Below are 144,179 nucleotides of genomic sequence, written 5' to 3'. Positions count from 1 at the left end.
TGTGTGGATAAGACAACAATATCACAAATTCTCCACAAATGGCCATATATATATATATCTATAGTCTAGATGTGCAAAGTTAATAGAGACATATCACAACAGACTGTATTTAAAGCAAAAGGTGGTTCAACAAAATGCTGACACAACTGAGTGATCCTTTTTCCAACTCAGTGATTCTGTTTTTGTTTTTGTTTTTTGACATGTTGGTGTTATATGTGTAGCACCCTCCTAGGTAGGTGCTAGGAAAAGGTCTTTATATGGCCCTGTCTGCTTATGAGGGGGGCCTGATCATTCAGTTAGGCTGTCATGTGTTTCCAGGTGTGCCTGTTGAGCTTGGGGATTCTCCCCACTGTGTCCATTGAGGGCTCTTGTTGGACAGTGGAGGAAACCGGACCAATAGCACACCAGGGCTTATACCTGTCTTAGTGGGCGGGACCTGCCGCAATGCACCCTGGGAGGGGGTATAAGTCTGAGGGAGCACATGACAGAGCATCTTTGGCGGGAAGCAGAGTCCCAGGAGGAGGCTGAGGGCTGTTTCTCCTCCTGTTAGAGCAGTGAATGTGTCCTGGGCGGTCGGCCTAGAGCATGAAGGTTGTGCTGGGCTGCAGAGAGGGGTCCAGTGTGCTGTGGACCAAGTGGAGCTGCTGGGCAGAGGTTTCCAGGAAAAACAGTGTTGTGAGTACTCAAAACTGCCCAGGGGACTGCCTAGGAGAGGGGACCACTCCAGAAGGTCAGAGGGATCCAGGAGCCAGCTAACCAGTAGAGGAGGCTTAGAAAGGGGGTGCCAGTATCTAAGCCCTGAAGAAAAAGTGAGTGAAAGAGGGCACCGGTGCGGGCCCTGAAGTGTTCAGCAGTGCAGCAGTTATACAAGTAGCTACCTCAGCAAGGAGTGCTTAAGGGAGCTTAAAGAGGACTTCTTTATTCAAGAAAGCAGTCAAAAGTCAGTTCAGCGTTAACAGGCAGCAGGCCAGCGTTAACCAGCGTCAACCGGCGTTGACCGGCATCCAGCCAGCGTCAAGTCAGCACCAATCGGCATTTCTCAGCTGTCCCTAGCAATTTGTGCATAGTTGAGCCAAAGGAGTATCCCACTCATCCCTTCTCCCATCCCAGTTACAAAATAAATACAAAACCCAAAGATACTGGACTGGCTCTTGTCTCAGTGCTCACACTTGGAACATGCTTAAATGTTCTGTTGTCACTAGCGGTAACCCAGGGGGACCAATATCCAGCAAAACGGCTGGGAATTGTGCTACATATGTTTCACTTAGGTGTTATAAGTTGCACTGACTAAATACAGCTTAATAAAACAAATACTATGTCTGTATTCATTTCATGCTCCAAAGCAATAAAATGTGATTCTTTTCTATACCCACTGTAAAAGAACACAGTAAAAACAAAATACAAAATGTGGAATTTAAGGATAAGAAATGTGATCCTAACTAAAATAATGCTAGCAAGTTACCTGGGCAGTAGTGTTCTTAGGGAGGTCTGCACCAGGGGCCATCTCTCTGGGGGTGCTGAGGCTGCCTGCCATTTTTTTTTTTTTTTTGCTGCAGTGCCTTGCAACACAAAAAAAAAAAAAATGTTGGTGGTTGCAGCACTATCAGGAGTCAACACCATCGGCTCGATTGACAGCAGCAGTTCAGAGCCATGGGAAGTCTCCTTTCCTGCTCCAGTCCTAAGACATAAAGGGAAGACTACCCTCACTCTGAACTGCTGTTACTCTTAACTGCTGCTGCATCTGGTCTACTGAGTAGGTTTAAGGAGGGTGAAGATCTGTACTTGGGGGGGGGGGTCTGCTCTTGAGGTCTGTACTGAGGAAGGGGGTGTCTGTACTGTAGTGTCTGTACTGGGGAGAGGGGTGTCTACCCTGAGGGGTCACTACTGGGGAGGGGTGTCTCTACTGAGAAGTCTGTGCTGTGTGCTATGTGGGGAAAGTGGATTTGTACTAAGGGTCTGTGCTGGGGAGCATCTGTACTGATGTGTCTGTGCAGAGGGTAAATCTGTACTGAGGGGTTTGTGCTGGGGGTGGGTTGGGATAGAGGATTTAAGGATGGTAGGTGAGATTTGGACTGTGTAAGATATGTACTTAGGGCTGGGGGGGGGTAATTCTTAGCTGCACTGTTATGCACTCCTGGACCCTTAATTTCTGTGCATAGCCCTGCTGACCTCTGCACTCTGTGTGATATATAAATAGCCACTCAATCACTTCTGCGGGTGGCGGAAGGGGTCCCATCACCATCCCGCCTCCACCTCTCCTGGGCTCCACTGTACGACCGTGGAGCCTGGGGCAATGCAACATTGGCTGCATGGAATAGAGAGAGAAAAGCTGCTGTTGTTCCTCTCTCTCTGTGACCTTGCAAACAGGAAGCAAGAAGTATGTCACCACTTCCGGTTCGGCCTCTTTGCTTATCTGGCTGCTAGTGGCCAGTAAAGCAGCCAATCAGACTGATCTGTGTCTGATTGGCTGCAACAGAGGAAGAGTTTGAAAACACGTCAGACCTCAATAGGGTAAAATATCATGCTGGATATCTATACTGATATGAACTGGGTAATGTGTTAGGAATGAAAGGATGCCACATCGTTTGATGGAAAAGAAATTGATCAACCTACAAAGGGCTGAATTCAAAGATACCCCAAAAATCTAATTGAAAAAAATGATGCAGCAGGCTAGTCCATTTTGCTGAAATTGTAATTGCAGCAACTCAAAATGGTGCTCAGTAGTTTTTAGGGCACCCCCATGCTTGTATGCATGCCTGACAATGTCAGGGCATGCTCCTAATGAGACGACGGATGGTGTTCTGGTGTTTCCTCCTAGATCTGGACCAGGGCATCACTGAGCTCCTGAACATACTGAGGTGCAACCTGGCAGTGTCAGATGGACCGAAACATAATGTCCCACAGGTGTTCTATTGGATTTAGGTCAGGCGAGCATGGGGGCTATTCACTGGTATCAATTCCTTCATCCTCCAGGAACTGGTTGCATACTCTGGCCACATGAGGCCGGGCATTGTTGTGCACCAGGAGGAGCCCAGGAATCACTGCCTAGCATAAGGTCTGACAATGGGTCCAAGGATTTCATCCTGATACCTAATGGCAGTCAGGGTGCTATTGTCTAGCTTGTAGAGGTCTGTGCATCCCCCTATGGATATGCCTCCCCAAACCATCTCTGACCCATCACCAAACCGGTCATGTTGAATGATGTTACAGGCAGGAAAACGTTCTCCGCGGCTTCTCCAGACCCTTTCAAGTCTGTCACATGTGCTCAGGCTGAACCTGCTCTCATCTGTGAAAGCACAGGTTACCAAGTGGCAGCCCTGCCAACTCTGGTGTTCAAAGGCAAATCCCAATCGAGCCCTACGGTGAAGGGCAGTGAGCACAGGGCCCACTAGAGGACGTCAGGCCCTCAGGTCTCCCTCATGAAGTCTGTTTCTGATTGTTTGGTCAGAGACATTCATACCAGTGGCCTGCTGGAGGTCATTTTGTAGGGTCCCGGAAGTGCTCATCCTGTTCTTCCTTGCACAAATGATGTGTTAAGGAGCTTCTACGGCCCTGTTCAGTTTTCCTAGAGTAACTGCCTGTCTCCCAGAATCTCCTCCATGCTCTTGAGACTGTGCTGGGAGACATGTGCAATGGCACGTATTGATGTGCCATCTTGGAGGAGTTAGACTGCGTGTGCAACCTTTATAGGGTCTAGGTATTGCCTCATGCTACCAGTAGTGACACTGACCCCAGCCAAATGCAAAACTAGTGAAAAACTGTCAGAAAAAATGAGTAGGGAAACAAATGTCAGTGGACTTTACCTGTAAAACCATTCCTCTTTTGGGGGTTGTCTCTTTGTTGTCGAACTAGTGCACCTGTTGTTAATTGTATTACCACCAAAGCAGTTGAAACTGATTAACAACCCGCTCTACTACTTAACTTTCCAGATCAATATCCCAGGAGTTTAATTGACTTGATTCTATACTCTGATTAAAAAGTGTTCCTTTAATTTTTTTGAGCAGTATATATATATATATATATGTGTGTGAAAGAAAAGTGCGCTGATCAGTGATATGCTGCTCCCAGATAAAAATGTAATTAAATGTGTGATGAAGTGGTGCGCTATATCTAGATAACTGTGCAATAATTTGCAACCAATAAATTATACACCTTCAAAATCAAACAAAGAATATGGGTGCAATGTGTACAATATACAATAGTGTATAAAGAAAAAAGTCCCAAGACACCTACGTGTCGATATTAGACAATCTTCAGTGATGTGATAAGTGACAGATGGTGTTGAAAACAAATGGTGACTTGAATTCCCTCCACCTGTTGGAATTCCTCCTTACCGGACGGAATAAAGTAAGTGCTCTCCTTAGCAAAATTAAACGATCCCAGTGCTCTAAAATCAAACAATGGTGATCCCCACCGTGCGTTCAAAGTGGCCCGCTGGGCTTCTTACCAGATGGATAGAGATAACATGCGTTGTTATACTCCTCTCAAACGAGTGTGTCTCTGTAGCAGAGACCAGCGGGAGGGCAGGTCGTGCGATACGCAGCGCTCCGAGCCGGGTACAGCCAATGTCCGGAGGGACTACAACTCCCTGCAATCTACCTGAATGCAACGATCTTTCCAAACGCTTTGAACAAGCGGCTGTCAGTGCCATCTGCATACAAGGTCTGATTCGCCTGAGAGCTGCGTAATAGTATCTGGTATCCATATCCATCAGAGGCTGTCAATACCAACTGGATACAGAGACACACTCGTTTGAGAGGAGTATAACAACGCATGTTATCTCTATCCATCTGGTAAGAAGCCCAGCGGGCCACTTTGAACGCACGGTGGGGATCACCATTGTTTGATTTTAGAGCACTGGGATCGTTTAATTTTGCTAAGGAGAGCACTTACTTTATTCCGTCCGGTAAGGAGGAATTCCAACAGGTGGAGGGAATTCAAGTCACCATTTGTTTTCAACACCATCTGTCACTTTTCACATCACTGAAGATTGTCTAATATCGACACGTAGGTGTCTTGGGACTTTTTTCTTTATACACTATTGTATATTGTACACATTGCACCCATATTCTTTGTTTGATTTTGAAGGTGTATAATTTATTGGTTGCAAATTATTGCACAGTTATCTAGATATAGCGCACCACTTCATCACACATATATATATATATATATATATATATATATATATATATATATATATATATATATATATATATATATATATATATATATACACAGTGCCTTGCAAAGGTATTTGGCCCCCTTGAACTTTGCGGCGTTTTGCCACATTTCAGGCTTCAAACATAAAGATATAAAACTGTAATTTTTTGTGAAGAATCAACAACAAGTGGGACACAATCATGAAGTGGAACGAAATTTATTGGATATTTCAAACTTTGTTAACAAATAAAAAACTGAAAAATTGGGCGTTTAAAATTATTCAGCCCCTTTACTTTCAGTGCAGCAAACTCTCTCCAGAAGTTCAGTGAGGATCTCTGAATGATCCAATGTTGACCTAAATGACTAATGATGATAAATAGAATCCACCTGTGTGTAATCAAGTCTCCGTATAAATGCACCTGCACTGTGATAGTCTCAGAGGTCCGTTTAAAGCGCAGAGAGCATCATGAAGAACAAGGAACACACCAGGCAGGTCCGAGATACTGTTGTGGAGAAGTTTAAAGCCGGATTTGGATACAAAAATATTTCCCAAGCTTTAAACATCCCAAGGAGCACTGTGCAAGCGATAATATTGAAATGGAAGGAGTATCAGACCAATGCAAATCTACGAAGACCTGGCCATACCTCTAAACTTTCAGCTCATACAAGGAGAAGACTGATCAGCGATGCAGCCAAGAGGACCATGATCACTCTGGATGAAGTGCAGAGATCTACAGCTGAGGTGGGAGACTCTGTCCATAGGACAACAATCAGTCGTATACTGCACAAATCTGGCCTTTATGGAAGAGTTTTAAAGAGCCTTTATGGAAGAAGAAAGCCATTTCTTAAAGATATCCATAAAAAGTGTAGTTTAAAGTTTGCCACAAGCCACCTGGGAGACACACCAAACATGTGCAAGAAGGTGCTCTTGTCAGATGAAACCAAAATCAAACTTTTTGGCAACAATGCAAAGCGTTATGTTTGGCGTAAAAGCAACACAGCTCATCACCCTGAACACACCATCCCCACTGTCAAACATGGTGGTGGCAGCATCATAAAACAACAACAAACAACAAAAGCAACAAATAAACATATCCAGGTGTTAGAATGGCCAAGTCAAAGTCCAGACCTGAATCCAATTGAGAATCTGTGGAAAGAACTGAAAACTGCTGTTCACAAACACTCTCCATCCAACCTCACTGAGCTCAAGCTGTTTTGCAAGGAGGAATGGGCAAAAATTTCAGTTTCTCGATGTGCAAAACTGATAGAGACATACCCCAAGCGACCTACAGCTGTAATCGCAGCAAAAGGTGGCGCTACAAAGTATTAACTTAAGGGGGCTAAATAATTTTGCACGCCCAATTTTTCAGTTTTTTATTTGTTAACAAAGTTTGAAATATCCAATAAATTTCGTTTCACTTCATGATTGTGTCCCACTTGTTGTTGATTCTTCACAAAAAATTACAGTTTTATATCTTTATGTTTGAAGCCTGAAATGTGGCAAAAGGTCGCAAAGTTCAAGGGGGCCGAATACTTTCGCAAGGCACTGTGTATATATATATATATATATATATATATATATATATATATATATACCCAATGTTTGGGGGCTCTAAATAATTTTCTAGCAAAGAAAAGTAGATTTTTACATGTAGGAGCGAACTGTCAGAATTGGTCCAGATAGGAAATTGTTACATACCATTGAAAGAATGTTCAATGTCCTAAAAAGTGATAAAAAATGTAATTGGGTACAGTGTTGCATGACTGACTGAGTAATTATAATTCAAAGTGTGACAGCGTTGAAAGCAGAAAAATGCCATGGGTAGGAAGGGGGGTAAGAATGTCCAGTGTTGCAGTGGTAAACCATGTCCCTTTATGCCCATCCCACTGTTAGGGCAATTTGGCCACACCCACACTTCAGCATGTTGTGCTGAGTATGCTTTTTTATTGCGTTGGATCATTTTTGTAGCGGGAGGGTGTTTGAAAATTTGTTGTATTCATTATTTAGTAAAAATTCTTTACTATAAACTTAAAGGATAAATGTAGCTCTAATAGGTTTATCCTTTAAATGCCCCATCCCAATCCTGTCATTGCAGAAGTTTTCCAGCCAAAGTTTTTTTTTTTTTTTTGGGCATACAAGAGGCCATCCAACTATGAGTCACAAGACTGGCTGTGCAGATGAAAAAAAATCCTTTGACACTCAAAAGAGTAAACATACGTATACATATTTCTTATGTGGATTTAGCTACTGTCCTGGAGTTTAACTTTAAATTTGAAGACAGTTGCTTGTTGTATGATATTCAAAGCAATTTGATTGTAGCCCCTTTTAATATTCAGGCATCTCAAAGTATCTTTACACAGTGATTACAAAATTCTGTATTTGAAAAACTGTGATGCCTAAAACTTCTAATAAAAAAATAATATAAAAGATTTGGTCAACAAAATAATAAGAATAAAACTGCTGCAATTAATGAGTGCAGGCACCCATAATGCCTAAAAAGTGCTATCTGCGCTAAATGTAAATGACCTACTGCTTGTAACAATACTCAATATTACCGAAAGCTACACTCACTGTATTGCACATACCAATACTAAAACATATAGAAAAGAGAAAATGTTGTGCTGTCATAAAAAGTGCTTGGAAGTGCTTATTTGTAAATTCAACAAAAAAGTTATTATATTAGGTGCTATCATACAACCAATAAACTATACTTTATTTAAAATGTTCCTTTGTCCCAGTGACTAGGTCTCATTCAACAAGACGTACGCAGTCGTAGCGGTGACATCAGCACGCCCGACAGGGCATTGGACAGTTTAATGCACTGAATGCCTGTTTTACTAGACCTGTGAGCATATGCCTTTTTTAAATAAAGTATCATTTTTGTGGACATTGAGCAATGAGTACTTCTCTCCCTCTCTTCACACATACCCTGCTCAGTATGATTTTGTGGGACTAATAATTTGTGGAAACATCTAAGAGATCCTCACTAAGGGACCAATTGCCATATGGACTATTCTGTTATGTTCCATACCCAAAATGAAGGGTGTTCTCACTAAAGCGAGGCTACACCCTGTAATAAGGTCTTAATACCTGGTAGGAGCCCAATCTTTACATCTTAGAGTGGAGCAAAATTGGGTGATCACCTGGAGCACTAACATCATTTTATTTTGACTTTTTTAATTTTTTCACCCCACCCTCCCTTCCTTTTATTAAAAAAAGAAGAGGAGACCTGAGGCATTTGGTTATGCGCCAATTTAAATTCTTTTTGGAGCTTTTCTTCTTGCTACTAACTATTAGACACTGAAAAATGATTGACTTTACTGACAGAAAATGGTGGACTATTTAGTGACAGCATGGGATAAATTTATGCTTAGAGTCCAAAAAAATGCAAAGGATGAGAAGGATAAGAAGGGGGTGTCAGTTGACATTTTTATGCTTTTCTATAGTCACCAATAAGTACCAGCATATATCTGCAGCAGACTCTGAATCCTTGGGCTGTTGTGACAGGTAAACTTCTGAAGCTTCATAATAGTGTTGAAGACTGTCTTTCCTGAAGTACTGCTAATTCCTTGTTGTTAGGTAGCCCATCATTGGATTGGCACTTTATCATATTTTAGTTTTTATTCTTGCTCTTGACTTTTTAAGTTGTTTATGTTTATTTAAATTTAAATAATTGCACCCTCTTTTAGTAGAGCCAGGACTTTTTTGTTAGATTTTTGTCATCTTCCAGACTTATCATCTGTAATAAAAATATCTCCAGTTAACAACAGATCTTGATAAAAAATATAATATAATACCTGACAGCCTAAAATAAGTTATTATTTCATAGATTTCAAACACATAGCTTTATACTTGAGTAAACATTTAGATTTCATATGTGGAACAATAGTGACATCTAGTGAGAGCCCAGCTTATTTACACTAAGGGGTAATTTACAGATTTAACTTAAAATCGAAACCCAAAACCAAGAATGTAATATATTGCAAAATTCTAGTCCTTAGTATGGTAGCTGTGTTCATTTTGCTTAATTTTCTTCTTTTTTTTTTTTATATTTCTTTATTAAATTTTTCAGGTAAAAAAAGTGTTACAACACTCCAATCACTGGAGAATTTATCCATACACATTAAGAACATACTACCCTTTATTCCTTTTATCCCTCCTCCCTCCCTTATCCCTCCCCTCCTCCTATCCCTTCTATCGATCCATCTCCTGTTATATCTTTATATTCCTTTGAACCTTTAAAGTTTTGCCATTCTTCCCAAATTTCCCCTCCATTCCCTTGTTCCTCCTCTTCCCAGCTTCTTAATTGTTCTAATTTTCTCTACTTTAATCAACCAATCTTTACTGGATGGAGGTTCTTCTTTTTGCCATTTTAAGGGGATTAAGCTTTTAGCTGAATTTAATAAATGGGGAAGTAGTGTTTTTTTGTATTGTTTCACTGACATATGAGTTCCATGGAATAGGCATTTCCAAGGATCTTTAGGAATATCTATTTTTGTAATTTTATTTATCAAGTCTAGAACGTCTTTCCAAAATATTTTGATTTTTGGGCACTCCCACCATATATGGGCTATGGTCCCAATCATCTGACAGCCCCTCCAGCAAACTCTTGAACTTTCCACCTGAAATCTACCTACTTTGTCGGGGGTGTTATACCACCTAGTGAGCAATTTGTAGTTAATTTCCTCAGTGTTGGTGTCTATCGCTGATCTATGTACTAGTTGCAGGCTCTTATCCCAAAGGGTGTCATTACTACAAGGACCAAGGTCCCTTTCCCATTTTTCTTTTAATGAGGGTCCTATCTCTTTTGTTATTGTTAATAGGATTTTATACACATTTGAAATATTATTAGCTACCTTATCTGAGAGACATAATTGCTCAAAAGGTAGTAGGTCATTCATGTCTCTCAGTGGCTGAGGTAGTGTCAGTGTAAAATGCCTCAGCTGAAGGTATCTCCACTCATTCATCTTCCAATCTCCTTTCTTTTGTTTTAACTCTGCCAAGGTTATAATTTTTCCCTGCTCTATTATGTCTCCTAGCCGTGCTTCCCCCTCTTCTATCCATTTACCTAATTCCTTCCCTTCCCCTGGTGGAAAGAATTTTGTGTCTTGTAAGGGGATCAGTTGTGAATTGTGCTTCCAGTTTTCTTTTTTATGTATAGTGTCCCAAACTTTAAGAGCATGTCGTGTAATTATGTGAGTATTTGTATTTAAATTCCTAAACCTCGGAGGTATCCATATAACCTTTGCTAAATGTGTGCCACTCATCGTGTTTTCTATTGTTACCCAATTTTTATCACTTTTTTTTTTTGTCCATTCTATCACCCTTGTGAGTATTGACGCAAAATAATATTTTTTAAAATCCGGTAGGGCTAGACCCCCTTGTCCCTTTCCTTTACTTGGTGTAGTATACCTTACCCTTGGCTTTTTGTGTTTCCAAATGAAACGAGATATCAGAGTTTTGAGTGTTTTAAAGAATGCTTGTGGGATTGGGATTGGGATCATTTGGAATTTGTATAATATTTTAGGCAGGATTATCATTTTTATCGTGTTTATTCTCCCTATCCAAGAGAAAATTCTTGGAGATAATCTATTTAACTCTGTTCTCGTTTCATTCAAAAGTTGTAGCAAATCAACTTTATAAAGTTTTTCTGGGGTTGGGGTTAATTTAATCCCTAAATATTTTATCTTGTCTTTTCTCCAATTAAACTGAAATTCATTTTTTAACCTCTCCTCTTCTTGTTTGGGGATATTGATACTCAGTATTTCTGATTTTTTTTGATTAATTTTTAAATTAGATAACTCTCCATATTGTTTCATTGTTTTTATTAAATTTGGCAGAGTGATCCTAGGATTACTTATATATAGCAGGATATCATCCGCAAAGGCAGACACCTTATACTCCTCTTGTCCTATCCTTATTCCTCTAATATCCACACTATTCCTGATGGTTGCAAGTAGAGGTTCTAAGGATAGAACAAATAACATTGGAGACAAGGGGCATCCTTGTCTTGTTCCATTGAGCATTTTAAAGGATTCTGACATAACTCCGTTAATTTTTACTTTTGCGGTTGGTTTATTGTACAGTGTTTTAATCCAAGCCAACATTCTAGATTTTATTCCCAACTCCTCTAGGGTATTTGTGATGAACTCCCAGTCTACTCTGTCAAATGCTTTTTCAGCATCTATTGACAGTAGTATACTTGATGGTCTACATTTTGTCATTTAATTGATCAGGAGGATAGTCTTTATCCCATTGTCTCGTCCCTGTCTGCCCGGGATGAATCCTACTTGATCTTTATGTATCCACTCCCTCATCAGGCTCTTCATCCTGGTAGCCAATATTTTTGTAAATAATTTAGTATCAACGTTGAGGAGGGAGATGGGTCTAAAACTAGAACATAATAGCGGGTCTTTCCCCGTATAACTGTGATTGATGCGGATAGGGCGTCTTTACTCATCTCGTACTGGGTACCTATTCCATTCATGTATTCTTTTAATCTTGGAATTAGGATTTCCTGATATTTTTTATAGTAATTTATTGTAAACCCATCGGGTCCGGGGCTTTTGCCTGGACTCGTTTCTTTAATGGCTTTCTCTATTTCTTGCTCTGAGATTGGCCTCTCTAGAGATGCTAGTTTGTCCTCGTCTATCTTTGTCAACCCAGCGTCTTTGAGATATTTTTTGATTTTCTCCCTCCTATCCGCTTCATTCTCCTGTTTATCCCCTTTTTTTACTGCATAGAGGTTTGCATAGTATTTTTGAAATTCCTTGGCTATTCCTGTAGTTGTTTGAATTATTTCCCCATTTTTATTCTTTATTTTCTCTATGAAATTGATCCCTTTCTTCTTTTTTAGAGTTCTTGCCAGATTTTTTCCCACTTTGTTACTTTCTATATATTTTTCTTTTATACATCTTTTCATTTCCTGTCTGATTTCTTGTTCTAGTAGATCTTTCAGTTCATCTCTTTTTGCCTCAAGTAAATTATTTATTGATGTATCTTGAGTTTTTTAATGTTTTTGCTCTAATTGGTGTACTTCTGTCATTAGCCTAACCTTATTTTTTATTCTTTCTTTTTTCCTTTGTGCCCCTTTTGAGATTAGTATACCCCTCATATAAGCTTTGTGTGCTTCCCATACCATATTTTTTGGTGCGTCATTCGTATCATTTATTTGAAAGTAGAGTTCCAGCTCTTTCGCTATTTCTTGTTCCCATTTTTTATCTCTTAACATCTCTTCATTTATTTTCCACGCATCCATCTTAGGCCGCTCTTTCGCCATTTTTATCTTTACTGTAATGGGGGTGTGGTCAGACCAGGTCCTAGTCCCAATCCCTGCCTCGATTACCCTTTCAATCCATCTGTATTCAATTAAGATGTAATCTAGTCTCGAGTATGTTCCATGTACACTTGAATAGCACGTAAAGTCTCTTTCTTTTGGATGGAGAATTCTCCAGATATCCGCCAATTGGTTTGTAAATAATTTTTCCTTTATTTTCCTTGCCTTATTTTATTTTAATATTTCGTAGGATCTTTGATGTAGTGTCTATTTTAGGGTCGAGGCATAGATTGAGGTCCCCTGCCAGGATCACTCCCCCTTTTTTAAACTCCATTAATTTTCCCAGGACCTTTCCCAGAAAATCTACTTGTGTCTCATTAGGACTATATATATTTGCTAGGGTCAGGTCCTCTTCTCCTATTTTTCCTCTTAAAAAGAGGTATCTTCCCTCTGGGTCCACCAGTCTCGACTCTAGAGCGAATCCAAGGCCCCTGGCGATACCAATGGCTACACCCTTGGATTTCCTCCCGGGGGAGTCCGCGTAGTACCAGATAGGGTGGCTCTGAGAGTATAGCCTAGTATTGGATGCGTGGGATATATGAGTCTCTTGTAAAAATGTTAGGTCTGCTTTCAAATAACTGATTTCTTTTAAAATTTTCTTCCTTTTCTCTGGTGAGTTTAAACCTCGCACATTGTAGGACAAAATATTAACTACTACCATTTCTGATTATTAACCTTCATTCTTATTACTCTTTCCCCTGTCGCTCATCTGGGCTCTAATATGGTCTGAGAAATATGCGGGTATATATTCCCTTAATTCTATAAATTTCTTATAGGAGATAATTGGATCTTTTGGTATCTTTTTCCCTCTTACCCTCCCTCCCCCCTCACTCCCCCCCCCCTCTCCTCCCCCCCTCCCTTTCCCTCGTGGGAGCCTAGCAAACCCCCATCCCTCCGCCAGGGACGTCGATTCTCCTCCCTCCCTTTCCAATCGACTTATAGCCGAGGTCGAGCTCTGCCAATGATCACCTTTCCCGCCCATCTTTCCTATTGCTAGGTCCAATGGTAAAGGCATGCTGATTACCGTGGAGCCATCTGTTCTACATTCTTATTTTACTATAATATAATATATATTTACTATAATACTATTAATATAACATATTTCTCTGATCCAGTTGCATTTTCCTCATTTGTTCTTTTAGATTTTTTAACTTTTTTTAACTTTTTTCCATGGAGCTCCACCTTCTCTTCTGTTTCTTCTACCCTCACCAGGATATGCCCTAAGTCCCCATATAAGGTGGCCATTTCCGATTTTGATGGAGGGGGATCTTTTCCACTTAATTCATCTTCTCTGCTCATGTCTCCGTCTCCTATGTTAGAGTACTTTCTCTTGATACTTCCAGACTTTCTTCTCCACTTGCTCCTGTGTGTTTTTGATTCTTAGTTTTCTTGGTTCCCTCTGTATTTTGTTTTGGTCTGACGAAATACAGAGGGAAACGGGTTGTTTCTCTGGCTGTGTGCTTTGCCCTTTCCCTTCTGGCGTCATGTACATTTTAATTGTCCCTGGGCTTGCTGTTGTTTTTGCAGGTTTCCCTGCTAATTCTTTTGCCGGTTTATTTTTCATTTTTATCTTTCAGGTTTCTCTAGAAGATTTTTTGGTTTTTGATGCAGACAATTAATGATTTAAATATTCTCTTCTTTCCTTCCTCTTCCCTTCCCCCCCTTCCCCTTCTTCTGTATAATGTTTACTTCTGTTCTCTTTGATGGTATGTGCTATTGGGGTAGGTATGGTATTTTTCTTTATCCTGAAAATACTCTTCCTTTTCTCTCCCTCTATTCTTTAGGGTGCCTAGGGTGTTTCATAAGTATGTATTATTCCTATTTATAGGTTATCTTCTCCTTGCTATGTATGTATTCATATCTTGTCCCAGGGAGAAGTAAAAAAAACACATCCACCAGAAGAAAAAAAAAAAAAAGAGAAAAAAATCACAAAAGGACACCAACAAAAGTCCGACCTCGTAAAGGCCTCCTAGTTGTATGTTTATATCGATACCAGACCTCTGGGCCTCAGTTGGATATTATACTAAGTATAAGTGTTGGGTGTAATCAAAAAGGTAATGTGCGGTTTTCCTCTTTTTAGCGTTGTCCTATCCAGTCTTCTCCTGTGGGCTAGGAGCTTGGATTTTTCATCCCCCTTACTTTACCAATGTCTTTACCAATGTCTTTATTCCTAGGGGGGTATTATATCTCATATTCTTTTTTCAGGTTCAGGTTCAGGGTATAATAACCTCCGGGTGAGATATATAGTACACCCCTCTTCAGTCCGCCTCCTCCAAACTCTACCTCTCTCTAGTAGACTTTCAAACAGCATATAAAGTGACCTGGGTGTCAGGTAAGGGGGTGTTATGCTGAAAAGGGGGACTCTCTTTGTTCAAGTCCAGTTGGTATAATATACTTTGGGGGGTATGTGCAGTATTTCCCCTTTACCGCCAATCCCATCCAGCCTTTAGCTCCCTCTAGTGATTTTACCTTCCTTCATTTAGCATAAGTGCAGTCCATTTTATGTAACAGAGGGATCTATGAATCAAGCAAGTATGTAGTAACTAAAAAAAGTGGGGATCTCGCCCTCTCACCACTCCTTCGCCTGATCGTTAATTCTGTTGCTTGTCACTCCATGTAGGGATCCTGCATGTCTCCTTGCTGGCAGGATCGGTTGCCGGATCGGGTTTCCCGCTGCGGTCTTCTCCTGAGGTCGGCACCTTCTCCGGCCCCCTCGCTGCTCACTCGTGCTTTCGCACGTCCTGCCCGGTCTCCGCCCCTTTCGTGTAGCGGGACCCGGCCTCACCAGTGGCAGCCTTCACCCGTTCTCGGACGACCCGTCACAGCGGTCAACCACTCTTCCTCTCTCGGCGGCAAGAAGCGGTCAGGTACAGGCGAGGGAGGGGAGGTGAGGGGGGGTCGACCCTAGGAGGGGCCGGTCAGCATCTCATGGAGGTGGAGGAGTCGGGAGCTTTCGCTTGCATCTCACCAGGCGGCTTTCACAGCGGCATCAGCCAGCGCATCGGTTTGGCGCCATTGACAGGCTCCTCCCTCCAGTTGTCTATGTATTTTGCTTAATTTTCACCCGGTATTCTTGCAAGTAAATCTTGGGTAGCTAGGTCACTTCTCCACTATGGATGAAGCCATGGTTGTCACCCTAGGCTTCTCTGCTGATATGAACTGTAAACATGTCTTTATCTTTTTATCTTCATTAAATAAGGGAAGGGCAATTGGTAGATAGCTAGAAAGGAAGCTATTCTTTGGTGCAGCTCACAGGAGTTAACAGAGACACTACATTTCTAATTAGATAAACCGCTATTTTCTGTATTTGCTGAAATTTTTCTTAGCATAAAAAAAGAAGAAAACAAACATAGCCCCCACATCTAGGAACTGTAAGCCACAAGGCATTACATTTTTGTTTTTAGGTTTAGTTATCCTTTAATATTAATTGAAGGAACATTTTTATTCTAATACAGAAGCCTGTTTACAAAAAAAAAGTTTCTGTGCAATTTTGGCTTTAGATATATTTTACCATTTAAACCTTAATTTCCAAGGAACCATTTTGTGAATTGACCTCCATTGTAAGTGCAAGAACTCTGAGGTGCAATTATATACTGAGCTATAAGTGTATACCATATGCACTTAGTATAGTATAACCAGATGTGTTAAAGAATGCACATGTGTCAAAAGTAACTGCGATCTCTCCACATCACCAGACAAATGAAGGTCATGGAGTGGAGTCTAAGAAACAGCTTTCATTGCAGACCTTAGATAGGCTCAGACTGGCAACAACTTAGAGCTGGCAGAAACAAGTCTCAGTACAGAATCAAGAGGCAAAATTATGGTCAAGGGCAGGAGCTCACCAATCAGCAGGGGCATTCATTTTGCAGACCAAACGCTCTAGCTGTGACTCAAAAGAGAGCCTATCGGACATCTGCAGAGAAACTACTGCTTCCACAAAGAGAACAATAATCCTTCTTTGCATGTTTGCAGAAGACAGACCTTTCTATTAAGCCTGTAGCTGTTTTCCTAAAAATATACTTTAAGACTTGAACACCTTTTGTTTTTTTACACCTGTAATCTATTGAGCCAATTTAAATGAAAAGTCCAATTGAGCTCTAATTCACATAGTTTAATGGGATCATTTACACAGTGTACTGCAGTGTTTGTGGAATGCTAAGCATTCTTCTCAGTTTTCTGGCTTTTGCAGCAATTCATTTTTAAAACAATATATTTAAACTCTAAGTATCCTGTTTTACAATTCATAGTTGTCACTTTCTTAAATGACTCTTTAAATTGTTTGTTCTTTAAGGTATATATAAGAGGGTTAGCACTCGGGATCAGTATGATATATAGAAGAGAATAAATTTTGTCCTGAGTTGGAGAATACATTGACATAGGTCTAACATGAAGTGACAGAGAGGTTCCATAAAATATAAGAACAGAAGTCAAGTGGGATGCACAAGTGAAAAATGCTTTACGTCTTCCATCTGCCGACTGAATATTTACAATAGTGTATATAATAAACACATAGGAGGACAATGTGAGTGTAAATGCACTCAAGCCTACAACGGCTCCTAAAACATATGTTGCAATCTCAATATGTAAAGTATCACTGCAGGAAAGTTTTAACAAAGGGGAAATGTCACAGAAAAAATGGTTGATTTGATGGGATGAGCAAAATGACAAATTTGCTATAAAAACAGAATGTATTACTGGCTCTAAAGCTGAAGCAGTCCAGACACCAACCAAAAATGAAGTACAATGTTTGAGATTCAGGAGTAAGGAATAATGAAGGGGGTGACAGATCGCCACATAACGGTCATATGCCATAACAGCCAAAAGAAGAAATTCAGTACAAGTGAAGAAGATGAAGAAATACATTTGAGTCATGCACTCTTGAAATGTCATGGTCCTCTGCTGACTGGAGAGCATGCACACGAGCTTTGGTAGAATGTTTGAGGTCGAAAAAATGTCAACGATTGATAAATTGCCCAGGAGGATATACATGGGATTATGTAAAGAGGAGTCAAGAATAATACATGTGAATACTACAATGTTCCCTAGTAAAATGTTAAGATAAATGATCAAGAAAGCTAAAAAGAGGGGAATTTCATTTTCAAAAATGTCTGAAAAACATTGAAAGGTGAAGCCTGCAAACGTAGATTTCAAAGTCTCATTAAACATCTCCATGCCAGAACAGACAGGTTCTAGGTGATATTTGATGGCGGCACTCAAATCAATTAATTTTTTTCCAAAGGTGTGTTTCCTGTGTTTTTGAAACTAGTTGACTTCTGCTTCGATTTTGTAGGTACCAGAGGTAAAGTGTAAATGCTTTACCATTTCAAACTCTTTTGAATGGATTTGGTGAGGTTCGTTGCCAAGCAAGGATATGATCAAGAACATTATCAAGTTTTTAGAAATATACAGGAAGCCTGACCTCCAGGTTCAATAAACTACCTGTTGTACCCTGTATGTAGTAAAAGATAATGATCAACCTCAACTTTTGTTTAAACTGTACATTTAAACTTATTTAAAAAAAAAAAAACATTTGGGGTTAGGCTACCCATTATGTTTTTTTTTTTTTTTTCTTTTTAATCAGACACTTGGAAATACAAGTAAAATGTCTGAGAGCAATGCTGCCACATAATAATAGAAAATAGCTTAAGTGCAAAAAGGTGGAGTAAGTGCGAAGAATTGCAACCAGAAACCACCTTTTCTTTCTGCAGTGACTCTTGCACTTTTTTTATTATTTTTTTATTATCTGTGGAGTTCCACCTATTTGCCCTTTTGCATGGCTGTTACTCACCCTTGCATGATACCTGATTTCAAAATGTTTTATTGAGCTTTTAACCACTTAAGCCCCGGAAGATTTTACCCCCTTCCTGACCAGGGGGTATTTTGCGATTCGGCACTGCGTGACTTTAACGGACAATTGCGCGGTCGTGCGACGCTGTACCTAAACGGATTTGACGCCCTTTTTTCCCCACAAACAGAGCTTTCTTTTGGTGGTATTTGATCACCTGTGTGATTTTTTGATCATGCGTTATAAACAAAAGAAGAGCTTCAATTTTGCAAAAATAACAATATTTTTCACATTTTTTTATATGAAATTCCCAAAAAAATGTAAAAACCACATTTTTTTAACATTTTAGGCCAATTTGTTTTATGCTACATATTTTTGGTAAAAAATATTGCAAAAAGAGTATTTTGATTGGTTTGCGCAAAAGTTATTGCGTTTACTAACTAAAGGAAAGATTTTTGTAATTTTTGTTGTTTTTTTTTAAACGCCGCGATCTGCGATTTTTTTTGCGGGACTGCGACATTGCGGTGGACAGATTGGACCCTTGACTGACATTTTTGACACTTTTGGGGTTACCAGTGACATTACTACAGTAATCAGTGCTATACATATGCACTGTGACTGTAAAATGACACTGGCAGTGAAGGGGTAAACTTTATTTGAGAGGGAGGGGTTGTGTGTGTCCCTAGGGGCATGATTCTAACTGTGATTGGCTGTGGCTTGAGGTGTAGGAACAGTGATCAACGGTCCTACATAGTAGAACCGCGTGATCACTGTTCTTACACGGGGGAGAATGACAGGCGGCTTTGTTTACACTAGCCGCCTGCCTTTCTCCCGCTCTAACGGACGATCGCGAGTGCCCGGCGGACATCGGATCCGCCGGGCACATGCGCGGGGGGGGGGGGGGTCTGTGACCGAGCGGGAGTGGGATCGTGCCTCCGGCGGCGTGTGCTCGCTCCCCAGAGCCTCACAGGCTAGTGACATACCCATAAGTCACTTTGCCTGTGAGGGGCTGACCGCCGCAGTATATGTACTTGCGGCGGTCGGCAAGTGGTATAAGATGAGTACAAGTGTTACACCACAAACAGTACTGCTTTGCGGCAAAGTACAGAAGATGCTGTCAAAGAGAGATAAACACTCTAAGTGACGGTTCACATTTGTGCGATGCGGGAATGCTGCGAATATGCATCCGCACCTCTGGGAGTTCACACTGCCATATACAATACTCAGGGGGTGTCAATTAAAAGTTAACGACACCCCCAGTTGCGATCGCATATCGCAGTGCGATCTGCAAGTTTGCACAGAATCGGATTGCACTAGTGTGAACCACTATGCGATCCGATTCTGCTGCGAACAAAAAAAAAGCCTCATGTTCGAGTTTATTGCGGATGCGGTGCGAATTCAGCCATACAAAGTGTATGGCTGAAATTCGCACCGCACATGAGATCGCATGTCATTTAGGAGCAGTGCGCTCCGAATTACATGCGATCTCCGCAATCGCACAAATGTGAACCAGGGTTTAAGGCCCATAGACACGATCAGAAAATCATACAAAAAAATACCACTTTCGAAGCTATCATGCGCTAATCTGATCGTTAGTACACAGCTTTAATCCCAAATTTTCTGAAGGGACAAATGCGAACATTTTCCTTGTACAATACCAGAAAAAAAAAAACTGAAAAAAAAAGATAGATGAGGCTATTATATTGATAGCAAAAAATCTTTGTCTCGTAGGCACTAGTTTTCTTGAAAATGCATGACAAATTTTGATGTATAGTATATATAAATAGGGTGTTACATTTGGTTTTTGGTTTTATATCATCTGTCATGGGAAAAGTCAGCAGTCAGAGGGTGTTGTGTATTTCAAGTTGAAAGAAAATTTAATTTTAAAGAAACTCCACCATGGGGTTTATCCTTTTCCTTCATTTTTTTTCCTCTCTCTCCCAGTGAGTATTTGGCTCTCCTCCCAAGAGGAGGTTTGGTGTGACTGGTTGGTCAACAAGCTCCCGATCCCTGTATTTGTGATAATTTAAAAAAAAAAGAAACTGTCATTAATAAATATATAATTGATGTTATAACCAATTTCTTAAATTAATATTGATTTTATTTTTATCATGTCGTTTCCTACATGATACTAACTGAAGAAGTGGGATATTTGGGACCCACAAAACACATTGTGTTTGAATAGCTAAAATCCCCTCCCCCCCCCCACCAGTGCCACCTAGAACTCATAAAGTACCTGGTCCGAACACAATGAAGGAGATAGGTAGTATATAGTAGGGTGGGAAGATGAACGACAAGCTTTGAAACAAATTTGCATAACTTTTCTGTAATGCATTTTTGAATGTACACAGGAAGCCATGTTGGGCTATGTCATGTTACATTTTTATTGTTGTTTTTAATCAATTTGACATTTTAATATTGGTGTAATATTAATAAGCACCTTCAAAGTCCCATGTATGGTGGAATTTATTTTAATAATTTGTCATTTCAGGGATGGTGATGTCTATTTGTATGATCCTCGCAATATATATGTACATGTCGTTAAAGGAGCTAAGGAAAGAAGTGTAAAAGAGGAGGATATACAGAAAATAGGGGAGGGGGTTAAGCAACTAAAAAAAAAAAAAGGTTAAAAACAATACAAACATTACAGCAAAAACCCCCCCAAATATAGGACCAAAGAAAAAGAGCAGATTCGATGGACCACTTGGTGTTTTTCTGCCATGACTTTGGAGTTGCTCTATTAAAGGCAAATAGGCTGTTGACTTTCTAAAAGAATTTTTTTTACAAAGAAATGCTCCCTTAGCTTAGTGAATGAGCTCTGCTGATTTCCTTCATCCACGTGCAAGCAAAAATAATTTTTCTTTTTACATTTTTCTTGCACTTAATTGGATATTCTTTGCAAAGTGAAGTTTCATCACATTGACTAAGCTAAGTTAATATCCCCTGGCAAAGTGAACAGCCTATTTACTTTAAGTAAATCAGCTCATATGCTTGCATGGTGTTTATCTTGGTTATCTATTTTTCTTTGTAGAAGTGCACACCACAGATTTCAATGGATGGGGGTGTAGATATATACTTTTCAAATACTTTTGTCAAAAAGTACAAAGAGACATAACTACCACTTTCTTCTTAATCTTGACCAGCAGGGTTTTATAGTGGCACCTACAGGAGTAGGACACTAGGCAGAAAAGCAATAAAAGCGATTAACCACTTGGTGCTGGGGGTGAGTGCGCACCGCCGGCGGCATGCTCCCGCCCCCACTAGGCTTGGGACGATTGTCGCCGGGCACCCGTGATCGCTCCCCGCTGAAAGAGAACGATGGTCAGCTGTTGTAAACACAGCAGACCGTTGTTCTCTCTGCAATTATCACAGGTCTCTGTGGTCATTTCACAAATCCCTCCCCCATACAGTTAGAAAACACTCCCCTAGGCTCACACTTAACCTTTTGATCACCACTGTGTTAACCCCTTCCCTGCCAGTGTCATTATTACAGTATATGGCAAAATGTAGCGCTAATCTTAAACTGTCTGCACAGAATGTCTTTAAAACTTCAGAGGGGAAACAGCAGTCCTTATGTTCTCCACAAAAAATGATGTGAAAAAAATATATATATATCTTTGGATAGTGAAGATCCTCAGTAGTAAACCACCACCAGACACCGCACACACTGGTCCTTACCAAATGTAGGTGACCCTCATCACAAAGGTCATAATCGCATGATAGTGCCTGAGTCCTGGAAACCCGGGATCCTTCACTGCTCCTTCCTTGAATAGGTCAAAATAGCAGGCAAACTCCACTCCACATGGGGTCCCCAAAAGAAGAAACAGAACACCGCCTCATAGTGTATACTGCTTAATACTTTATTGGCCCCAAAGGATAAAAAGTAACTTACTGGATGGCCGCTATTAGAGAGCGTTGCAAGTTTCTCCTCCTTAGTTATGGATGCTGCTGCATCCCACCATCAAAATGGCCGCCGCGTCCCTTCCAGTAACAGTGCATATCTTTAGCACTGATTACTCTAGTAATGTCACTGGTCCCCCCAAAAGTGTCAAAAATGTCAGTTAGGACTCTGATCTGTCCGCTGCAATGTCGCAGTCCCGCTAAAAATTGCAGATTGCCGGCATTACTAGTAAAATAAATAAATAAGACATAAATCTTTCCCCTAGTTTGTAGACGCGATAACTTTTGTGCAAACCAATCAAAATACACTTATTGCATTTTTTTTTACCAAAAATATGTAGCAGAATACAAATTGGCCTAAAAGGATGACAATTTTTGATTTTTCAATTTTTTGGGAATGTTATATAGCAGATTGTGAAAAATATTGTTTTTTTTTTTTTTTTTCAGAATTGTCACTCTGTCACTCAAAAAAAAAAAAAAAGATCGCACAGGTGATCAAATACCATCAAAAGAAAGCTCTCTTTGTGGGAAAAAAAGGACATCAATTTTATTGGAGTACAGCGTTGCACGACTGCACAATTATCCGTTAAAGTAACACCCGTTAAAGTAACATAGTGCCGAATCGCAAAAAATGGAAAGAGGTGTAAAAAAGTTTTTTAAATAAAATAAATAATAAAAAGTGAAATTCATTTTTAAAGTGCCCGTCTCTCCGTGCTAACGTGCAAATGTGAATGTCTGCATCATTTAAATGTGAGATATTGCTGAGAACATCAGAGCAAGAGCAATATTTCTAGGTCCAGACCTCCTGTGTAACTCGTAACCTGCAAAAGCTTTTAAAGACACACCTGGGGAGATTTAAAAAAAAAAAAAAAATGAAATTCCTCTCAGTGAGATTATTGTATAAAAGGTAAAAGAAAAAATAAATAATACATAAAGAGAAAAGGTATTGGCCAGGACAGAAAAAGTAGAAAACTGTAATATATATTTAAAAAACCAAACCCTTAACTTGCAGAAACCTGCCTGATAAATATTCACCTTCATTGACCCTTAGAAAGGAAATGGCTGATGAGGGATTAGGGATACAAAGTTAGCACTAAATGGTTGCATTTGTGTAAGGTAGGCCTCCACCTCTGCCCTAAACGACATGCCTTTTTCTCAATAATGGAAGCAGGGAAAAAAGGGGTCCGAAACTTTTCCCAACACAGGGGACTTACAGCTTCTTCCAATGCTTGAAGCCTAAGCTTAGTATGCACTGTCCAAATTTTCAGCTGGAAAAGGCGACACAGTTTCCTCCATGACCTTAGATCAGAGTCACACAGAGTGGGTCTAGCCTCTCAGGTTAAGTTTCTAGACCCAGGAACTGACTGTCTTAAGTTATCACAGCCTTCCACTCAGCATCCCCAAGCTGGACCACACAGACAATGGGAAGTGCCAGAAGCTTACTCATCAAGTCTGTACCCTGCTTAAACCTTAGCAGATAAGTTCCATATAAAACAGCAGGTCAAATATGATGTACTGTTCTCCTTTTAATCCCCCTAAAATACAGTCACACAGGTTGCTAAATGAAGACTCTTGAAGATTAGAGTTAGGTCTGTACTTTACAGAGGGGCCTTGACTAGGCAGTGAGGCTTCACCATATATCCGCAAATGTTGTGCAACTAAAACATTAATGTGAGAGCTTTGGTAATAAAAATGGGTGCCCCTACAGTCTTTTTCCATATCATTGTGGTCCATACCAGGCAGAAACACAGACTTTTGTCCCTTTGCGCTAGATGAGGTTGTCCTGCTCCCCAAAATTTATCTGTAATCTCTAAGTGCTCACATTTCAAAGGTGGTGTAGTCAGCAAAAAGTGTCTCTCCTCAATGTGATCCTCCCCTGCACAGCTCCCTTTAGGCTTCCAACCTTACATATGCACATTAAGGGCACTCCAATGGTGACACCCGGGGAGAAGCCATCCCAAAAAGGGCATTACAAGAGGTCATTAGGTCTTTGTTTGGGCACCATGGTCTTGAAAAATGATCCCACTTTTATGCAGAAGTTGGAAAGCCCCTTTCCATCCTTCCCACGCCCATCAACTCTTCCAGATTAGCTGTTTGAACTGCAATGCAGCCTGACCTCAAGTCTCATTGCTTTTCAATGTGTTTCTGAAGCAAGACTATATCACCTGTACATATCAATTTTTTGGGGCAGGAATGTGCCGCTGAAGCCTCAGTGCTACTTGGCAACATTTTTAAAAAATAAAGAACTCTTTCAGGGAAGAAAGAGGACAAAATAATATTTTAGTAAGAAGATGAGTTTTACATTATTTACAGGATATTTTCTCTACTAGACTTACTAAAGACCAGCCCCAATAAAAAAAACTATTTTTCGATAGAGCCGGAAATTATTAGATCCTCTTTCAGCTTGATTTTTTGCTGTCTCTTTCCCTGCTAAAGAGATTTCTCCTCACTTCCTATTATGGTGATATACTGTATATATATATATTGAAACTTCTGAAGATCTGATTTAACAACCCTGTATAAATATTTATTATTTTGCTTTCCACTAGGTAGAACAATTTGAAGCATTGCTAAGAGTCCAGGTATCTTGAAGCAAATATAAAAAAAAAGAACAAAAATTAAATTGCAGTTTACCAGTCCTTAAATACAAATATACTAATGGTCCTCTTGATCCTGACAGAAATCCAGTTTGGTTATAATTTCCTGTGTACCAAAAAATATAAATTCAGCTTTATCAGCTTCCCAAGATGAAGAAGATGAGGAGAGAGGGAAGTGGGTTTATTTTAAATCAGATGAGCAGCCTAGGGTGACTACACTGCTCTTTTATTAGCATAGTACGCATTGTAACCCCAAGGAGGGGGGGATAAGGTGAGTGCTAGGGGGAGCACATACAGGCAGATGTCATGGATAATACAGAATAATGTGTACTCTGCATAAGCAGTAATGGGAAGACATAAGAGGTCAGTCCAGGCTAAAAAGGTCCATGAGTACTGTGGGGTGTCACTGGGTGACCTATATGAGGACAGGCAGCTAGTCAGCAGAGAAGAAACCTAGGACAGGGTGTGCAGTGTGGGGGGGGGGGCGAACAGGTAGACAGGTGGTGTGGATGAGCCAGGTGACAATAAAGGGGAAAAAAAGCCTGACAAAAGAAGAAGGAAACTAAAGCAGCCACCACATCAAAGGATTCATATACTGCAATATATTGATTTTTTTATTGATTTTTTTTATTTGGGTTTGGATAGGCTATTATACATATTAAAGCATTAATTCTGGAGTCCTTAGCAAAAAGAGTATAGTTTTGAATTGGTAAGATACCGTACTTAGAAATGTTATTATGTTACCTCTTCCTATTCACATGGCATAACCTAAAATAAAGCCAAAAACCTTTAAAATGCAGTTTACCTTTTTCAGGTGCTATCTTCTGGAACTTCCAGCAAGGAAAAACTCTACTTAGTTCTCTTAAGTATGAAGGGGGGAGTTTGAAAGGGCAAGCAAAACTTTAACCCTAACCCTCCCAGCTGGAACAGCACCCACTGACTGCTTCAGTCTGCTTACAAGTAGTTTTTGCCATAATTAATCCTGTCTGTACTCTGCATGCAGATCTAATCTAATCAGTTGTACTAGATTTGAACAGTGTCTGTCTTAGGCTGGCCATACATGGTTCGAATCTCGGTCAATTCAGCAGGAACCGGCGAGATCTGAACCATTAATCGATCAACTTGGGTACAACCAGCCTGACAGATTTGCTTCTGATTATCACAAGCGGCTGCTTTAGCTGCTAGCAATTATCACTGTCTTCTTGCTGCGGAGGCGGCTTCCCCTGCCCCCGCAGCGGGAGAAGACAATGGGCCAGCAGGAGAAATTCCCTTTGTCAAAACTGTCTGTGTTGATGGGGGAATTGTGTGCATTTATTTGCAGGAAACAAACTTGCACTGTCTATGGGCTGCCTTAACAGAGGGTTAACTGGAACTGGACAGCCAGTCCCCTGCACAGCTTTCAGGACAGATCATACTGAGCTCTTTGAGAAATTCTTGCAGTCAGTGATGGCACCTTGTCCTCAAAAACCTCTAGTTAAGAAATAAATATTTTTTTTTCTTTTTTTCATTTCTATGTATTCTGCATAAATAGGAACACTTAACAGACATACAGAAGGGTTTTTTTTATTATTTGACTGCAAAGTGGAAATATGCTTTAAAGAAGTAGTATTTACTTAATTTAATCCGGTGTATCTTCTAATAACTGCAGTAATCCATTCATGCTGGTGAAGTTCTTCTTTATTCCACTGTGCAGTTTTATTAAATTATATGAAATAAATAGTCCTCTTGTAAATTCAGCATATACTTTTGTTTCCTTCTTAAAAAAAAAAAAAAAAATACTAGTTCACTTAAACATACTGTTGCTCTTTAAAAGAAAATAATTTATGCAATTTTACACAAGATACCACAGCACAAGTCACACATAGCAAATGCTGACTGGAAGGCTTTATAAGCTTCTTGCACTAACTATAAGTATATATAAACTATTTACCAGAGGGAATATATTAAAGATGAAAGCTATTTTGATAAATCTCCCAAGGTACAGAGCTGTAACATTTACCAAACAAGAATATTTTAAAAAGATGCATTGTAACTAATTTCATATACACTATATTACCAAAAGTATTGGGACACCTGCCTTTACACGTACATGAACTTTAATGGCATCCCGGTCTTAGTCCGTAGGGTTCAATATTGAGTTGGCCCACCCTTTGCAGCTATAACAGCTTCAACTCTTTTAGGTAGGCTATCCAGAAGGTTTAGGAGTGTGTCTATGAGAATGTTTGACCATTCTTCCAGAAGCACATTTGTGAGGTCAGGCACTGATCTTGGAAGAGAAGGTCTGGCTCGCAGTCTACATTATAATTAATCCCAAAGGTGTTCTATCGGGTTGGAATTAGGACTCTGTGCAGGCCAGTCACGTTCCCCCTGACTGTGCCACTTATCCCCGGAGGAACACTGGGGATGGGGACCTGCCCAACTACAGTTCCATTTAAAGGTGGTCATGTGACATTCACAAATCAATTTATTAGTCAAAGCATTAGGACTCAATCAGGCCAAATATTACCCCAAAATTTGTCAACACACAGATTGAAAGATCTTTAACCTGTGTATATTTAATTACAATGCATTTTGATAAATAAAACAGGATTAACTGGGATTAAGATGTTCTTATAGAGAAAAACCTAAGACAAATCAGCAGGTTGCAAAAACCATGAGCAAAAAAAGTATATGTTCCAGCTTTACTTCTCATCCAGAAGACTACAAAAGCATGGTATGGTAGGCGGAGCATTAGGCTGCTAAGACCTGTTGCCAGTGCCACACTTACTAGTATTGGCGGCAGCCAGTTTTGTTAAGTGCGGCCACCAGTCATCAGCCGCCAGCCAGTATTATCATACTGGCAGCAGAATGGCCGTTTTATGGGGGCGCCAGACCGATTTATCCCCTAGGCCCTGCCACCCGGCCCAGTCAAGCCCATAAGACTGGCAAGTGGTGGGGACTCTTTTTGTGCAGGAGCCAGGAGGAGGCTGTTTTTTTCATGCGGGAGCAGCTTTTTTTTACGCCCCCCTGCAAAGTGCCACCCTAGGCCTGGGCCTTGTTGGCCTAGGCCAATATACAGCATTGCTGTGATGTCACTACTTACCATTTGTATCAGCGTGTGAGCTGATTATTTGCTTGTTTTTCACATATCTATGTGAGTGTTTTTAATCCCTTGATTCAGTTTTAAAAAATTATTTGAAGCAGAGAGCACTATGGTTTCTCCATTTAAATATTATGATATGATACATGGTTGATCGAAACACAAGAAGAGGAGTAACGTGATTCCGTGTCATTATTAGAAGGAGTGTTCCAGTACCATCTAGAATGGAGCACACTAAGGTTATTATAACTCCATTGTGTTGTCAGATACTGGAGGTGAGCAGGTTTGCACAACAGTGGAGCTCTTAAATCTGGGACTTTGACGCTGTTTTTTATCACATTAGCTTTTTGAGCTATTGTATTTTGCTTATTGTTACATCTATGTTATATTTAATATGTGATTGCGCTGCTCTTAAATAGGGTTGAGCGGACACCTAGATGTCCGTGTTCGACGGGTTCGGCCGAACTTTAAAAAAAAGTCCGGGTCCGTGTCCCGGACTTTTACCGAACTTTTCCCGGACACCGAACCCCATTGAAGTCAATGGGGACCCGAACTTTAAGGCACTAAAATGGCTCTAAAACACCAATGGAAAGGGCTAGAGTGCTGCAAATGGCAGCAAAACGTAGTTAAGAGCATGGCAAGTGCTCTGCAAACAAATGTGGATAGGGAAATAACTTAAAACAACAAAAAAAAACAGAAAAATAAAACAATGTTCTTCATCTCTGAAGGACGAGGCCCATATGGAGTAGGAGGGAGGTTGAGGTGGTGGTGGATGTGGCGGTGTCATAAGCGTGTGCACAGGGTGTGCCTGGTTTACCTGGGCACACCCTAATCACCTAGGGCACATAGCATTATCGCTCTGTTTGCCAGTGAGGAGATGGGAAAGATCTCCCTCGCACCTGCTCTGCTCTATTTCTCTTTGCCAGCAGGGAGAGTAATGTATCGGGGCCATGTACATGTAGGCAAACACATGCATGTGTATTTCAACTTTGGGGTGCACACCCTAATGCAATAGGCTGCGCACACCTATGGGCGGTGGAGGAGGACCAGGGCCGGATTAAGAGCATCATGGTCTTGGTGCTGAGGATTTTGAAGGGCCTTAAGGGCCGTGCCTTGGCATGCACCCAGAGGAGGAAGGGTGCAGCCATGCATGCCTAATTCAACATGGGATGCTGTCTCTGAAGCCCATAAACACATCCATGCATCGGCAACTGTCCCTCCTTGTCCGGCCTTCGCGCTGTGTGGGGAGGTTCTGAGGGTGCTGCCTGGGGAAGCGAGCATAGAAGCCAGACTTCTGTGTTTACAAGTGACAGAAGAGCGGTCACAGTGAATATGGCCAACCCGGGGCCTATATAAAAGGTAGGGGCCTGCATGGAGCTGCAGCTCCAATAGCCCCTACGTTAATCTGGCCCTGAGGAGGAGGACGAGGTAGCCAACACTGCTTCTTTTCACAAATTTTAAATGAGGGTACACCCCAAAAGAGTGAGAAAGAGCAAAAATGGAACAATGGCTGGGTAAGGTCGGTATCCATTGCTATTCTGCACAAGGTACGGAAAAGTCCCGTGGGATCCATGCCTGGTTCATTTTAATGAACGTGAGCTTGTCCACATTGTCTCTGGACAGGCGGCTGTGCTTGTCTGTTATAACACCCCCAGCCGTGCTAAATACCCGTTCAGATAATACACTGGCTGCAGGGCACGCCAGCACCTCCAAGGCGTAAAGGGCAAGCTCAGGCCATGTGCCCAATTTGGAGACCCAGAAGTTGAAGGGGGCAGACCCCTCATTCACTACATGTAGGCGTGTGCACACATACTGCTCCACCATGTTGGTAAAATGCTGCCTCCTGCTAAGACGTTCCATCTGAGCTGCTGGTGCTGCTGTTTGTTGTGGCGTGCTGACAAAGCTTTTCCACATTTATAACCCTGCCTTCTGAGGTGCTGGCGGTGCCCTGGTTGAGTTGGCGACCTCCTCCTCCTCCTCCTCTGCCTTGTGCTTCCACTGTGGCCCCGCTGTCAGATGGGAATGCCAGCAGCATGGCGTCTACCAGCGTGCGCTTGTACTCGCGCATCTTGCGATCGCGCTCCAGTGAGTGAATTAAGGACGGTACGTTGTCCTTGTAACGGGGATCCAGCAGCGTGGCCACCCAGTAATCAGCACAAGTTAGAATGTGGGCAACTCGGCGGTCGTTGTGGAGACACTGCAGCATGTAATCGCTCATGTGTGCCAGGCTGCCCAGAGGCGACGAAAGGCTGTCCTCTGTGGGAGGTGTATCGTCCGTGTCCTCTGTATCCCCCCAGCCACGCACCAGTGATGGCCATGAGCTGGCCTGGGTGCCACCCTGCTGTGAACATGGTTCCATCTCCTCCTCCAGCTCCTCCTCCTCCTCATCCTCCTCATCCTCCAGAACTGTGCCCCTGCTGGACAATTGTGTCCCTGGCGTTTGTGTGTGCAGGAACCCACCCTCGGAGCCCCTTGCGAATGACTGCCCTGAAAGCCTTGGAAATGTTACCTCTTCATCCTCCTCCTCCTCCTCATCCTGTGCCACATCCTCTTCCATCATCGCCCGAATTGTTTTTTCAAGGAGGCATAGAAGTGGGATAGTTAAGCTGAGAACGGCGTCATTGCCACTGGCCATGTTGGTGGAGTACTCAAAACAGCGCAACAAGGCACACAGGTCTCGCATGGAGGCCCAGTTATTGGTGGTGAAGTGGTGCTGTTCTGCAGAGCGACTCACGCGTGCGTGCTGCAGCTGAAACTCCACTATGGCCTGCTGCTGCTCGCACAGTCTTTCCAGCATGTGCAAGGTGGAGTTCCACCTTGTGGGCACGTCACATATGAGGCGGTGAGCGGGAAGGCCGAAGTTACGCTGCAGCGCTGCCAGGCGAGCAGCAGCAGGGTGAGAACGCCGAAAGTGCGCACAAACGGCCCGCACTTTCTGCAGCAGCTCTGACATATCGGGGTAGTTTTTAAGGAACCTCTGCACCACCAAATTCAGCACATGCACCAGGCAAGGGATGTGCGTCAAACCGGCTAGGCCCAGAGCTGCTATGAGATTTCTCCCGTTATCGCACACCACCAGGCCGGGCTTGAGGCTCGCTGGCAGCAACCACTCATTTGTCTGCTGTTCCATGCTCCTCCACAACTCCTGCGCGGTGTGTGGTTTGTCCCCCAAACAGGCAAGTTGTAAAACTGCCTGCTGTCGTTTACCCCTGGCCGCACTGAAGTTGGTGGTGAAGGTGTTACGCTGTCCGGATGAGGAGGCGGTAGAGGATGAGGAAGCGGAGTAGGAGGAGTTAGGAACAGGAGGCAAACTGAAGCGCCCTGCAATCCTCGGTGGTGGAAGGACATGCGCCAAATTGCTATCCGCCTCAGGCCCATCCGCCACTGCATTTACCCAGTGTGCCGTTAGGGAGATATAACGCCCCTGACCGTGCTTACTGGTCCACGTATCCGTAGTTAGGTGGACCTTGGCACAGATGGCGTTGCGCAGTGCACACCTGATTTTTTCCCCCACTTGGTTGTGCAGGGAAGGGATGGCTTGCCTGGAAAAGTAGTGGTGGCTGGGCACGACGTACTCTGGGACAGCCACCGACATAAGGTTTTTAAAACTGTGCGTCTCCACCAGACGGAATGACAGCATTTCAAAGGCCAATAATTTTGAAATGCTGGCATTCAGGGCCAGGGATCGCGGGTGGGTAGGGGGGTACTTCCTCTTCCTCTCAAGTGTTTGGGAGATGGAAAGCTGAACGATTCCACGGGACATTGTGGAGATGGTTGTTGGTGACCCAGGTGGTGGTGTTGCTGACAGATCGTCTGTTTGCGGGGTGGCAGGTGCCGGTATCACTACAGATGTGGCTGGAGCGGCCGAGACTGCAGCAGAAGAGGAAGCAGGATGAGCCAGAGACGTTTTTTGGTTTTGAAGGTGTGTACTCCACTGCAGCTCGTGCTTTGCACTTAGATGCCTGATCATGCAGGTTGTGCTCAGGTTGAGAAGGTTTATGCCTCGCTTCAAGCTCTGATTGCACAGGGTGCAAACCACTCGTGTCCTGTCATCAGCACATTTTCTAAAGAACTTCCACGCTAGAGAACTCCTTTGAGCTGACTTTGGTGCGCTCGTTCCCTTGCTGCGTTGGGCATTAGCGGGCGTAGTGTCTAGGGCACGGCCGCTCCGCTTCTGCACCCTGCTCCCTCTTCTGCTGTGCTGGTGGCTCTGTGCGACCACCGCCTCTTCCTCCAAACTACTCAGGTCACCTGCATGACGTTCATTCCATGTGGGGTCGAGGACCTCATCGTCCTCCACATCATCTTCCACCCAGTCTTCACCCCTGCCCTCCTTGTCGGTCTCCACAATGCTGAACGCCGCAGCAGTTGGCACCTGCGTTTCGTCATCATCGGAGACGCGCTGCGATGATCCTTGCATGTACTCATCTTGAGAAATAAGTGGTTGGGCATCGCTGCACTCAATCTCTTCCACTTCTGGGGCAGGGCTAGGTGGATGGCCCTGGGAAACCCTGCTGACAGAGTCATCAAAAAGAAGAAGAGACTGCTGTATGGCTTGGGGCTCAGACTGCTTGCCTGATTTGCAAGGGGGTGAGGTGAAAGACGGTTGGACATCGGCTGCAGGTGCCAACTGTGACCTTTCTGCAGTAGACTGGGTGGGAGACAATGTGAAGGAACTGGAGGCACTGTCAGCAGCAAACCAATCTACTATCGCCTCCACTTGTTCTGGCCTCATCACTTCTAGGGGCGTATGATGCCCTACCAAATACTGATGCAGGTTCTGTCGCCTACTCACACTTGAGGAAGGTGTTTCACTTGTGCGTGTAGCTGGCACAGATCGACCACGTCCTCTCCTTGCAACAGGAGCTCTAGCAGCAGCACCACCACGACCCAGGCCACGGCCCCTATTTGACGCTCTCCTCATATTTCTGAAATTTAAGATCTTGCCCTAGAAAGGTCTTTATTGAATAGCGGAACAAAAGAACAACAGTATCGCACGGGTGTATCTCACAGTCAAATATGCAAACTATGCCGCAATTTAATGTTTTTTACACCAAAAGGGTGTGTATTGAATAGCGGAATAGGATAAAAAACTGTGTATCTCACACGTACAAACACAGACTAGGCCTGATTAAATTTTTTCCTACCCTAAAGGGAGGATGAGGAAGAGGAGTATGGAACAGGCAGCACCCTCAAATCTTCAGAAGTATGAGATGAACCCCAAAAACTTGGAAAGGTGGATCTCACACGTACCGACACAGACTATTCCGCAATTTAATTGAGCCACAAAGGTTTTTATTGAATAGCGGAATAGGAAATATGATCAAAAAAAAGTGTATGTTTTTCACACGTACAGAAGCACACTAGGCCCCAATTACTATTGTTTGTACACCTAAAAGGATGGATGAGGAGGAGGAGGAGGAGGAGTATAGAACAGGCAGCACCCTCAAAGCTTCAGAAGTATGAGATGAACCCCAAAAACTTGGAAAGGTGGATCTCACACGTACCGACACAGACTATTCCGCAATTTAATTGAGCCCCAAAGGTTTTTATTGAATAGCGGAATAGGAAATATGATCAAAAAAAAGTGTATGTTTTTCACACGTACAGAAGCACACTAGGCCCCAATTACTATTGTTTGTACACCTAAAAGGATGGATGTGGAAGAGGAGGAGGAGGAGTATAGAACAGGCAGCACCCTCAAAGCTTCAGAAGTATGAGATGAACCCCAAAAACTTGGAAAGGTGGATCTCACACGTACCGACACAGACTATTCCGCAATTTAATTGAGCCCCAAAGGTTTTTATTGAATAGCGGAATAGGAAATATGATCAAAAAAAAGTGTATGTTTTTCACACGCACAGAAGCACACTAGGCCCCAATTACTATTGTTTGTACACCTAAAAGGATGGATGAGGAGGAGGAGGAGGAGGAGTATAGAATAGGCAGCACCCTCAAAGCTTCAGAAGTATGAGATGAACCCCAAAAACTTGGAAAGGTGGATCTCACACGTACCGACACAGACTATTCCGCAATTTAATTGAGCCCCAAAGGTTTTTATTGAATAGCGGAATAGGAAATATGATCAAAAAAAAGTGTATGTTTTTCACACGTACAGAAGCACACTAGGCCCCAATTACTATTGTTTGTACACCTAAAAGGATGGATGAGGAAGAGGAGGAGGAGGAATATAGAACAGGCAGCACCCTCAAAGCTTCAGAAGTATGAGATAAACCCCAAATACTTGGAAAGGTGGATCTCACACGTACCGACACAGACTATTCCGCAATTTAATTGAGCCCCAAAGGTTTTTATTGAATAGCGGAATAGGAAATATGATCAAAAAAAAGTGTATGTTTTTCACACGTACAGAAGCACACTAGGCCCCAATTACTATTGTTTGTACACCTAAAAGGATGGATGAGGAGGAGGAGGAGTATAGAACAGGCAGCACCCTCAAAGCTTCAGAAGTATGAGATGAACCCCAAAAACTTGGAAAGGTGGATCTCACACGTACAGACACAGACTATTCCGCAATTTAATTGAGCCCCAAAGGTTTTTATTGAATAGCGGAATAGGAAATATGATCAAAAAAAAGTGTATGTTTTTCACACGTACAGAAGCACACTAGGCCCCAATTACTATTGTTTGTACACCTAAAAGGATGGATGAGGAGGAGGAGGAGGAGGAGTATAGAACAGGCAGCACCCTCAAAGCTTCAGAAGTATGAGATGAACCCCAAAAACTTGGAAAGGTGGATCTCACACGTACCGACACAGACTATTCCGCAATTTAATTGAGCCCCAAAGGTTTTTATTGAATAGCGGAATAGGAAATATGATCAAAAAAAAGTGTATGTTTTTCACACGTACAGAAGCACACTAGGCCCCAATTACTATTGTTTGTACACCTAAAAGGATGGATGAGGAAGAGGAGGAGGAGGAGTATAGAACAGGCAGCACCCTCAAAGCTTCAGAAGTATGAGATGAACCCCAAAAACTTGGAAAGGTGGATCTCACACGTACCGACACAGACTATTCCGCAATTTAATTGAGCCCCAAAGGTTTTTATTGAATAGCGGAATAGGAAATATGATCAAAAAAAAGTGTATGTTTTTCACACGTACAGAAGCACACTAGGCCCCAATTACTATTGTTTGTACACCTAAAAGGATGGATGAGGAAGAGGAGGAGGAGGAGTATAGAACAGGCAGCACCCTCAAAGCTTCAGAAGTATGAGATGAACCCCAAAAACTTGGAAAGGTGGATCTCACACGTACCGACACAGACTATTCCGCAATTTAATTGAGCCCCAAAGGTATTTATTGAATAACGGAATAGGAAATATGATCAAAAAAAGTGTATGTTTTTCACACGTACAGAAGCACACTAGGCCCCAATTACTATTGTTTGTACACCTAAAAGGATGGATGAGGAGGAGGAGGAGGAGTATAGAACAGGCAGCACCCTCAAAGCTTCAGAAGTATGAGATGAACCCCAAAAACTTGGAAAGGTGGATCTCACACGTACCGACACAGACTATTCCGCAATTTAATTGAGCCCCAAAGGTTTTTATTGAATAGCGGAATAGGAAATATGATCAAAAAAAAGTGTATGTTTTTCACACGTATAGAAGCACACTAGGCCCCAATTACTATTGTTTGTACACCTAAAAGGATGGATGAGGAGGAGGAGGAGTATAGAACAGGCAGCACCCTCAAAGCTTCAGAAGTATGAGATGAACCCCAAAAACTTGGAAAGGTGGATCTCACACGTACCGACACAGACTATTCCGCAATTTAATTGAGCCCCAAAGGTATTTATTGAATAACGGAATAGGAAATATGATCAAAAAAAGTGTATGTTTTTCACACGTACAGAAGCACACTAGGCCCCAATTACTATTGTTTGTACACCTAAAAGGATGGATGAGGAGGAGGAGGAGGAGGAGTATAGAACAGGCAGCATCCTCAAAGCTTCAGAAGTATGAGATGAACCCCAAAAACTTGGAAAGGTGGATCTCACACGTACCGACACAGACTATTCCGCAATTTAATTGAGCCCCAAAGGTTTTTATTGAATAGCGGAATAGGAAATATGATCAAAAAAAGTGTATGTTTTTCACACGTACAGAAGCACACTAGGCCCCAATTACTATTGTTTGTACACCTAAAAGGATGGATGAGGAAGAGGAGGAGGAGGAGTATAGAACAGGCAGCACCCTCAAAGCTTCAGAAGTATGAGATGAACCCCAAAAACTTGGAAAGGTAGATCTCACACGTACCGACACAGACTATTCCGCAATTTAATTGAGCCCAAAGGTATTTATTGAATAACGGAATAGGAAATATGATCAAAAAAAGTGTATGTTTTTCACACGTACAGAAGCACACTAGGCCCCAATTACTATTGTTTGTACACCTAAAAGGATGGATGAGGAGGAGGAGGAGTATAGAACAGGCAGCACCCTCAAAGCTTCAGAAGTATGAGATGAACCCCAAAAACTTGGAAAGGTGGATCTCACACGTACCGACACAGACTATTCCGCAATTTAATTGAGCCCCAAAGGTTTTTATTGAATAGCGGAATAGGAAATATGATCAAAAAAAAGTGTATGTTTTTCACACGTACAGAAGCACACTAGGCCCCAATTACTATTGTTTGTACACCTAAAAGGATGGATAAGGAAGAGGAGGAGGAGGAGTATAGAACAGGCAGCACCCTCAAAGCTTCAGAAGTATGAGATGAACCCCAAAAACTTGGAAAGGTGGATCTCACACGTACCGACACAGACTATTCCGCAATTTAATTGAGCCCCAAAGGTTTTTATTGAATAGCGGAATAGGAAATATGATCAAAAAAAAGTGTATGTTTTTCACACGTACAGAAGCACACTAGGCCCCAATTACTATTGTTTGTACACCTAAAAGGATGGATGAGGAAGAGGAGGAGGAGGAGTATAGAACAGGCAGCACCCTCAAAGCTTCAGAAGTATGAGATGAACCCCAAAAACTTGGAAAGGTGGATCTCACATGTACCGACACAGACTATTCCGCAATTTAATTGAGCCCCAAAGGTTTTTATTGAATAACGGAATAGGAAATATGATCAAAAAAAGTGTATGTTTTTCACACGTACAGAAGCACACTAGGCCCCAATTACTATTGTTTGTACACCTAAAAGGATGGATGAGGAGGAGGAGGAGGAGTATAGAACAGGCAGCACCCTCAAAGCTTCAGAAGTATGAGATTGTGTTCACTGTACCCCACAAAGATTGTGTTCACTGTACCCAACAAAGATTGTGTTCACTGTACCCCACAAAGGTTTTGTTCACTGCACCCCACAAAGATTGTGTTCACTGTACCCCACAAAGGTTTTGTTCACTGCACCCCACAAAGATTGTGTTCATTGTACCCCACAAAGATTGTGTTCACTGCACCCCAAAAGGATTGTCTTCTCTGCACCCCACAAAGATTGTGTTCACTGTACCCCACAAAGGTTTTGTTCACTGTACCCCACAAAGATTGTGTTCACTGCACTCCAAAAGGATTGTCTTCACTGCACCCCACAAAGATTGTGTTCACTGTACCCCACAAAGGTTTTGTTCACTGCACCCCACAAAGATTGTGTTCACTGTACCCCACAAAGGTTTTGTTCACTGCACCCCACAAAGATTGTGTTCACTGTACCCCCCAAAGATTTTGTTCACTGCACCCCACAAGGATTGTTTGTCTTCACTGCACCCCACAAGGATTGTCTTCCCTGCACCCCACAAGGATTGTCTTCACTGCACCCCACAAAGATTGTGTTCACTGCACCCCACAAAGGTTTTGTTCACTGCACCCCACAAAGATTGTGTTCACTGCACCCCACAAAGATTGTGTTCACTGTACCCCACAAAGATTGTGTTCACTGCACCCCAAAAGGATTGTCTTCTCTGCACCCCACAAAGATTGTGTTCACTGTACCCCACAAAGGTTTTGTTCACTGCACCCCACAAAGATTGTGTTCACTGTACCCCACAAAGGTTTTGTTCACTGCACCCCACAAAGATTGTGTTCACTGTACCCCACAAAGATTGTGTTCACTGTACCCCACAAAGGTTTTGTTCACTGCACCCCACAAAGATTGTGTTCACTGTACCCCACAAAGGTTGTGTTCACTGCACCCCACAAAGGTTTTGTTCACTGCACCCCACAAAGATTGTGTTCACTGCACCCCACAAAGATTGTGTTCACTGTACCCCACAAAGGTTTTGTTCACTGCACCCCACAAAGATTGTGTTCACTGTACCCCACAAAGATTGTGTTCACTGCACTTCAAAAGGATTGTCTTCACTGCACCCCACAAAGATTGTGTTCACTGTACCCCACAAAGGTTTTGTTCACTGCACCCCACAAATATTGTGTTCACTGTACCCCACAAAGGTTTTGTTCACTGCACCCCACAAAGATTGTGTTCACTGTACCCCCCAAAGATTTTGTTCACTGCACCCCACAAGGATTGTCTTCACTGCACCCCACAAGGATTGTCTTCACTGCACCCCACAAAGATTGTGTTCACTGTACCCCACAAAGATTTTGTTCACTGCACCCCACAAAGATTGTGTTCACTGTACCCCACAAAGATTTTGTTCACTGCACTCCAAAAGGATTGTCTTCACTGCACCCCACAAAGATTGTGTTCACTGTACCCCACAAAGGTTTTGTTCACTGCACCCCACAAAGATTGTGTTCACTGTACCCCACAAAGGTTTTGTTCACTGCACCCCACAAAGATTGTGTTCACTGTACCCCACAAAGATTGTGTTCACTGTACCCCACAAAGGTTTTGTTCACTGCACCCCACAAAGATTGTGTTCACTGTACCCCACAAAGGTTGTGTTCACTGCACCCCACAAAGGTTTTGTTCACTGCACCCCACAAAGATTGTGTTCACTGCACCCCACAAAGATTGTGTTCACTGTACCCCACAAAGGTTTTGTTCACTGCACCCCACAAAGATTGTGTTCACTGTACCCCACAAAGATTGTGTTCACTGCACTCCAAAAGGATTGTCTTCACTGCACCCCACAAAGATTGTGTTCACTGTACCCCACAAAGGTTTTGTTCACTGCACCCCACAAAGATTGTGTTCACTGTACCCCACAAAGGTTTTGTTCACTGCACCCCACAAAGATTGTGTTCACTGTACCCCCCAAAGATTTTGTTCACTGCACCCCACAAGGATTGTCTTCACTGCACCCCACAAGGATTGTCTTCACTGCACCCCACAAAGATTGTGTTCACTGCACCCCACAAAGGTTTTGTTCACTGCACCCCACAAAGATTGTGTTCACTGTACCCCCCCAAAGATTTTGTTCACTGCACCCCACAAGGATTGTCTTCTCTGCACCCCACAAAGATTGTGTTCACTGTACCCCCCAAAGATTTTGTTCACTGCACCCCACAAGGATTGTCTTCACTGCACCCCACAAGGATTGTCTTCACTGCACCCCACAAAGATTGTGTTCACTGTACCCCCACAAAGGTTTTGTTCACTGCACCCCACAAAGATTTTGTTCACTGCACTCCAAAAGGATTGTGTTCACTGCACCCCAAAAAGATTGTGTTCACTGCAGCCCACACACAGAAAAATGGATGTGGATCACTGACACCTGCCTATCTCCTATCCCACACCACACAGCAATATCGATTGTAGTTTGTAGAACACACTTTCCCTAAAATTCAGCAGACTCTTTCCCTAACAGGATTGAGAAGAGATCGTAGATCAGGAGAACTAAGTGCAAACCCCACCCCACACAGCAATATCGATTGTAGTTTGTAGAACACACTGACCCTATAATTCAGCAGACTCTATCCCTAAAATGCCTACAACTCGCCCTGCCTAAACACTCCGACCTGTCCCTCAATTCTATCCGGACACAAATGGTTTTTTCCTGCCTATCTTTCCCTAATCAGCAGCCAGCACGTTGATGTGTGCTCTGTCCCTGATCTAAGCAGCATAATGACGCCGCTGCGGCTGCCTCGAACTTATAAAGACTTGGTCACATGCTTCAGACGGCCAATCACAGCTACTGAGACATTTGCAGGCATGGCTGGGATGGCTTAAGGCACACCAGTTAAACGATTGTTGATTGGCTGTTGAAAGCCCGCCATGAAAAGAGCGCCAAAGCATGCAAAACCCGGAAATAAAACGACCGAACACGGATTTTTACCCGAATATACAGTAAAGTGTCCGTGTTCGTGTTCGGGTAACAAAAATCCAATTATTCGGTACGAACACGAATAATACAGTCTGTGTTCGCTCAACACTACTCTTAAACCTTGTGGACAGCCTTCACAGAAAAGTTGAAGCTGTTATAGCTGCAAAGGCTGGGCCAACTCAATATTGAATGGACTAAGACTGGGATGCAATTAAAGTTATGTGCGTGTAAAGGCAGGCGTCCCAATACTTTTGGTAATATAGTGTACATGTTAATATGATCAGCTGACGGTAACTTCTATAATTTAAAAGTAGTTGCAGATACAAAAAATAGCACTGTCTTTAACTTTTGTGTAAGAAAGGAGCAGAAACACAAAATAGGAATTCTTCTGAATAGTTCTTCAAAATAGAAATTCTTGCGAATTAGCTTTTTACTGCCAGCTTGAATAACTAAATGCTTGCCACAGTTTAACAAGAAACTTTCCTCTAAACAGTATGAATATGCAAAATGACATATATACCACAATCTTTTTGCATCTTTAAAGTTGCCCACCCACCAGCTCTGATTTTTTGGCAATTAAGGGTTACAGAATTTCTAAAGAGAAGAGTCAAAACCAAAAAAGCAGACAACCACTGTATTGTGATGGTAGGCAAACAGTTGGTGTGGTGGGGTTAGTTCAAACTAGTTTAAGAGGGATAGAAAAGGGGGAGTGTTTCCGGCCATAGATGGATCGAATCTCAGACAGTTCACGAGGGACTGCTCTTGAGGACACTAGCTGTAGTGTGCAGCAAGGCCGCTGCTTCACCTTGCCACTGAAGTGAAGATAGATAATGTGTTCCTGCTTGAATTACTCTTCAAGGTTCTAACTTGGCACCCCCTGTCTCACTTGCTGAGTGTGCTGACACCTGTCCACTGACTCTCTGCTGGAGTGGTCCCCTTTCTGGGCAGACCCCCGGCAAGATTCCTGGTACTCACGGACACTGTTTTTCCCAAGGTTGCTCTGCCTCCAACTCCACTAGTCAGCTTTCCTGGACCTCCTGGCTCAGCTCCACACCCCTGGCTCACAAGGCCGACCGCCTGTGACCACCATCAACACCAGCAGAAGGAGAGACGAATGTCACCCTCCTTCTTGGACCTGACTTCCCACCCAAAGACACCCTGTCACATATACCCTTGGCTTTTATAACATATCCCAGGATGCATCACTGTTTGTGCCAACCCACTGGGATAGTTACAAAAGCCTGTGTGTCACTGTCTGGGTTTCCACCAATGTCCAACAGGCTCCCCTATTGGATACAGTGAGGACACTCCCTCAGGCCAGATGAATCACACATGAACAAATACAACAGGCAAAACTAACAATCAGGCTCCCCTGATAAGCAGATGGAGACACTACCTACCTAGCACCTACCTAGGAGGGTGCTACATAAGAAAAAGTTTTAATAATCAAATAACCATTTTGTAGTTTCTGTAAGTTGTCTTTGTTAAAAAAAGGAATCCCAAAAGATTATTGAAAAAAATGTAATTTTACTACATGCAAATTATTACATCACCATTATGCCCAGAAGGAAAACAAAGAATTCTTCTTTCTCTGTATCCTCCGACTGATTATTCCCTCGGCTCTTAACTAGTGGTATGTGTGTCACAAGAGTTATTTCAGATGAGCTCAGGGAAATTACTGTTTATACAGATACTTCATCCTAAAACAGATGTAAAGGCAATGTATTAAAAAAGAAAAAAAAAAATCCAACGGTCAAGTGGAACAACATTTCCACTAATGTAATAAAGCAATCCTAAGGCTTCAATCACACGGTTGTGAACATTTACCAATGTCATTCTAGGAGAAAAGCTCCTGCGTAATAATCAGTAAAATACTTGCATATACAGGTGCATCTCAAAAAATGTAAATGTCATCAAAAAGTTTTGATGAATATGGCTTACAGCTAGTGAAAAAAAAAAATTCAGTATCTCAGAAAATTAAAATATTGTGAAAAAGTTCAATATTGCAGACTCATGGTGTGACAATAATCAGCTAAATAACTCAAAACACTTGTAAAAGTTTCCTGAGCCTTTACAATGTCTGTTTCAGTAGGTTACACAAATATGGGGAAGACTGCTGACTTGACAGTTGTCCAAAAGACAATTATTGACACCCTCCACATGGAGGTTAAGTCACAAAAGGTCATTGCTAAAGAAGCTGGCTGTTCACAGAGTGCTGTATCCAAGCATATTAATGGAAAGTTCAGTGGAAGGAAAAAGTGTGGTAGAAAAAGGTGCACAAGCAACAGGGATAACCCCAGCCTTAAGAGGATTGTGCAGCAAAAGCCATTCAAGAATTTAGAGAAGATTCACAAGGAGTGAACTATGGCTGGTGTCAGTGCTTCAAGAGCCACCACACACAGACATATCCAGGATATGGGCTACAACTGTCACATTCCTTGTGTCAAGCCACTCCTAAACCAGAGATAACATCAGAAGCGTCTTACCTGGGCTAAGGAGAAAAAGGACTTGACTGTTGCTGAGTGGTCCTATTTTCGAATGAAAATAAATGTTGCATTTCATTGAGAAATCAAGGTCCCAAAGTCTGGAGCAAGAGTGGAGAGGCACAGAATCCAAGTTGCTTGAGGTTCAGTGTGGAGTTTCCACAGTCAGTGATGATTTGGGGAGCCATGTTATCTGCTGGTGTTGGTCCACTATGTTTTATCAAGTCCAAAGTCAGTGCAGCCCTCTACGAGGAAACTCTAGAGCACTTCATGCTTACCTCTGCTGACCAGCTCTATGGAGATGCTGATTTCGTTTTCCAGCAGGACTTGGCACCTGCCCACACTGCCAAAAGTATTAATACCTGGTTTAATGATCATGGTATCACTGTGCTTGATTGGCCAGCAAACTCGCCTGACCAAAACCCCATATAGAAAAAGATTCCCAGAGACCTAAACCCCATAGAGAATCTGTGGGGTATTGTCAAGAGGAAGATGAGAGACACCAGACCCAACCATGCAGATGAGCTGAAGGCCGCTATCAAAGCACCCCAAGCTTCCATAACACCTCAACAGTGCCATAGGCTGATCGTCTCCATGCCATTCCGCTTTGATGCAGTAATTTATGCAAAAGGAGTCTCGACCAAGTATTGAGTGCATACTATACTGTACATGAACATATTTTTCAGTAAGCCAACTTTTTTGTATTAAAACACCTTTTTTTATTGGTCATATGTAATATTCAAATTTTTCTGAGATACTGAATTTTGGGTTTTCATTAGCTGTAAGCCATAATCATCAAAATTAAGAGAAAGAAATGCTTGAAATATATCACTCTGTGTGTGATAACTCTATATAATATATACATTAGACTTTTTGAATTGAATTACTGAAATAAATTCATAAATTTGATGATATTCTAATATTCTGAGCTGCACCTGTATATGCATCTAAACGCGTAAAGATATGTAAGCGTACATAATGATACATTATTTTCCCCCTGTTTAGATTTAATTTACGCATGTACAAACACGTACGCATGTGTTTATACATGTAAGCACATAAAGCGCATGTTCTTAGATGTAGATTTTTGGAGGATTATGTGTTACGGATCTTAAAGCAACTAATGTCTATGCACCTGTGTAAATGGCTCCATAAAAACAATACAGCTCCTTTCAGATCTGTAATTAAAGGATAAGTTCACCTTTCGTAACATGTTACATAATCCTCATGAGTAAGCCTAGGTGGGCAGAGTAAAATGCGTTGTGGGCATGGCCTGGTGGGTGTCCAGGCTGAGACTGCCATTCACTATCATACAGCAGGTCTTAACTTGATATGCGGCTCCTGGGACACCTAGTCACTCTCTACCATTTTATACCCATATTCAAGGTGTAACATGTAACATGTTACTGTTGCACCAACCTCACTCCATTGTGACAGCAAGCAGGGATCTTCTTTCTACATTTGCTGTCACAATTTAAAAGAAAATGCGACTGGGTGGGGGAAGCACAGAGTTCTGTGAATGTGAGAACTACAAGTACCGACATCCTTTGCAGGTGTTGGCTTGTAGTTCTCAATGAACTACCAGGGTGCTGTTGAGTGCTCTTGATAGTTCACTGATGCTCCCTGCCATTGTGTAACTGCCTGTCCATACAACATATAAGCAGACTGCTTACACACTGATTGGGCAAAATTACGGGACAAAGCCAGTCAGCCTGCATAAGCACTTAAGCAAGAGTGACTGCTGCTTTGCAACCCAGACATTGAGCATTGTTGTCTTATTAATGGAAGTGCATTGACACATAGAATGAAACATGAGTAGAGTTGATCGAACACCTGAAAGTCCGGGTTCGGCGGGTCCTGCCGAACTTGAAAAAAAAGTCTGGGTTCGTGACCCGGACTTAACCCAAACTTTACTCCAATCTCGAACCCCATTGAAGTCAATGGTGACCCGAACTTTTGAGCACTAAAATGGCTCTAAAACAAACATGGAAAGGGCTAGAGGGCTTCAGATGGCAGCAAAATCTTCTTAAGAGCATGGCAAGTGCTCTGCAAACAAATTTGGATAGGGAAATAACTTAAAATAACATAAAATACATAAAAATAATAATCTTGAATGATGTAGGAGGAGGACAAGGCCCATATGGAGTAGGAGGTTGAGGTGGCGGTGGATATGGCGGTGTAGGTGGAAGCGGCGGAGGTGGTGGAGGAGGAGGACAAGGTAGCCAACACTGGTTTTGGTTTTAAATTTAATTTATTTTTTTAATTAGGGTACACCCCAAAAGAGTAAGAAAGATCACATACAACAATGGCTGGGTAAGGCCGGTATACATGTCTATTCTGCACAAGGTACGGACAAGTCCTGTGGGATCCATGACTGGTTCATTTCAATGAACGCGAGCTTGTCCACATTGGCTCTGGACAGGCGGCTGCGCTTGTCTGTGATAACGCCCCCAGCCGTGCTAAATACACGTTCAGATAATACACTGGCTGCAGGGCAGGCCAGCACCTCCAAGGCGTAAAGGGCAAGCTCAGGCCATGTGCCCAACTTGGAGACCCAGAAGTTGAAAGGGGCAGACCCATCATTCAGTACGTTTAGGCATGTGCACACATACTGCTCCACCATGTTAGTGAAATGCTGCCTCCTGCTAAGACGTTCCATATCAGCTGGTGGTGCTGCTGCTTGTTGTGGCGTGCTGACAAAGCTTTTCCACATTTCAGCCATGCTAACCCTGCCTTCTGAGGTGCTGGCGGTGCCTTGGCTGCGTTGGCGACCTCTTCCTCCTCCTCTGCCTTGGCCTTGTGTTTCCACTGTGCCCCCACTGTCAGGTGGAATGCCACCAGCAGCGCTTCTACCAGCGTGCGCTTGTATTCGCGCATCTTCCGATCATGCTCCAGTGAGGGAATTAAGGATGGTACATTGTCCTTGTAACGGGGATTCAGCAGCGTGGCCACCCAGTAATCAGCACAAGTTACAATGTGGGAAACTCGGCGGTCGTTGCGGAGACACTGCAGCATGTAATCGCTCATGTGTGCCAGGCTGCCCAGAGGCAAAGAAAAGCTGTCCTCTGTGGGAGGTGTATCCTCTGTGTCCTCTGTATCCCCCCAGCCACGCACCAGTGATGGCCATGAGCTGGCCAGGGTGCCACCCTGCTGTGAACATGGTTCCATCTACTCCTCCTCATCCTCGTCATCCTCCAGAACTGTGCCCCTGCTGGACAATTGTGTACCTGGCGTTTGTGGGTGCAGGAACCCACCCTCGGAGCCACTTGTTAATGACTGCCTTGAAAGCCTTGGAAAAGATACCTCTTCCTCCTCCTCCTCCTCATCCTGTGCCACATCCTCTTCCATCATCGCCCGAATCGTTTTTTCAAGAAGGCATAGAAGTGGGATAGTTAGGCTGAGAATGGCGTCATCAGCACTGGCCATGTTGGTGGAGTACTCGAAACAGCGCAACAAGGCACACAGGTCTCGCATGGAGGCCCAGTTATTGGTGGTGAAGTGGTGTTGTTCCGCAGAAAGACTCACACGTGCGTGCTGCAGCTGAAACTCCACTATGGCCTGCTGCTGCTCGCACAGTCTGGCCAGCATGTGCAAGGTGGAGTTCCACCTTGTGGGCACGTCACATATAAGGTGGTGAGCGGGAAGGCCGAAATTACGCTGCAACGCTGACAGGCGAGCAGCAGCAGGGTGAGAACGCCGAAAGTGCGCACAGACAGCCCGCACTTTCTGCAGCAGCTCTGACATATCGGGGTAATTTCTAGAACCTCTGCAGCACCAAATTCAGCACATGCGCCAGGCAAGGGATGTGTGTCAAACCGCCTAGGCCCAGAGCTGCTACGAGATTTTGCCCGTTATCGCACACCACCCAGCCGGGCTTTAGGCTCACTGGCAGCAACCACTCATCGGTTTGCTGTTGAATGCCCCTCCACAACTCCTGCGCGGTGTGAGGTTTTTCTCCAAACAGGCAAGTTTTAAAACTGCCTGCTGTCATTTACCCCTGGCTGTGCTGAAGTTGGTGGTGAAGGTGTTACGCTGACCGGATGAGGAGGCCGTAGAGGATGAGGAAGCGGAGTAGGAGGAGTTAGGAACAGGAGGCAAACTGAAGCACCCTGCAATCCTCGGTGGTGGAAGGACATGCGCCAAACTGCTATCTGCCTCAGGCCCAGCCGCCACTGCATTTACCCAGTGTGCTGTTAGGGAGATATAACGTCCCTGACCATGCTTACTGGTCCACGTATCCGTAGTTAGGTGGACCTTGCCACAGATGGCGTTGCGCAGTGCACACCTGATTTTGTCACCCACTTGGTTGTGCAGGGAAGGGATGGCTTGCCTGGAAAAGTATTGGTGGCTGGGCACGACGTACTGTGGGACAGCCACCGCCATAAGGCTTTTAAAACGCTGCATCTCCACCAGATGGAATGACAGCATTTCAAAGGCCAGGAATTTTGAAATGCTGGCATTCAGCGGCAGGGATCGCGGATGGGTAGGGGGGTTCTTCCTCTCCCGCTCCAGTGTTTGGGAAATAGAAAGCTGAACGCTTCCACGGGACATTGTGGAGATGGTTGTTGGTGACCCAGGTGGTGGTGTTGCTGGCAGATCCTCTGTTTGCGGGGTGGCAGGTGCCACTCTCACTATAGAGGTGGATGAAGAGGCCGAGACTGCAGCAGAAGAGGAAGCAGGGGGAGCCAGAGACCTTTCTTGGTTTTTGAAGTGTCTACTCCACTGCAGCTTGTGCTTTGCACTTAGATGCCTGGTCATGCAGGTTGTGCTCAGGTTGAGAAGGTTTATGCCTCGTTTCAGGCTCTGATTGCACAGCGTGCAAACCACTCATGTCCTGTCATCATCACATTGTCTGAAGAACTGCCATGCTAGGGAACTCCTTTGAGCTGGCTTTGGTGTGCTCGGTCCCTTGCTGCGTTGGGCAGTAGCAGGCATAGTGTCTAGAGCACAGCCGCTCTGCTTTTGCACCCTGCTCCCTCTTCTGCTGTGCTGGTGGCTTTGTGCGACCACCACCTCTTCCTCCAAACCACTCAGGTCACCCGCATGACGTTCATTCCATGTGGGGTCGAGGACCTCATCGTCCTCCACATCGTCTTCCACCCAGTCTTCACCCCTGCCCTCCTTGCCGGTCTCCACAATTCGGAATTCCGCAGCAGTTGGCACCTGTGTTTCGTCATCATCCGAGACGTGCTGCGATTGTCCTCCCATGTACTCATCTGGAGACATAAGTGGTTGGGCATCGGTGCACTCAATCTCTTCCACTTCTGGGGCACGGCTAGGTGGATGGCCCTGGCAAACCATGCTAACAGAGTCATCAAAAAGAAGAAGAGACTGCTGCATGACTTGTGGCTCAGACTGCTTGGCTGATTTGCAAGGGGGTGAGGTGAAAGATTGATGGACATCGGCTGCAGGTGCCAACTCTGACCTTTAAGCAGAAGACTGGGTGGGAGACAATGTGAAGGAACTGGAGGCACTGTCAGCAAACCAATCTACTATCGCCTGTACTTGTTCTGGCCTCAACATTTGTAGAGGCGCATTAGGCCCTGCCAAATACTGCTGCAGGTTCTGTTGCCTACTTGCAGTTGACAAAGGTGTTTCACTTGTGTGTTTAGCTGACACAGATCGACCACGTCCTCTCCTTGCAACAGGAGCTCCACCAGCAGCACCAAGACCCAGGCCACGTCCCTTATTTGACCTTCTCCTCATATTTATCTAATTTTGGATCTTCCCCTAAATGGGTGTTAATTGATAAGCGGAATACAACAACAATATGCAAAGGGTGTATCTCACTGTAACATATGCAGTCTAGGCCGCAATTTATTTTTTTTCCCCAAAATGGGTTTTTATTGCAAAGCGGAATACAACAACAATATCCAATTTGTGTATCTCACTGTAACATATGCAGACTAGGCTGCAATTTATTTATTTTTCCCCTAAATTGTTTTTTTGCAAAGCAGAATAGAACAACAGTATCCAATGGGTGTATCTCACTGTAACATATGCAGACTAGGCTGCAATTAAATTTTTTCCCCTAAATGGGTTTTTATTGATAAGCGGAATACAACAACAGTATTCAATGGGTGTATCTCACTGTAACATATGCAGACTAGGCTGCAATTACATTTTTTCCCCCTAAATGGGTTTTTAATTGATAAGCGGGATACAACAACAGTATGCAAAGGGTGTATCTCACTGTAACATATGCAGACTAGGCTGCAATTAATTTTTTTCCCCCTAAATGATAAGCAGAATACAGCAGTATGCAAAGGGTGTATCTCACTGTAACATATGCAGACTAGGCTGCAATTAAATTTTTCCCCTAAATGGGTTTTTATTGATAAGCGGAATACAACAACAGTATCCAATGGGTGTATCTCACTGTAACATATGCAGACTAGGCTGCAATTAAAAATTTTCCCCCTAAATGGGTTTTTATTGATAAGCGGAATACAACAACAGTATGCAAAGGGTGTATCTCACTGTAACATATGCAGACTAGGCTGCAATTTAATTTTTTTCCCCTAAATGGGTTTTTATTGATAAGCGGAATACAACAACAGTATGCAAAGGGTGTATCTCACTGGAACATATGCAGACTAGGCCGCAATTAAATTTTTTCCCCCTAAATGGGTTTTTATTGATAAGCGGAATACAACAGTATGCAAAGGGTGTATCTCACTGTAACATATGCAGACTAGGCTGCAATTTAATTTTTTCACCTAAATGGGTTTTTATTGCAAAGCGGAATACAACAACAGTATGCAAAGGGTGTATCTCACTGGAACATATGCAGACTAGGCCCCAATTCAATTTTTTTCCCCTAAATGAGTTTTTATTGATAAGCGGAATACAACAGTATGCAATGGGTGTATCTCACTGTAACATATGCAGACTAGGCTGCAATTTAATTTTTTCACCTAAATGGGTTTTTATTGCAAAGCGGAATACAACAACAGTATGCAAAGGGTGTATCTCACTAAAACATATGCAGACTAGGCCCCAATTCAATTTTTTTCCCCTAAATGAGTTTTTATTGATAAGCGGAATACAACAGTATGCAATGGGTGTATCTCACTGTAACATATGCAGACTAGGCTGCAATTTAATTTTTTTCCCCTAAATGGGTTTTTATTGCAAAGCGGAATACAACAACAGTATGCAAAGGGTGTATCTCACTGGAACATATGCAGACTAGGCCCCAATTCAATTTTTTTCCCCTAAATGAGTTTTTATTGATAAGCGGAATACAACAGTATGCAATGGGTGTATCTCACTGTAACATATGCAGACTAGGCTGCAATTTAATTTTTTTCCCCTAAATGGGTTTTTATTGCAAAGCGGAATACAACAACAGTATCCAATGGGTGTATCTCACTGTAACATATGCAGACTAGGCTGCAATTTAATTATTTTCCCCTAAATGGGTTTTTATTGCAAAGCGGAATACAACAACAGTATCCAATGGATGTATCTCACTGTAATGTATGAATGAAAAACTGAAAAATAATTGTCCCCTTAATTGGTGCTTGTTGAATAGCAGATTTGAACTGCAGTGTCTAAACGCTGTAAGCCACAGTAAAATATGAAGGAAAACATTTTTTTTTTTAATCCAGATTAAGCAGACACATATGCACTGAGCTTGCATTATATGCCTGCTACACGCTGCACGCCTAACAGGTTGGATACTGTTGTTGTTCTATTCCGCTATTGAATAAAAAAAAAACATTTGAATGAATAACTGAAAAATATTTTTTTTCCCTAAAAACTGAAAAATAATTATTTTCCCCTTACATTGGTGCTTTTTGAAGAGCAGATTAGAAAAGCAGTGTCTAAACAATGTATGTCAAAGTAAAATATGAAGGAAAAAAGTTTTTTCTTTTTTAAATCCAGATTAAGCAGACACATATGCATTGAGCTTGCATTACATGCCTGCTACACGCCGCACGCCGCCCACCTAACAGACTAATAAAATGTTTTTTTTCCCTCCTCCTCACTAGGCTCAGGTCAGGGCAAAAAGATTGTGCACTGCACCCCCCACACAATTAAATCAATGTAGGTCGCTGTCTGATTAAAGAAGATTCTTCCTATTCTTTCCCTCAAAGCAATCTCCAGCCTGCCCATACAATAATCTCCTATCTCTCCCTCAGCAACAGCAGGAACCTGTCCGTAGTATAGTTAGAGCAGAGTGACGCGCAGCGCTATGTGACTCCAGCTTATATAGAGTCTGGGTCACATGCTGCACTGGCCAATCACAGCCATGCCATTAGTAGGCATGGCTGTGATGGCTTCTAAGGGCACACTAGTTAAACACTTACTGATTGGCTGCCTTGCAGCTGTAGAAACCGCGCCATTAAAACCGCGCCAAAACATGAAATAACATTACCGAATAACGGACTGTATCCCGAACATACAATGAAATGTTCAGGTCCGTGTCCGGGTACCAAATACCCAAAAGTCCGGTACGATCCCGAACAATACAATCCGTGTTTGCTCAACCCTACACATGAGCATAAGACCAGTTATATATACATTTATTTTTGCTGAGAATACACTTTAACAACTTTAGGTTGAAGCCAATAATACATTTTGTATGAATTCATGAAAATCAGTGAAGGTTTGTAGTAATTTAGAGTGCCTCCAAAGATGAAAATATTACTTTTTGCATAACGATTATTTTTGACTCTATGTGCACATTGATATTATGCTCAACATGTTCCATTCTGTCTTTCTTCCTAGTTTCATGTATGGTTCAAAACCATTTCATATTCTATGGAGGGGTGACATTGCTGCTAACCTATTGCTAAATTTATATCAGTTTTGTCACATCCTCTTCACTCTGAACCCCCCCCACATCAAGATGGCGTTGCTCGAATTTACAGAATATGTAGTCTTATCACCAGTATTCGCCATTCACCAATAATCCATCCAACTATTTGCACAGAAAGGGGGGAAAATAGGAGGCTCGTGTAACCACAAGAAAAGGCCATTTAGCTGCTGATTTTTACAATAAAACAAGGAAAGCGATCCATGCTTGCTTTCCATGCATGGCAATTACCAATTCTAGAAGCATTTACAAAAAATGTACATAATTAGGGGGCACTGGTAATAATGGTAACCATGACACTTTATTTCAATCTGAGTATCCCCCCCGCCCCCCCAATACCTTTGGAAGTTATGATTAACAAAATATTGGTCTTTAGCCTTAAGCTACGACTCCAAAGAAGATGCTACTAGCAAAAAAAAAAAAACCTTACAAACTAAGACAAAAAGAACATAACACAGAAAAAAGAATACAAAGTAATAAAATATTGCTTTCTAGGCAAGCAATTACCAATTCTAGAAACATTCACATAAAATGTACATAATTAGGGGGAACTGGTAAAAATGGTAACCATGAAACTTTAGAATTAGGTATACCCATTGGTTTTACAAAGGGGTACATATTTTTATTTTAAAGTTGAGAACCCCTGGATTATTACCTTTATAGTTTTTATATTGTCCAATGTACATTCCAAAACATTTATATGCTTATAGCTAGTTTTGACTATTCACTGGTCAACTTTTCACATTTTAGCAGCTGAAGTGTCTGGTGAAAAGAGCTATCAAGGCACAACTTCAAAGTAATTAAATGTGTCTAAATTCAACCTCTCCTTATATAAGCTGTAACTAATCAATCATTTTTCAAGGTTGTTAGTATTAATATCCGCAATAAAAAAAAAAAAAATCCAAATCAAAGCAAATGATATCATTAAAATCTACATTTTCTTGCTAATACAAGCAGTTAAGGTGGTATAACATTCTAAGGCCCTGTCCACACCTGATTGTATTTCAGCTCACAAAACACTCATCTCTGAAGTCTCAAAACGCCCAACAAGCAAAATCCTATTCATTTCAATGGCCCCTGTACACATCTGAGGCTCAAAAAAATACACGAGCTTCTTTTTTGGCTGTTTACAAGCTTTTTTTTTAGATGGCAATGCCTTCCTCCAAACACCTGAAAAATAGCTGAAAAAAGCAAGAAAAAATGCCTGTAAAAAGCCCAAAAAAACACCTGTAAAAACCATCTGGATTTCACAGACAGGATCAGATTGGATAGCAGCGGGTGTCAGCAGACATGTCACCGCTGACATCTGCTGCTCCATAGGGCTGCATGGAGCATCCGATCAGGTTCGCCTGAAAAACTGACAGGGGGACCTGATCGAAAAGCCTGTGTGAAAGAGGCCTTAGGCCTCGTGTACGCTGGACGTTTTTTCAGCTGCTCCTAGGGTCGTCTGCTGTTTTTTTTTTTTTTCCCTGCCTCTAAACTCCCCTACATGTTAGCCTATGTGTCCATGCACACATAGGCATTTAGAGGAGTTTAGAGGCAGGGGCGTTTAGAGGCAGAAAAAACTCCACAGCCAGTGCATCCAGGGGCAGTAGCTTTTTTTGCAGAAAAAACAATTGACACATATAAATGTGTGTAAACATGTCTAAACGCATCTAAATGTGCGTTAACTCTAGGCATATAAATTTTATATTCTGGCCAATGGAATGAATTAACGCCCAAACGCTCGACGTGATTACCACACTAAACATAGTTACACACTTTTACGAGTGTCAAGTATTTTTTTCTTCCAAAATGCAGCTGTCAGGAAGAAAGATGTCTAGGAGAGATAAAAAAAAAAAAAAAAAAAACATCCAGTGTTCATTAAGCCATATAGCAACAATCAGAGATAAGAAATGTGTAATGGACAGATAAAGATTTGGCCTTATTAATCTTCTTATCGCAATTTAATTTATGCTGGTCTGAGAGGTCTATAACTATAAAGTTTACCATACAGACACATATTTAGAAAATGTTAAACTTTCAAGATGGGCATAAAAACACTTTGCCATACAAACATTTATTCAGAAGTCAAATTATACTTTCAAAAAGTGCAAATGCTATTATGGAAAATGTCCACTAGATGGCAACATACGACTGAAGTTGTTTCTTTTTTTGTTTGCATTACTTTGGTGCAGTTGCATGCATATCAAAGTGCTCTGTCTGTATTTTATTGTTGTTCCAATTCTGTCAACTGTAACAGAACAGATCTTATCATTCATGTTATGTGCAGTTACTCATGCATTTAACTTGGCCAAAATGCAGTGGAAAGTGTTTATGGGGATTTATAATCAAAGTGTTCAGCCAAAACTTTACTTTGTATTATTGAATAGTGTGAAAAATTATGTCAGGCTTTTACTGATATCCATAGTTCTGTTAATAAGATTTCTTCTCACTAGACCAGAAGTGAGGGAAAATCTGTGGCAGAAACACAGATGGCAAAAAATAAACTAATAAGCTAATAAATAAATACATTAATTAATTGATGAAATCACACATATATTTTAAACCCCTTCTAACCTAATAAAAAAAAGGACTTTTATTTTCGCTAATGGTACTGTTTGAGATTTTTCCTTCTGACCAGGACTTTAAGTAAGGGTAATTTCTTTAATGGGGCCTAGGATAGCAGTTAACTATCTCAAGACAGGACACTTTCAGCCCCTTCCTGCCCAGGCTGGTTTTCAGCACTGTCTCACTTATGACAATTCCTCAGGTGTGTAACACTGTACCTAAATACATTTTTATAAATTTTCGAGACAGATAGAGCTTTCTTATGGGGATAATTAATTACCGCTGTTTTTTTTTTTTTTTTTTTTTTGCTAAATAAACGAAGAAATACCAACATTTTTTTTTAGTTTTTGTTTTAAAATTATGCAAATAATAATCTTTTTTTCATAAATTTAGGTCAAAAGTTATTCTGGTATATTTTGTTGGTAAAAAAAAAAAACACAAAATTTGTATATGTTATTTAGTCTGTGTGAAATGTATGGAGTCTACAAACTATGGAATCTGTATATATTTGAAAATTGATTAATCCTGATGTAAATTTTTGAGATCCTAAAATGCCAGGACAGTACAAATACCCCCAAATGACCCCTTTTTGGAAAGTGGACAGCCCAAGGTATTTAGTAGGAGGCATGGTGAGTTTTTGAAGTTGTAATTTTTGTAACAATTTTTTAGAAAATGCAGAAAAGAAAATATTTTTTTTTTTTAAACATAGTTGTCAACTACTAAGATATTTCTAACACACAGCACAGGCATACTTTCAACTAGACCCCAAAACACATTCTGCTATGTGTCCACGTATGGGCATACTATATGTGTGATACTTTTTCACAGCCTAGATGTATAGAGGGATCCAAAATCCAAAGAGCACCTTCAGGCATTTTAGGGGGGAAAATTACGCATCTAAATTCCTGACTACCTAACACATTTTTGGAGGCCCTGGAGCACCAGGACAGTGGAAACACCCACAAAAGGACCATATTTGGAGAGTAAACACCAAAAGGCCCAAAGGCATAATGAGTCTTTTAAAGACTTTTTCCACAAGTTTTTGGAAAATGTAAAAAAAAAAATTATTATTATTTATTTTTATTTTTTTTTAACCACTTAAGCCCCGGAAGATTTTACCCCCATTTCGACCATGGCCTATTTTGCGATTCGGCACTGCGTGACTTTAATGGACAATTGCGCGGTTGTGGGACGCTGTACCTAAACTAAATTGACGTCCTTTTTTCCCCACAAACAGAGCTTTCTTTTGGTGGTATTTGATCAGCTGTGCGATTTTTTGATCATGTGCTATAAAAAAAAAAAAGAGCGACAATTTTGAAAAAAATAACAATATTTTTCACATTTTTCAAATTTTTTATATGAAATTCCCCAAAAGAAATGTAAAAATCAAAGTTTTTTAACATTTTCGGCCAAATCGCAAAAAGCGTATTTTGATTGGTTTGCGCAAACGTTATCGCGTTTACTAACATAGGGAAAGATTTTTTCCATTTTTGTTGTTTTTTTTAACGCGTAATGGCGGCGATCTGCAATTTTTTTTGCGGAACTGCGACATTGCGGCCGACAGATCGGACCCTTGACTGACATTTTTGACACTTTTGGGGTTACCAGTGACATTTCTATAGTAATCAGTGCTATAAATATGCACGGTTACTGTAAAATTACACTGGCAGTGAAGGGGTTAACTTTTTTTGAGAGGGAGGGGTTATGTGTGTCCCTAGGGGCGTGATTCTAACTGTGATTGGCTGTGGCTTGAGGTGTAGGAACAGTGATCAACGGTCCTACATAGTAGAACCGTATAATCACTGCTTCTACACCGGGGAGAATGACAGGCGGCTTGTTTACATCAGCCGCCTGCCTTTCTCCCTCTCCACCGACGATCGCCGAGTGACCGTCGGACATCGGGTCCGCCGGTCACACGCGCGGGGGGGGGGTCCGTGACCGCGCGGGAGCGCGCCTCCGGCGGCGCGCGCTCGCTCCCCAGAGCCCTCACAGGCTAGCGACGTAGACCTACGTCGCTCTGCCTGTGAGGGGCTGACTGCCGCAATAAATATACTGTGAGCAGTCAGCAAGCGGTTAAACAAAATTGTCAATTTGATATTTCTCAGCATGGGCATACTTAGACTTACAACCCAAAACACGTTGTGCTGCTCCTCTCGAGTGTGGCAATACCATGTGTGTGAGATATATTTTCAGTGTCTGGACTGATTATATATTGGACATTGTATGTCTTGAGTATCACACAAATTACACAATTGTATCAAAACCAATGTCCTGTAATGGTTGCCTCTATACCAGTGGTCAGGGAATATAGCTTAGTGTGTCATCACCCTATAGAAGTCCAAGTTCCTATAAGTCAAGCAAGCCTAGCCTACTGATACATGGCTGCCTCAGGAATGCCATGTTCACTTGCCAGGAAGTGGAGGGAGCTGAAGAACAGAAGAAAACAAAGTGTTCCTCTGGGTAAGAGAGTGCAGTGGTCCACATCGGGTGGCTGGGACTCTTGTGTCACAGGAATGTGGTCAGCAGAATATGCAGGTGGGTCAGTTCAGGCCTCAGACAGACACATGGCCAGCAAACAGGCAAAGGATCAGTCCAGGCAACAGGCAGATATGTAGTCAAAAAACAGGCCAGGGTTAGTACAGGCGGCAGGCAGAGGATACATTGCACAGATGTGGCTGTGATCAGGAACACTGTTGCTGGCTGCACTTGTCAGGTGACACTGGGGCTGGTGTGGCGTTAATCAGAGACACTGTTGCTGGTTTACATTGGAGTGGTGAAACTATGACTGGTATGGCAGTGATAAGCAACCCTGTTGCTGGCTTACACTGGTCTGGTGACACTGGGGAATAGTATGCCAGCCATCAGGATCACTGCTTCTGACTTACACTGGTCTAGTAAAACTGGGGCTGGTGTGGCAATTATTTAGAGACACCGTTGCTGGAATAAACTGGTTTTATGACATTGCAACTGTTGTTTCAGTGATAAGGAACACTATTTCTAGCATATACTGGTCTGGTCACACTGGGACAGGTGTGGTAGTGATCAGGGACACTGTAAATAGTGTGGCAGTGATTAGGGACAATATGACTGATGTGGCTGTGATCAGGGACAATGATTGATGAGGCAGTAATTAGGGATACCGACTGGCAGCACTGGTCTAGTGACAATCGGTGATATCATAGCAGCCAGCTATTGTACATGGTCACCTTCTCAGCAGTATGATGTCACCTTAGTGACACTGCATTTTCTCTGCACTTTTTAGGAGAGATCCCTGCTGGGATGGATGGCACACTCCTCCATGACACAAGATTGGGACTCCCAGAACACTCTGCAGAAGAAGCTCAGGGAAGCAGTGGGTAAGCTTAATTTCTGACATCTTCAGATGTAAATATCAAACAGATACATATACTGGAATAATTTAGAGCCTCCCCATCAGCATCACTTCCCTACACAGGGCAGTGCCATGGCACCAGCAATGTCACCAGGTCACATGGGTTACATACGTTGGTGCACTGTAGTGCCATTAATTTGGAATGGCAACCCAACATAGAAACATAGAAACATAGAATGTGTCGGCAGATAAGAACCATTTGGCCCATCTAGTCTGCCCAATATATCTGAATCCTATGAATAGTCCTTGGCCCTATCTTATATGAAGGATAGCCTTATGCCTATCCCATGCATGCTTAAACTCCTTCACTGTATTTGCAGCTACCACTTCTGCAGGAAGGTTATTCCATGCATCCACTACTCTCTCAGTAAAGTAATACTTCCTCATATTACTTTTAAACCTTTGCCCCTCTAGTTTAAAACGGTGTCCTCTTGTGGTAGTATTTCTTCTTTTAAATATGCTCTCCTCCTTTACCGAGTTGATTCCCTTTATGTATTTAAAGGTTTCTATCATATCCCCTCTGTCTCTTCTTTCTTCCAAGCTATACATGTTAAGGTCCTTTAACCTTTCCTGGTAAGTTTTTTCCTGTAATCCATGTACTAATTTAGTAGCTCTTCTCTGAACTCTCTCTAGAGTATCTATATCCTTCTGGAGATATGGCCTCCAATACTGCGCACAATACTCCAAGTGAGGTCTCACCAGTGTTCTGTACAGCGGCATAAGCACTTCCCTCTTTCTACTGCTTATACCTCTCCCTATACATCCAAGCATTCTGCTGGCATTTCGTGCTGCTCTATTACATTGTCCTCCCACCTTTAAGTCTTCTGAAATAATTACTCCTAAATCCCTTTCCTCAGATACTGAGGTCAGGACTGTGTCAAATATTCTATATTCTGCCCTTGGGTTTTTACGCCCCAGGTGCATTATCTTGCACTTATCCACATTAAATTTCAGTTGCCAGAGTTCTGACCATTCTTCTAGTTTTCCTAAATCCTTTTCCATTTGGCATTTCCCTCCAGGAACATCAACCCTGTTACATATCTTTGTGTCATCAGCAAAAAGACAAACCTTACCATCGAGGCCTTTTGCAATATCACTTATGAAGATATTAAACAAAATTGGTCCCAGTACAGATCCCTGAGGTACCCCACTGGTAACATGACCTTGTTCTGAATGTTCTCCATTGACTACAACCCTCTGTTGTCTGTCACTCAGCCACTGCCTAATCCACTCAACAATATGGGAGTCCATGTTCAATGACTGTAGTTTATTGATAAGTCTTCTATGTGGGACAGTGTCAAAAGCCTTACTAAAATCTAGATATGCAATGTCTACTGCACCTCCACCGTCTATTATTTTAGTCACCCAGTCAAAAAATTCTATAAGATTTGTTTGACATGATCTCCCTGAAGTAAACCCATGTTGTTTTTCATCTTGCAATCCATGGGATTTAAGATGTTCCACAATTCTATCCTTTAATAGGGTTTCCATTAATTTGCCTACTATTGATGTCAGACTCACTGGTCTATAGTTGCTCGATTCCTCCCTACTACCTTTTTTGTGAATGGGCACGACATTTGCCAATTTCCAATCTTCCGGGACGACTCCTGTTACTAATGATTGGTTAAATAAATCTGTTAATGGTTTTGCCAGCTCACCACTAAGCTCTTTTAATAATTTTGGGTGTATCTCATCAGGACCCTGTGACTTATTTGTCTTCACTTTAGACAGCAATCTTAGAACGTCTTCCTCTGTAAAGACACATGCATCAAACGATTCATTAGTCATCCTTTCAAGTGGAGGTCCTTCTCCTTCTTTTTCTTCTGTAAAAACTGAACAGAAGTATTCATTAAGGCAGTCGGCTAGCCCTTTATTCTCTTCTACATACCTTCCGTCCTTTGTTTTTAATTTAGTTATTCCTTGTTTTAATTTCCTTTTTTCATTTATATATCTGAAGAATGTCTTATCCCCCTTTTTCATAGACTGAGCTAGTTTATCTTCTGCCTGCGCTTTAGAAGTTCTTATAACTTGCTTGGCCTTTTTCTGCCTAATCTTGTAGATTTCCTTATCTTCATTGCTCTGGGTTTTTTTATAATTACAAAATGCTAGCTTTTTATTTTTAATGATTTGGGCCACTTCTGCTGAGTACCACAGTGGTCTCTTCCTTTTTTTGCTTTTACTGACAAGTCTAATGCAATTTTCTGTTGCCTTCAATAGTGCACCTTTTAAGTAGTCCCATTTCTCCTGGACTCCATGTAATCCGTTCCAGTCTGATAAGGACTCATTTATGACTAATTTCATTTTTGAAAAGTCTGTTTTTCTAAAATCTAAAACTTTTGTTTTTGTGTGGTGTGATTCTTTCACAGTTCTTATATTAAACCACACTGACTGGTGATCACTAGATCCCAAGGTTTCGCCTACAATGACATCATATACCGAATCCCCATTTGTGAATACCAAATCCAAAATGGCCTCCCTCCGGGTTGGCTCCTCAACCACTTGTTGCAGTGACCGCAAGACACGGCAATACTACTGTACACTGCCTCAGATAAAATACTACAGGTACATTTTCATGTTTGCTTTGGGGCCTTGAAAGCCAATTCAAAATGACTTGCCTTAATATAACGCTCATTAACGCAATGCACCAAAGCAGACAGATGAGGGTGAGTTCTTCATATAAGTGAAAAGGGTGGTGTAGGTGTTGTCAATACCCGATCTGAAGATTGGGCAAACGAAACGCGTCATCCGTTTGACGTCAGAAGTTCCCAAGTGGTGTGGCAGGCTGTCCTGTGATCCATGTGAGCCTGTTTGTTCAGTGGGGAGAAATTACCAGTATTACCTGCAAAGTTCTGGACCAGCTGACTACAAGGCTAACTCAGGCTCTTTCATCCAGGATTTTTGCTAACTGAACCTGCTTCCAAATCTACAGCTCTTGGCTTATTACAAAGGAAGCCGGATGACATCTACCTCCAAGCAGGATCAATGGATGACGATTGGGAAATCAAGGCATCCGAGCAGTGAGTGAATACTCCCAAATTACATTTCCTTTATATTGGTGAACCCCGCAGGGTTCCTGCATTTTCGCCTGCCTCCCTTATCTCCACTTACCATGGATATGATCATTTACTGATATGGATTTTGCACTTTTTTTTCACTTAAGCCACATTTGCTTAGTTTGAAGCTAACTTGTGGAGGGACTACAACCATCATCCTATGCAATCATTGATCCGTGCATCCTAGATGGATTTTTTACTAGGACAGCCTATTGTCCATCATTTGTACATCTCAATTGTATCAGCTTGATTGGATGCATCTCTTGCTGTGTATGGTGCCTACACTTTATATCGATTGGAGGAAGAAAGATACCTTTTCAGGTTTTACATATGTGACATAGTGGACTGCACCCACCAGTTTATATCATCTGTTTTTTCACTGGATGGATCATTGGCTTGCATGATCTATATGGTTTTTCAATTTCCTTATACATGAACTGGCCAGTTATTAGGATTCCTTTCATCAGTGATTTCCATTAGCAGCTCAGTACCTTGATTGCATGAATACATCTAATTGGTTTCTAATGACCCATACACTTGACCATTGCTGATCAGATTGGATGTTAGCTCTGTGAATTTAGCTGAAAGTGTTTCCACAGACGTTCATGATACCACCTAGTGGCCAGTAAAGCACTTTAGTTCACTGTTGCTTCCATATCACATCCAACCTAACCAGCGCAGCGTGGTATCATCAGGTCTATGAAATGTCTATTGTTCAGTTTGCTTTTGTCATTTAACCTGCTACACCACTTGGTTTATTTTAGTAAATGTATGTATGTCCTTGTTGTGACTTATTGCGGATAGATGTGTTACATTTTGTATATAATTTTTCAATAAAGATATTCATTTTTTAGCCTTTACCACTTGGATTTCCTTCCCAATCCTTTTCTAGCTTTCTTGCTACCATTCCTTTTGTTACAGGTAATTATTTATTGGGAACCCCACACCCCCTCCTTTTTTTTTTGAAGGGGTGAGACGGTGAGGCCATTACAGTGCCTTGCAAAAGTATTCGGCCCCTTGAACTTTGCGACCTTTTGCCACATTTCAGGCTTCAAACATAAAGATATAAATCTGTAATTTTTTGTGAAGAATCAACAACAAGTGGGACACAATCATGAAGTGGAACGAAATTTATTGGATATTTCAAACTTTTTTAACAAATAAAAAAAACTGAAAAATTGGGCGTGCAAAATTATTCAGCCCCCCTAAGTTAATACTTTGTAGCGCCACCTTTTGCTGCGATTACAGCTGTAAGTCGCTTGGGGTATGTCTCTATCAGTTTTGCACATCGAGAGACTGAAATTTTTGCCCATTCCTCCTTGCAAAACAGCTTGAGCCCAGTGTATCTCCCTGTGGCACCCCAGCTCAGTCTGGTTTTTGCTGTTGTTTGTTGTCAATACCAACCAATCGAATTCTTACTTATATTTTCTATTTCAGTTTATTAAGGGAAATAATTTGAACTGTCTGTGCTTGACAAAACATTTTTCCATTATCTGTAAAAAAGAAAAAAAATAGGTCAATGTCTAGAACCTCTATTTTCTATTTATTTTTGTTGGTATTTTTTCTTTGTGCAAAATTTTTATTATTTCAAAAAAATACAGGAATATAATATAAGAAAACAGAAAAAAATTGCTGTGTTACCTTATCGTAATATCAGTAAAAATGCAATGTAAACATTGAAGATTAGTATCCAATATATATGAAATCATCCCATACCATAAAGTTCAGTAATCAAGGTTACATTATTTATAATCAATTGAGATATTACAACTTTTCTTGGTCTAGATGAAATGTTTCCCAAACTGAGAGTTAGTTCTAATTTCAGAGTACATCAAGAGTATGTTTCTACAAAAATAAAAATAAAAGAAACGAAATATAAACTAAAGATATTTGAGTAAAGAATCCTAGTGTCTTAGCTCTTAGGAAGTGAAACAGTAAGGTTATAGGGAATGTTTAATTAGTTGAGTTTTAACCTGTCCAAAGAACTGGAATGTTTTTTTTTGGGTAAAATTATAATGTTTTATCTTAGGTTCTCACCCAGAATGCTCAAAAAGACAATATATACAATATAAAAAAAAAAAAAAAAAATACAAAGCAAAAAAAACACAACAAATGTTATAAAGATAAAAGGTCACATAAAAGGTCTGTGTAAAGGAAGGTTGATTGGCCAATTAGTAAAGACCTGAAAACAATCTGACTAGAACTGCTGAGCATTGTTACAGAGGCAGCATGGTAGTGTGAGGTAAGAAATGGAGGGAATGTGAAGCCCATTCATATTCACAGCCTTTATTTAGCTTTATGACTGCCCGGGGCAAGTTTTCAGCTGTTCCCTGTGTTTCAGGTAATTGTGAATTAGCTTTCATTGTCCTGAATTTCACAGTATCTGTGCAGAAGACATTTTTTTTTTCTCAAAGTCTAACATTTTTTTTAAAAGGCATCGTGTCATCACTCTGCCTGACTTACACCTGCTGAGAAAGGATTAATGGTAAAATATATTTGACAAGGGGCAAAATCCACCCTGCATTTGACTACCTCAAAAAAAACCTTTAAAGTCTGCTTTTACAAGAACATTCTATGACCTGTGAAGTGAAAGAACATTGTTCGAATATACAACAAGAAAGAAGAAATTCTTGTTCACACAGGACAGTGTACGTCTGTCAGGTGTTGCTCAGTCCTCAGAGGGACCAAGGAGAATATACATTTAAGGCATTGTCTTTCTCATTCAAATGTTAAAGGAGAGGTTTCATGGGAAGGCAGTGAAGATCACACCTATTGAGCATTTCTTTTACCTGTTACTACCCATAAGCCTTTTTAGTTTTGTTACTCTAGACTACAGGGGCCTGTAAACTTAAGATGGGCCATGGTGTATGGTTTTTGCTAGGCAGACATCCTCAGAGGTTAGGGGTATGGATCAACGAATCTGCTCAAGTTATGTTGGCGAATAGTTTAATGAATCTTGTTCAAAGTTTATCAACTTTGTGGTAACCCCTATTATCTATGTGGAAAAAAAATGTTGTTTTTCATTTCTATTTGTAGGGCTAAGGGAAGCTTGGCCTTGTCATGATAGACATGTACTAAGGCCAAAATCAAAAGAACCACAAAGCACGATATATCTCCCTACACAGAGTTGTCATCACTCTAGATTATAGAACAACAACAAACAATATTGGTTGACTTCTGTGAGCCAACCATTTTAGTGTGAGGTGGCCTAGTTAACCATTCCTTTAGATCAGGGATAGACAAACTTTGTCCCCCAGCTGTTTTGGAACTACAAATCCTGTCATGCTGCTGCCTCTGGGAGTCATGCTTGTGGTTGTCAGAGTCTTGCAATGCCTCATGTTACTTGTAGTTCTGCAACATCTGGAGGGCTGAGGTTGCACCCCTGTGCCTTTAAGGAGGGGTGGACTCCCTCCAGGCTCACCTGCCTTCTGCCTATCCATTTTTAATGCATGTGCTTCCACTGTGGAGGCTCTCGAACTTAGAGTTAGGACTACAAAAAATATTGGGGTGCCTTGAGGGTGCTGTGTAGCTTACGCATGTATTTTCAAATGTGAGCAAACTAAACCCCTGCTTTTAATGCATACTGTTAGACAGGACAATTCGGTTGGTTAACAGGCTGGTCGGTAATTTCTTTGGTATAGTTTTGCATGTGTTGCCCTTCCATGTGCTCTTTACTGCAAACGCCAGTTATGAGTGGGGGCAGTGACCATTTGTTTGTTTGTAGGGCTGAGATTTGCCTAACTTTTGCTTTAGATTATTGGCTGTTCAGCCTCAGCTGACCAGGGTCAAAGGTTTTTACACTGCATAATAGACTGTTCTGTATTTTTTGGCACTAAACCTGCAACGTTTTTGCCAAAAACTTCACAATTTGCAAACCCAGATAGCACCAGTATTTAGCTGTGAACCCATGGCAGGAGTCCACCCAAACCTCATCCCTAGTTATGCAATTCCCTATAGTTATTATGGTGAAATTACCTATTTTCAACATTTCAGAAACTCCAAATTTTACACATCGAGCTTCCTTATGTAAAAAAAATTCTAAAAAAAAAAACAGAAGTTTTAATTCTTTTTTCTTTTTTTTTAGAGGAGGTGAGTTTTTGAGGGTATATTTAGGGTAGGTTCGTTTTTTTTTAATTAAGTGCTTTTTGCATTTGTGAGTTTTTTTTCTTTTTTGTGTATTTGATTATTTTGTGTACTGTCACTACATTTTTTACTGAACTTTGTTCATTGTCTTTTTCTTTTTGTGAAAAGAAAAGTAAAGTAATGATAGTAATGAGGGGTCATTTTTTTGGCATGAGAACAAGTCCAAGATGTTTTAAAGTTGCTTCTAAAACTATCTGGACTTGGAGAATGACGGACTTCTGATTTTTGAAAATTGATATCTTTAGTTTATCCCTAATCCTCAGTAGGGATGATTGAATCAGGAAAACTGGAAATGTATCTCTTTTTTTTATTTTCTTCAATGTTTATTTGGGATCTATATGATCCTAGCAGAATCACATAGCTTAGGAATTCTGGAAAACATGATTTATGAATTGTATGATTCTCTTCTGCATGGTTGGATCTAGAGGGGTGATAGGGTTGGATATGCCTCCCCAGATTTATGGTTATTCATGCCCACCCAGGACCTGTGACATCAGTGAGGGGCACTGCACAGTCTCTTCAGAGCAAATGTGGCATGGTTTCAACAATGTATCATTTGTTTGTATAGAGGGGGCCGACCAGGACGCATACACTATAGGCTATTTGTTGCAATGGTGCTGGCATCTGGCCTGCCCACACCATGGAAATGGATGACATTGATCTAGGGCAAGGATTCAGAAGAGTACTGAAGTCTTGCTTCTGTCCAGACCTGCTCTGCTTTCTGCTCTATGCCATGATACCACCACAGCTAGGGTGAAGATTAAAAGGTGGGACTTTTCATGATGGGGGAACTGAGGACTCAGCTTTTATGGAGGGGACTCTAATGTGAAGGGGGTACTTTAATGTGAATGGGGAGAACTCCAGTACAAAGGGTGACTTTAATTTAATGAGGGGTAAAGTACTGTGGGGGGGGGGACTCTAATGTGTAAAGCGGGGCTCTGGTAAAAAGGGGGAGACTGATGTGAAGAGGGGAAATCTAAAGTGATTGGGGGACAATCTTATGTGATCAAAACACTCTCAAGTTAAAGGGGGAGGTTCTGATGTGAAGGAAGCTGACTCTAATGTAATGGGGAATCCAACATGAGTAGAGAATGCCAATGTGAAGAGGGAACTCACCCATGTGATGCCAAAAAGCGGGTGACATCATTATCCAATGCAGATGTCAGTTTCCTTCAGCCCAATAAACACAGTTTGGGACTAGGATGCTTCATGATTTTGTACACTTTTAAAAGGTGTCATTACTGAAAAAGGTTGAGGAGCGCTGTCCTAATACATGCGCTCTTCGACACAGCCTTGTAGAGACACAGGGAACTCGCACTACCTGTTCAATCCTGCACCGCCCATGCACTACCTGATAGTAATGGCAGATGTTCCCTGTGGGCCATGACTCAAGGAACAGAAGGGCACTGAGTAAACATGAAATACTCGTTCCCTGCATCTCCTTCCACTGTGTAACAGGCTATTAGCAACTCACACACAGCCAGTGCCAGCGGTGCAAGGTGGAGACACATAAAAATAGGGGTAGCTAGCTGGAGAGGATGAAATGACCGTTGACAGTATGCCCCTCTGACTTTTTTAAATGCACCCCCAGATCAGCAGTAGGGCAGTTTTGCAAATATATTGAAGAGGTAAATTGTTGGGACATACTGTAAGCCATGTGTTTTGTTGCACTAAAAATATACCGTCTAAGAGACACTTCAGAAACAAAATGACCAGCAGCAAGGTGATCAATGACTTAGATTAGTCCATACTGTGCAGACACAAACAAGTGTGTTTTCTGCAATAACATTTACAGTGTAGTATATGAATTTTAATTGTGAAAAAAAAAATATGCAGTGGCAGAACAATATGTAAGCCACTCAAATGGGCCAGAATGTAGCAGTTTTTTTCATTTTTATTTTTTTTTAAGCACCGAGAACAGATGTAAGTGTAAGTCATCACAAGGGCTGCAACATGGGAGCTGTTCTGTAGCAAAGTCTAATGACTCTTTGTGGGGTAAGCTGGTGAATACCAGACTGCTCCTTAGACTCTCTATCCTACGTATAGTAATATTGATATAGTCTGCACAATAAGGTATAAATATATCTATATAGATTATATGTCTATTTACATGTGATTTTATTCTATTTATTTGTAGTGGTATTTTGTACAGTGCTTCGCTAGTCTCCTGAGGAAGCCATTGAATGGTGAAACACGTTGAACTGAAAACACTGCACACACAAAATGACTGATTGTTTTTAACTTCTGAATATCTATAATAAAATGTTGTGATTTTTTGAATTACATTTTGATATATCAATTTGTCGGTCCCTTAAAAATCGAATGTTCTGTGTTTATAAATATTTTCTCTATCTCAGGTCATAGGCAAATTGGCCACTTGCACCATATTTTAAAGACAGGAATGACAGGCCTAAATGGAGAGATGCAAGGCAGTGAGAACAGGGCAAGATGTCTAGATAGAAAGTACGTTCTCTTCATAAACATTTAAGCTTTAACTCTTTTTGGAATTGGGTCAACTGATTTTTTTGGCAAAAGGAAGGAGAAGGAGTAGAGGTGTCAGGAGGCAGAAGTGTTGGCAGCAGTGGCAGCAATAGTGAGAATAATAGGGAAAAGTGTTTAGTCTTTTCTTAATTAAATGTATAAAAAATAAATGTATTGACTTTTTTTTAATAGATACCATTTGCAGTGGGTGTTAAGTAGTTCCACTGCAAAAAAAAATTGGAAACAAAATTAGAAATGCAAAGCATAAAAAAGTAAATCTGTAAATTATGTTTAAAAAGTAGTGATGGTGGATGGAAAATGTTACTATTTTTCCACCTACCATTAACTCGATGAAGGGGGCTGTTTTGACCAGCTAGTATAGAAGCAGTTGAAGTGCCAAGCTAGAGTACAAGTGCTGGGCATACAGAGGGCTTGGGGGACATATTTCTTTCTCTAGCAAAAACCTGGCCTGGAAAGGATGTTACCGGAGAATGTGAGTGTTGGCAACTGCTGCTTTGAAATTCATGGCTTCACTCTGTGGAAGACTGGCAGCTTATGGCCAAAGGATACTTAATGTTTGCTGCTGCCTGCTTTTCCCTTCTTGTTCCTGAAGAAAGACTCACAGAAAAAGGCCAAAGAGGATTGAAGAGGGATTGAAGTGAGTTTTTCACCAAATGTGGCAGCCCCACAAACTCCTATGGGGGTCACCCTTGTAGCATTCCCAGCTGTAGATATTTTTTCCCAATATGCGTTGCCACCCCTAAAAAGTTGGATTAAAAGGACACTCTTCCTGCTGTACTGTATTTTTCAGACAACTGTTTCCTTGTTAAATGATCTTCCAATGCAGTTCTCAATAGTATCCATATTAGCCTCGCAAATGGCGTAAATTTTGTATTACGATTGAAACCCCCCCCCCACCACCACCGACTTCATAGGATAGTTTTATAGTGTTGTGTGCACTTTCTACACATAAGTGAAACAGCTTTAAATGTAATTTATTTATTTCAGGTACTTATATAACGCAGTCGGTTTACGCAGTGTTTTACACACACACACACACACACCGCACACACACACACACACATATATATGGTATCTCACAAAAGTGAGTACACTCCTCACATTTTTGTAAATATTTTATTATATCTTTTTATGTGACATCACTGAAGAAATTACACTTTGCGACAATGTAATGTAGTGAGTGTACAGCTTGTATTACAGTGTAAATTTGCTGTCCCCTCAAAATAACTTAACACACAGCCATAAATGTTTAAACTATTGGCAACAAAAGTGAGTAGACCCCTAAGTGATAATGTCCAAATTGGGCCCAAAGTGTCAATATTTTGTGTGGCCACCATTATTTTCCAGCACTGCTTTAACCCTCTTGGGCATGGAGGTCACCAGAGCTTCACAGGTTGCCACTAGAGTCCTCTTCCACTCCTCTATGACGACATCACAGAGCTGGTGGATGTTAGAGACCTTGCGCTCCTCCACCTTCCATTTGAGGATGCCCCACAGATTCTCAATAGGGTTTAGGTCTGGTGACATGCTTGGCCAGTCCATTGCCTTTACCCTCTGCTTCTTTAGCAAGGCAGTGGTTGTCTTGGAGGTGTGTTTGGGGTCGTTTTCATGTTGTAATATTGCCCTGCGGCCCAGTATCCAAAGGGAAGGGATCATACTCTGTTTCTGTATGTCATAGTACATGTTGGTATTCATGGATCCGTCAATGAACTGTAGCTCCCCAGTGCCGGCAGTACTTATGCAGCCCCAGACCATGACACTCCCACCACCATGCTTGACTGTAGGCAAGACACACTTGTCTTTGTACTCCTCACCTGGTTGCCGCCGCACACGCTTGCCACCATCTGAACCAATTAACTTTATCTTGGTCTCATCAGACCACAGGACATGGTTCCAGTAATCCATGTCCTTAGTCTGCTTGTCTTCAGCAAACTGTTTGCAGACTTTCTTGTGCATCATCTTTAGAAGAGGCTTCCTTCTGGGATGACAGCCATGCAGACTAATTTGATGCAGTGTGTGGCGTATGGTCTGAGCACTGACAGGCTGACCCTCCACCCCTTCAACCTCTGCAGCAATGCTGGCAGCACTCATACGTCTATTTCCCAAAGACAACCTCTGGATATGACGCTGAGTACATGCACTCAACTTTTTTGGTCAACCATGGCGAGGCCTGTTCTGAGTGGAACCTGTCCTGTTAAACCCCTGTATGGTCTTGGCCACCATGCTGCAGCTCAGTTTTAGGGTCTTGGCAATCTTCTTATAGCCTAGGCCAGTGATGGCGACCCTTGGCACCCCAGATGTTTTGGAACTACATTTCCAATGATGCTTATGCACTCTGCACTGTAGTTGAGCATCTTGGAAAATGTAGTTCCAAAACATCTGGAGTGCCAAGGTTCGCCATCACTGGCCTAGGCCATCTTTATGTAGAGCAACAACTCTTTTTTTTTCTCAGATCCTCAGAGAGTTCTTTGCCATGAGGTGCAATGTTGAACTTCCAGTGACGAGTATGAGAGAGTGAGAGTGATAACACCAAATTTAACCCACCTGCTCCCCATTCACAACTGAGACCTTGTACCACTAATGAGTCACATGACACCGGGGAGGGAAAATGGCTAATGGGGCCCAATTGGCACATTTTCACTTTGGGGTGTACTCACTTTTGTTGCCAGCGGTTTAAACATTAATGGCTGTGTGTTGAGTTATTTTGAGGGGACAGCAAATTTACACTGTTATACAAGCTGTACACTCACTACTTTACATTGTAGCAAAGTGTCATTTCTTCAGTTTTGTCACATGAAAAGATATAATCAAATATTTACAAACATAAATTTTGTGAGATACTGTATATATATTACATTCACATCAGTCCCTCTTCCCTCAAGGAGTTTACAATCTAAGGTTCCTAACTCACATTCGATTAATACACTAGAGCCAATTTAGACAGGATCCAATTACCTACCAGCATGTCTTTGGAGTGTGGGAGGAAACCCACGCAGGCACAAGGAGAACATGCAAACTCCAGGCAGGTAGTTGTGGTTGGGATTTGAACATTGGACCCTAGTGCTGATAGGCGGGAGTGTGAACCACTTAGCTACTGTGCTGCTCATGTCACTGGTTTCTCTTGCTGACCTCCAGAACAGTAAGAGGAACCAGTTAGAGCTTCCAGGAAGAGAGGGGCCGAGAGGAACCAGTTAGAGAAGATTGGCACTCCAGGATGTGTCAGCCTCCCACTGGTATTTGGAGGATAGTTTTTCACAAACAGTGTGAAATCTGGCAGTGTAGGTGGCAGAATATGTAAATATATACATATTCATTCGGGGCATGCTTTTCTGAAAAATTTACTGTAACGACAGGATTATTCTAAGTCTAGGCCAGAGTAGCCTCTCCAAAGCTCTAGGTCTGTGTAAATGTTTTCATTATAATATGACTCTTAAGCAGGTAGTAATTTAGTAATGGATTTATATTTATTAACAAAGGCTGAGAATAAGCTTAGCAGTATATTAGGTAATATTAGGTCAGCTACAGTAAACCGAATTTCAACACTAGAGCTGAATGCATTCCCAAAACTCAGCACCGCTGTTCTTTTAGATGGAAAAAAAAGTTCACTATTTTTAATAACATGTTTTGAGGTTAAGATCAAACAGAGGGTGTTGAAAGAAATGAAGTGGAAATGTTTGTAGAGGTGGCTATACTATTCTCCTGCTCATTTTCTCTAAAATCCTCGAGTACTCAAACTCTATTTTATTTATGTAACATCTGCCCAGATCTGATGCCAACTATCCCAGGTGTTAAAATTATTTTAGACTGCCCTGAAAAAAATGTCTGTGTCTGTTATATTCAGAATAGAAATGGCTCCAAGTTGGTACAGACGTTCAATGATACCAACAGAGGTTCTGCATTCTTTTGCTTCTTAAAACAGGCTGGGTGCCAGAAGGATAAAATGCCACAGTACTTTGAGCCTCTGCTCTCCTTGATTAAGTTCAGTATTGTCATAAACACCTGGTTTTATACAGGGATAACACATATTCTTATAAACAATGGATACATTTTATCAAAAACCTAATAACGAGTAAACTGGAATTTGACTGAAAAAAAATTTGTTGACAGAAGACTCCCAGCTTCTATAAAGACACCTGCGTTCCACACTATTGTATAATTAGAGAGTCCACAGCCAGGCTTTTAATATGCCCATATTTGGTTAAAGCTATGGCTATTTTGTCAGGATTTGCTATTTCCAGTGACTGCAAGGCAAAATATGGTAGCGTTTATAATTCTGTAAAATATGCATTCTGGTGGAGGAGAGCTAGAATAAAGTGACAAAAAAAATCTCATTAATAAAAATTATATTCCAATATGTATTCCTAACTTTAAAAAGTTCCTTCTTTGGCCCTCAGCCTCCTCCATTTCTCCAAATTCATTTTATTTTCTGATGTTATTGGACTTCCTGTTAGAGGATGGCCATGTTCCTTCTCCATGGTCCCATTGCATGTAGCAAAGTAGCCACCCTCTGTTGTTTTCTCCCAAGATGGACTAGGAACTATGGAATTGTTAATGTGCATAGAGTAGTGCTCATGACCACAACTAACGTGCACTGCTTATTCCGAACAAGCGGATACAAGAGGACAGGTAGAGGTTCAGGAGCTCACAGAGGATGCTGCAGGGAGGCAGAAAAACACAGTAAGAAAAAGTTTCATGAAAAATCGGTTACAGGGCGATTAAGTGGTGGTTGTGCATGAATTATTTTTGGAGAATAAGGGTATCATTTTGATTGAAAAAGGAGTAACCTGGGAATGTTTGCCACCTTGCCAGTCCTCCACAGCTGTGCGCCATGTATCACGAGAAGGACACCTATATTCCCATATGTGTATCAGCAAACGGACGCCTAACCTGCCAGAAGCTGAAATTATATCAAACCCACTACCACAATGATTCAGTTGTATGCAAAGTAGAACAAAGTTTTGAATAAAGCTTCAAATAAACCTATACTAAAGCATTGTGTACGCAACATAAGCTTCTAGCCAACATGGTCATGCATTAGCCAGGCTTTGAAAAATAGACTTGGTTCAGCAGCGACCATCCGAAGGTCGATCTGTGTGTGGCCACTGCAGTTAAACAGGAGTTGATCTATTGATCCACTTGTGTTAAACTGCCATGTTGCATAGAAGCCAATCAATGCAGCACTGATCTGTGTATTCTGACAGTAGGGGGCATTTCTTAGTGTCAGAATACAATAGTATGGCAGAGAGGACTCCCCCTGCTACCTCAAATGTGTGGATGGGAGAATCGGTTCCATTTTTTTGTTCAGCCCGTTGGCTGAGCGAAAAAAACTGAACCATGTATGACCAGCTTTAGTTACATTTCGTTTTTTTAAAAATGTGGAAGCATTCACTGAGTTATTTAAAGTGTCACTGGTAAGTGCCAAATTAGGTTTATGTAGTCATGTACATCTCTAATCCAGCAGTGATGCTGGAAAAGAGTCTATTTCCTTAAACTCTTTACTAAGTTAAAAATGAATTTACACTAAATTACATAACAAGACATGGCTACTTCAAAGCGCGTCGCATAACACATTAGGATCCAGAATAATTGATGCATGCCAGATGTTTGTGATACTGAGATGTATCTGTTACCATTTTTCTTGGCAGCACTTCTCTCCTCTGTAGAGTCCCCGAGTCTCCTGTGCGATTCATCTTGTTATATCAAGAAACCAGCAGAGTCAAAACTATCAGCTGTGATGGTTCATAGTCATTTCAACACCTACTATTTCATTACAATTTATTCTTAATTTCAAGGTGTTATGCACTTTATTTCTGTGAGTGCACAGCGTCTAGTTGGGTGGCCTATTCATACAGCATTGCTGAGCAATTCCCTGTGTGTTATGGGAATATATATATATATATTTTATGTATTTTATTTTGACTGCAAGCACTAGTATACCTGCCAACTTGAATACTTTTTATAATGACAAACGTAGAACCACAATTAATGATTTCAATTTTATGTTGCATGTTAAAAAATCAAATGTATCCTCAGTACCCGTGTCACTAATTAGTTCAGTAAGTGCTAACTCTAAGGGCCCATGGTTTCCATTGTTTGCACCACTGAGAGTTAAAGCGCATCTAAAGCCATAACTTTTAATTTTAGTTTTGAATAAAGGTATGATGGGAAGGGTTGTTTGGTATGTCCCTGCTGGTGATCATTGCTACAGAAACTTAAAGTGAGGAAAATTCCAAAATTTTGAGTTGTCATCCGAACAGCAATAGAGGTAAAATAGTCCAGTAGAGAAATTTATTCCAGTGACAACTGTCTGAGGATTTTCCTTTCTTTAATGAGACTTCCTCTAACTTCACATTGTGTCTCTGAGACAGGAAGTGAAAACAATTCTACCAAAATGACACGAACAGTGGGAAAAAAAATGATAAGGGTTTTAACTATTCTATTAATTATATTCAAAAGAATACACTTTAATACTAACAAATATTTTTATAGATACCAATGGTGGTGTCATAGGGGTGCTTTGGGTTGTGATAGCACCCACAAAATTTGATCAAGCCCCCTATAGCACTTGAAATTAGGTACCAATTCAGAATTCTGTCAGCATGGACCCACTCATGATAATACAGCGGCTTACCTCTTGTTGCTGTAATTTCAAGGGTTGGGAGGGTTAATGGATGATGAGCGGTTAAGTGTTACTGGTTAGGGCAGTGGTAGGGTTACTTTTTAGAGACATATGGCCCCATTTATAAAGGAGCAGTAAGGTCATACTACAGGTAAAGCATTGCTTTGAAAATATCCCATAAAGCACAACAATATGGTTTATAAATGTGCATTATGCTCTATTTGCTTTAAGATTTTGAAGCAAGCAAACCACCAATCACCCCAATGAATGGAAAAGAAAGCTTAGTCCCAAAAAATAGGATAGGTGGTAGAAGTAGAGTTCTGTATGTAAGGGGTCCTGCAGAAAGAAGTGCAGGAGATGCAGTACATTACATACTCCTGGCCACTGCACTCTGCATGTTATGTGATAAGGAACATAGTCCTGATAAATGCATTTAAACTGTTCTGTGCATTACATAGCTGTTTATTACATATGTTCCTTGTCTCAACTATTGTTGGTTACCAGTGGTCCCCAAACACCAACTATTTTAAGCCTTTTAAGTGGAGTTAAACTCTGCTACCTTTGCTTTAAATGAGCACAGTAGGTTTTTGCCTTAATGTGCTAGTATGTATAGCATAAAAGCACATTACAACAGACTTACGCATCAAGTGAAGCCCTCAAGAGCTCCAGCTGGTCTCGGGCACTTCTATCCTCCTGGTCTTCCTTCTGGGTTTGCTCTATTTGGTGGCTTGAATGGCCAGGTCGTGATGACGTCTCTTCAACTTATGTGCAAGGGAGCCAATACATCACATTGCCCAATGTGCGGCCCAGTGTACATTTAACTCTGACAGGCAGGGAGAAGCATATATGACAAAAGGGGCCCAAAAAACTGCTTGTCAGTGTTTTTTTTTTTTTTAAGACACTGTAAAGTGGTTGTAAGACACTGTAAAGTGGTTGTAAAGGCAGAAAGTTGTTTTTACCTTACTGAATTCTATACAGGCAGGTAAAAAACCTTCTGTATGCAGCTTCCCCTGCAGTCCCCTCCTAAATACATACCTGAGCATTATCCCGTTCCAGTGTGCACGAGAGGCAAGGCTCCCTTGGGTCTCTTGCTCCTGATTAGGTCAGATATAGCAGCAGGAGCTATTGGCTCCTGCTGCTTTCAATCAAAGCCATTGCGCAGGGAGCAGCTGCGGGCAGGGCCAAGTTCTGCCTATGTGTGTCTTACGGACTTTCAGGACAGGGCTCGAGAGTGAGCATGCACAGTGCCCCCATAGCAAGTGGCTTGCTGTAGGGGCAATTGGCGGGATGGTGGAGCCAGAAGCGCTGGCGGGGGACCCAAGAAGAGGAGGATCAGGGCTGCTGTATGAAAAACCACCGCACAGAGCAGGTAAGTATAACATGGGCTGTTTTAAAGAAATTTACCCTGTCTAAAAGTTAGACAAATTTACTTTTAGACCTCCTTCGATACCATATGATAACTCTGTGCAAGTAAGTGCTGATGTGTCACACATTTCACAGGGCCTGCCTTCTGAGATACAGAGGTACTGATAGGAGGAGTTTTAGGAGGCCGGGTCAGTACAGAAAAAGCTTGTGTAGGCAGCAAGGTACCATGGAATATGTAGTCCTTAGGAATGGAAAGTAAACAGCAGAGGAGAAGCTGCAAAGCATGCAAGAAAACCAAGAAGTTGTGGAAGAAGATGGCAGAACTCACAATGTGAAAGGAGATTTTTCATCTAAGCTTATATTGGATTTTCAAATATAATTGTCTCTTGTCAAACAGATATAACAGAAGCTTTAAATCATATATTTAAAAGACCATAAAGGATTCAAAAACAGAGAAAATTATTAAAAGCATTTATGCTTTAGCACTCCAAAGACATGCTGGTAGGTTAATTGGATCCTGTATAAAAAAAAATTGGCCCTACTGTGTATGTATGTGAGTTAGGGACCTTAGATTGTAAGCTCCTTGAGGTCAGGGACTGATGTGAATGTACAATGTATATGTAAAGTTCTGCGTAAATTGGCAGCGCTATATAAGTACCTGAAATAATAATAGTTTAAAAGGTATCTATAAATATCCCTTGACACATTATCATGTATTTTATTGTTATTTTAAAGTAAAAAGAAACACTAATGTGGTATTTTCCTAAACTGATAAGCTTCATATAAAACAACTCATCACTCACTAATACAAACACACATACACCTACAATTGGTAGCTAGATGACCAGGATATGCATTTTCTAAATTAGTTTATGTTTTCCAACTGGTCTTCTATGCTTCAGTTCCAGACTACAAAAGAATGAGTTCCAGGTCACTCAGGGGTTATGCCTTGCAATTCAGAGGCAATTGATCTTTGTAAAACTTGTTACTTTTCCCTTAATTATTCTAGTGAGAATCTCGTACCTAACTACAATAAAATTACATGTAGATGCCAGACAAAAAAAAGAAACTTTTTGAAGTTGATAACAATTTATAACTAAAGCAGGAAAAGATTATACAAGAATGTAAATAGAGGAAAGAAATGCAACAATACAAAAAGATACTGATAGAAGTACAGAGACCATCTAAAAAATGTTATACATGTTATGAAAAACAAACATTTATCTGTTGGCAGATATTTTTATATCATGAATATGATGATGAAATTAAAAAATCTAACACCTACCATTTATACATCTGCCAATTGATCATTTATCAATATTTGACAATTTATCAAAGAAACAATTATGGTTAGGGCTCTTTTACACGGCCGCTCCGTATGTCCGTATATCACCCCATCCGTTTGCGGGTGATATACGGACATAATGCATGTCAATGGGATTGCGGATGACCATCCGCTGACATCCAATTTCCGTCATTCAGTTCTGTTCCGTTTTTTGGAACGGAACAGAACCCTATTTTTCTTCCGTTAAAAAAACGGAAAGGAAGCAAAATCGGATGTCAGCGGTGTCATCCGCTGACATCGGCAATCGCCATAGACATACATTATGTCCGTATATCATCCGCAGACGGATGGGATGATATGCGGACATACGGAGCGGATGACACAATTGTCAGCCGTGTCCGTCAAAAAAAAAAAAGTGCCGCAGCGGAAGAAGAAATCGGAGCAGCCGTGTGAAAGAGCCCTTTGATTATTTGGGTTCAAGTTGGAAGTTTAAAAAACATTTTAAACCCAAGTCAAGGTATGAATTTAAAGCATTAGGCTGCATTTACCCCTGAGCGTGAACGTTTACCACTAATTTCGGAGCATATTTTTCTGTGCATTTTGTGTGCATTTTTTTCAATGTATTCAGGCTTGAGCATTTCTGTTTGCCAATGCAAAGCTAGGTACTCATAGGAGTTTGTTTAGGCTTGAAAAATGCTAATTTTCAGGTGTTTTTCATGTGCTCCAATTGAAGTCTATAGTGACAAAAACATTGTATTCTGCTCCAAGTATAGCTCGTGTCCTTTTTGAGTTTCAGGCATCCGCTACAGTTCATATGGGAACAGCACAATTTAAAAGCATAAAAATTTAAGTGACACTAATCAATAGCCTTTTTTTCCAAAAATAATCTATACACATCCACTACTTAATAACCTTGTTATCTATTTTTCATGAAACTCTGTCTTACTGTATTTTTATTCCTTCTTGTAATGTCTTATGTGAGCTGCTGAACCTCTCATTTTCCACCCTCACCTCTGTATTGAACAAACAGTGCAGATTAGTTGCGGTCAAGTGGACTGCTCTATACATACTGCAGATCTCATAGCCCACAGTCCATCTGAATTGCAAGCAAGAAAGGGTGGCTATGCTTCTACATGCAGCCTGGTCATGGAGAATGAACATAGCTAACCTCTAGTAATAAGTCAAATCACAGTATGAAGAAAAAAGTATTTAGAGATTTAAAGGAGTTGTAAAGGCAGAAGGCTTTTTTATCTTAATGCATTCTATGCATTAAGATAAAAAAAAACCTTCTTTGTGTAGCAGCCGCCCCAGCACCCCCTAATACTTACCCGAGCCCGATCTCTATCCAGCGATGTCCACGTGTCTCTCAGCTGTTCGGGACTCTCCCTCCTGATTGGCTAAGACACAGCAGTGGCGCCTTTGGCTCCCGCTGCTGTCACTCAAAGTAAGTTACCCAATTAGAAGATAGAAGGGTTGGGGCCGAATGGCAGTTTCATGTTTGAATGGACACACGGAGCGGCAGCTCAGCTCGAGTGCCCCCATAGCAATCTGCTTGCTGTGGGGGCACTCAACAGGATGGGGGGGGGGCAGGAGCAGCGAAGAGGGACCCGAGAAGAGGAGGATCCGGGCTGCTCTGTCCAAAACCACTGCACAGAACAGGTAAGTTTAACATGAGACTTTACAATTACTTTCAGGAGGCAGGGAGCAATACAGGGTTTTTTTTTGAGTTCAGAATATATACTTAAATAGAATATATCTTTTCTTAATCAGAATTTAGTGTCACTTTAAATTAAAGAAGAATTAAACCCTAACTGGATGACGTTTACCTTGATAAAAAATAAATATTTGTTTTTTTTTTCTTCTTTTAATTCTGATTTTACCTTTTTTTATACTCATTTTACAATGTACATTTAAGTGCTGCTTTTCTCCTTTAGTCTTTTAGTCTTCCTTTACTTCATGTGCATGTCATTGCTTTGCATTGCTCTGTACCAGCTTCCTTTTTGTGACAACAACTGACCATGGCTGCACAATATACGATAGTAGGGCCTTTTGTAGTGGGTGTCAACACAAGAAAACAGTCAGAGCCAGATCATCTTCATGACAAACTAGGCAGGAGTCTAAGGCCCAGTGGATGTCCAGGGGACCCAGCTACAAGTTACAACCTTCATCATGTCCCTGAAGTAAACCAATAGGTCAGCACAATTGGTCAAAGCTGTGTACCTGCCTGTCAGTTCATAAGGGAGGATGCACTTGTATGCAGTTGGTGTCTGATATGGCCATGACGGTACAAACAATGGAAATGGGGCAGCTTCTCTGTGCCTACTGTGGTCTTTACCAATGTCAATCTAAGGGATAGAGGAGTAAAAGCTTCTACCTTGCCTAGTCCCCCATTCCCCCTTAATCTTTCTATAAGCACAGTTGTCATCCCATAATAGGAAGTGCCTGAGCATGGATCTTCATGGCAGAACCACCATATATTATTTTAACGAAAACTGCATTTTTAAAACAATAGATTACATCTTTAAAATTTTAGCTCTGGTGTAGGCAGATTTCATTGTATTTTCTCCACTGCAGGTGCTGCTCAATCATAGTGGCATTGTTGAGGAAGTCAAGAGGAACCTAGTTCCTCTATGGTTTCTTGGGTCACAGAGGCAGCTATCCAATTGGATACTGCAGTCAGGATCCTGGCTGGAGTAAGGAAAGGTGTGCAGAGACACACCAATCTATCTGGAAGCCTCCCCACTTGGGCCAGGCTGCATTCCACTCCTCGAGACAGGCGCTGTCGGCACAGCTGGGACCTTCTACTATTGACTCTTTGCTGTTACCTCTGTGAGTGCTGCCAGTCAGATTGCCTTCCCGTTGGGCTAGGTATGTATTGCCAAAGTTTACTTACAATATTGTCTTGTTTCTCTGCATCTGGACTCTGAGTGTTTTTGCCAGCACACCACGCTGCACCAACCTACACTGGGACCGCCGAGCAGGCACAGCCTGCACTGAGGAGGCTTTCCTTTGGAGGATTTCTAGTATAGTTTAGTGCAGGAACATTAGCAAGGGTTGGTTTGTGCATTTTTTTCTAAAATTATACTTTTCTTTTAAATATGTAAGCTGTACGGGTATTTGTAAAAAGAAACCTAACATAAGGAAAATTAAAGGTCTATCATTACTAACCTCAAACAAATGCTACTTGCTGGACTGTTATGATGAATAACTGGTATCAATGCTTTCTGCTCCACTAAGCTGGGATAAGTGTACAAATCAAGAAAGTCATAGAATTGTTCGAACTCTTTGTCTGCATGCTTGTTCTGGGACAGTATTTAAATGTAATCAAGCAAGGCTGTCAGTATGACAGTCAGGCAAAAAATATTTTCAGAAAAAGAAGACAGCCATGAAAGTTTACATGTTTCTCCAATGGCACAATTACTGTAAGCACGATCAAATATTATATGGTAATCAGTTTATCCAAAAGCACATTTTCAGTCAAATGTAGTGTTTGCTGGACTCACGGTTCCTAGCAGAAAAATCTCCAGCCCTAACCCCTGGCTTTGTTCTGGTCTACCATAAGGGTTAATTTTTCTAACTACATTGAGAATGTTACCTTTACTCCTGTTGCATTCTCCATAATTTAAAAAACCCAAAGGTTTTAATAAGGGAGAGTAAAGCCCCGTACACACGTACCGATCGTCGTCATACAAACGTTCGTCTTTTCTCCCCGGGATGTCGATGTCTGTTGAAAAGTGCAAAGACAGCACAAGAATTTTGTCCGCCGACTTCAGCTGACTGCAGAAGTGATGTCATGTAATGGTTAACTTTCCCTGTGTTTTTTCTTTTCTGAGCATGCCCAGTCTTGCAAATCTGCGGTCTGTCGGCTGATTTCTGTACTGACTGGCGAACAATCGTCCGTTCTGGTGTCGGCATACAAAAATTTTTATGTTTGCAAGAAAGACTCTTGTCCGCAGAATGTGCGCAGACAGCTGTCGGAGGCACCATACTAACAAGCGTACAATCGGCAGATCTTTCGTCCGCCGACGTTTGTATGACGACGATCGGTACGTGTGTACGGGCCTTAAGGCTCTATGCACACTGGGCTTAAAAAAAATGCCTGTTCCCTTGGCAAAAAAAAAACGCTAATATAGAGCGTTTTTGTATAAAGTTTGGACAAGTCTAGGAGAGTTTTGCATTTTTTTCTGCCAGAAAGCTCGAATCAGAAATGCAAACCACAAGGGTTTTTTTTTTTCCTGTCTCTAAAAGTTAAGCTCAAAATATGCCTGTAATCATCCTAATGTGCATAGACACATAGGATAACATTGAGCTGCTTCTACAGGCAGAATACAAAACTCCTGTAGTAGCAGCAATTTTTAAGCATGTGTGCATGGAGCCTTAGACTCTATAGTCATGGATGTAACAAGTGTACAAACCTGGGAAACCAAGCACCTCATTACTAGAGACGCTGTATATGAAACCGTTAGGTGAATTAGGTGTCCTTAAACACATGAAATAATAATTTTAGGTGGAAGGACCCATATTAGAAAACCTTACAACAATCAAAAATGAAATATTCACTAGTATGGGTGTCAGGATTACTGGGTCTGGCTCAGAGTCCAGTTGCAGGAAACAGCAGCACAAACGTGGTCGACAAGCTGGGTCTGGTACACAGGATATTAGTCAGAGTAAGGGAGCAAGCAGAAGAGTATTCGTAGTCGTTATGCGAAGATCGGTACACAAGTGGTGAAGAGTAATATGGCAGCAGGCAGAGGCGTAGTCTTGGAACGTAGCTGGAGGTTAGTACACAAGCGGTGAAGAGTAATATGGCAGCAGGCAGAGGCGTAGTCCTGGAACGTAGGGGGCGGAGCCTGCGCGCTGGAAGCTGGTGAGACCAATTCACCTGGTGGTGGGATTGCACGATTCACAGAAGCACTCAGTTAAGTTTTGCACAGATATTCTTTTGGACACATGGGAGTGGATTTATTACCGATTTGATTGATATATATAGACACTGGAATGTTTATAGACACAGACTTTTGAGTTTGTTGTTTACCATTTGTGCACTTGACTGGCGCATCACTATTTCTGGTTTATTTAGTTTGCATTGTGTGGTGTAGGCACATTAAGTGTATGCTGACAGTCTTTGTATGATTATTTGATTATTGCACAATTTATTATTGATTGTTTGATCAGTGCACATTCACTATATATATATATATTTTTTTGCGCTGATAGTCTTTTTGTTATATTATAGTCCTGGAGCGTAGCTGGAGGTCGTTACACAAGTAGAAGATTCGGGAGGATGAAGCACACAAGCTAGATCTTGGCAAGAGCACAATAATCTGGCATCAGGAAGTTCCCAGATCAGGTTTAAATAGGAAGTTCAAAAGAGTGGCCAAAGGTTCAGAATTCACAGGAGGCTGGGCAAGGAACTGGACAGGGAAGTTCATCCGCTGATCAGTGCCATCTTAAGAGCATTAAAGGGCCCCGGGCAATGCAGTGCACTGGGGCCCCGCCTACACAATCACCCACGAGAATAAAAATGCAAATGATTGATAAGGCGATATTTTTTGGTTCAGCAGTGCCAGTCTAATGGCAGCTTCCAAGTTCGGCGTCTGGGCCTGGAGAACACACATGGATGGGGGTCAGACTCGATTGTCCTGTGTGTGCCTGTTCCCGTGGAGACGGACAGGCATTCCTGCAGTTGTGGGTTCCCCCTCCACGGCCCAAGTGGCCTGACAGCAGCGCAGGGTCAAAAGGCACTTGCCTCCTGCTAAGTTTGGTGGCGGGATGCACACTGTAATCAGGACTAATGCTTGGCTGGGACTGGGGCTGGGTCACTGGGCAGGTGGGGCCCCCTGGCAAGTGGGGCCCCCGGGCAACTTCCCAGCCATGCCCTTTCGGTAAGATGGCCCTGCCGCTGATGGGCGCCCCATAATGCACTGCACTGTTGCAGTGCATTGATTGCTGTTGATTGGCTAAAGCATGCACCTAACCTGTATGCTTTGGCCAATCACAGCACAAAGTCCTGTCAGAGCCCTGCCCCACACTATATAGGGCTCCCGCTTATACGTCAGCCATGTTTAGTGTGTGACAATAGAGATTAGGCAGTTAGTTAGTGGCTAGTGTGTTGAGTTAGTTTAGTGCAGTCAGTGTAGTGCACAGGTATACTCCACTTTTAAAATGTATAGACATGTTGTAGTCCTGGGTCCCCTCTCGATGCTCCCCAAGTCTTCTGTTCCTGTCACTTATAGTTCGGAACCAAGCTAAACCAATATGTCCCATAGACGCCAATGTTAAAGACATAGGAGAACCCTATGACAGAATAAAAAAAAAATGGCATGGGCCTCCCCCCCAAAAAAAATCTATACCAGGCCCTTTTGATCTGGTATAGATTTTATGGGGAACTCCACACCAAAATGTTAAAAAATAAAAACGACGTGGAGTCCCCAGACCCTTATCCGAGCATGCAGCCCGGCAGGCCAGGAAAGAGGGGGGATGAGTGCCCCCCCCTCCTGAACCATACCAGGCCACTTCCCCTCAACATTGAAAGGGTGCTTTGGGGTGCCCCCCAAATGGCCTCTTCCCGACAACCCTGGGCTGTGGTTGTGGGGGTCTGTGGGTGGGGGCTTATCGTAATCTGGAAGCCCCCTTTAACAAGGGGGCCCCCAGATCCTGCCCCCCCCCCCATGTAAATGGTTATCGAGTACATGGTACCCCTACCCATTCACCAAAAATGTAAAAACCACAGAACTCAGTTTTTGACAAGTCCTTTTAAAAAATATATATATATTGTCCCTCAATGTCAATCCATCATCAATCACAACGCCTGCCGGACCCGAAAAATAGAACAAAATTAAAAAACACTTCACTTCTTCAGAGGCTACCTGTCGTATGCCCGCTCTTCAGCTTTGACAGCTCTTTTATAGGCATGTGACATCAGAAGGGGGCAGCGTGACCGGGTGATGTAACCAGGTGGCCTCGCCCCTTGTCTATAAAAGAGCTGTCAAAGCTTAAGAGCTGGCATATGGCAGGTAGCCTCTGAAGAGGCAAAGCGTTTTTGATTTTTTTTTCTATTTTACGGGTCTGGCAGGCGTCATGATTGGCGATGGATTTACTTTGAGGGACACTATTTTTTATAATACGCTTTTGGGTGGGGGGGCAGAACCTCTGCCCCAAAGCACCCACCCCCCATGTTGAGGGACGTGGCCTGGTATGGTTCAGAAAGGGGGCGCTTGCTCATCCCCTCCCCTTTCCTGACCTGCCAGGCTGCATGGTCGGATAAGGGCTTGGTATGGATTTTTTTATCATTTAACGCCAGGTACGCCAGTTTTTATAATTTAAATTTTGGCGTGGTTTCCCCTAAAATCAATACCAGGAGCTGGCAATACATTACAGTCATGAGCAAGTTTGAATTACATTTTTTCCTTTAGAAATGTCAGTATTACTGAAGCAGGCTCCATACATCGTACAGATGCGCCACTTTACAGGCACATTAAGGGGACCCCCCAGGCTCGATATTTAAAGGAACTTTTCAGTTTTATTGTTTCACTTTAAGCATCATTAAAATCACTGCTCCTGTAAAAACGATTGTTTTAAAACTTTTTTTTTTTTGCATTGGTATAGGGCAGTACCCAGGTCCCCATACAGTTTGTATGCCAATAACTTGCATATAATCCTTTAAAATGAGGATTTTTAATGTTCGTGTCCCATAGACTTTAATAGAGTTCCCATGTTCGCTAGAACTTTTTTCCTGTTCGAGATGTTCTGGTGCGAACCGAACAGTGGGGTATTCGGCCCATCACTAATTATAAACTCTGGCCTTTTTCCAACTTTGTCTTCTGGCCAACTCTGTCCCTTGCTAGCTGGTTATTGCCAATTACTTTGCCTTGTTCCTGACTGTCCTCCTGTCTTCTGCCTGGTACTGCTGCTGTCTGCCTGATAAATCTGGTCTATTCTTGACTCTATCATGTCTATGCTACTGAGCACACTTGGACTGGAGGTGAAAGAGAAAACACCCTCCACCAGGTATGTGACATCACAAAGAAGCTGCTTTTCAGATAAGTATAGTATACAACATTATGAAACTGCTGAGGAGGGAGGCTTCAAAAATAATTAATGTGCTGAAAGTTCACTTTCCAGAGTTTATAAAATATATCCTCCGACTTTAGAAAGCTTATATCTGAAAAGAATGGTTGCACAATTGCTACATAAAATACAGTGCTCAAAGCCAATACACATCCTTAGCCATACATTTATCACTGGGAGGAACAAGAAACAGTCACACATCCTAGGGACTTTCATACATCACAAGCAGAAAAGCAGACATCAGTATATATTGCGCTGAAGAAATGGAAATTCACGGCCCCTTGTCCCCCCCTCACCACCACCACCAAAACCGCTGGAAGGTAAATACCTTGCTAGTATCCCATAAAAGTCAAATTATCACATTGTTTAAAGGGAAACCTAATCCCCTGTGTTTGTAGTGGCTCACAATTTACTGATCTGCACTGATTCCACTTTATGATTCATTGCATTGTTTGCCCACGCCTCAGTGCCTTTGTTTACAAATCACCTGTTGGTGTTTCTCAGTGGAGCTGGCAGGTATACGTCTCAGGGAGCAATATACAACAAACAATACAATAGGTGAAGATATAATATATCATTTCATTCTGCTGGGATTGATAGATGGACCATTGCAGCAAGTGTGTTTTTCTCAGTCTAGGCTTTCATGCCCAAATTAATCAAGGTGTCACTTTTCACAGCTACCTGGTTGTATCTCTGTTCACATCAGCCCAGGGTCCTATGTTAATTACTACGTACAAGACCATTAACTTTAGGATACCCATATACAAGGGCTTCTGTTTTATTAGCAAGGAACAGACATGCAAATGATCACATTTTGAGCATTGTTTCTATATATGCTTTATATAAAGGGAGATGGTACTGTAACAACATATTTCAAGACAAGAGGGTTATAAGGGCCTTTCTTGTGAGAGCTTACAAAATAACAGAGATCACATTCATATCAGTCTCTGCCCTCAATTGGGTTAACAGTCTTATTATATGTCTACCTATATGTGTAAAAAAAATGTCAACTTGTCTTTGAACTGTACAATGAATGTTTGAAATGTAAGACAATTGGTACCCATGTACCCATGTACCCTGACTTAAAGCACTGCCTATCAGCATTAGAAGATTAGGTTTTGTTACCTGCTCAATAAAGCAGAACTAAAGTTAGTTTTTAAATTGTTAGCAAATAAGTTTTTATGCCAGATGAGGCTGGCTCTAAGTAAATGTAAGAAACAATAATGGAGCTGTGGCCTTTGAGAAGCCATATGTATAAATCCAAATAGCAATAAGAAAAAGTATCCTTCTACCAAGCCAATTGCATACCTTCCAAATGTCCCTGATTTGGAGGGACTGACCATTATTTGAAACGAATTCCCTCTTTTTCCCTAATTTTTCTCTCATTTTGATCTGATATAAAACACACTTCTTATCTACTATAAAAGTGTTTCCCAATCCTAAACCTTTCAAACATTTTCTAAATTGCTGCGTTTGTAAATTTCAAAAGCCGGTATAAAGGAATAGTAGTGGTAAAAAAAGCACTTGTGGTTTTAACGAATTCTTTTTTTTTGTATAATTCACCTTTATGGGGGCGTGGCAGGGTGTGTGTCCCATGCCTACATACTTTTGCCAATAGGTTCCCTCGTTCAGACCTCAAAAAGTTGGGAGGTATTCAACTAATACCTTTATAATATTATTTTAGGCATTTATATAGCACTGATTATTTACATAGCACTTTACAGATATATTACCAATACAAGGTTCCTAACGCACATTCCAATAATAGAGACAATTAACCTTCAAACGTGTCTTCAGAGTTTGGGAGGAAACACACACAAACACAGGGAGAACATACAAACTCCATGTAGGTAGTGTTGTGGTTGGGATGAAAACCAACAACCCTAGTGTTGTTAGGTAAAAGTGCTAACCACTGAGACATTGTGCTGCCCAAAGACTCTGCACACGCCATGCAGGCTGCATCATCCTATCTTTCCTCCATTGTGTTCTATACAGAAAATTTTGAGAAAAATTGGGCAGGAAAATATAACTTTGACATTTTGTAAGGGGGGACCCTGTCAGGTAGGCTGTACGGGGCCTTCTGATTTCTAACAGCAGCCCTGATTCTCTACCGTAAAGTAGATAAAAAAATCAACCTATATTCAACAGCCCAAATTATACTTATACATTTGCTCAGTAATGCTATGATGTACTGATGTTTAATAAATTGACATAAAAATACATTTTTTTAACTTTTTACTTTCAATCACATTACTGCTAATTCTCCATCTATCCTTTTTTCGGGTGAGTGGAGGGCGAAGACTTCCAAGAGTACTGAGCAGTGCTGGAGCGGATGAATTCTGCATGCAAGCAATAGAACAAGCATCCAAGCTCTTGCATAGACAGAGGGACACAGCAGCTTCCAGGACTGACAATACTAAGGGGAGAAGCCATTTGCATAGCGGCTGTATAACGGTGTTGGACCTGAACCCGAATTAGGGCCATAAATAGTAAAACGACAAGATCAACCAAGTAATATATGGATATTAACATAGGCTAATATAAAGCATCATATTTTGAATAAGCATTAACTATAGGGCACTTGCAATGCAGAGTTTACATTTTTGCCTGGAAAGACACTTTAAAGTAATTTTTGATGTAATTTTCATATTATTACAGGCTTGGTTTCTCATATTTTAATATTACCTACAGAGATTTGTAGGATAGCCAAGAAGGGGCTTGTATCACTAGGTGCAATTACTTCCTCAGTCTCTCTTAGCTTAAAATAGGTTACTATTAATAAACAGACTTTTTGAAATGAATAAGTGCTTGGCTGTAATGGTAATCCAATGGTTTCCATGTTTTCTGGTTCACTGATCTGAATCAAGTATGCAGATCAGGAGATCTGACTTTCCCCTGACTTCACTAGCTGCATGCTTGTTCTAGTGATTCAAATAAAAAACAAGGCCAAAGACAGTCATAAGCCATAAGACTAGTGTCTTCAAAAGAGGTCAGCCATGACAGATCCTTTATTTATCTTGTTTACTTTAATAGGAAATCTGTACTGGGGAAAAAAAAACTTACGTTGCTATTGACGAACATTTCTTATTATTGCTAGGTGACTGGCTATTATATTGATCAGCAGACATAAATACTTTAAGCAACTGAACCAGAACAAGGATGGAGCTCTGTCATTCTTCATAATTCACTATATCCATGCTGGTTACAGGTCAGTAACTCAGGAAGTATTAAAGTAGTATTAACCCCCATTTTTTTAGCTTAACATTGGGAGGGATTTACTAAAACTGGTGCACACAGAATCACAGGTGCACAAAGAAGTTAGAAGCTGGTTTTATTAAATTTCCCCCACTGATTACAATGAAATATACACTCCCCTGTAAACTGTCAAAATTCTTACCCTAGCATTTACACTGTACAATGGCTATAAGTCGCTGATTAACGCCTTTACTAGTAAAAAGTAAATAAATATAAATATGCCATAGTTTGTAGATGCTATAACTTTTGGGAAAAAACAATCAATATACGCAAAGTGGGATTTTTTTTTACCAAAATATGTAGCAGAATACATATTTGGCCTAAATTGGTGAAGAAATTAGATTTTTTCCGTTTTTTTATTGGATGTATTTTATAGCAGATTGTTGGTCTTTTTTTGTTTATATCGCAAAAAAATAAAACATCAGAGGTGATCAAATACCACCAGAAGAAATCTCTATTTGTGTGAAAAAAAGGACATGCATTTTATTTGGGTACAGCGTTTCACGACCACACAATTGTCAGTTAAAGTAATGCAGGGCTCTATTGCAAAAAATGGCCTGGTAATGAAGGGGAGTAAATCTTCTGGAGGGCAAGTGGTAACAGGGAACAGTACAGCCTTCAATATGTCTTTTAGCTTGGAGAAGGGGAGGGAGAAGCAGGGGCAGCCAAGTAGCTAGCATTTTCAAAATAAGATTACTTTAGCAGCCTCACAATACAATTTTTATTTTACAATAACTGAGATAAAATACCAGCCATGCAGCGAGTGCATTTTCAAATTTGAGTTTCATTGTCGTTGTGAATTAATCTTCCATTGTGAAAAGTTAAAAAAAAAAGGCACAGCTATTGTGTAGCTTGGAGTAGAAAGCAAATAATATGGATAAGTAATCTTTAAAAAAAAAAAAAAAAAGTAATAATTAAGTATGTACATATATTATAACAAATTGTACCCAGTATCTTAATATAATGATTCAGCTGATATTTTGTACATATTCATAAAACAAAAAACATTCATGAGTCTATATATTTCCTTTAAGTCATTCGAGCAGAGATTATAATCAGCAGCAGTGGGGAAAAAAGTAAAATATTTGGCCACTAGAGGGTACCCTGCCAATTGCTTCAACAATATTAATTTCATTCTCATTTGAAAGCAAATCCGTCATCAATAAAGCAGCATTAGTAAATGCAGTCATACCCTAATGAGACAAATGAGTGTGAGTCCCACTGTCCAGATGAATGCTAACATTTAAGGCTACATGTTGATGCAGCGATTTTAATAATCATCTGTTCTGTCCAAGGAAAGAACGGCATTGACAGTTCTCAGCTTTTTCAAGGTTTTGTGCTGCAATCTGTAAAAGTTGGGGATGTAAAAAAAAGTGTTGAATTCATAAATTTTCTTCTGCTGATGACTCAACAATGGCATTGTGAGTTTAAAAAAAAAAAGCCTGCTTGTATGGGTAGGAGGCAGGTCAAGGTGACAGGGTTGTCATCACGTCCGCCATGTTTCCCTCCTCGTTGGGCACCAAGCAAGGGTCACATGAGAGGTCTACCCCAGAGTGGCCCCCTTATCAGGGCCGCTGATAAGGGGGGACCACCGGCCCTCCTGAACCCGGCCCGGATCTGTCATCTCAGCCGGGGGGGACCCGGAGGTAGAGCAGTTGGGGACTCCCAATTCCTGTCCACCAATTAGATAATCCCCCGCTGTGCAGCTTTTTAGAAAAAAAATGTTTTCAGCCCCCTGTGTTCAGTGGGAGCGGGGGACAGTAAGCGGACTATTTTATCACTTTTGGGTTTAGGCAGATTAATCCGCCACAGCGCACTACACAGTTGAAACCTGGACTCTTCAATATGAATACACTGCGACAGGCTGGGAAACGTTGCAGCGGATTAATCCACCTAAACCGGTGGATTATCTAATTGGTGGACAGGATTTGGGAGTCCGCCCACTCTACCTCGCCTCCCCAGTTCCCTCCAGCCCTAGTTGCCCAGCTCAGTGGTGCCCAGGAGGAAGGAAGAGGACCAAGTGTACCAGCGGTGCTTAGCTGGTCTCGGGCTCCTAGTTCCAGGAGGAACCACCTGCAGGACAAGCACTGCACCCAGGCCCCAGGTAGGAGACAGCGCCCAGACCAGGTACTGGGGGGGACTAACAATGCTGCATTTGAATTCTTGGGTAATACCAAGCACGTTTGGAGTGACACATCTAAGGGGCTATGCTGAAGATTAGGGTATACTAGTGTTGCCCTCTTTTTTCAGAGGGTGTTTGGCAGGCAGAAAAGAATCATTATGATGCATCCTCACCATCTGATTTAATCCTTTAAAACCTGCACCACCTGGCTGCAACTGTGTTAGTTGTACATGGTTGTGACGCGTCCCCATTCAGTGGAGTGGGATGCATTTGGCCACTGAACGTGATGGGGGGGATATTTTTGTATACCCTCATGTGCTGCCTTTGCCATTACCCCCTCCTGACCTCTGCACTCTGTATATTAAACACTCCTGACGCCTGCACTATGTACGTACCCCTGACTCCTGCAAACTGTACAGTACATACTCCTAAAACTACACTATGTAACTTACATAGTCCTGACCCCTGCACTCTGTACATTACATAGTCCTGACCCCTGCACTCTGTACATTACATAGTCCTGACCCCTGTACTCTGTACATTACATATTCTTGACACCTGCATTTTGAACATACACCTAATACCTACCCTCCCACTGTTAGTGCAGTTTTGCCACATCCTTATTTTTCCAAGGCACACAGTCCACGCTGCCTCCTTTTTCTATGCTTGCTGCCTGCGGGCTAGGGGGGGGGGCGGTGGTCGGGCTCAGGCCACATGCCTGGTCAGATTGGGGGGGGGGGGGCTGTCAGGTAGGCTGTACAGGGCCCCATGATTTCTAACAGCGGCCCTGATGCTAAGCACCGTGTACAGAGTCACTTTAATACACATGGGGTGCCTTTGCTTTGTGCCATTTCCATCGATGCCCAGGAAGAAGGCTGGCGCCACCATGGGAGAATAATCAACCATTAAGGAGGGCCTCTACATTTAGAGATGAGCGTGAACGTCCACTCCACACTGAAGTTTTTAGGACTCATTGGGGTTGATTTACTAAAGGCAAATCCACTGTGCACTATAAGTGCACTTGGAAGTGCAGTCATGTAGATCTGATAAGACCTAAAATGAGGGAAAGCTATGCTGATTTCTATCATCCAATCATGTGAAAGCAAAAATGCTGTTTTTTATTTTCCTCGCATGTCCCCCTCAGATCCACAGTGACTGCACTTCCAAGTGCACTTGCAACGCACTTATAGTGCACAGTGGATTTGCCTTTACTATATAAACCCCAATGAGTTTAGGACCAACTTGGTAGACTGTGTTGTGCCGGTTACTTGCATTACATGCTTTTCAGTAACTTCAGACCAGGCAAGGACAACATTTCAAATGCTTTACTTGGAAAGGTGCAAAAGGGACAATAACAGAGTCCAACATTCAAAGGCATAATTCTTCCCTAATTTCCTAGCTCTAACTACAGGCTGTGTGCTGCCCTGGCATACCTGCAAAGGTAGCGTTCGTGCAATACAGAGTCCATCAGAGTCTGGAATCTTTGAGGGGAACCCCAGGCTCTGATGATTTTACATCCAGGTAGTAGTGTCCCTCATGGGCTTCATTCTTTGTCTCATTCCGTTACGGGCATCGGATCTGATGGGGGCCCTAGACCTCCAAGAACTCTCAGCTCTAATCCCAGGCTCTCTGGTAGGGGAAAGCCCTGTTCCGGACCACTGTCTCTCTTTTAAAACACAGGATCAGTGGGTCAGACCCAGAGGAAAAGCAACCAAAAAAAAGGAGAAAAGAAATGAAATCTTAACATGAACATTAAATCTTGCCGAGACAGCCCCTAACTTTTAGTAACCTTTCAACATGCTTGCTTACATGATCTACAGTCATTTTGCTTATGCAAAAGCTCTACTACTTTAGTAAATTAAATATTTTATTTTTTTTTAGTTTTGGATAGATTGGAGAGAGATTAAAATATCTGTCATTTTTTATGCCATCTGTGCCCCCCTTGAGGAAGATTCACCCTCTGATTTTTCCTGCTTATCACTGAGCATAAAAAATAAATAAATAAAAAAACTTTCCTCAGAACAGCAATGTAGTGGAAATTTTCTAATTGGGACAATTGTGATTGCCCTTACTTTGGAGGGATTTCCTCGAACTTCTACCTTTAGCTAGGGGACAGGAAGTGAATGGAAATCTTCCCAATGGGAACATCTTAGGTGAAAAAAAAAAAAACCGAGAGGGGTTATAACCTATACTTACTTTATCCAAAATGTAAAAAAAAAAGTGTGGCCCTTACTTATACTTTAACCTCTAGGATTTTCCCTTATAACTGTCATACTGTAAATCACTGACAGCCCATCTTTCCACCTCTGTATTAACTGACTACAGATATCAGTATGTTGCAGTCTGAGTGCAGCATGAGAATTTTGGCATTGCTTTAGAACTCTGCATGATTTCTTTCTCTCCATATCAAGAACATAAATATTATGCACTAAACACAGTTTTCACTGCTCTTCCGTGCTCATTTTAGATTTATGTCTTCTGATAGCAGTATTTTTCCCTCAAATTGAATGTCTGTTTTTGAAATTTATATTTTACCACCCTTGTCAAATGTGAGCTCTCAGCAGTTACTTTGGATTCCCATGCTCTGATAAGCTAACAGTTTTGGCAGGCTGTGATTTCAGTCTAGAGCTGGATTACATTTTTTCACATTCTACCTGTGTTCCAGCACTGTCAGAAAATACAAATAAAATCAAAAAGCTCCTCACAAAGGGATGAACGGAGCGACTTCTGCAAAGCTGATTTTGCAGCAAAATACGAATTTCCCTGTTGATGAAACTAGGACAATGGAAACACTCAATTTGCTTAATTTGCTTGAAAAGAAAATCTACATTTTTATTCTCAAATTGGAGGGATTTCTGGGTGTTATGATAATTTATTTAACTTAATGTTATTCATATCTTTGCTTTTCCACTTTTTTTTATGTATTTTTTTTTTGTAAGCACAGTAGCAATTTTTACATTTTACCCTTTCTTGCTGTTTGTTCTTTCTTCCTCTAAAAACAATTCAAAATTATGCTTTTTTATTGGGCTTTTATTCTCGGGAAAGGGGCACCCCATATAACAGCCCCCCAAATCAACTGGCCAAGTGTTCCCATGTCTTCCAGTACCATGGGGCAGACAATTAACATGTTACATTAGGCCCAGCAGCAACATTCAGATACTTGGGGGCTGCCTTCTCAGGTCAACCATGGCTACTCATCTTAGGTCACATCCTGTTTGGCAGCCCCAGATTTTAGAGATACTGTGAGGCTTCTATCCTGGGCCTACAACAAGAAATATCAGAGGTCAACCTCTCAGGTCTTAACCGGCTCATATTTCTCCAGACAGGTTACTAGAAATGTGCAAAATAAGCATCAAGTTCCTAACTCATGTTTGCAAATTCCTCCCACCCCCCACATTTCTTTACTATGTAGAAAGTTTCAGAGAAGTTTAACAATGCTCCATCACAAGATCCTAGTTCCCCCACAGTCATCCACTCCATTCACAAGAGTGGATGACTCAGTTCGTCTTCTTTGTTCATGGGAATGGGCAGCCCCACTCCCTGGAAATGGAGACAAAGTCCCACATTTTGGTCAAGCAAAATAGAGAAAAATGGCCCAGATGGGACTTTAAATGAAGTGGATGCATGAGTCGCTGATGCATAAAAGTAGATTTTAATGAGTAAAAAACATGTAAGCAAAAACATGCATTGACCAACAGATGGAGTACAGAGTATGGCATGGCAAGATTTCAACAGCAATATTGATATAAAAAATCATATAACATGGAGTGAGCAGGATACACACAAAATTGTCTTAAATATAATGTACAACATAGTAGAAAATTTGACGCGTTTCGTGGGTCTGTAGCCCACTCATCAGGAGTATGTACAGGTAAACCTGTCAAAGGAATAAAAGACTTGTATGTAATGTCAAAAAACAACATCTATTGGTTTTCTAACAACCTAACTCCTTCTACGCTCATTACTTGTATGTATATGCTCAGTCTGGGAGTGCTGAATGATAGGTGACCCCCCAACCAGGCAGGGCCACCCTTAAAGGGCCTTACGCTCTGAAGAGTCATTTGAAATCTATTTCACCCACCAAAAATACAGGGAATATCAGAGATCAGCCTCTCAGGTCTCAGTCCTTGTCATATTCCTCCAAACAGATTACTACAGTCAGGAAAAATGAGCATAAAGTTCCATATATGCAAATACCCCCCCCCCCCCCCCACAACGCCCCACTTTTCTTTACTATGTAGAACGTTTCTGAAAGGCACATCTCTACTCATCACCAAAAGATGTGAAAATGAAGTACTGCTAGATCACTTCAGGCTGGTCCCTTTTGCAGGAATAGCTGTGTAAAACTATAAAAATAAGTGTCTATACTGTTTAAAATCTAGTAATACACCGTCCCACCCTGCTCTGTACATTCTCACTTGCTCTCCATTTATAGGCATTTTTAGGCACTGCTGAGTTTATAGAGGCCGATCTTCTGACAGCCTTAAAGCGGAATTAAACTCCTTTACAGTCAAGGAAGTGGCTTTTGTTTTGAACTGCAACTGCCATGGTGCTGCACAGTTATGACACCAGCCATTGGATGGTTTGACAGTTTGGTTGAGAGCACAAGCAAATGAGACAGTTAGCAATCCCGGCATTGTAACTGTGTTTTCAAACTGGTAAATTGATGGGTTTAGTTCCACTTCATAATTTACTGCTGTTCAGGGGATCTGAGCTTCAGCAAAATAACAGCCTCCAGCAAGAAGAAACAGGAGCAATGCAATTTACAGCACACACTAATTTTGGTAGCATAACTATTAATGTGGAATGTATTTTCCTTGCTAAAGAACATTATTTTTTATCAAGTTGTTATTGGTAAAGTTCCACTTTAACTAACTGCTATGGAGCCAGCAGCACAAGGGCCCATTATTTTCTGGTTGCATAGCATAGGGTAAATCATTTAGTATTTAATGATATAATATAAACAGCTCACACACCTTTGTCAGATCAGATATTTAGTTGTTTGGTGTGTTGGATTTTCAGTATATATTGTTCAGAATGGCACAAACTCTGAGGTTGCAAGGAAAAGGTGGTTAACATCATCTTAATAGATAGCACTATAACCTTTTCAATGACAGTAACTAGGCACAATATCCATGTGGAGTTTACACATTCTTCCTGAGTTTGTGTGGGTTTTATCTGGGTGTTTTGGCATTAACAGGATGGACAGCCAAAATAAATATATAGGTATGTGATTAAAAATAAACCTTAGCTGATGTTAGTGACTTTTAAAAAAACAATACACAAATCTGAACCCTAATTTAGTGAAAGGAAAAACTGAACCTCTGTTCAGCTGCTGTACCTGACGCACAGCCCCTGCGCGTTATGAAGCAATATATTAAACAAAATATGACCTGCGCTCATACCGTTCTAATACATTGCAATTCTACATAAAGTGCTAAAAGCAAAGAAATCACTAATGTGAATATAAAGTGCTCCACTCCAAATATATGTGCAAAGATAGCAATTTCAATATTGTTATGTGCTCAAAAAAGTGTAAAATAGTGAATTAAACGTGTCTATACAAATCTTCTACTTCTTGTGATTTAAACTTGCCCCTTGAAAGTGGTCACTCACCAGAAGTATTTGACCTCTTATAATTAAATAAGTAGGTCAAAGTGTACTCTCTAGTAGAACAGGTCTCTCCAAAATCATCCTCTGACTGCCACAGGAAACATGGATGAATGACCCCAAATGGCCTTTCAGTGCACCATGATTTACTCAAGAGATATAGGAAACAAAGACTGAAAGACCCATAATCATATACCTTTTTATTAAAATCGACACATAAAAACACAGAAAACACCTTTACATTTCCGGTATGTGTGCCTCTAACCGGCACTCAGTAAAACCAGCCGGCTGATCTCACCAGCACCGTCTTTGTTTCCAACAATTTCTTCAGCAAACCAAGATGCAAGGCCATTTGGGGTCATTCATCCATGTTTCCTGTGGCAGTCAGAGGATGATGTTGGAGAGACCTGCTCTGCTAGAGAGCCCATTTTGATTTACTTATTTAAAGTGATGTAAACCCTCACATATACCCAGTGAAGTGAACAGCCTCAGATGATACACAGAGATTAAATAAATTTCTACATAGGAAAAGCATCCACAGTGACATGCCTCCATCCCTAATATGCATACAAACAAAACTAGAATGGATAAGGGACTTTTAATGAGGCAGGTCACTCGTAAAACATAATAATACATAAAGTACATATTAATTCCAATTTTTATTATAAAATCATTATAACCAATCCAAAATTATAAAGTACATGATAACAATGTTGGTAGCTTTAAGAACATCAGATAGAAAGAGCTGACATGTAAATTCATAATTGATAAAAATAATTCATATTGAGCTGATACATAATACGTATAGTTGCATGATTGACATGAACAAAGTATCTTGACATTCTAAGACTCTATGCATTTTGTGGATCGATGTCAGCTTCATCAGGAGTGAGATGCAAGAAGATATAAGTCAGCTCAAGGAGCCAGCGTCTAAAATGGGGATAAGAGGGGCTAAGGACAAATGTCTATCCCTGGGCTGTGGCAGGAGAACACATGGTCAGGAAGATAGCCAAGGGTTAGGCATCTAGGTTAGGTATCTAATGGCTCGTTTCCACTGAGCTTTCTGGTACGGTTCGGTTCGGTACGGTACGCTATTTATGCCGTTTCCATTATGAATGGTACCCTAATTCCGAACCATACCGTACCACTTTTTGGTACCCTTTCGTTGGGGTATCAACGAAAGGGTACCAAATAAAAGTATGCAATAAAAATCCATTATTGTTTTACTCATGCATTATGTACTCTTTGATCTCCAGCCACTAAGCACAACCTCATCTAAAGTCCCGCGGGCCAGTTCTCTTTGTTTCTATATGTATTTAGGGATGGAGGTGTGCTTTGGTGGTAACCAGACCACTTTTTTTTGTTGTACCTGTATTTAGGGTGGAAGACACCCACAAGTGCCCATCGGTGATCTGGTTTCCTCCCGGCTGTGATTTCAATCTTGGTAGCCCCCTTGTTTCTTCTCCCCCCCCCCTTCTTGTTTCTTATTTCACATTCATTTATATATTTATATATTACTATTTATTTCATATCCATCCCTCATTTTGTACAGTATGAAATATGCCAACATGCTCAGTGAGTTCCTTTGTGACGTTTCTCACACTGGACGCTATTTTTTGATAATTTTTTGCTGGCTTCTGTGTGCTAGGTGGCGCTTGTTCACACCCCGGGAGCTGCGATGTATCAAGAGGGAGCCTCTGTCTCCCTTGCTGTCCCCGCCCCTCCCCTCCCCATGGGAGGAGCGGGTCCACCTTTACATCGGCGTCATGCCGCACACCCAGCGTTGTACGTCAGCGGCAACACTGACGTTACCACGCTGCTGCGTGTTTCCTATCTGCGGGGCGGGGAGGTTCGCATCCAGCGCTCCTCTCCTTCATGTGATCACGGACGCCTCGGCTCCGGTCGATCCCTTTTACCCGCTTTACATGACGTTAGGGTCCGAGGCTTGCTGCCAGGATGGGATCCACATGGTAGGTTGTCTACCGGGTGTATTCCCTCACTTCCTCCTTTTCCCGGCCACACTTCTTCCCCACACCTATGTCCTCGGGTCACCAGCCTATCCCCTTCCTTACCACCCCACCTCACTCACTTTCTATTCATTCTACCCTGGTTACCAGACACTGCCATTTCTTCTTTTTTGCCTCTCCTTCATCCTAACCTTCACTTGGTGATCTCCTGCATGCTGCTCTTTCTCTTTTCCTATTTTCCCAACACCCAATTGGGATCTTCATCTGTTCACCACACCTGCCTCTCTTTTTTCACTATCTATGCATCTTCACAACCATCAGTAGAAATCTGCTACATTTTTATCATTATACTTTTTCACAGTTGTCACAGTATGACAGGTTTTGAAGATACATCTCCCCACCACATATGGTTCATCCACCTACCATGGATCCCCCTCTCTGGTCTGTCAATCCTCTAGGACCCTTCAGCTCCCGGGTGAGACACGATGTGCCGCCTTTCGACACTAGCCAATCTTTTCCAATCAAGTATTATTTACCCGTGAGTGTTGAGCACTCTTTGGAGTCCTCACTACTCTAAATGTTCCCTATTCTATACTGCATACTCCAATATTTTATTTTCTTGTAGATATATTTTGAATCAAATTGATCTCTGCTCCCGAAACGCATCAGATCATGATGTCATATATCCTACTCTCATGGAATTTCCTTATATACCATTCAGGCTATCTATGTAATCAAGTGGCTACACCAAGATGTTTACTATGATGTGATGGAATATTGTTCATGTTGTATACTATGCATATACTAGCTACAAAGCTACATCATGTGCTATTGGTAGTACATGTTATTAATTTTACTCATACAACTTGTCCATTTATGCAATAAAAATCCATTATTGTTTTACTCATGCATTATGTACTCTTTGATCTCCAGCCACTAAGCACAACCTCATCTAAAGTCCCGCGGGCCAGTTCTCTTTGTTTCTATCAAGCATATTAGTACCGTACCAACAGGGGGGAGCTACACTATGCAGAACATTGATTAGTTGACAGAGAATCGTCTATCACAGCTTTCCTGCTACACCACGCCTATCATGAAAGGGTACCATTGGCAGTGGAAACGCAATGTGTACTGTTCCGAACCGTACCGTACTGAACCGAACCGTACCGTACCACTCAGTGGAAACGAGGCATAAGGTGCAATCCATACAATATGAGCACATATAAAGCCCACACTGATATGTATAGTGCCATAGAGAATATAATCACAATGCTCCTCCAGGTGGCAAGAAGTAAAAAGAGAAGTCCCCAGCCCGCTTTTCCGAGGTAGCCCTGAGACACAAAATGGGTCACCCAAACATTTGGTACTATACAAAACTGCAGGAAGAAGTAGAGGAGGGGGTAGAGCAAACAGATGTGGCAGAATCACCACCAGCTTTTTGGAGGCATGGTGATGGAACAAGCTCCAGGACTGAACCCTGTCCTGCATCCTTCCCAGCTGCCAGCAGAGTTACCCAGTGTGCCGTGAAGGAAATGTTATGTACCTGACCATGTCTGCTGGACCAAGAGTCAGCAGTAATGTGATCCTTCCTGCTGACCACTCTGTCCAAAATGGCCAAAACATTGCTTTCCACATGATGGAACAGAGCTGGAATGGCCTTACGTGCAAAGAAATGTATTTTTGGAACCTGCCACTGAGGTACAGCACATTCTGCAATTTCACGAAAGGGGGCAGAGTCTACCAGATGAAAAGGCAGTAGTTGTAGTGCTAGCAATTTGGCCAACCTAGCAATTAAACACTGAGCATGTGGATGGCTAGATTCAGCAACTGGGGTAGCAAAATTTGTCTGCTGGTCAAATCAACAGGTGGTGTACTGCTAGCAGATTGGGTGCAAGTACCTGTGGCAGCCATTTGCTATACCATCATCCCTCTCAGTGCAGGTTTTTAAGAGGACTTGAGGTGTGGTAGGGGTAGATATCCCAGATGAGGAGCAAGGAGAAGCCTGCATTTTATTATGATGTGGGTCTTTCAGGTGCTGTTGCCAATAGACTGCATGGCAGGTCGTAATATGTCTTATAAAGCATGTGGTGCCCAAGCGGCTGGTGTTATGGCCACACTTGATCCGTTTCAGACAGAAATTGCAAACAGCAATGCTGCGGTCTGCTGCACTTGTGTTGAAAAAAGCTCACACCAATGAACTTTTGGAAGTCAGCGGGGAGTTAGCAGCACCCTGTACCTGTGGAGTTCTGTGGTGTGATGCAATAGGGTGGGTGACCTTAAGCCGGCCCCTGGAGGACATCCTGCCTTGTTGGAGTTGTGCCGCTCCCTCCTCCTTCTCACTTTCACTTTTCATCACTGGAGCAAATTTGGCAGTATGCTGCAGCTGGGGGAACATGACTGTTAGTTTCTTGTCCGTCATTGTCACCCCCTCTCTCTAGGCTTACGTTATTTCCTTCCTCAACCTGGGAACCAACATCAAAGCATTCAAATTGCTGCGCATCCTCCAGCATCATGTAACTTACACTATGATAGAATAATTCCGGTGACTCCTCCGTGCATGATGGTGAGGATACGGAAGGAGTAGCTGTGGACAAGGAGCCTTTGGAATAGGCCGCTTTGGCAGCTGCGGTGGAAGGCAAACTAGAATGAGCCTGGCTGACAGAGGATGAGGAGGATGAGGAGGGCTTAGTTCTCCACTCCACCAACTCTTCTGTATGTTGTACCTCTATAACACGGCCAGCACCGCAAAAAAAGCACAAGTGTGATCCGCCTGCAGAGGATGCACCATGTCCTCGACCAGCACTTTTCACTGTGGACACAGAGGCTGCTTGCCCTCCTTTAGTGGCCTGTGAGTGTCTGCCTCTCCTTGTTGGCTTTTTGGACATCATGGGGATTTTATAACTTTTTATTATAGAATGCGGGATGGAACTATGATGCATGGGTGCAATACTTTTGTGCTTGGTGCACTATAAACCATTTTATTATTGTTTTTTATTTTTTGGGGGGTATTTTATAACTTTTTATTATAGAGTGTGGGAAGGGAATATGGTGCTTGGGTGCAATACTTTTGTAATTGGTGCACTATAAACAGTTTTATTATATATATTTTTTTTTAATAAAGAAAAACTTAATAAAGCCAAAAAAAAAAACCCTGCTGATGCAGAAGGAATAGCATCTATCATGCAAAAGGGAGGACAGCAATTATGCCCTAAATAACATTAGTGCTACCCCTCAAAAAAAAACACTGCTTACGCAGAAGAAATAGCACCCGTGACACAAAAGGGGGGCAGCAATTATGCCCTTAATAAAATTAGTGCTGCTGCACCACAAAAAAAAAACAACCCACTGCTGACACAGAAGGAATAGCACCTGCGTCACAAAAGGGGGGGACAGAAATTATGCCCTAAATACACTACACTGCACTGACTGTATTAAAAATGAAAACACAATCCACTACCTACCTGCCTAATCTCCACTAACACACTACACACTGCTGCAGTGTAAGCAGCCTTATATAATGTGGGGTGTGGATTTATCCCCTGAGCCATGATTGGCTAAAGGCATCCTGCCTTTGGCCAATCATGGCACTGACAGGACATTGTGCTGTGATTGGCCGAAGCATACAGGTCAGGTGCATGCTTCGGCCAATCACAAGCACTTAATGCAATCGCGCAGTGCATTATGGGGAGCTCATCCGCCGGTGAACTTCCCACCGAGCAACACATTTTAGGCGTGTGTTCAGCAAACACACGATGTTCGAGTCGAACTTACGTTTGACTCGAACTTTCAGCCCATCGCTATACAACTCTGGATAAAGGAGCACAAGAGGCACAGCAGACAGCAGCATTGTCAGTCTGGGGAGAGGGCAGTGTTAGATGTATTAGCAGATTTAGATACACTAGCAAACTGAAGCCAAACTGCAGCTCACACTTTCTAATCAGTTACGGCAAAGTGTTTTCCTTTGGAGATAAAGGTTTTACATGAATAAATAAAAGCTGATAATTTTAATCACCCCTGCCAGTGTTAAATGGTTTGTCTCATCTATGTAAACTGATACATTCTGCTGGAGAGATTGTTCTTTTGAAAAACAACAGACTTGCTGGCTGGATCACCAGATGGAAATAGAAAGAAAGCCTAAAAAGGAAACTAACACAGCCATCACATCTAAGAATTAGTCAGCTGCAACATAATAAATGTTTGCTTTTGGGTTTAATGCCGCTTCAATGATAAGAGGCCAAGGAGTTCTGGCGAGAGATCACTTCTAAGGGAGTTGGAGGAGCACTTGTACAGTGTTGAAGATTTGGCACATTTGTTTAAACCACAAGAAGTAGAATATTTGTTTGGAGATTGCGTTTGTGGACATTGTGGACACTTTTTATGCACATAACATAATTGAAAGTGGCATCTTTGCACATGTATTTTTAGTGGAGCACTTGATATTTACATTAGAATGAGTTCAATCATTTTTGAGCACTTTATTTACTTTATGTATCAGAAATTAAAGTGGTTGTAAAGGCTTAAAGTTTTTTTTCTACCTTTATGCATACTATGCATGAAGATAAAAAATCTCCCCTGTGCAGCAGGTCCCCCAGACCCCCTAATACCTACCTGAGCCCAATCTTCCTCCAGCGATATGCACGAGCCTCAGCTCTCCAGGGACTCTCCCTCCTCATTGGTTAAGACAACAGCGGGAGCCATTGGCTCCCACTGCTGTCAATCACAAATATTTAGCCAATAAGGAGAGACAGGGGGAAAGGCCAAAGCATGGCCCTGTGTGCGAATGGACATGCAGATCTGTGGCTCGTGAATGCTTACTCTGGGGGTACTCGGCTGGAGGAAGGGGTCACAAGCGCCAGTGAGGGACCCGAGAAGAGGAGTCATCTGACGAAACATGTAGAGTAGAGTCAATGTCTGATGTGACCACGCAAGCGGAATCTGTTTACTAGTGGACCAGTTCCTAGGAACTTTTGACTTTCTTATGCTGGCTTTTATCTGGTTTTCTATAAGTTCTTAGCATCTTTTTGTCTTATTAAACCTCATACAATTTTACACTATCTAGGTAATTTCTTTCCTTATGGGCTGGGAATTGGAGCGATTTACATTGTCAGCCATGACACCATCCTCTTCAGCCTAAAACAGAAGGAATTGTTCTGATCGTCAGTTTACCACCCACTGCATATCTAGACTCTTATAATTTGGAGTCCAGTGTTCTAGTAAGCAAGCATTTTGTATAACTCACGGTGGAGGTGCACTTTGGTGAAGTATTATACAGCATCCTATTCACTCATTGGACACCCAGCAAGAGACCTTTTGCTTATCATCACCATTCTAAATTTGTGGAGCACTACATGAACTGTTTTCATATTGACTTTTTATTGTTTCACTTTTTGATCATCTAGCGTGGCAACTTATGTCTCCCTACTTCTAAATCACACCTTGTCTCCGCACCCTTCCCACCTCCAAGCACCGTCCCTTGGTTCCACCCCTACCCACCTCCTAGTACCACCGAAAAGTATCATTTTGTGGTGCTGAATAATTTGTATGGAATTTGATCTTGTCTAATAACAAGAAAATCAGTAAAATAGATCCCCTGGTGCCAGCAACAATAGATCCCTCACACAACAATAGTTTCCCCCAGCAACAATGGACCCCACCCCAACAACAATAGGTCCTCCCAATGCAGCAATAGATCCCCCCAGCAACAATAGTTCCCCCACAAAATAGACCCCCCCACACAGCAACAATGGACCACCCACAACAAAATAACACCCCTAGCAACAAAAGATCCACCCCAGCAACATTAGACACCCTAGCAGCAACAACAGATTTCCCAGCAGCCAGCATCAAAAGGCCCTACATCAGCCAGCATCAATAGACATCGCCCTCAATAGTAGATCCCTACCAGCAATATAAGATCCCCCATCAACAATAGATCTCCCACCAGCAACAATAGACCCTCACACAAAAACAGATCCCCACCAGTGACAATATATTCCCCAGCAGCCAGCATCAATAGACCCTACAGCAGCCAGCAACAATAGACATCTCCCTCAATAGTAAATCCCTACCAGCAACATAAGATCCCCCAGCAACAATAGATCCCCAGCAACAGTAGACCCCAGCAACAGTAGACCCTCACACAAAACCAGATTTCTACCAGTGACAATAGCTTCCCCAGCATTATTGGCCCTCCAACACACCCCTTGCTATTTCATACATTCATTGTTGGAGGTGCCAAAACTGCATTCCCCCACGTTCCCACTGAAAAAATGCCCTGGTCCTATATATGTTGTATAATATATTAAAATTACTATGTAATATGTAATCAAGTGAGAAGTTGTATTAGAACACTGTCCATCCTTCCTGGGTCCAAAGAGCCTCCCTGTTGCTAGTATTTATGTTACGTTGAACTCTGGATAGATATAAAAAACAATTATTAATGCAGTTCTATGTCTAATTAGAAATAATTAAATGCATTTTAAGATCCCATTCACACTTGTGCGAGTTTTTAGGCGACTTTGTGCATCAAATTTGCACAACAAGTCATACCCTATGTTTTCCAATTATAACCATTCATATGTGTGCGGCTTGAAGTTGAAGTGACTTCAAAGTAGTTCATGCACTACCGTGGTCTGACTTTCATGCAACTTGAGGGCCATAGACTTCAATTTTAACCCTTAAAAATTGCATGAAAGTAATACTGAATATTTTACATGAAATAGTGGGTCCGACTTTGCAGAGGGACCACAGGTCACACCCATCCAAAGTTGCATCAAAGTTTCATCAACATTGCACCAAAGTTGCACTCAAAAGTCACACGAATTGGAGTCGTACAATTGTGAATGAATGAAGCCTAAATTCAAAGTATTAGCTTTGGTCAATCAAACTGGCTGAAGAATCGAAATCCAGCTCCAAGCAGACTTGCAGCAATGCAAACTGCTCTAAATCTAGCATGCCTTCTTGTGGGGAGAGCAGATTAATGACTCATTTTTATTGTTCAATCAGTTGGCAAGGTCTATATAAGTGTTTTTCAACCTTTTTTCAGTTGAGACACCCTTTAAAATTATGGACAGACTTGAGGCACCCCATTGTAAAATGTAAAGAAAATATTCTAATAGCTTTACATAATGCAGCAACATCCACACATAGGACACCAAACGTCAAAGGTGGTTTATTCTTCCAAATCAAATACACTTTTGCACACTAGTACTGACTAGTATTCCAGTGTTTCTCTTCTTCCCTCAATTTCTCTCCATCAGTCAGCTAATGTGACCCCCATTGCTGAGTAAGAAGGGCGCAGGAGGGTCAAACAAGGATGCTGTGAAGGTAAGTGATGATGCCGTTGGTTGTTAGGATGCCAGCGGTTAGAAAGTCGTAGTGATGCGTAATGAAAACCCGTGGCTTTGTGTAACTTTAAGGCAGGCTTGATCAACCTGCTAGCTTGTATGCAATTTTTGATACATTTGTAGGCATTTTGCCAAGGCACCCTGGTTGAAAAAGGATGGTCTATATCATGGGTGTCCAACCATTTGGCTTCTCGGGGCCACGTTGAGTGTAGAGAAATTTCCTTGGGCGGCATATAAAATATAGACTATAGTTAAGGTATATAAGTAATAAAATGCCACCGCGCCCTTCCCGCACGGCACGCTCCCCCCCCCCCCCCGCACTAATTTAGCACAACTAGAGGATGATCAAATGAAATGGAATCAGTATACAGAGGTTTACTTCTTCTGAGAGATAATAAAGGAACACTCTAACCACCATGACCACTTCAGTAATTTGAAGTGTTAATGGTGGTATGAGTCAGAAACACTGCACATGCTCGCCTCCCCCCCCCCCCTCCCCTCCTAGGCAGCCTCTGCCTAACGTTAGTTGGAAGCTGCTGTGGCTGTTCTCCCGACCCGACTTCCTTCCTCCCCAGCAACAAAAAAAATTGTCAGGGGGCAGTGGGCCGCATTGCCTGTGGTTCTGGGCTTCATGCGGCCCCCGGGCCGCAGGTTGGACATGCCTGGTCTATATCCTGGATCAAATGAAGGTGTAGGAATGGGCTGTGCTGTGTGGTAAGTGATTGGATCATAGGACAATTATACAACTTGTTTGCTAGGTACGACAGTTCATATATATATATATTTATATACTGCATGTATTTTAGCTACAATGCTGGCATTCAGCTGTAAATTTCGTAGGCCTTACAGGGTAAATTTCCATTCCTGCAAGGAGGCTAACAGTGTAATGTTCCTACTCTAGTCATCTATAAATGCATACACCAGGGTCATGGATTTGTAAGCCAGTTATCTTACAATGTTTTTGAATTGTGGGAGGCAATCGGAGCACCTGGAAAAAAAGAACAAACTCAGAAAGAACATACAAGCTATAAATAATACATTTCTACTATCTCTTACCCTAACTGGAACCTCAGTACCACATCTTCACATAAATGTTCATAAGCTGCAAAAGCACTCACACAGTAAAGCTCATAACATTTCTTCAAAGGTTCATCATGGAAAACAGAAAACTGAAGAATTTTTTGCTTTCTGCCTGTAAAGGGAAATTACAGATGTGGTTATACACTGACACACGGTGTGTGTTCTGTCCTGCACATCTGTGAAGTCCCCATATGGAATGGGATAACTCAGGGTAATCATCCCTTTAAATTGGTGGGGTCATAAAACGAGAGCACGTGAGGTACACGAGTGGAGGAATAGACTTTTCATGGCTCTGGGCTTAACTTCATACTAAAAGAGAATCTGGCAGAGGAATTCACTGATAGTGATAGTATGCAGCTTTGCGTCCAGACATAAATCACCAATCTGCAGGTTTCCCAAGTTCTCATACAAGCTGGGCGGTTTTGAGTGTTATAGAGATCTTCACTGTAAACTGTCAGAAGCAAAGTTCTAAAAAGAAAGATCATAATCTGACACGACATTGGAAATTATTCTAAAAAATATGCATAAAGCAGAACTCCAGACAAAACATAACATTAAATTATGAATATGTTAAAAATTGTTAATAACACTAGTAGATTGATCCAGCAGAAGATCTATTTACTCCTGGTATAAATAATTTGTGTGCGTTAAATGAATGGGCTGTTGTCAAGGTCTTTCCTGTTGGCAGCCATCTTGGACATGTGCAGACTGCTGTCTCTTAAAAACTTTGTTTGCCTCATCACTTGCCTGCTGCCTGGGCATTGCTCAGTGATGATCTTGCACACCTGACTATATATATCATCTGATAACTTGCAGTCCTTGCCCTTGTGTTTGTGCTCCAAGGTGCATCACTGCTAGCAGTCTTCTGTTCTCCGTGTTCCTCCGTGCATAAACCTGGCTTGGCTGGCGACTTTCCTGGCTCTCAATCCCGGATTGGCAGATGACCCGGCATCGGCAGACGACCCTGCATCAGCAGACTACCCGTTACTGGACTAGGATGGATGACTACCTGCTTCTAGACTCGATCCCGGCTTGGATGACTACTTACTCTCGACTTGACCCTGGCTGTTCCTGATTTCACTCCTCACTCTTGCTGTGCATTTATAGTTGTTGCCCTCCCTAATAAACTGCTTTATTTTTCATGCATCTTTGTGTGGTCTGGTTTCCTGGCACCCTGACAGCTGCCTAAGAAAATGTGAGAATTGTGGCAAATGACAATGTAGTAGGAGCCCACCTTGTTGAGCTTTAACCCTTATAGCTCTTCTCTAAATGAGAAGATTTCTGATTTAGGCTGGGTTCACGTATATGCGAATTGGATGCAGTTTTACCCGCATGCAATTTGCATAACATGTGAATGTGACTGGCCCTCAATGGAGCCGGTTCCCACATGTCCGGGGAAGCCGCGGTGCGGTTTTGAAAAGGGTCCTGTGTGTTTTTGGCCGTGAAGTGCACCGAACTACTGACTGCAACCCGCAGCTGGACATAAGTGAACCAAGCTTTAGGCCTGTTTCACACAAGCTTCAGCTTGTATAAGAGTAGTGTGAACAACAAGCTTTGACAAAGCATTTTCAGAGCTTTCAGCAAGCTTTGTTGAAGCTTTTAGAGTATCATCCATCTCCTGTTTGTAAAAGTTGAACACATTTCTAACGGGAGCGCTGATTGCCACTTTAAACAAGCTGCTAGCAGGCTTCAGCAGTTTTTGAAGCTTGTTAAAAGCTTGCTAGCAGCTTGCTCAATCAACACTCCCATTAGGATCTGTGTTCAACTTTTACAAACTAGAGCTGAATGGTATTTTAAACGTTTCGAAAAAGCTTGCTAAAAGTTCTGTAAATGCTTTGCCAAAGTTTGTTTTTCACACTGTTCTTATACAAGCTGAAGCCTGTGTGAAACAGGTCTTACATTACTTAGAAATGGTATAGAGTTGTATTTTCAGTGAAATTCTGCTTCCTTTTCTTCTCTACAGTGCTCTAAGCTGGCAGAGCTGAGTAGCAGTCACATCTCTCAGCACAAGTGCCTTTATGTGGACCTGTATTTGGCCATTCAAACCTGAGCAAATTAACCTCTTCTTGCTTGCCACAAGCATATAAGGGCTTTATTTCTATTTAAACAGTTTACTGTGCTGAGAGCGAGCTCCCTGCGTGCTCCCAGCACTGTAACAACGTGTCATGGAAAACTCCTGATGCATACTTGTGTTCGGGAGCTTTTGATCAGATGACCGCTGTGACAGCCAATCACAGTGGTCACATGATCCGAATGTCCACCTCTGCCTCCCAGATTTTAATGGGAGAACCTGAAAAATGCCTAAAATGCATATTTGTATCATAATGTCTTGCCTCTCCTCCTCCTCCTAGTAACACGCTTTCAATTGACCAAAACAAAAGCACTCAAAGCTGAAAACGCAAATAGAAAACTCCAAAATGAACTCCTCCCTGCTATTGTATTCTGACAGCAGGGAAGCAGGGACTCCTCCTCTGTCAGAATACACTGATCAGTGCTGCAGCTGATTGGCTGCATGTGCTGATTAAGTGGAAATTTTCCAACATTCCCGTTTGAGAGAAGCTGATCAATAGATCAACTTGTCTCTAGCGGGAATGGCCATAGATGGATTGAAGGTCATCCTGTTCCTGCTGAACTAGCCAAATTATAATCCATCTATGGCCAGCCTAAGTGGACAACATTGTTATCCTTGCACTGAACATCATGCTCAGTCTCCATTTCTAGTAATGGCTGGATGTACACTTGGGCAATGTCACAGTATTTATATAGTTTGTAAGTAACAGGAAAAAATCTGATACCAGGTATACATCAATGTGGCTGCATTACATTTTCTATTGTTGTATAAGCTTATAACTAAGTTTTATTTCTCTCATGTATTGCATCAGTAGATACAGAATGGTTGCATAAACTGTAGTAAACTATAGAATAGAAAAATAACATATTAAACTCATACTGAGTTCTTGCTGTAGAGGGCAGACACAGACATATTCTGTTACACTATGTGACAAAAGTTGATGTTTTAGTTCACGCTGATAAGTCTTCCCCTTTGCTCTCCCTAGAAGTCTGTGAAATAAAAACACTAGCTGCCTTATCTTCCCAATAGGAAATGTTTTACAAGTCTTCTGTTCTATAACACGTAAAAAGTCAAGAAACATAATTCAAAAAAGATGTGGAATTATTCTCTTGATCAGTTGTTTAAATTGTAATTTAGGTAGTTAATATAAATAAATAAATATTTACATATATATATATATATATATATATAATATAATATATATACAGTCAGGTCCATAAATATTGGGACATCGACACAATTATAATCTTTTTGGCTCTATTCACCACCACAATGGATTTGAAATGAAACAATGATGTGCAGTGCAATGTAATTGCAGACTTTCAGCTTTAATTTGAGGGTATTTACATCCAAATCAGGTGAATGGTGTAGGAATTACAACAGTTTGTATATGTGCCTCCCACTTTTTAAGGGACCAAAACCAAAAAAGTATTTAGTCAGCCACCAATTGTGCAAGTTCTTCCACTTAAAAAGATGAGAGAGGCCTGTAATTTTAATCATAGGTATACTTCAACTATGAGAGACAAAATGAGAAAAAAAAATCCAGAAAATCACATTGTCTGATTTTTAAAGAATTTATTTGCAAATTATGGTGGAAAAATAAGTATTTGGTCAATAACAAAAGTTAATCTCAATACTTTGTCATTGCCAACAAAGGGTATATAACAGAGGTCAAAAGTTTTCTGTAAGTTTTCACAAGGTTTTTACATACTGTTGCTGGTATTTTGGCCCATTCCTCCATGCAGATCTCCTCTAGAGCAGTGATGTTTTGGGGCTGTCGCTGGGCATCACGGACTTTCAACTCCCTCCAAAGGTTTTCTATGGGGTTGCGATCTGGAGACTGGCTAGGCCACTCCAGGACGTTGAAATGCTTCTTATGAAGCCACTCCTTCGTAACCCGGGTGGTATGTTTGGGATCATGGTCATGCTGAAAGACCCAGCCACGTTTCATCTTCAATCCCCTTGCTGATGGAAGGAGGTTTTCACTTAAAATCTCATGATACATGGCCCCATTCATTCTTTTCTTTGCACGGATCAGTCGTCCTGGTCCATTTGCAGAAAAACAGCCCCAAAGCATGATGTTTCCACCCCCATGCTTCACAGTAGGTATGGTGTTCTTTGGATGCAACTCAGCATTCTTTCTCCTCCAAACACGACGAGTTGAGTTTTTACAAAAAAGTTCTACTTTGGTTTCATCTGACCATATGACATTCTCCCAATGTTCTTCTGGATCATCCAAATGCTCTCTAGCAAACTTCAGACGGGCCTGGACATGTACTGGCTTAAGCAGGGGGACACATCTGGCACTGCAGGATTTAAGTCCCTGTTGGCGTAGTCTGTTACTGATGGTAGCCTTTGTTAATTTGGTCCCAGCTCTCTGCAGGTCATTCACTAGGTCCCCCCGTGTGGCTCTGGGATTTTTGCCCACCATTTTTGTGATCATTTTGACCCCACAGAGTAAGATCTTGCATGGAGCCCCAGATCGAGGGAGATTATCAGTGGTCTTGTACAGTGGGTACGGAAAGTATTCAGACCCCTTAAATTTTTCACTCTTTGTTATATTGCAGCCATTTGCTAAAATCATTTAAGTTCATTCTTCTTCCTCATGAATGTACACATAGCACCCCATACTGACAGAAAAACACAGAATTGTTGACATTGTTGCAGATTTATTAAAAAAGAAAAACTGAAATATCACATGGTCCTAAGTATTCAGACCCTTTGCTGTGACACTCATATATTTAACTCAGGTGCTTTCCATTTCTTCTGATCATCCTTGAGATGGTTCTACACCTTCATTTGAGTCCAGCTGTGTTTGATTATACTGATTGGACTTGATTAGGAAAGCCACACACCTGTCTATATAAGACCTTCCAGATCGCAATGCATGTCAGAGCAAATGAGAATCATGAGGTCAAAGGAACTGCCTGAAGAGCTCAGAGACAGAATTGTGGCAAGGCACAGATCTGGCCAAGGTTACAAAAAGATTTCTGCTGCACTTAAGGTTCCTAAGAGCACAGTGGCCTCCATAATCCTCAAAAGGAAGACGTTTGGGATGACCAGAACCCTTCCTAGAGCTGGCCGTCCGGCCAAACTGAGCTATCGGGGGAGAAGAGCCTTGGTGAGAGAGGTAAAGAAGAACCCAAAGATCACTGTGGCTGAGCTCCAGAGATGCAGTCAGGAGATGGGAGAAAGTTGTAGAAAGTCAACCATCACTGCAGCCCTCCACCAGTCTGGGCTTTATGGCAGAGTGGCCCGACGGAAGCCTCTCCTCAGTGTAAGACACATGAAAGCCCACATGGAGTTTGCTAAAAAACACCTGAAGGACTCCAAGATGGTGAGAAATAAGATTCTCTGGTCTGATGAGACCAAAATAGAACTTTTTGGCCTTAATTCTAAGCGGTATGTGTGGAGAAAACCAGGCACTGCTCATCACCTGTCCAATACAGTCCCAACAGTGAAGCATGGTGGTGGCAGCATCATGCTGTGGGGGTGTTTTTCAGCTGCAGGGACAGGACGACTGGTTGCAATCGAGGGAAAGATGAATGCGGCCAAGTACAGGGATATCCTGGACAAAAACCTTCTCCAGAGTGCTCTGGACCTCAGACTGGGCCGAAGGTTTACCTTCCAACAAGACAATGACCCTAAGCACACAGCTAAAATAACGAAGGAGTGGCTTCACAACAACTCCGTGACTGTTCTTGAATGGCCCAGCCAGAGCCCTGACTTAAATCCAATTGAGCATCTCTGGAGAGACCTAAAAATGGCTGTCCACCAACGTTTACCATCCAACCTGACAGAACTGGAGAGGATCTGCAAGGAGGAATGGCAGAGGATCCCCAAATCCAGGTGTGAAAGACTTGTTGCATCTTTCCCAAAAAGACTCCTGGCTGTATTAGATCAAAAGGGGGCTTCTACTAAATACTGAGCAAAGGGTCTGAATACTTAGGACCATGTGATATTTCAGTTTTTCTGTTTTAATAAATCTGCAACAATGTCAACAACTCTGTGTTTTTCTGTCAGTATGGGGTGCTATGTGTACATTTATGAGGAAGAAGAATGAACCTAAATGATTTTAGCAAATGGCTGCAATATAACAAAGAGTGAAAAATGTAAGGGGGTCTGAATACTTTCCGTACCCACTGTATGTCTTCTATTTTCTAATAATTGCTCCCACAGTTGATTTCTTCACACCAAGCTGCTTGCCTATTGCAGATTCAGTCTTCCCAGCCTAGTGCGGGTCTTCAATTTTGTTTCTGGTGTCCTTTGACAGCTCTTTGGTCTTGGCCATAGTGGAGTTTGGAGTGTGACTGTTTGAGGTTGTGGACAGGTGTCTTTTATACTGATAACAAGTTCAAACAGGTGCCATTAATACAGGTAACGAGTGGAGGACAGAGGAGCCTCTTAAAGAAGAAGTTACAGGTCTGTGAGAGCCAGAAATCTTGCTTGTTTGTAGGTGACCAAATACTTATTTTACCTGAGGAATTTACCAATTAATTCATTAGAAATCCTACAATGGGATTTCCTGGATTCTTTCCCCCCATTCTGTCTCTCATAGTTGAAGTGTACCTATGATGAAAATGACAGGCCTCTCTCTCATTTAAGTGGGAAAACTTGCGCAATTGGTGGCCGACTAAATACTTTTTTGCCCAACTGTAAAAAACCTCCAGCATTGAAGGATGGCCGATATCTACTATATCTAGCATGGAAAATGTTTCTGTATGAAAATTGCATTATTGTGTGTCTTGCATGTGACCTGTATGATGCAAAAGCTTTCTACAAGGGCCTACCATTCATACCAGTCCTATAGACTGCCAAATTAGTAACATATAAATCCACCTTTGCCAGACACCATAATGTGTTGAGTGGTCCGGTTTGTACAAATATGGGCTCTTTTTAATTCCTTTTGTCACTTTCAAAGAACCAGATTTTCTGTTCCTAAACCAGAAGGAGGAGCCAGAAGCACCGGCAGGGGGCCCGAGAAGAGGATCCGGGCTTCTCTGTGCAAAACCATTACACAGAGCAGGTAAGTATAACATGTTTGTTATTTTAAAATGAAAAAAAAATCAAGCCTTTAGAACCGCTTTAATAAATACCCACGTGGGGCAAGTTGTAGTTGTTTATTTATTATCTACGAACCAGCTAACATGAAAAATTCACACTGGATTCAATATCTATAAGAAGAAGGAAAGAGGACTGGAGATCAGAATCACTTGGGATTTGAGTCATCTTGGGTGATATGCAAGGATGGTCATGGGTTTGAGCAAGATGTGGTAAAGATAGTACTCATCAAGGTGGCAATAAAACAACTGGGAAAATTGTAGTAATACATCACAAGGCAGATAAGCATAGAAGACAATTAATGATGGCAAAGAGAAAAAGAAGTGGTGTTAAGATAATACTGATTTTTTTCAACAGTCATTGGCATGTGCATTTGGCCTTCAGGCCTGCAGTTTACCTCTTTCTAACCTGCAGTTGACCTGCTTTAAATGTGTTTTGTATTCTGTAGACTTGAATAAGAATGCAAAATCCATGTGAACAAAACCCCGTCAACACAGATACCTAGGCTGTTGCAATAACTTCCCAAATCGGGTTAGTTTGGCCATTTCTGCTCCAGAAGGTTCTCCCCCCCCTTCTGACCAGGCCATTTTTTGCAATACGGCACAGCGTTGCTTTAACTGACAATTTCGCAGTTGCGCAACGCTGTACCCAAATAAAATTGATGTCCTTTTTTCATACAAATAGAGCTTTCTTTTGGTGGTATGTGATTCCCGTCTGCGGTTTTTATTTTTTGCGCTATTAAAAAAATAGACAATTTGGAAAAAAAACAATATTTTTTACTTTCTGCTATAAAATACATCCAATAAAAAAAAAATTAAAAAATCACATTTCTTCATCAATTTAGGCCAATATGTATTCTGCTACATGTTTTTGGTTAAAAAAAAATTCAATAAGCATATATTGATTGGTTTGCACAAATGTTATAGCCTCTACAAACTATTAGATAGACCTATGGACCTTTTTTTTACTAGTGATGGCAGCGATCAGCGGGACTGCAACATTGTGGCGGACAAATCTGACACTAAGTGACACTTTTTGGGGACCAGTGACACCAATACAGTGATCAGTGCTAAAAAAAAATGCCATGTCACTGTACAAATGACACTGGCAAGGCAGAGGGTTAACATAAGGGGGAAATCAAAGGGTTAAATGTGTTCCCTGGGAGTGCTTTCTAACTGTGTGGGGATGCTTTGACTGGGGGAAGACAGAGATCCGAGTTCTTGCTTAGCAGAAACACAAAAACTAAAAACTCCATCTTTCCCACTGACAGAACGGCGATTTACCTTGTTTACGTTCTCTCAGCCTCTGGAACGATTGTGGGGTGCCGGCGGACATCGGGTCTCGCTGATTGGCTCCCTCTGTGCCCAATCACAGCTGAAGGGGGTTGCCAGCCGCGTGCATGCGCCCCAGACCTGAAGAAAGAAATCATGCACAAGTTTGTAATTTTGTGCTTAAGGGCCGCCATGCCGCAGTATATGTATGTGGGGCAATCCTCAAGCAGTTAAAAGATAAGTTCACATTTAAAAAAATAAATACACATCTTTTTTGCAAGGTAAAAAAATGTGCATTTATGTTTTTTTTTTTTTTTTACCAGGATCATGCAAAGGATTGCACCTGCCAACAACAGATCGCGGGTGCAATGCAGGACTCGGCTGTCAGCTTGTACCCCATACGAGCAGGCAGTTACACAATGACAGGAAGCATCAATGAACTGCCTAGAACACTCAACAGCACCCTGGTAGTTCATTGAGAACTACAAGCAGAAATCCACAGAGGCTGCAGGTACTTGTAGTTCTCCCATTCACATATCTCTTTTAGAACATATTTTTTTTAAATTGTGACAGCGAGATCGGAAAGAAGATCCACAGGCAGCGGATAGAGGAGACACTGCAGCAGCGGAAATTTTTAAGGGCAATACACAATAAGATTTTCTGAAGACTTTTTCCTTTAGATTTACCAAAACCATATAATATGAGGTCAAACCTAAACACTTTCAATTTGTATGCAATCTGGCAGGCCCTTGCACTACATAGAAAAGGTAAATCTGAAGGAAAAAGTCTTCAGAAAATCTTATAGCGTGTATAGCGCTTTACATGTTCCACCATAAAACAGGTCAAATATGTAACATGTTCCCAAAGGTGAATTTATCCTTTAAGCATGTTGCAAATATTGCACAATTCTTAGGCTATGTTCAGGCTAGCACTAAAAGACATAGAAAATTAAAAGTTGTACTTAACTGTCTTTGCATTATATTACATTGAGCTTGGGGGTCTGCTAGGGAAGCAAAATCCTCATGTGATTGGTGTGATCCCTGCAATATCACCAAATATGTAAGAAGCATCAATAATTGGTTTCCCTTAGTATACTTACCGTGGTCTTCTTCATTTACTGCATGTACCAGTCATGGCGAACCTTGGCTACCCAGATGTTTTGGAACTACATTTCCCATGATGCTCATGCACTCTGCAGTGTAGTTGAGCATCATGGGAACTGTAATTCCAAAACATCTGGGATGCCAAGGTTTGTCGTCATTGGCATATACTGTATTTACCAACCTCTATTGCTAACCTTAAACTCTGTAATGGAAATAAACAAAATTGATTACTAAATTTGTTTCTTTTTTTTTTTTTATGTACAAACATGACAGAATTATTCATTACATTTTTAATAAACCCTCAACAGTAAAATCAGTGTGTATATGCAGTAAAGCATGTTTTTTATACTTACTGTGGAACCTAAGGGGTTAATCCTCCACATTGTGTAAATTGTGGCTTCTCTGATCCTCCCCTCCTTCCACTGTCCCTTTATAATTTCCTTAGAACACAGAGTCTATGGAGTCAGGCTGCACATGCCCAGTTTGGTGTGTATTGCTAGAGAGGTTGATTTTTTTTTTTTTTCTTGGGAGGGTGCATGTGATCAGCACAGGGGCAATCAGTCCTGTCCAAACAGAGGGTCGGAGGTCTTGCAGTCTCATAGGACAGTCAGAAAACTACTAGCTTTACCAGTGCTTGGCTGGACACTGATAGAAGTCACAAAACTGCTATATACTGCAGATGAGAAAAGGTATTTAGCAGGTTATATTTACCAAAATAATTGCATTTCCATGTTCTGTGTACTGTGGGAGACCAGATATAGTGAATGCAGGCTCCAGGGTTTAGTTACACTTTAAAGTCAATGTTAAGTTTCTTGCAACTTCCTGTCTATGTATGCATTGAATGCCACAAACAAATAGCATTTGTGAAAATCTATATGTAGCACCCTCCTAGATAGGTGCTAGGAAAAGGCATTGTTATGCTCCATCTGCTTATCAGTGGAGCCTGATCTGTTAGTTATGCCTGTTGCATGTTTCCAGGTGAGAGTCACTTGGTCTGAGGGAGTGTCCCCCACTGTATCCAAGGGGCTAGTAGCAAGGCATATTGGACAGTGGAGGAAACCCAGCCAGTGACACACAAGGGTTTGTGGCATTCCCAGCGGGAGAGCACCATGCACCATTGCAGTGCATCCTGAGATTGACCATATATACTGAGGAGACATGTGACATGGCGTCTTTGGCGGGAAGCAGAGTCCCAGGAGGAGGGTTATGGCTGTCTCTCCTCCTGTCAGGAAAGGAAGGTGGTCACAGCCTGGCAATCGGCCTAGTGAGCCAGGTGTGGAGCTGAGCCAGAAAGGATCCTGTAAAGCTGACAGTGGAGCTGCTGGCAGAGTCATCTGGAAAAAACAGTGTCCGTGAGTACCAGGGGGCTTGCCAAAGGGTCTGCCCAGGAAGGGGGACCACTCCAGTGAAGTCAGAGGATAAGAGGCCAGTTCACACAGCATGTCAGATTAAAGGGGGTGCCAAGTAGAACCCTGAAGAGTAGAGGTAAAGGGGGTGCCAAGCGGGGCCCTGAAGAGTGATCCAATTTACAGTTCGCTTATTACTACTTCACTACAGTGTCCAAGTGAAGCAGAGGTCTTGCCGCATTCAGCTACAGTTAGAAGTCCCAAGATTGTGCATAGTTGTTTTACAAACCCGATTCCGAAAAAGTTGGGACACTGTACAAATTGTGAATAAAAACAGAATGCAATGATATGGAAGTTTCAAATTTCAATATTTTATTCAGAATACAACATAGATGACAAATTAAATGTTTAAACTGAGAAAATTTATAATTTTAAGGGGAAAAATAAAATGATTTTAAATGTTATGGCATTAACACATCTCAAAAAAGTTGGGACAAGGCCATGTTTACCACTGTGGGGCATCCCCTCTTCATTTTATAACAGTCTGCAAACGTCTGAGGACTGAGGAGACAAGTTGCCCAAGTTTAGGAATAGGAATGTTGTCCCATTCTTGTCTAATACAGGTTTTTAGTTGCTCAACTGTCTTAGGTCTTCTTTGTTGCATCTTCCTCTTTATGATGCGCAAATGTTTTCTATGGGTGAAAGATCTGGACTGCAGGCTGGCCATTTGAGTACCCGGATCCTTCTTCTATGCAGCCATGATGTTGTAATTGATGTAGTATGTGGTCTGGTATTGTCATGTTGGAAAATGCAAGGTCTTCCCTGAAAGAGACGACATCTGGATGGGAGCATATGTTGTTCTAGAACTTGGATTTACCTTTCAGCATTGATGGTGCCTTTCCAGATGTGTAAGCTGCCCATGCCACACGCACTCATGAAACCCCATACCATCAGAGGTGCAGGCTACAGAACTGAGCGCTGAGAACAACTTGGGTTGTCCTTGTCCTCTTTAGTCCGGATGACATGGCGTCCCAGTTTTCCAAAAAGACTTCAAATTTTGATTCGTCTGACCACAGAACAGTTTTCCACTTTGCCACAGTCCATTTTAAATGAGCCTTGGCCCAGAGAAAATGCATGCGCTTCTGGATCATGTTTAGATTTGGCTTCTTTTTTGGCCTATAGAGTTTTAGCTGGCAACGGCGAATGGCACGGTGGATTGTGTTCACCGACAATGTTTTCTGGAAGTATTCCTGAGCCCATGTTGTGATTTCCATTACAGTAGCATTCCTGTATGTGATGCAGTGCCGTCTAAAGGTCTGAAGATCACGGGCATCCAATATGGTTTTTCAGCCTTGACCCTTACGCACAGAGATTGTTCCAGATTCTCTGAATCTTTGGATGATATTATGCACTGTAGATGATGATAACATTAAACTCTTTGCAATTTTTCTCTGAGAAACTCCTTTCTGATATTGCTCCACTATTTTTCGCCGCAGCATTGGGGGAATTGGTGATCCTCTGCCCATCTTGACTTCTGAGGCCACTCTGAGAGGCTCTTTTTATACCCAATCATGTTGCCAATTGACAGAATAAGTTGCAAATTGGTCCTTCAGCTGTTCCTTATATGTACATTTAACTTTTCTGGCCTCTTATTGCTACCTGACCCAACTTTTTTGGAATGTGTAGCTCTCATGAAATCCAAAATGAGCCAATATTTGGCATGACATTTCAAAATGTCTCACTTTCAACATTTGATATGTTATCTTTATTATATTGTGAATAAAATATATGTTTATGAGATTTTTAAATTTGTCCATTCCTTTTTTACTCACAATTTGTACAGTGTCCCAACTTTTTTGGAATTTGGTTTGTAGTTGGAGTATCCCACTCATCCCTTCTCCCATCTCAGTTCTCAATAAAACAACAAAACCAAATCCCCTGGACTGTTTTCTGATTGAGCCAAGCACTTAGAGTACTTCAAATCACTAAGTTGTTGCTATGGGTAACCCAGGGGAATCCACATTCAGCAGCTCCCATGGGAGTAGTGCTACATATATATCATGGTTTGGTTTTGCGGGACTTTGCTCTTTAAAATTGTTTTACCTATTGAGCCACAACTCAAGAAATTGCTTGGATGAGCTTTTTCTAATTCCTACACATCCCGTTGAAAAAGATTAGGAACCTGGCTATGTTTTGTTTTGTTTCTCTTAGGAAGGCCATCCCAAACTAGATAACAAGTTGTAGATCATTTTTAATGAGCTTCTCTAATGGAAAACAAAAGGGAGGAGGAAAGTCATTTATGTGATCGTTTATCTAGCTTTCCAATTAACAGAAGTGGTGATTAGAGGCAGGTATAGTAAAAGAGATAACCAAAGCCTAACCCTGCCAAACCAATGCAATACAACGTCTGTTGTATTTGATTCTGCTAATGGCAATCATCCCATCCATTCCGGTAAGGTGCAAACACTGTAAAAGGAGGAAGTTAGAGTTGAAAACCATTATCATTTTATTAATGGTGATAAACTTACAACAGAAGATGTCCAAAGCCCAGGGTAAAGCTGGCAAAGGGGTCTACAGACCAACAGTATATATAGTTTACAAAGCACGTACTGTATATAGTTTTTATTGATCTCAATACCTTATATGCAGTATCATATTATAGGCTATACATTTTTCGGGAGAAGAAACAAATATAAATATGACTATCCTGAAGATCAATAAAGCTGCTGTACAAATGAACAATGCTGTGTTCATTGAGATGATGCTTTTGTATCTAAGGCAGCTGAACTTTAAATAAAATCCAAGTCAAGTGCACCATTTCATTATCCATTACATTAACATTAAAGGCTTTTTTACACTTTTCAATGTGCGATAATGTGCATTAAAATCTGCACTACAATGAGTTTATAGCATAAGCTATGCATTAGTAAAATGTTTGTAGCAAAATCACCACACCAGCACTATGGTGCACCACAGCACTCCATGTTGCATTTGCAAAAAATAGCACAGATACATTTTTTCATGTATTAAGGCTGACTTGAAAGTGAATGGAAGTCACTAAGGCCTTGTTTACCCAGGCATACTTAGGCATATGCCCGTGCAAGGGCCGTGTTTGCACACAGACAGTGTGGGTTTAGGGCCACTTACCTACACGGCTGTCAAATTGGGAACGGTGACTGTGTCCATGCAGCCACTGCACCCCAGTTGACAAGAATGGGACTGCCCGCATGAAGAACATCCATGCATTCCCATGAGGGCAAACACAGCCTTCACATAGGCGCACGCAAAGTATGCCAGTGTCAATAAGGCCTAACACAACACATGTTACTGCATGAAAAATAAGTGTTAATATACACAAAGAGATGTAAATGGAATATAAAGAGAACATGAGGTTTATTTACCAAAGACAAATAGGTACTCACTTTAAAAGGTAATTTTCACTTTGCAGAAGAATTTAAACTTAAAATGAAGTGAAACTCTGCTGACTTTCATCAACCAATCAAAATATTTTTGTTTTTTTGTTTTCCTTGCATGTTATTGGGCATCCTTACAAAGTAAATGTTTACCTCTTTTACTCAACTTTTACTTCTTTCCAAAAAGAACAGCCTATTTTCTTTTAGCAAATCAACCCACAAGTAGCAACTGGTGTCACCTTTTGTTTTAGAGACATTAGTTCAAACACAACTATGGGGTTGATTAAGGGTCCTTTCAGACAGGCTTTCCGATCAGGTCCGCCTTCAGTTTTTTGTAGGCGGACCTGATTGTATGCTCTATGTAACTCTATGGAGCAGCGGATGTCAGCAGTGACATGTCCGCTGACACCCGCTGCCTTCCGATCCGATGTGGTCTGCGAAATCAGGACAGATGGAAACCCTATTTTCCAGCCGTCTGGAGGATCGGATCAGATGAAAACGGACAGGCGGTCCATTTTCATCCGATTTCCCATAGAGGAGAGTGGGGATCTGACAGCTTCGTCTCTGCAAAGTAAGCAGTGTGCAGTGCAGAAACACACACAGGAGGGAGCAAACACAGGAGGATGCATTACTGCCATAAAACTTTAATAAATACCAAAAAAGGATTGCATAATCACCAACATAAGTAACAAGAGGCGTATCACATAACAACTCCAGTCATCTGGCTATGTACCACATGATTGGAAGGCTAATGCCTTTTGGGGGACATGCCCCTTTCTTCAGAGCTCTGTGTCCAGTGCAGGGATGGGAGGAAGAGCTCTGTTGAGTGTCCTGCCAGCAGTGACCCCTGTCCTCTGCCTTGCTGACTCCTGTACACTGCCATACTCTGACCCCTGTACACTGCCCTGCTGACCCCTGTACACTAGCCTGCAGACCCCTGTCCTCTACCCTACTGACCCCTGTACTCTGCTCTACTGACCCTGTACGTTGCCATACTGACCCCCTTTAACATTTTTACTACATCCCCACATTAGTCTAGATCTAGCCTTACTGAACTTACTACTCTTCATCTTGACTTCATATCTCCTTCCCAATTATACCCTAAACTAACAAGGAAAATGGGGACCCCCCTAGTTGTTACTAAGTAGACTGCAGCTCAAACCCACTATGGGGCTGTTACAGGGTCCTGCCCCCCCCCCCGCATTTTCCTTAGACTGTCTTCTGACTAACTAACAGTGGGCAAACTCCTGCACACAACACAGCTAAAATCAACATGTAAAAAAAAAAAGCATTTACACAATAAATTAACAAGACATTAGCGTCCTTTGGGAACCTGAATTATCAGGAGTTGTCAAGTCTACTATAAAACACAAATGAATACTGAAGCACAGCTCAGATAAACAAAGTAAAACCTGGGGTCTAGCATACAGACCATCTCACTGGTCTTGGGATGTGCCATCCCAGGTTAAACTCTCAAAGGGCTATCCACAGTTTTGTTGCTCCACTGCTTGCAGACACCCAGGTGTTCCCAGATGGCCTGCTCATGCTTCCTCTGTTTCTCACAATCAATAAGATCAAAAAGATCTTCTGGGACGTAGGGAAACTCCCACACCTCAACTTTCTGTCTGCTCACAGAAAATCAAGCTGACTGACTGCTCACATCCAAGGGCACAAGCAAATTTTGGATCTCCTTCTATTCTGGAAATATCCAGCAGTAGAATGTGACGTGTCATAAGGCATCCAAGTAGCTCTGGCTGTAGCTAACCCTGTGTATTATGTCATCAATCTCTCTTGGAACCATTCTCAAACATGCTTACCTACTTTGCCTCATAGAAATAGCCCACGCTTCCTTCTTTTGAGCAAGATGCTCCTCCCATGTTTTTCCTATGTTGTAAAAGGTTCCAGAAGCATCTAGACACACTGCCTTTCGCTGATGTCTCTTCTTGTTTGGTTGCCTATTTTGCTAACTACGCTGTCAAGGTTGTATCAAACACTGGCCTAAATTACACCGGGGTCTTGGTGTAGAAGGCATATGATGAGATGGACCTGCAGTGCTGGGATCCTGAATTCATGTTTTATTATCTGCTCAGTGCTGCATGTTCCCTGGTTGCTTCAATTCACCTTACCTGTACAGCCCAAAAACATGCCATTGGTTAGGTAAATTGTTTTTTTCGTATACTAGGCCTAAAGGTGTATGGCTGTGTTAGGGACATTACTCACTGTAAGGATCTTAAGAGATAGAAACCAATGTGAATGACTCTGGGTTCTCTCTACAGTGTACTAGTATGTGATGGTGTATATATAAATGAATAAAATCTAACACATATTAGCATATGAGGTCCGATCTGTATGTGCATAAGGCAACCAATTGCAGAATAATCCAATCCTATAAAATTAGTATTTGTAGTACAAAAAACCCTATTTCACAATTACAGATTAATCACATATTTAAATCATATAACTGTGAATCAAATGGAGGTAGTGTTATTCGTTTTATATTTATAAAATCATTATGAACATGAATTAGGAATACATTCATAACCACGTCATAATAGACAAAGGTTTAATTCTGTATAGAGATTTGTAGGTATTTTCTTTTGTGATCATTATTAGGTGCTAGACATAGATGTAGCACCCTCCTAGGTAGGTGCTAGGTAAAAGCATTGTATGCTCCTTCTGCTTATCAGGGGAGCCTGATCTATTAGGTTGCCTGTTGCATGTTTCTAGGTGTGATTCACTGGGTCTGAGGGAGTGTCCCCACTGTATCCAATAAGGGAGCTTGTTGGATAGTGGAGGAAACCCAGCCAGTTACACATTGGCTTTTTTGGGAGATTCAGTGGGTGGGCACTCTTGCAGTGCATCCTTGGATTGCTCATAAAAGCCAGGGAGATATGTGACAGGGTGTCTTTGGCGGGAAGCAGAGTCCCAGGAGGAGGCTGACGGCTGGTCTCTCCTCTTGCTGTATGAGGAAAGTGGTCTTAGGCAGTCGGCCTAGTGAACCAGGTGTGGAGCTGAGCTGCGGAGGATCCAGTAGAGCTGAGAGTGGAGCTGCTGGCAGAGTCTTCTGAGAAAAACAATGCCTGTGAGTACCAGGGGACTTGCCAAAGGGTCTGCCCAGGAACAGGGAACACCCCAGTGAAGTCAGAAGATCAAGGGGCCAGCTGGCCAGCTCACACAGAGTGTCAGAGTAAAAGAGGTGCCGTTTATAACCCTGAAGAGTAGGGACAAAGGGGGTGCCGAGTAGGACCCTGAAGAGTGATTCACAGTGCAGTACAGTTCAGTTAATTCTTCTTCACTAAAGTGGCAAGGTGAAGCAGCAGCCTTGCCGCACTCAGCATTACATAGAAGTCCCAGCAATTGTGCATAGTTTATACAGTTGGAGTATCCCACTCATCCCTTCTCCTATCCAAGTTCTCAAATAAATCAACAAAAAACAAAATCCCTGCACTGTTTTCTGACTGAGCACTTAGAATATGCTATTTTGCCAAGTTGTTGCTATGGGTAACCCAGGGGAATCCGTAACCAGCAGCTCCCAGGGGTGTAGTGCTACATACAGTCCACCACATCACATACAATTTGACTAATTTTTCACCATTATACTTATGTAGGCAGGTGTAGGTTGACCTCCCTACACAGGTGGCGCTGTCTGCAACAACCATGTAGGGAGAGTAGAGAACAGGAGGAACTCACGTTTCTCTTAGGCTTCCGAACATGTCATCAAGTGAGCTGTTGTTCGATTTTTTTATGTGGTTAGGGACAGGAACTCACTGATTAGGTAGAGTGTGCCTAGAATAGGGAAAGGTTTCGGAGGAGGGACAGTATAGGCACTGTATGTTATTGTTGCTGAGTGTACCATATACTGTACACTACTGTGCCTTGTTGCACACTCCCTATCAGCCTCCTCCTGTGCCAGGTCCTTGAGCATCACTCTCCACAAGTACTGCATAATTATCTGTGAGGCTCTATTCACACCTGAATTGTTTTCATGCGTCTTTCATGCGTTTTTTTCAGGTGTTTTTAGGGCATTCTTTACAGGTGTTTGGAGGCAGGCATTGACATCTGACTAAAATGCTTGTAATCTGCCAAGAAAGAAGCTCATGTACTTTTTTGAGCTTCAGGCGACAAAACGCTCATATGTGAACAAGGGCCATTGAAATAAATGGGATTTTGCTTGTTGGGCATTTTGGAACTATAGAGATGAGCGTTTTACGAGCTGAAAAATGCTTGTAAAGGGCCTGAGTGTTTCTGCCTGGTTTAAACTTCTTCTTAGATTGTTACAGTGTGTTTGGAATGTTCTTGTCAATACACTCCCTTGAAATCTCAGATCTACGTCTGTCATTCCTTCCCTTGTGGGTGCCCACCACTTGGTCTTACTCTCACCAACACTTTGTTATGAAAAAGGCACTTGTTCATAAAGTTCAATTGTTTTTATGGTTTCTTCCTTATAGATTCACATATCTATAGGTTTTATAATGCTAGTGTTAAACATTCTGAAGAACATTTAAAAATACTTTCAGAGTTCCCTGCCTTTACTGCGTCACAGCTGTGCTGTGCATGGTATCATGGTTCCTGCTTTCACATGTTCTGTACAAATTTGTGCATAAACCCCCTGCGGCAATCAGTTAAATTGTAAAAAAAAAAAAAAAAAAAATAGCCAGGCCTAAAAAAAAAAAACAAGGTGAAAAGCTGAAAAATTTTATGTAACTGAAAAATAGCAACTTCCATAAAGTATCTTACCTTTAGAAGGATGAAAAGGTAAATACACTAGATTTTTGTAACACTGGGGGCATTGGGTGAATCTTCCAAAATGTTTGAATAGTAGCCAAATTGGCTAAGACAATCCAGTTCAATAAAGGTGGTGGGATGAGAGATATAGGAAGGTAGGGGTGTAGGGCGTATTGGGCATGTTTTGGTTTACTAATAATTCTGTTTACTTTTCTTTTTTTTCTTCATGAATTTTGTAATATATTAGAATAGTTAATTTACAGCTGCTCTTTTGTATTTAAAGCGAAGTTCTGGCCTCGAAAACAAACTTTGCACCATTCGCTTGCTTTTTTTTATCTGAAAAAGAATTGGATAGTTTAAATTTTTTTTTTTTATTTACTTAACTTGTTTTTAAAGAAAATATACTCACCCTCCTTCCTCTTCCTTCCTCTTCCTCCCTCTGTGGCCGCGGCCCGAGCCGTCACTTCCTCCTTGCATTGACTCCTGGGAGATGATCGCTCCTAGGAGTCAATGCACCTGCACCAGCCTTGCTCGTCACTTCCGGTGCAGGCGCGTCATTCCCTGCTAAACAGCTTCTGGGCATGCCCAGAAGTTGTGCAGGGATGACGCGCCTGCCCGGAAGTGACGAGCAGGGCTGGTGCAGGGCATTCTGGGACTCCGACGTCACCGAAGAGGACACCGAAGAGGATGCTCCGGCTTCAGCTGCCCACACCTGAGATGGCACAAGACATTTTCAAGGTAAGTATTTCTTCTAAAAGGTAAGAGAAACAGGGGACAGTTCAGAGGCTATAGTTGCTGAAATGCAGTAGCCCTGACTGTCCCGGGGGTATTTTTAGCTAAAAAATGTTTTTCAGGGTGGAACTCCACTTTAATAAATTGGGCTAGCTGCTATATTAATATTTACCCTGTGTTAAAAATGTTGGAAGAGGAAAAGGAATAAGTCCACTTAGTCTTTAGTAAAATGATAGAGCACTGTGTGAGTCTTAGATGAGAAGCTTGCACAAGACAGTTTGCCCATTGGATATGAATGTGGATTCCTCACACATTTGTAGACAGGCAGACGTTTTAAATGTTTCACAGTTCTTAAGTGCGTTAATAAGTACCTCTTATGTTCAAATATGCTCATTGTTGCTTTATAATTCACGTCTAAGATTGTTTCACAAGATTGTTTTACACATCATTCATATGTTTTGCGTCACTTGTAACTAGCAGACAATATATGGCCACCCCTAAGGTTTGCTTGAGTTGAAAAGCACTGCATACCTTAGCTAGGTAGCATTATTTTTGAAGACAACAATGATTATAGGTATCCTGAGGCTATAGAATAGCCACAACAGCACTATAGAGAAGACCTGTGGAAAGGAGCCTCTGGAAAAGAATGTTATTAGCAATGATGGACATTATCTGATCAGATAGCACTCAACTCATTAGTTTTTATCAACATTATAAATAAATGGAGAGTTAATTACAAGCATAGGGTCTTGTAAAATGGCTCAATTGTGTTGCTGATCATGGGAGTTCAAACCTTTGTTCATCCATAAACTGCTAACTGTTTAGAAAAATATAAAGGTTAAGCCTGAGCATTTTATTTTTTAGACTCATTTGTTTTCTTGTCTATCATTTTCCCATCACACTTGCAGGAAAAGTGATTTTACAGCTCAGAAGAGATACGCATTTGATAGTGTCAACAAGTGCTGATAGGTTTGTGATTGAGCACTTCAAATGTGTTATGAGTGACACTATGGGGTTGATTTACTAAAGGCAAATAGGCTGCTCACTTTGCAAGGGAATTTTCCTTTAGTTTAGTGAATATGGCAAAAATTCTCTGCAAAAAATCCCAATCACATGCAAAGGAAATGTAAAAAAAAACAGTATATTTGCCTGCACGTGATTGGACGATGGAGGTCAGCAGAACTTCACCCCATTCATTAAGGTAAGGAAAAATCCCCTTGCAAAGTGAGCAGCCTATTTGCCTTCAGTAAACCAACTCCTTTGTGCATACCGTTTATTAAATCTACTCATATTTATGTGTGTTTCTAAATTTGAAAAAAACATGCATGGTAGTTATGGTAATTACTTGGGGCAAACACATTGTCACAAATGTGCCCACCTAGCAGCATGCTTGGGACAAACATAGATCTATGCTCAGGCAAAAAAAGTTACCAAAAGAAAATTGGCAGACTCAATGGATTACTCTGTCTTTTCCTGAAGTAATTTTTCTATGTTTCTATGTTCTAAAATTTCCCATTATGCGAAGTGGCAGAAGGATCAACTTACCAGTTCAACAAGACACCTCCAGTTAGACAGTTTGTAAAATAAGAGGGATCCTTGTTTAAAGGAGTGAAAGAATGAAAATAATGGAATAAGATGTCCACACTTGAATTCAGAGAGTGAGTCTACTAACCACAAGTCCCTTTTTTAATAAATACCTTAGCAGGGGGTTATGGGGAAAGATTTCTCTCCCGTTGTCAATAATAATACAATATGTTAAGCAGGAAGTGTGGTGATTACAATACTTCCTGTTTGTTAAGTTACATAATTAGACACGAGGCATGGGAATAAGCCAATGGGTAGGAAGCCTACCCTTCAAGAAAGGCCCTAAAGAACTGAATGAGGATGACCATACCATGCTCCTAGCCCCATTGGGAAAGGATACAGACACCACCTTTATCAATTTACATAACAAGAGGACTAAGGGATTGGCTTTTCCAGGGATCTGCAACAAAGGTGGTTATAATTCTTGCAATCTACGTAGAACACCCAGGGGGGAATGTTTTTTTATTAAAAAAAGTGGGGTTATGCTTTAAGGGTGCTGTTGAGGTATAAGGGCTATCGATTCAATTGGAATGCAAGACAGAAGTAGAATTTACACTTATAACTACAGAGACAATGTGCATTTACACAATACTTATCTTCTTACTATTATAAATATTGGGCATTTCACACTATATTCGACTTCCTTCTAATGATGTCTCTGTCCTTTGCTGAGGATGGGGAAGTGTCAATTGACCGGAAAAGTGCAAAGATTAAAGAACCAAATGGATGCAGCCAGTCTCTGACTAAACTTCTGCATATTAGTTTCAGGGTAGAGATTTGGCTGCTTGCATCGGAGCCTAACCACACAGGTGTCTAGCTTCATGACAAATTCTGTTTAATAGGAAGAGCACAACTGATATTCTTCTTCATCTCTGTCTATCTGCTATTCAACTTCCTTTATTAGGCAGACTTATTCTCTAAACATTATTGAAGTCTAGTTAAACTAAAGATATTCATTACATAAATATAATCTTGAAAAAACACATTTTCAAGATGACGTCACATTTTACTCCATGAGAATGTTTATATTTTTGCACATCAGCTTGTTTGATCCCAGATAAAAATAACCGATAAGTTCAATTAATAACGTGTACATTTACAGTAAAGGTCCCTAGAGCTGTGAGATGATTTAATTGTATATATTGGTTTATCCAAGCTACATTCACAGCTAATATCTCTTAAAAGTTTGCATCGAAGGAGGAATTTCAGGTTCCTAAGTCCAAGTACTGCCTGTGGCTTGCAGGCAATGATGGGCATTCATTGGTGGGCAACGTTAAAATATATTTAAACCCAAATGCAAAAATGATATATACTGTATTCTAGCTTACTAGTTCTTGGATGTGTTGGCTGCATGTGTTTTCTTTTTCATACTTTTCTACCCTATTTTTTTACCTGGTAATCCTGTGATCCATCTAGGTGGCTATGCTCACTTATCCACTGTATCTTTGAAGGAAGTGATGGATGTCACACAGGCTGGACTACAAATATGGGGAAGTTCAACCCATACAGTAAAAACAAACACTGCCTCTCACCTCACGGACTCGACCCAAAAAGGTCACATCGCCTAGTCACAGGATCTCTGTGGTGAACTCCAATGTGGAAGTCTCAGCTTCATAAGAGGAATCTCCGCGAGACTTTGTATATGTGGAAATAAACGACGCAATCTAGTGCTCTCCGTATTCTCATTAAATTTAATCAGAATGATAAAAGGTTCTTACAAAGAAGGCACCGAATCAGTGCATTAAAACAGCGTGAATATTCAAACCAATGTAATGGCCGCGAGTGATGTCATGCTTTGCTCCCCCCCCCGTACACGTTACGTCTGTGGGCGGGACTTCATCAGTGGGCTGAACGTCACCATGCATGGTTTATGTAATCACTTTTCACCCCATAAGTGGCTGGCTGAGTTATTGTCTTGTCACTTTTCCAGGCTGTCTATGGACTTTATCAATTGTGTGTCACTATTTTATACTATAGGTCTAGGTGCTTATGGACTATTTATTTGTGCTTTTTATTAGTATTTGTTTTTAATGCGCTGCCTGTATTTACTACCAATTATTTAAGAGGTTTCAGGTATTGGCCTTTAGTGTTCAGCTGGCATTTTATTTATGTTTTTTTACTTTGTATGTTTGCGCTGAATATTGCCATATTTGTTATGGACTACAAATATGTCTGCCTTTATTCATTTCCATTACATGGAGGAGGGAAAATGAGTAGTTTACAGAAGAAATATAATATTGCTTGTGTTTTCAGAAGAGCTCACAGGAAGTGACAAGGACATGGCATTGCTGCCAAGATCAACAGGCATTTTTCATACTTAAAATGTTCTTAGTCTGAAAAATAAAAAACTAATGCAGCTACCACATCTAAGGACTGGTAAGCTGCAGTTTATTACATTTATGTTCTTGAATTTAGTTATCCTTCAAGTGTTGTTTACCTTTAAGATAAAGAGAAGCAGTTTACATTTTCTATTACAAAAATGTAAAATGAGCTTCCTCTTTTATTTAAGGCAGTTAAAAATCTCCAAAACTTTCCACCTTTGCAGTAAAATTGGTATACCAGGTGCTTTTTATTTGCTACATGTTCCCAAATATATAGCATAACTGTATTAATATATAAACATTACTTACTGCTTTCCATTTTAGTTGCTGAAAAATCCTACCTGGATTACTAATGCTGCCTATACACGGCTTGAATTTTGCAAATTCCTGCTGGATTGGTCAAAATTTGAGCCATGGGTGGCCCTGTTGGCAATCATATGTAGTCACTGTTTGGGTATTCTGATAGCCCCAGGTGCAGCACCTGTCAGCATGCTATAGCCAGCAGGGAAGATTCCTCAATCCACACTCTTTAGTGTAGATGGGGGGAACCTATTGATTTCTCTTGTTCAGCCTACCTGTATGGCTAGCCTTTGCTTTAAACTCTTCTGTGAAACATTGAGGAGGGGGCTAGGATGGTATTTTTACCATAATTGATACTGCATATGCTGTGCTGGCAGATCACATTATCAGTTGTAAACTAAATGTGCACTCTATCCCAACAAAGGGTTAAAGTGTAACTCCACTTTTGTTGAGAAAAAAACATTCCCCTCTGGGTGATCAATATACATTTCAGGGGTTTTAACAAACTTTGTTGCAGATTCCTACCTTTTGTTATTCTGAAGAAATCACTGTTTGTTTGCCTGTATCCATGTGGAAAGTTAATCTAATGGAAGTGGTTTCATTATTATCAATCAGCTGCTGCACTTGCAAGGTTCTAATGAGGAGAATTGCAGGATCTGCATCCTTTTAGACATGATTATTTATTGGGAATATCCTACCAAAAATGACTTTTTTGTTGCAGGGGATGCCTGAAATCTGTTTTTTATTTCAGTGGAGACTTCTGGGAAAACCAGTGAGCCAATCACAAAAGCAGGAAATTATGTTTCTGGAGGGAGTTCTGATTACATTTTGTGTACAGAACACCTCCAGGTAGCCATATTGCATTGCATTTTACAGAAAAATACAGAGCTGCAGATTGAAAAGGAAAGGTCATTTTTAATAACATTTAATTACAATTTGACTTAAAACGCAACTATTTATGCTATATATATTTTTTTTGTAGCACCCTAGTGTGAGCTAGATGTTAGTGGAGGTTTTGTTAATGTATGTAATTTTAGTTTGGCTCAGGGCCAAGGCTAAGCTGGGAATCTGGGTCAGGGTTCAGTGACTTAGGGCTGGATGACTCATCCTAGCAGCTTCTCTGGTGCCTCCTCCTGTTTTCTGGGATATTGGAGAATGTTCTAGACATAGTGGCGGCAGGTTAGGTGGGGCTGCCATGAATATATTATCGAGGCCTCAGCCAATCCCCAGGAATGGGCTTGCAGGGGGCAGAGCTTACCTCATTAACAAGCATGGGCCATGCCAGCAGGGGCTGTAGGGTGGAAGATGGAGATTTAGTGCTGTGGAGGCTGCTGGTTGCCCTCTGGGCTACCCCCTAGTCTGGGGGATGACCTTGGGCAGGGGTTTGGGTGGAGGCACAGGAGCAAGAAAGAGGACTGTTTGAGTAGATCAGGACTACTGAGGACTCACAAGGGGGGAGACTGCCATATGTAGCCAGTTCTCCCTGAAGACCTTGGTGTGTTTCATCCCTTCCCTAGGAGATCTCCTGAGAGTCAGCCGGGTGGGCTGGTGAAGAATCAGTCGGGTGGACTGGTGCAAAGAGGCAGATACAGCCAGGTGGGTTGGCATTGCCTGAAGATGTGGTGCTGGGCTCAGTGTGTAGTGTGTATTGCGAAAGACAAATAAGACTTATGCTATCCCCAAGGGACTGCAAATTCCTGCCTGTAAAGGGCTATTTCTGAGCTCCCAAAAGGAGTGAGCCAGCTGGAATCAAGTGTGTGCAGGAGGCTGAAGAAAAAGGAGGCTCTATACAGAGATTGTATATAGAGCAGGGCTTTTTTTTCTCAGAGAATAGGTGCAGGAACCCCCCCCCCTTTTGAGTCACCCCCTTGTCTCTGCCCCCTACCTACCTTTAAGTACCGTCCCTTGGTTTCACCCTCTACCCACCTCCCAGTACCACCCTTTTTAGAGAATACAGAACCAAGTATCATTTTGTAAGTAATTAAGTAATTTGTATGCAATTTATTAATGATAACAGAAAAAGCAGTAAAAATAATCCCGGCCACACTCGATCCCACCAGCAACTATAGATCCCACCCCAGCAACAATATATCCCCCTAGAAACAAAAGTCCCCACCCAAGCAACAATAGATCCCTCACACAATGGGCCCCCTGTTACAAAATACCACCTCCGCTCCAGCACCCCTTGCCATTACATACATTCAGTGCTGGAGGTGCCGGAACTGCGTTCCCCCGCGTTCCCGCTGAAAAAAAGCCCTGATATAGAGACTGTTTTAAAGAAGTTGTCCCTGAAGTTTATTGATGCCAAGTGGGCATCCCATAATCTCCCATCCCTATCCAATTCCAAGTTGAAATCCCCTAATAAAACATAAAAACAAAGTTATGGACTTTTTCTCTGTCTCTAAAGTGCTGGTGAAGACTGGGTGTGGATGATCCTTTTAACCTGCAACTCCTACATGTGGTATGCCAAATTTTTATTTGCTGTTTTTTTTTTTTCTAAAGAAAGTGGAGTTACCCTTTAAAGATTTCAAGGCTGGGGAGGCAAATTGCATGTTAATGCATTTTTTTTAAATGTTCCCAAAGTGGCCCTACAGTGTATTGTTCTGCAAGTTATTATGAGCTGCCCTTAGAGTCTTGTATACAACCCTCCAAAGAAGCAACTAGAAACATAAGAAATATTTGTTTTACATTATTTGAAATGCTCTAGCATTTCCTGGTAGAGGGCTGAGCTGACTTTGGACTTGATAAAACACAGTGGGCCAACACCAGCAGATGACATGGCTCCCCAAATCATTACTGACTGTGGAAACTTCACACTGGACCTCATGCAACTTGGATTCCATGCCTCTCCGCTCTTCCTCCAGACTCTGGGACCTTGATTTCCAAATGAAATGCAAACTTTTCCACAGTCAGTGATTATTTCGGGAGATGTTGTTTTAGTTTTCCAGCAGGACTGGGCACCTGCCCACACGGACAAAAGTACCAATACCTGGTTTAATGATCATGGTATCATTGTGCTTGATTGACCAGCAAACTGACCTAAATCCCATAAAGAATCTGTGGGGTATTGTCAAGAGGAAGATGAGAGACAACAGACCCAACAATGCAGGCGAGCTGAAGGCTGCTATCAAAGAAACTTGGGCTTCCAGAACACCTCAGCAGTGCCACAGGCTGATTGACTCCATGCCACGCCACATTGATGCAGTAATTCATGCAAAAGGAGCCCGGACCAAATATTGAGTGCATACTATACTGTACACATACTTTTCAGTAAGCCAACATTTCTGTATTAAAGCGGAGTTCCGGGCACAAAAAAGATTTTTTTTTTTTGTGCCCCTCCGCTAGGTATGCCTCACCTGAAAAGGAATTGGATAGTTATTTTTTTTTTTTTGTTTACTCACCTTTTTATTGAAGATCGTAAATACTCACCTATGACAGCTTCCTCCTCCAGCGCCGAGGCTCACCCCGTCACTTCCTGCCTCGCGATGATTCCTGGGAGCTAAACGTCATAGCTCCCAGGAATCAATGCGCCGCACCAGCCCCGCTCGTCATTTCCGGGCGACGCCGCACCGGAAGTGACGAGAGGGGCTGGTGCAGTGCATTCTGGGACACGAAGACGCGGAAGAAGACAGAGAAGAGGACCGCGCCGGCTTCAGCTGCCCACAACCGAGATGGAAACGTTGTGGAAGAAAATTTCTAAGTAAGTATTTCTTCTTACAGGTAAGTGTGAACCGGGACAGATCAGAGGCTAGCCATTGTGGAATGTGCTAGCCCTGACTGTCCCGGGGGTATGTTCAGAAAAAAATCGTTTCTCTGCCCGGAACTCCGCTTTAAACATCCTTTTTTTTTTTTTTTGGTCTTATGTAATATTCTAATTATCTGAGATACTGAATTTTGGGTTGGTTTTCACTAGCTGTAAGTCATAATCATCAAAATAAAAGAAAGAAATGCTTGAAATATATCACTCTGTGTGTAACGTATCTATTTAAAATATACGAGTTTCACTTTTTGAATGGAATTACTGAAATAAATTACGTTTTTGATGATATTCTTATTTTATGAGATGCACCTGTACGTAACGTAACTTCAATTTAAAATGACATGTCGTTTTGTTCCTTGCATTTGCATTTTATAAAGAAATATGCAAAAGGTATTTAATCACCCACAGCCATTTTGGTGTTTACCCAATTTCAGAGCACTAAGCTTAAAAACACATGGATTAGAGGCTAAATGCACAGATTACAATCAGTGAACTATGTGTGTATGTGAGAGAGAGAGGGACACATACACACAATAATGGGGAGTAGAGGATTAGCAGGGTCACAGTGGGTTTGCAATGTCACCTTGTTTAGAAATGGGGTGGAGTGAAAAGAGTTCAAAACAGAAACCTTTTTATTTTAAATACCAGTGGCAAACAGACAAGTATGGATTATAGGTATCAGCCAAGCCAGAGTGATCTCAGAAGTGTGATCAGGATGTCTGTCCCTGGGTCACTGGAGCTTGCTAATACCTGCTCAAAGGCACAAGACCCAAAACCCTAATGCATACATTACAGAAAAGGGACAACTCCTATTCCTACTGATGTGTGAAGGGCTTAGCAGGTCATGAGGAGTGCAACACGTTGGCCACAGCAGCCGTTGTGTCACTTTTACTTGGTGGCAACCCTTGTCTGGTATACTTGGCAAGACTCTAGCAACTAGGAAAAACACAAAAAATAATTAGTAAATTTGAAAATTCATTACTTTATAAAATATATACTATAGCTATCAATTGTTTTATTTATCAAACAATCTTTGAATTTATATATTAATGTACAGTATGGTTGTATCTATATGTAGACCAAAGACTCAATGCAAACAGTACAACTTAAAGCGGAACTGTGGTCATTTAAAAAAAAATGAAAAGTCAGTAGCTACACATGGGACCGCAGGCATCACCCCCCAAAGTTAAATAAATCAGACAATAAAAAAACAAATTTGGCATAAACAATTGGCTGCGGCACTTTATTCCATAGGTCACATACTTGAGAACAACCACTAAGAATTCACCTGTACAGGTAAGCCAGAGAATGTAAAGGGGCAGTATACCTTTATTAAATGATAGCACAAAATGTTAAAGCTTGACAGAAAATTACTGAGGAAGGGAGCCGCTGCCACAATCCCATGAGCATGGGCACAAATTGCACCCCTTTATCCATACTGTAGCTGCTGACTTTTAAGAAACAAACACTTCCCAGTCCAAGAGTCCAGAGCTGTCTTTACCCTGGCCAGTTCTTTCTGGTTTTCGGATCCCCAGCACTGCCATCTTAACTATGGGAGCTGCAATTTTCTGCTGTCTCACAGTAAGCTCCACACTGTTTACTGAATGTGCAAGATGATGCTGCGCTTTCAGACAGGTCCTGCAAGCTCCTGGGACATGTGGTCACTGGTAGGGAGGGGGGACAGGTTGCACTTCCCTATTTCACCCCTAGACGAGAAATGTGGAAGTAGGAGCGGGTACCTGCCAGAATCAAGTTACCACTCCTTGGGGAAAAAAAAACATAAAAAAACTGCTAAAAATGATAGGGGGATAGGAGGAGGATGAGCAGAACTTTTCACTTTTAAGTGACGTTCTGTTTTAATTAGCTCCCGAGGAAGGGAGTGGCTAAAGCTGCTCATGCACTGATTGAAATTCACCCAGTTCAGCAGGGAGCAGCCAAATTTTAATCAGTGTGTGTCCTCACTTGTCATTTAATCAACTTCTATCAGAGGGACATGTTAAAAACATGTTCTCGATCAGCAACTGCATCAATTTAATCTGACAGCTGTGACCATCAGAGTTCAATGTCCTTGGCGAGGGGGGTGGTAGGGGGTGACTTCTCCATCCACTTCATTTTTGTGGCTGAATAAATAATTTTATTTTATTTATTTTTTTAAAGCGGAGCTCCAGTCCCCATAATCAATTTTATTTAAAAGCTCCCACATGATTGTTAGTACTAGTATGTAATTATTTGGATACTGTACTGCCTTCATAATTGTAATCAAGGATGTGGGCATCTGAAGCCAGCTCAAGTGTATTTCTGGGATAAGGTGCAGCTGGCTACCCAGCATGCACCTCCCGATTTTCCACCTGCGCAGTAATGCCACTGCGCCGCTCTCCCTTTTTCCTGACAGGTTGCCATAGCAGTCAGCGAAAGTTCCCGCCCCATTGCTATAGCAACCTGTCAATTAGGACGTTCCGGTCCTTCCATTCCCGTCAATTCTAGTCTGGAAATAACGTGAGATTTCATCACTAGTTGATTCAGAAGGACTGCTGGGGTACATAACGCCACTATCCCAGTAGCCCTTGCGAATTGCCTAGTAATGTAATCGCTTAGGCAGCCGCAGCCGGAAGTGTTGCTAAAATATGAAGAAAAAAGGTATTTCCTTACAGAAAAAAATTACATTGGTAAAAGCATTTTTAAAGGGGATAACGTACATAGCAACTATATCAAATAGGTGGAAATCTGCTTTAAGCCCTCTGGCTATGGCTATGAGAACCCTGCAACCCCCCCTCCCCCAGCAAAAAAAAATAAAACTAAAACTAAAGGTGGCCAAACATTAGTAGATTTTTTGAACAAACTTTTGTAAAAAAAAAAGTCTCAGTACATTCAATTCAATAACAACTTGATAAATGTTGCTTAAAAGTACTTGAAAATGAACCGTAATTTGCTTTTAACATTCCATTTTGGAAATAACTGACTATCGCGAATGATAAACACATACTCTATTAGAAAGTCATTCATTCAAGAAATTTTTCCATCCTGTTCTTTCACATTTTCTTGTCATTACGGTCAAAAATGAACCCCGATTTGCCCCCACTAATGATTTGAAAATCATATGAACATTCTTAAAATGAAAAATTTTGGACTAAATTCTACTAGTGTATGACCAGCTTTAGCCTTGTCAGACTGAAGCAAAAAGTTACTGGTATTATCTCTAGCTAAGAAACTTTGGGAGAGATTAAAAAAAAAAAAAAAGATTTGTATAATAAAACTGTACATAGTGAGGCATGAGGCCAAATATGTTGAAAAATAGATATAGGGTTTAAGAACATAAAGATCCCATCAAAATGACTTTCAGCAAAGTTTCATAATAAAAGCACAAAAAAATGTAATTCTTAAATAAACCATAGTCACATTTTTAAAACTAATATTGACACAGATGGTGAAAACTTTTATAAATTATTGCTGACCTCTATGTGAATTTAGACTGTTTAATTGTTTACAGTAACTTTGTATAATATGTAAGTACATATAGGTAATTTAGAAAAGCTAATTTGAATCACTTCACTCTAGGTGGCTTTACCATACGTTCTATGTGACTTATCACTACAGCACTCTCCATCAGTTGCCCATAAATGTGTCGCTACAAAGACTGTTCTCCGTCCTCATATGTTTGCCATCAACACAGAGTTTTGACTTAAATTGGGTTTTAAGAAGATCGGTTAGGGTGAATCAGCATGAGTGCCAAAAGTGAGGACATATGATTTTCAAATATACTGAAGTATACCCACCTAACCCACCCTGAGTCTATTTGTGGACTGGAATATGTTTTCATGGGCAACTTGATCATCAATAGTAAGCAAAATATTAATTTGAGAACCACATTGTTGATTAAATAGTTGTCAATAAAATTACTATATTTTTCCAAATTTGTCTAGGCATTTACACCATACTTGACATAAGATTTTTGCCCGATACAAACTTTTGTGCTACTCACATGAAAGTGATGTGATGAGTTCTGGAGATTGGCAAATGTTTGGCAGATTAACTACTCACCGTTTTTGAAAAGCAAAACTTAAAGGAGTTGTAAATTCAGAAGGTTTTTTTTTTTCTTAATGCGTTCTATGCATTGAAATAAAAAGCCTTCTGTGTGTAGCAGCCTCCCCAGCAACCCCCTAATACTTACCTGAGCCCCATCTTTATCTAGTGATGTCCACGAGTCCCTTGGCCATCCGGAACTCTCTCTCCTGATTGGCTGAGATACAGCATCTGCGCCATTGGCTCCCGCTGCCATCAATCAAAATCAGTTAGCCATTCAGGAGAGAGAGGGGGTGGGCTGAACAGCAGCCCCATGTCTGAATGGACACACGAAGCTGCAGCTCGGGTCGGGTGCCCCCATAGTAAGCTGCTTGCTGTGGGGGCACTTGACAGAAGAGAGGAGTCTGCAGAAGCGAAGAGGGGGAGGATTTGGGCTCCCCTGTGCAAAACCAACTGCACAGAGCAGGTAAGTATAACATGTTTGTTATTTAAAGAAAAAAAACATGAGACTTTTCAGTGACTTAAACAGAAATAAGTGGGTTTGTCGTGGTACTGTTCTGTTGGCAACTACTGTAAATGGGAGAGTGTGCCATTAACTTCAAGCCAAATTCATTAGATTTTGCCATTAATGTTTTAAAGACCCAATTTGTTTGTGCATTGTTAGCTATATCACCCAGTCAAGCCCTGCATCATGTCTTTAAATAATCAAGGGCATTTCATTCTGCCACGTACTAGTAACGCATTTCTTTTCACAATATTTAAATGTTCATTAACTGAAGAGGTATTGGTCATGAAGATGGTCCCAAGAAGTAAAGGTACCTAGAAGCATAGCTTGGCAGTTGAAATAGCTAGCACCAGCAAAACAGACTTTTTTTTTTAAACAATTGTGACATAACAATGCATTCTCATATCAGATACCCCTGGTATTGGTCCTATTTCTGGGAGAAATCTGTGATTGGTCAGTAAAATCCATCCCATTCAAACAATTTTCTTCTAAGGGTCAGCTGGCAAGGGATTTGTGCAGAGGTCATAGCCTGCCCTAGACATAAGTTTCTTTTTTGATTTCCTAGTCAGAGATAGAAATCCTATTTATGTGGGCACATGGATACAAATTATTGATCCTTATGTTTATTGTGAGTACAGTATATCTCATGTTCCTTTGGTTCCATAAAGGTGTGCATAGACATTAGCAGATTCAGACATTTTTGGGTGGATAAGGTGACAAGCCAATGTCTATGGGACACTAGAAGCTCTCTCCAGCTGAGCCTATCTGGGGGAGCAGTGATCAGACATGTTTGATCCTTGTCTGATTGCTATCATTTTCTCTGATAAACCGGCACTAGAGGTGTCTGCAACACACCCCCTCCCTCCTTTTTCTCAGCATAATGGCAAACGTTAGCCTGGCATGACCATTTTAGTTTAGGATAGCAATGACTGGAAAAGTCTCACCGCCCTCTAGTGTCTATAGTCATTTCTACTCTTGGTTAGTGACAACGCTTAAAGGGTAGATCAAAGCACCTCAAAAGGATACAGAAAAAGTTGCTCACTGGCCTAGATTAGAAACCGCTAATCTTTGGTTTTATTGCCTGTCTCTAAACGTCATTGTTTTAGTTGTCAGGAGGGAGCCAGCTGGGCCCGCAGGTCACAGAGAATGTGTAGGTTTAAAGGATTAAACACATTTTACATTTTAGAGACAACAAAAGGGCCCTATAGTGGTATCTTAAGTAGTTTAGTTAAAGCAGTGGAACATTGTATCCAATGTGTGTGGCTGTCAGTAGAATCCTAATAGGGTTTTTTAAACATTCCTTCCCTGAGATGCCCTCTGTTTGCTGATGCCCTCTGTATTCACTGCAGCTCCCTAGTGTGACAGGCCCAGGATGATGGACAGGAGATCTTTTACAAAAGCTTGTCCTGTCAATCATGACACCAGGCAAAGTGTTCTTTAACATATCAAGTGTTTGGCTTTTTTATCTTTTATCTATCCACAATTTCAGGAAAGACGGAAGTCTTGCTGTTTCAAAATTCAGGTGCAAAGTCCAGAAAAAATATTCAGATATAATGCTTTGGTACTTGCAGTGAGGGAAAAAAGTATTTGATCCCTTACTAATTTTGTACATTTGCCCACTGACAAAGAAAGGATTAGTCTATAATTTTAATGGTAGGTTTATTTTAACAGTGAGAGACAGAATAATAAAAAAATATCCAAAAAAACACATTTAGTAATAAATTGATTTGCATTTAATAAGTGATCCCCCATCAATCAGCAAGATTTCTGGCTCCCAGGTGTCTTTTATACAGGTAACGAGCTGAGATTAGGAGCACTCTCTTAAAGGGAATGCTCCTAATCTCAGATTGTTAACTGTATAAAAGACACCTGTCCACAGAAGCAATCAATCAATCAATTAGATGCCAATCTCTCCACCATGGCCAAGACTAAAGAGCTGTCCAAGGATGTCAGGGACATGATTGTAGACCTACACAAGGCTGGAATGGGCTACAAGACCACTGCCAAGAAGCATGTTGGTGAGAGGGTGACAAAAGTTGGTGCAATTATTCACAAATAGAAGAAACACAAAATACCTGTCAATTTCCCTCAATCTGGGGCTCCATGCAAGATCTCACTTCGTGGAGTTTCAATGATCTCGAGAACAGTGGGGAATCGGCCCAAGAACTACAAGGGAGAATCTTGTCAATGATCTCAAGGAAGCTGGGACCATAGTCACCAGGAAAACAATTAGTAACACACTACACTGTAAAGGGCTGAAATCCTACAGCACCCGCAAGGTCCCTCTGCTCAAGAAAGCACATGTACAGACCCGTCTGAAGTTTGCTAATGAACATCTCAATGATTCCGAGGAGAACTGGGTGAAAGTGTTTTGGTCAGATGAGACCAAAATCGAGATCTTTGGCATCAACTTAACTCGCTGTGTTTGGAGGAGGAGGAGGAAGGTTGCCTATTAGCCCCAAGAACACCACCCCCATTATCAAACAAGGAGGTGGAAACATTAAGCTTTGGGTTGCTTTTCTGCTAAGGGGACAGGACAACTTCACCCCATCAAGGGGATGATGGACAGGGCCATGTACCATGAAATCTTGGATGAGAACCTCCTTTTATCAGCCAGGGCATTGAAAATTGTTCGTAGATGGGTAATCCAGCATGACAATGACCCAAAAACACAGGGCCAAGGTAACAAAGGAGTGGCTCAAGAAGAAGCCTAGCCAGTCTCCAGACCTTAATCCTATGACAAATAGGTGGAGGGAGCTGAAGGTTCGAGTTACCAAATGTCAGCCTCGAAACCTTAAGGACTTGGAGAGGATCTGTAAAGAGGAGTGGGACAAAATCCCTCCTGAGATGTGTGAAAACCTGGTGGCCAACTACAAGAAATGTCTGACCTCTGTGATTGCCAACAAGGGTTTTGCCACCAAGTACTAAGTCATGTTTTGCGAAGGGGTCAAATACTTATGTAGCACCCTCCTAGGTAGGTGCTAGGTAAAACATATCTGTGACCCTGTTCTGCTTATCAGTAGTTTCTGATTTACTAGTTTAGCCTGTCACATGTTTCTAAGTGTGATTCACTGGGTCTGAGGGAGTGTCCCCACTGCAGCCAATGAGGGACCTTATTGGACAGTGGAGGAAACCTAGCCAGTGGCATACTCTGTTTTATGCCAGTTCCAGTGGGAGGGCATTCCTGCAATGCATCCTAGGATTGGACATAAGTAGAAGGGGAGCATGTGACAGGGTGTCTTTGGGCGGGTAGCCAGGTCCCATGAGGAGGGTGATGGCTGTCTCTCCTCCTGTTGCTGAGGAAGGTGGTCCAGGCAGTCGGCCTAGGGATCAGGGGATGAGCTGTGCTGCAGAGGATCCAGTGTGTGCTGACCAAGTGGAGCTGCTGGGCAGGATTCTTCTGGGAAAACAGTATAGTGAGTACTTAAGCACCTGCCCAAGGGTCTGCCTAAGAGAGGGGACCACTCCAGAGAGGTCAAGGGGATCAAGGAGCCAGCTAACCCGGAGTGTTACAGTAAAGGGGGTGCCAAGTTGTAAAGCCCTGAAGATTAGGGGTTAAAGGGGGTGCCAGGAGGGGCCCTGAAGTTGCTCAGCAGTGCAGTCTACTATTAAAGTCAGCTACCTCAGGAGTGCCTTAGGAAGCTAATGGGACTCTTTCACAGTCAAAGGTGAAATACAGTAAGCGGCATAGCCGTGACTAGCTCTAACAGCGTTAACCAGCGTCAGTCAGCATTAGCCAACGTCAGTCAGCATTTTTTTGTACAGTCCCTGACTTTTTGTGCATAGTTCAGTTATTGGAGTATCCCAATCATCCCTTCTCCTATCCAAGTTACAAATAAAAACACAAAAACCAAAGAAACTGGACTGGTCCTTGTCTGAGGTAAAAAACACTTGGAAACATGTCACAATGGTCTACTGTTGCTAATGGTAACCCAGGGGAACCCACACACAGCAGCTCCCATGGGAGTAGTGCTACACTAATTTCATTCATTAAAATGCAAATCAATTTATAACTTTTTAAAATTGTGTTTTTCAGGATATTTTTCTTATTATTACCATTCAAATTATAGACTGATTGTTTCTTTGTCCGTGGGCAAACGTACAAAATCAGCACAGGATCAAATACTTTTTAACCTCAAAATACCATCTATACCAATAAACATGATTTAGTTTGCTTTATTAAGTGTATGCAAACTATAAATATGTTAGCAGATTTTCATAAGAGGACTGGCAATATAACCCGAAACAGATTTCCCCCTCATTTGTGCCCTTTAAACTTAGTTTCAATAAGGCTGGTCATACACTCATAGATTTATTTATTTATTTTTCAGGCTTAGGAAAAAAAATCTAACAGATTCCTCCATTCACACTATACAGCTTAGATAGACCAATCTGCCACTCCAGCCATTGTATTTTGGCAGCTGGTACAGGTGACTGTTAGAAAATCCAAACAGTGGTTACATTTGATTGAATGCAGCCATTGCTCATCCAACAATTTTCCACATGGCTCTTTTGATTTCTTGACCAAAGAATGTTGGGTGGGAGGGTGCCAACAGGGCAAACCAAGAAGTACATTTTGTTTGGTTCATCAAGAACTGCTTAAAATTTGATCAGTGCATGCCCAGCTTAAAGCGGAGTTCCACCCTGGAAAACATTTTTTACCTAAAAATACCCCTGGGACAGTCAGGGCTAGTGCATTTAAGCAACGATAGCCTCCGAACTGTACCCTGTTTCACTTACCATTTAGAAGAAATACTTACCTTGAAAATGTCTTGTCCAGCGCTGCCATCTCAGGTGTGGGCAGCTGAAGCCAGAGCGTCCTCTTCGGTGTCCTCTTCGGTGACGTCGGAGTCCCAGAATGCCCTGCACCGGCCTTGCTCGTCACTACCGGGGCAGGCGCGTCCTCCCTGCACAGCTTCTGGGCATGCCCTGGGATCGATTACGCTCATCTCCCAGGAGTCAATGCGAGGAGGATGTTACGGCGCGGGCCGTGTCCGCAGAGGGAGGAAGAGGAAGGAAGGTAAGTATATTTTCATTAAAAACAAGGTAAGTGAAAAAAAAATGAATTATCCAATTCTTTTTCAGGTTCATCTAAGCTAGCGGACGATGAAAAAATAATTTTTAAGGTGCAACACAGCTTTAAGGAATAGCAGTATGTTCTATGGTGAAATCTTTTGACGTTATGAAGTATCAAACCCCTTGTTGCTTACCACGTTGGATAACAACATATTTCTTTGTTAGTAAGCCCTTTGTAAGTACACTTACAAAAAATGAATTCAGGTTTGCAAAACTTTCTTGAATCCCTAGGTTTGCGCTTGACTCTGTATTCCTGATGGTCAAAAGATTTTCCAAAAATTAACAAATAAATGAATTTCTATAGATACATGTTACTTAGCATTACTATGAAGTATACACAAAACATTCATATAAATGTCTTCCCCAGTGGAGCTAACAATATGATCTCCCGCTAATTTTTTGCATAAGGCTCCCGTATTAAGTACAATGTAAAATTTTATCAGCTTTCATAACAATAAGCATAAAACAAAGTATCCATTGCAGATATAAAATAATGGATTCCTTTTTTTTATATTACTGAAACTTGTGCAACACAATATTCAGTTTAGTTGTCTAGATTTAGATACACTTAACTTGTCATCCAACACTTAGCTCCCTACAACTCTAACACTTAATCAAACCAATAATATTTATTCTTAAAGCAGATCAATACTCAGGTCCAGTAATGCAGCATCCTTGAGCTCCCTGCTTGGCCGCTGACATCTTCGGGTGGCCAGCTTCCGGCTATCGAACTTCGGTTGCTGTCATTGGCCGGACGGGGGATAACATCACTGAATTTGTACATTACCAAATGTGTACAGTGAGCCACGCGTGCACAGCTCACTGTACAAGGGCGGACAGGTAGGTAAGTAGCTTTAATGCAGAAGAGACAAAGTAAAATCCTGCCTGTCCACCAATTTTATTTACATAGGCTACAGTTTCACTTTAACACTTAAGGAGTAGCTTCATTTCTCTCTGTAATGGTTCTGCTCCTCACCTACAGCATGTAAACAGATGTGCCGAAAGGCTCTTCCCAGCCTTTGGATCCTGGCAGAACCCTTTGACACATCTGTGCATGCGCAGGAGTTTTACCATGCATGCCCAAAGACAGCAAATGTTTGAACCCTCCATAATACCTGTGTTTGCACAAGCATGTAAAACCCACATGTATGCAGCTGTTTGGGG

General features: G+C 41.6%; 1 protein-coding gene across 1 annotated transcript; it reads right to left on the bottom strand.

Annotated features, from left to right (window-relative positions):
• Nucleotides 1-16,652: 16,652 nt before the first annotated feature.
• LOC309563184 (olfactory receptor 5V1-like) lies at nt 16,653-17,486 on the bottom strand (the record flags this gene model as incomplete). Its single annotated transcript, XM_082267519.1, has 1 exon — nt 16,653-17,486. One exon carries the CDS (start codon nt 17,484-17,486, stop codon nt 16,653-16,655), a length of 834 nt encoding a protein of 277 aa, XP_082123645.1.
• Nucleotides 17,487-144,179: the final 126,693 nt, after the last annotated feature.

The sequence above is a fragment of the Pelophylax lessonae genome, assembly GCF_965119305.1.
Source record: "Pelophylax lessonae genome assembly, chromosome: 9".
Taxonomy (NCBI): domain Eukaryota; kingdom Metazoa; phylum Chordata; class Amphibia; order Anura; family Ranidae; genus Pelophylax; species Pelophylax lessonae.
Note: the sequence above shows the minus strand (reverse complement) of the source record. Positions and strands in the feature narration are given on the sequence as shown.